The 144,179-nt window shown below is 39.6% G+C and overlaps 1 protein-coding gene across 2 annotated transcripts; it reads left to right on the top strand.

Moving 5' to 3' along the window:
* Nucleotides 1-35,328: 35,328 nt before the first annotated feature.
* TLE1 (TLE family member 1, transcriptional corepressor) lies at nucleotides 35,329-112,516 on the top strand. Of its 2 annotated transcripts, none has more exons than XM_075138464.1 (20): nucleotides 35,329-36,812; nucleotides 37,498-37,598; nucleotides 39,292-39,355; nucleotides 39,450-39,494; nucleotides 58,500-58,562; nucleotides 59,491-59,595; nucleotides 78,428-78,632; nucleotides 79,364-79,380; nucleotides 87,609-87,725; nucleotides 90,854-90,907; nucleotides 92,445-92,597; nucleotides 93,435-93,579; nucleotides 94,294-94,484; nucleotides 95,867-95,943; nucleotides 104,358-104,607; nucleotides 108,476-108,723; nucleotides 110,677-110,824; nucleotides 111,222-111,372; nucleotides 111,816-111,892; nucleotides 112,053-112,516. In XM_075138464.1, exons 1-20 carry the CDS (start codon nucleotides 36,789-36,791, stop codon nucleotides 112,158-112,160), a joined length of 2,343 nt encoding a protein of 780 aa, XP_074994565.1. In that variant the 5' UTR covers nucleotides 35,329-36,788; the 3' UTR covers nucleotides 112,161-112,516. The 2 variants fall into 2 exon arrangements, with proteins under 2 accessions (XP_074994565.1, XP_074994566.1); XM_075138465.1 differs by having other exon boundaries at nucleotides 35,330-36,812; nucleotides 59,491-59,565.
* The last annotated feature ends 31,663 nt before the right edge of the window (nucleotides 112,517-144,179 follow it).

The raw sequence follows: 144,179 nt of genomic DNA on the forward strand, positions 1-144,179 counted from the left end.
GTATGATAGAAAATGTGGTTTCTACAGCAATCGTGTTAATTTTGTCCCTGTAACAACCCTTGAGTTTACCGGTGGCATGCAATTAGGCAGGTAACATGTGACATGGAGTGGCAAGGTATTTTAACTTCCCATTGCATGTTCCTACTAACAGTGAATGGATGAGCAGAAGGGATGCCTTAATGCTGACAGAAGAATCAAGGTTACTTTTTTGGAATTCGAGAGCAGTTACATCTTCAGAATGGATCCAGTGTGAGATTTGTTTAATCCTTAGACCTTTCCATGTCACAGCCCTCCAAGGAAATTGAATTTTATTTCCCCTTTCCGAGCATCAGAAGAAGAATCAAAGCCGTTGACATTTAGGCTCTGTCTGACTATCATTTCCAAACAACCAAACAGACATCTGAGTCCGTGTAGCAGGTAAGGAAAGAAAAGGGGTGATTCAACAGAGAACATCACCCCTGAGAAAAGGTTCACTAAATGTTCGAGGTGGGAGCCAGGATTTTTAGATCCATGAGGAAGGCATTACAAAACCTGGCCCTTTTGCTGTATAGCCAGCTCATGTGGCCAATGCCTTTGGGATTCAACTGAACGAGTTTAAAATGTATCCAACATCTCAAAATTGAATTCACTAAGTTCTTTTACACAGTTGCGAAGACTCCAAGAGTGTCAAGAAATAGTATTAACAATGCAAATGTACATATCAACATAGGTTCATCTGAAAGATTTGTGAACCTGATTTTAACAAAGTTTTGTTAGAGTTTTAAGGAAACATGAAAGATGTTTGATTGTTGGTTTTGCTGCCAACACCTTTATGAAGTTATGAAGCTTGGTTTTGTAATACAGGTTCTAAATAATACCAATTCTAAATCTAGCTATTAATTTAGCACTTGCTTTGAAAAGCAGTTATCTACTGTCAGAAAGTTCCTTGCTGGATTCCTTACACTCAGAGGTTACTCTACAATGTGGCTTGTAACTGAGAATGGATGCCTAGCCAAGGTACTATAAAGGTATCTGATCTTGATCAGATCTTAGATCAATGGGAACTTCTTAAATTATTGAAGCTGCAGTTCATTTTCCAATACATTTTTGAAATTAAATTTTTAAATTCAAATACAGTTATGAAATTTAAATACAATTCAATGATTCTCTTACTACTCCCTTATAAAGACTACTGAAAGTATCTCCATAAAGGATTTAAGGTCAATAGCAAATTCTCATCTATAGTTCAATCAAAAGGCATTAAGAAAGTCTTGAAGGTTATCTTGAAGGCTATGTATGTATCGTTGAAGTCATCCAAATCTTTAAAATGATGGCAAGAAATGGCCAAATCTCCTATAAATGGAGTCTTCTTTCATACGTAGGTTTGCTTTCCAATTTTGAGCAATGCTTTTTGTCTGGTTCATGTCATGGGGCCACCATGCAAGGCACTTTTAATTGCTCTTTCTTGCTCAGTAGCAATCACCAGCCACCAGAGACTTCTTTATTCTGTATCTACTTGACTTTGATATTAACCAGTGATGATGATAAAGCCATGGAAAACTTTGCTGAGAGTTATGATGTGTTGATCATTTGAAAACCAACCACAGAAACTCAAAAATATTGTGTACTCACCATGGATGATTACTAGAAATCAGCCCAAGGAAGAAACGAAACACTTATATTAATCTAGGTGGAGATATTTTCCTACCGATGAAGAAATATTTATAGAATTTAATATACTATGCAGACGCTCCAACAGGGGGATTAATTCTGTTGCTGTTGTGTGTGCAGCCCACTGGGATTTAATGTTGATTCATGGCATTTACAGATAAACTTTTTCCAGAAATGTTGTTCCATTTGGCGACTGCATTTTTCAAAAGTCACCAAATTAACAGGACTGACTTGTGTAAGTGGGCATATGAAAAACTTTTTCACTATCCCTCCTCGTCCAAATAACCACAAAAAAGCCACTGAACTTGGAAAATAATTCTGGAAAATATTGTTGTATGACTGACGGTTTGGGGCTTTCATGACACTGGCTGAGAATTTTCCAACAAAAAGTTTTTCAGAGCACTTATTTGATTAAGGCTTTGTTGTGTCACAGGAGGCACAAAAGTTCATTTTTATGAACTTTTGATGAAATACAGTCAGCATTCCTTTGCAAAGCTATTTCTTCTCCTGCCATCTCACCTGTTGTGGTTCTTTAAAGCCTAAAACCCAATGAGTTTCAGTAGCATACCTGTTGTACAATTTGCCCCTAAGGCGCTGGACTGTGGCTCTAGACAGCTTGATTTGTGAACCTCATAGTATTGTGAAACCAGAGTCTGGAAGCCTGAGAAAACCCAGCAGCTCAGCAGGAAGCTTGGAGACCTCAAGAATGAGGGCTTGAACTGATGTTCACATGACTTCCGTGCTTCCTCGCAAAGCCGAACACCAAACCTCTTCTACTTTCATGTTTTCTACACAGAGTATTTTGATTAATTCAGAACTAGTATAATTTTTTATGGGTGATTTTCCAACCACTTTTTTTTTTAAACATCTACTTTACATTCCAAAAATTGAAGTCTGGGTGGTGGTTGTTTTGGGGTTTAGTTTTTGTTTTTCCAAATTTTCCAGCAAAATAGAAACGCTGATTTTTGACACTCTGCTTGTAGCTGTTGGATCTAGCGTGACTGCATGGTTATATCATTTTGACATCTTTCAGAATCATAGCACTCAGATCTTGTTTGATATTCCCATGTAGGACAATAATGGGAATGGATGCTTGCCTATAGCTGGTGTTCCTCTTGGTTTATTACAAATGGGATGAAGGAAGATCCAGAATTTTGCCTTAGTGTGAGGGTCAAATGTTACTCAGAACCTTACACTTTGAAACTAGAGCAAGGCAAAGACATCAGTCTCTGGGGAAAGCTGTCCTATAAAGAAAGGTGCACTGGTGTCCTTAGCTGCACAGGCTGACATAAAGGTAACAAACACGCTGTACTCATAAAGCTGGTTTATTAGAGAATGTGGAGACAGGCTAAAGGTTTAGACCTTTATATTCATCATGCTCATTGCTCAGTCTCACTGTATCTAAAAGACATATGCCAGGATAAAGACCATGACTGACACCCAGTACCTCTGGAACAATGCAACTTTAAAGCCTATTAGTCATTACAGAAATGCTTTTTGTATGAAGTAGTGTTAAGAATATGAAAGAAAACTAAAGGTCTTCACAATTTTTACCATTTTCTACTTGGGCTTCCAAGACCAAGCGCTTTGATTGCACTAACACAACACATGTTTATATGCGTATAGTAAAAATAAATAGAACCCTAACAAAACAAAAGACTGCATTTTGTACATAAGACGAAGGGTAAGAGCAAACCACATATGGCAGATATTAGTCATGGTTGTTGTCTTGGTTCCGGCTGGGACAGGGTTAACTTTCTTCCCAGTAGCTTGGGGGTGTGCTGTGTTTTGGGTTCGGTGTAAAAGGAGCCTTGGTGGCCCGTTGATGCTTTGGCTGTTGCTGGGTGATGCTTGCCCCGGGAGGGGGGAGCATAGCCGGGGTGGTGGACCCAGCTGGCCAATGGGGTATTCTATACCATGTGACATCATGCTCAGTATAAAATCCAGGGGTATGGGGGGGCTCGCCCCCCGTTCGTGACACGCGGTCGGCGGTCGGTGAGCGGTTGCATTGTGCATTGCCTGCTTTGTGTATTCTGTTATTGTTGTTGTTCTCATTGTTATTATTACTGTTCTACTTCGTTTTATTTCAATTATTAAACTGTTCTTATCTCAACCCGGGAGCTTTCCTACTTGTGCCCTCCCGATTCTCTCCTCCATCCCACCAGAGAGGGGGGGTGATTGAGCGGCTGCGTGGGTTTATTTTTGCTGGCTGGGGTTAAACCATGACAGTTGTTTAATGCCCAGCTAAAGGCAATTCAGATATCTAAGGATGACAAAGGTATAAGAACTAAGTGCAGAAGTGTTACGTCATTTATTCAGCTATACTGACTTTATCCAGAAGCTACATTTCTGCCCTTCACCTATGGCTGCACACCAGTGTATTGCAACAGGTAGGGCAAATGATATTTCATAGAAGTGTAATAATGAAGTAAATAATGAACGTGCTTTCTCAGTGATGCACTGATGGGGTGGGCCTGCAAAGTATGAAGCAGTGACATGCAGAGATATTATAGCTGAAAATGAATTGAAGCAGTGCAGCCACTTCCTTGCAGCACAGCCTGTGGCTATGCAAGTATCTTGCAAGGTACCACATTGTGCTATGTTGGCAAAACACATATTTGAATATGGCACAGGCTGTCCTCGCATGCCTTACTATTTAAGGATTGCAAGATACCGGAGACTTTTTGCCTGAAAAATATAAAAACCGTACCTATTTTTCTGTTTTTCTCTATACTTTACTTGTTCGCATTCCAATCACTGAAATTTGGAGACTTCCTATGAACTAATACTGACTATTGTGTCTGAACTGCATACTTATCAAAGCTTTAATGTATAAATTACAAGGCAGGGCATCTGATTCTTCCTCTTTCCTATAATCCTCCATATGAAAGTAATATGGTATAAAATCCAAAAATGATTTCATATTCTGTAGTAGTACATTTTTTAACGTAAAATATCCTGAAAGCTTTGGAAAACAGGCTCTCTCTTCAAAACAGAACACCAGGGCTTTAAAAATATAGCACCAGCATTGTAAGAAAATTCCTCCTTTCAAGGTCACCAGACAGGCAGTTTCGAAGAGCACACACTGTAATTATGCAATGAGTAACTAAAACCTAAATTCAAAGCAAGCACCTCTGTTTATATCAGAAATGGTAGTGAATTGCACTCAGGACTTAAAGTTGAGCAATTGAGAAAACCGTGAATTATGCTACTGCTTTTCAAGTACTTTTCTCGAGGTCAACCTTGAACACCCAGAGTACTACGTTAGGTTAGGTTATATTTTCTCCTTTATTAACTATACTTCTGTTACTGAGGTCAACTAGCTCCAATGTTCTGAATTGAGGCACTTACCTGACCAGTAAATCCCAAGTTCTTTAGTCTTTGCAAGGGCAGGAATCGTGGTGCTTGAGTGCTAGTCTAATGTCTGTGCAGTTATCTAAGCAAGTTCCTTGTGAGCTGTAGGCCAGATTTTTTTAAAGGTGTCTAGAGGCCTAAAAATATGATAGAAATAAAGTAAATCTACAGGGATCCTGCAGTTTTTGAAAATGAAACTAATGATGGGATTACTCTGTCCAAATTGACATGTCTACATATAAGCTAATTTTGTGGGCTCCCCTTATAGTCAGCACAGAAAGGCAATTCTAGGTGGTCATTCCTCTCACCCTGAGGCAATTTTTTTGCAATAACTTAGATGAATCATGTTTTAGAAGTGCCCATTTTGCTCCATTGACCGTCAGAGGTTCCTAACTAAGACATAGATGTTCACACTGTAAGCCATCTAGGTGAACTGCATCTCACCCATGGTGCCTGATTGCATCTCTCAATGTAAAAGAAAATCTACAAACCATCCCACTGTGTTTACAGATTCTTAAATTCTGACTGCATGTACTTAGCAAAAATTATTGCTACCCTCCAGCTTCCCCAGTTAGGTTACTATCTGAATCAGTCCAGTGATATTCAAGGTTTAAAAATTATTACAGCCACATGTAAACACATTCTTGACATCAAATATTGCAAAAAGCATTCTTTCCTACCAGGCTGCTGCCATTCATACATAAAAGGGCACACTGTGTTATTAAAAAAAAAAAAATTTCCCAAATGAAAGCCACAAATTGGAAAAAAAGCCTATAAAATAAAAGTGCATCATGTTTTGTCTGTTTTTGAAATATGGCCAGACTAAACCATTAAATGGGGATCTTGTTGCACAAAGTCTGCAGAATCCAACCACGAAGCCACTATACCAAGAATGTTGTGCCAAACAAAACATATCAAGACTAGTTATGCTCAATAAAATCTCTAAATCAAATGAATGTTCTTCATGCTTAGAACACTTCGTGATGTCAGGGAAAATACATATGAGTTTGCTTAGACATGGGGAAGTCTTTTGGTGTCAATCTATTCATTAAAAAAAAAAAAAAAAAGTCCAAATTCAAGACAGGAAAAAAAAAAGGCCAGGTAATTTTTTATCCAGATTAGTAGATTTTTAGTGGGTAAATTTGCATCAGCAAATGGGATTAAGGGTTACTGTAATGGACCCAGAACTTCCTTCATTTGTGATGAAATTTGGAGGCAGGGATGTAGGAATTATGAGCAGTATGACTGAATAGCTTGCATGAATATACATATATATATATATGTGTAATGTTTGGAGAGAAGCCACATAGGCTCAAACTTGAGAAAGGGATCAGGTGATCTTGCCATGACCTATAGCAGAAGTACATTGCATGTTTTCAAAAGACAAGCATTTGCTATTTCTCTAATACAAACACATGCAACTGAGAATGCAAGAAAACTATTTTACAGCTATAACACTGTGGTGGGTTGACCCTGGCCAGCAGCCAAGCACCCACACAGCTGCTCACTCGCTTCCCCCTGCCCAGCAGGACGGGGGAGACAAGGGGAAGAGCAAAAGCAGGAAAACTCATGGGTCGAGAAAAAGACATTTTAGTAAAGGAAGGAAAGATAAAAATCAGGTGATGCAAAGGTAAGCAGTCCCACCTGCCACAAGCAGACTGATGCTCAGCCAGTCTTTGAACAACAGCCATGCTGGAAAACATAAAACCCCCGAACACCACTTTCTTCTGCTACACCATCTTCTTTGCTGAGCATGATGTTACATGGTATAGTATATCCCTTTGGCCAGTTTGGGTCAGCTATCCTGGCTGTGTCCCTTTCCAACTTCTTGCCTGACCTCAGTCTACTCACTGTGGGGTTGGAAAAAGAGAAAGCATTGACACTGTGCAAGGACTGTTTAGTAATAGACTAAACATTGGTGTGTTATCAACACTGTTTTAGTCACAAATCCAAAATACAGTACCATACTGTTTGCTAATAAGAAAGTTAACCCCATCCCAGCCAGACCCAGTACAAACACTGAAACAGTTAAATGGCAGAATGTGTAATGCATTCAAATAACGTCTCTCTGTAATAATTGTATCCAGTTGCATTGCTTTTATCAGCAATCATTACTATGTGTTGTACAATATGTTTCACTCAAAAGGACTCTGGTTTTCTTCAGTGCATTCCAGTTTCTTTACAGCTTCAATCCTAGAAAAAACTTATTCAAAATACTGCTTTGTGATACACAAGCCTTTATCAGTCTGGTTGAAGGATTTCTGCCAATTACCTAAACTGTAATGAGTAAAAGAATGTATTACATTAAGCGCTGTATCTGTCTTTACTTAGTCTGCTTCAGAAATACATTAAGACAGTAACATTGTCCTCATTTTGAGAGGAAACAGATCTCATGATTCACCTCTCTCTAAAATTCTTATTCCTGGCAGTCAGATAGCTGACCTTCCTACCTAAGCAAGGTGTTAAAATGGTTAACAGATTTGTTGACTGGTAACAGAGAGCCTATGCTTAGCACAATCCTCTTCAGAGAGCTATTTGCTGTTCTAGCCACGGTAATCAAGGTTGTCGTGTCAAATCAGGTTCTTGATTATCTTTGCATAGTTTTATGCATCATCACAGGTCCAATAACAAACTGATGATAAAATAGCTTTGTTAAACAAAATTAATTTTATTGGACATTTCATGCCTCCCCACCCAAACCTAACACACACATGCTGTCTTTTTCTATACAGACTTAACTATTTAGAAATCACAGACTTTGTGGGTGATGATTACATTTTCAGTTTGGGAAAGAAATAATTAAAGACGGACTGTACTTTTTAAATCATTGTGCTTGATTCTATAACCACCCCTTTTAAACTTTTTCTCATAGGAGTATTCTTACTGAACCCAATAAGCTTTCATAAGCAAGAATTTGGAAGACCAGGCTTTACTAGATGAATAGTGTTTACATGCACAGTACAAAGATCTATTAGCAATACTTAAAAATCTTTAAAGAGCTAGCGGCCAAAACACACTAATTTTTACAAGCATCTATGAAATAAAGACTACTACCCTTATTTATGGGTAGAAACTTCTGACAAGCAGGGAGATCAAGCTGGGTTACACTAAATTTAATGGTATGGCGGCGAACATTTTACCATCCTCAGCCAGGCTGTTATGAAAAAAGGCTAATATGGCATTCTTGCGTATGAAAACCCGAATAAATGTAATAGTCAATTTGAGGAACGTCTCTCATCTCTTTCTCAAGAGAAGTGATGAAAAGGCATGTGGAGAATAGTAGAATTTCTGCATGGTGCTAGGAACAAAATTCCCACAAGAATTTTAAAGTTTTGACTTCCTTTGCCTTCATCTTGGAATGAAAAATAGAAACTATGTAAATCTTTAAGAACCAAAAATCTGAAAAAAAAAGATGAGGATCTGATCTGTTAAAACTTTCAAATCACACTCTGTTTCTCTGGTTATCCATCCACGTGTTTATGCATGTTATGTTTACGATGATTTCTCATTGAATGGTCATTTTGACCTGAAAATCAGAACATTTTCTGAGGAAACCTGTGGTCAAGTTTCTATGAAAAATTTTCAGATTCAAAGTGAAAATGATACAGTGAGGAGGAAAAATCCTCTATTCTGATGCAAATCCAATTTTGTCCATCAGAGATTTGCAATGGACATTTCATCAATGGCATGATGAAGGCTGCTGCATTTCACCTGCACCTGCTTGCAACAAATGATTTTCTGTGAGCATAGATTATAAAAGTTCTTTGGAGTTTAGTAAAATTCATACAGTTGTAAGCATATCTTATTATATCGGCAAACTCCATAAACAAAACTGTTCTCAAGCACAGTTTCTGGGATTCATGAACTTAGCTATACACATAGTTTGCACAAGACACACAGAACCTTCATGTAAACTAATGCAGCATATTTTAAGAATACATTAAAATAAAGAAATTTAATTTGAAAATAATCTCTGTAAGCATATGATGCACAGTTAAGTAATGAAGTAAACCAGATAGCTCTTCAAGGGAGATTCATTAAAAAAACTGATGGACATAACTGGCTTAAATGCCTCTGTTTTCCAGAACTTACAAACTACAAACTTCTGTAACTAATTACTAATTCTATAAGCAAGAGTTTATTTTAGACTGTCCATGTCAAATGCTGGTTTGCTTTAATCCATAGAAACTATCATAGCTGAGGTTAAGGATTTATTTTGCAGTTACCATTTGGAGGAAAAAAAAAAATTATTCGGAATTCAACAAGAATGTTTTCCCTATGATCCTGAATGTATATTCTGGCATCTTAAGCTTGTCCTTGTCTCTACTTGCATTCTACCAAAGGAAAAAAAAAATAGTCTGGAAAAGTTATTTGATTTTATTTGCTGCTTCTCAAAAATCAGGAGTGGTAAAGCAATATTGGTAATAAATTATTTCTTCCTGATGTATACACATGCATTTAGTGGCTCTCATGTAGTCTTAGACAACTAGAAAACGGGCAGAAACACTTGGACCTGTTATTATCTCCCTTTTGAATGTGGAGGGGAAATAATTCAAATGACTTCCAGTAGCAAGAATTGCTTGCACATTTTTCTGCAAACTTCCATCACTCTGTACGAGGCGGTATTGTGATCTAATTCATCATCTGGTCATAACTTCACCATCTCTTGGCACCATATTCTAAACTTTAAATGACTGCGACACTTCTTTTGATTCCTGAGTGAAGGCAATTATGTGTAAATCAGCCCTCTAAGGAATCCATAGATATTGCAGTGTTTTAAAATCCAGTTCTTGTCCCGTTATTCCAATGCAATAACTTCCCTGCTGTTACTTTAAACATCGTAAATAATTTCAATTCTTTTATAGTAATTGGAAACTTATGCAATTTTGTGGCTTAATGTTGCATATGTAAATATAGGTTAATTGAAATTGCCATCTAATAAATGTTCCTAATATAATATTCATAAACCCAGAATATTTCATACAAATATTTGGTTGCATATGAGACATCTGAATTAAATTTTGCTTTGAATTAAATAAAAAATAAAGGTGCTTTCATTTTATTGCATTAGGCTTAAAATGTCGTACTAGACCTCGGAAAAGTGAATGAATTTGCGCAGCAAGATTAAGGCAACTATGAATATCAGAACATGCATAATCATATTGCTCTTCTTCAGTCTTATTAACAATTTATACTATAAAAAAAAAATCTCTGGATAAGAAGCTGCAATGGTTGGTAGTTAGAGGCAAAACACAATCATATTTTTTCTGTCAACATTCCTAAAAATGTCTTTATTTCAGCCTATATCTGTTGTGTTGAAAGCTATGTCCTCAGCTTGCTCGTGGTATATTGCTGCTTGCAGCATGTGTGACATGGGACTAGTAAATTTGCTAGTCAAAATAAGAATTATTTTAAAATAAGAATATAACCTCATGAAAATGTAAGCCCACTGCACTCTTTTTTATACTGTATGCTTTGTAAGAAACACAGCTGCACAGCAACCATCAGGCAGCTTTACCACTAAGCTAAAAAAGTCACTAACACTCTAAACACTAAATGTGCACTAAGACTTCAGGCAGCCTTTTCACCATTGCCTGCAGGCTATGTCGTGGGTAACTGCCTGTGTCCTTCTCCACACTGACAGCGAAGTATGAAGTGTAGTATGAAGTGTAGTAATATCTTTGTAAATAGGGTGCTAACTCTAAAGCAGAATGACAGCTGTGACAGAGCTTTATATACTGTTCCCCTACTATTTCTCACATCACAGTAGCCTGCTAATGTATAAAAGGGTGACAGAGTTTGTACAGTATTAATGTAATTATGAAAAAACCTGAAAATGATCTGCTACTGATCTCGAAAGCACACAGACATCTGTGAACCACGAGCTCTTGGTTTTATAAAAACTCTCAGTGTCCTGTGAATAGGTCGCAGTGTTTGGTGGGTAGGTACTTTAGGGGAACCAGCCTTTGGTGTCTGCACTGGGAGGTGCAACGTGGCTGTCTGCGAGTTTGCAATGGCACAGTACTTCTTCTGGCCATACACCCGCTGGCGTTTCCTGTCCATAGCCATCGACAAAGTGGCGAAGAAGTTGTATGTGATTTCCCGTTTCTCTGAGACGCTTTCCATGACTGAATTCTCTGAATTGGAAGCGTTGCTGGCTCTCAGGCCACAAAGAAAATTAGCCGTACAGACATGAGGATTGTGTCTGTGTACACAAACCTTTTTCATGTCCATTTTCCCAAATAGCCTGAGTTTTTTCTTAATGCACATTGCTTTGAGATGTCAGCAATCTGCCAAAAGCTGAAGACTTGGCCAGGGCAACTTTGGTTAGCAAATTGGTCGGCATGTGTTTCCAATATGTATTCTATTGGCTTAATTAGGTTTAATTAACAAGTGTTTATGTCTGTTGCAGGGGACAATGGCTATCTAGTGAAGGCTTATTTATTGGCAACATATGGCATTCTGGTGAATGATTGCCAGAATAACTGTAATGAAGCATTTAAAAGAACTTGTTCAGTTCAGACTTCTGGAACACTAGAAATGTTTTTCAGATGTCTGCATAGTCCACGAGGTCGCTTTTAGATCAGTTCTTTGAAAATGGGCCTGGTGCTCCTTTCAGCACCTTGTGACCTAAGGGGATGGGAGGTGGGAAGAAATTGTCACAGTATTAAATTAATTAAGCAAAAATTTGCTTATAAAACAAGAGAGAGGCCAGAAAGCATGACTAATAGTATTACTTTAAAAAATTACTAAAATTCCTTCTCTGTATCCTAACACCATTATGTATGCCCTAGACTTTACAGTGATAACTAAAGTAGTAGGATGTCCATTTCAAATGACCCTGAAATTTAGCATTAACTTTAAGTAACTTGTAAAGTAGGTCACAATTAGAAATGTATACTGCTCATGGACTCTATACAACCCCAGATACTGACTCTAGTTTAAATGATTTGCCCACATAATAACAGATGCTGATTTAAGCAAATACAGTTTTTGTAATATAATACTTTTTAATGGGATTGGCCAGTAAAAGCACCAAATTCAGAACAATAGTTTGCCATTAAAGTTAATCTTCTGATCCAGGGTCAACGCTGACTGCATTTCTGTCTGGATTTTAGCTAGGAGCTCACTGGCAGTTTAACTGCCTCAGAATAGAAATCTTTATTATTTCATGGAATTATCTTGAATTTTGCTGGAAACAATGGGGGTGTTAGCCTTCATCAAAGCTCTTTTTTTTTATTACATCTTTGAATTCTTGCTTTCAGGCCTGTACTTGCAAACCAGCAGTGGAAAAAGAGTCACACCAGTTCTGGCACCCCTGTGGCATAAAGTGGCATGCAAACTGAATTTACAGGCTTCTGAGGAGGTTGCCTTATAAATGGAAATTTCCAGGAGCAATTATTCATTCTGGCTTAGTCTTCTCACCATCAGCCACATCCCTGATACTGCTGAGAAGAATCTACACCATGCCCTTCCCCACCCCTCACAGAAAGACAGATACACCTCTTGTCCACAGGCAGCTGCCGCAGCTCCTTTCTCCCTGGGTCGGCAAAGTACGTGGTCTGTGTCTGTGGCTCTCAGGCACCCGCAGATTTTTGCATGCAGTCCATAGGGTCAGGATCTTTGCCCACCCATGCACTACACAGCAAAATTTACTTGCCCTCCTTTTCACAAACTTCTGCAAGCTTTAGCTTGGCCGCAGCTTAGGTAAGGGGCCAGTATTTTCCCTCTTAGAGACTGAAACTTCCATATATTCTGTTTCCCTAAGGCCATGTTGGCTGTTCTGCACCTCAGCAGAAGGTATCATACTTCTGAGCTTACTCTTGAGGTTTAGAGGGAATTTCACCACATCCTCATGCGCACACCCAGGTTTGCAAAACTGCAGTTGAAACTTTTTACAATGAAAAAAGCTTGTAGCTTATTTCATGCTGATTGCACTTGAAACTCTATCACCAAGGCTATTCTTACCTCTAATTTGAACATGATTTAATGTGATGGTGTTAAATGATGCTGCATCTTCAGATTATATTTTACTATTGATTCACTCTCCTACTTGAAGTTTTTTCTTGTTTGTCCCCTTGAACTGTTCTTTCAGAGTTGCTCTTTGACTTTGCTTCACAAATACAGAATTTTGCATTCATCTTTCCTAGAAATAAAGAAAAAGCCTTCAAGAAGTTCTTTAACAGAAAAATCTTTGCCCTTCATTGAGTCAATGCCATTTTACACATAAAAAGATGCAAGTGGCATAAACACTTGTCAGAATTTAAGAAAGTAGATACTTATGAAGACAGTTTTTGGTTTTAAGAGGAAGGAGGATGATTATTGCTGCTTTGCAGGTTAGCAGTCAGATTCACCTCCCAGCTGTACTCATACAGTTGCCTGTAATTCTTTCCTCTCAGATCAATGTTGGCATTCCCATATGTTTTCTACTTAGCTACATCCTATATAGAAAGAGCAGCCTTTACCTGTGGAGTTTAACAAAGATCCTGGATTATAAAATAGTAACACATATGATGAAGCACTTCAGATAACCAGCAAGTATCCCTAGGAGGCAATTAATAAATACAAATTTTGTGGGGGAAAAAAAAAAAAATTGCTATATTCTTAAATTGTAATCTCTTTCCTTTATTTTTTTGGAACATAATATGGAACAATCCTAAACTAAACAAAGCTAGTACTAGGGTCTACTTCAAAGTGAATACTTTTTTTTTCCTGCCCCCTCTTTACATTGTTTTTCTAGTTTACAGATAATCCCACTAAAACTAGACCGACTATTTAAAAATAGTAGCTTCATTCAACACAAGGAAGGGTAATGAAACTGACTAAGTATATTTAATTATAGTCTACCATACTGTTACGCCACTGCCAAGAGCTAAACATTACCTAACACTGAAATATATTTACAAGTGACAAATAAGATACCTCAATTTTAAGGGACTGCATGGTTCAGGGGTGTGGCAATAGGATACATACATCACCAGTTTAAAGATCACTGGTTTGAGTGTGGACAAAGACAGTCATGGGATCAGAAGTCCTATGTGATTATTTCTGTGAAAGTATTTTATCAGTATATCATTTATAAAGAGATGTCACAAACCCTCTAAATCATTGAAATTTAGCCAACACTGGCTAAAAACAGATGGCATTTCAGTTTCTTGTTCTGAGAAAGGACTATAAAATACTCAGAGGGGGTAAAAGCTCTCAAAACTGATTTTTATAATGCTGGCAATATGCTTTCAAGAGGAAAAGGGAGGAACTATTTTCCACTAATTGAAATGCTATTACTCATATGCAGTATGTAGGACAGAGTTGATTTTAAAACTATCACAGTCCTTCAGTGCCTCGGGAGCTAATGATTCATGTGAAATTTACATATTCAGAGCAAAGTGACATTATACCTCTTACACCAGCTTTGATTTTAGTATGTACTTGCTTATTTTAATAAGTAGACCTGTTGCTTGACTGATACTACAGTCATACAAAAAATAAACAAGCACATTAAGAAAGTTAAAGGATATTTTTTGAAGGAGCGTATTTTTGTCATTACCTTTGTAATTGGGCCTCTACAGTTATTATTACTGAGATACTGGAAGACTTGAAGCACCATTTTGTACCCAGCAAATGTGGACATTAGAGAGGTTTCCTCGTCAAAGTTTTATCTGAAGGCTCATAACACAATGCATTTTCAAAATAACAGTTTACTAGTAATGTGGTAGATAGGAACAGTTCAGCAGTTTTGTTACAACAGTTTGTTTGTTTGGTCAGATGCTATGCAAACTAGAAAAGTCCTCTGAAATACATTCTTATTTGTGGAAGGGTAAGAGACATCTTCTGAGAAATGCTGTTGTGGTTATGAAATAGTATTTCATCAGAAGATGCAGAAATACTTTGGGAGGTTGAACTGTAGCTAGGATTTTGTTTTTAATCCACTCCAAGGAAGACAAGGTAAAATAATATACGTATAAAAATTATTCTTGAAAGCAACATTATAGCAACATTACAGTGGAAATTCTGGTTGTCCAAAAAGTCAAGAAGCTCCAAGCCAGGTTTCTCATTGTAAGCATGATGCTGTCCCTCGTCACTTCTGAAGTTTTCATTATTTATAATTGCCTAATATACACCCTGAGTGAATTCTCATAACTTAATGGTTGGCAAGGAAAAGAATGTATTCCTTCCTGAACAATGTGTCACACAGGCTTTTTAGGTCTGCTGGAGCAAAGACAGAAAAAATGGAAGTACCCTCTCATGAGAATAGCTTTGAATTCTTCAGGCTGAACCCTTTCCCGGGGCAGTACTCCGGCGGCTGGTGCTCAACTGAAACAGGGTGCTATGCTAGAAAAAAGGGAGTGAAATTCCCCTCTTTCTCTCTCCCCTCTATTCCTTCAATGCACTTAAGAGACTCTGCCTTGCCCAACTGTCAAAAGAAAAGGCTAATGCCCTGGGCTGTGGGTGTAGGTGCTCCATGTGAGAAATATCCTCCCACAGACTCAAGCCTAAGAGATGGACTGAGATAGAAATTAAGACATCGACTGTCCTGAAATTTCCCTACATCCTATTTCAGGCAGCTTTGTTTTCTATCTAGCGCTTCCATGGGACCTCACCTTTCACATGCATCGTACCGGTAGCCTGAATGCATAACACGAAAGTGCACATTTACCATGGAATATGAGGGACAAGTGCCTAAAAACAGGGTCATCAAAAGTCCTAAATCCCCCGCAGGGCCTCAGCTTGTGGCCTGACAATATCCCTACCCAAGTCAACAACGGATCAAACTGCGCTACAAAAAAGGCTTCAGTTTTACTTGAAATGGGGGAAAGTATAACTGAAAAATACTGGAACAAATTTTTAACCCACTCCTACATTCTTCAAAATCCCTATGACTGTGGCCTTCGTCTTAACACCAAGCACAACATTGCACAGAACCAAGATTAGCCTTGTTATGGTGAAAAATAACCATCTGGCAGTCCTGGTACAGTGTAACAGTGTACTACTTTGAAAAGAAACAGCTCATTTTAATTATGAACAATTAGTCTCATATGTAATACTACTACTGTGTTTAAAAAGGACTTTAGTTGTTGTCACTTTCCCTAGGAGGATCAATGACAATTTTCTATAAGAAAGTGGGTGGTGACAAAATTGGAGGGCTGTGTGCAAGAAATTTAAATTTTGTCCCTCTGTTCAAAAGTCTCCTTGCCTGCAGAAAATTATAAAAAATATCTAGTATCTGCCAGAAATTCAATCCTCGGTGTCAGCTTTCTGCCTCAGAGCAGTATTTCCATTTGCCACTCCTCTTCTGAACATGTCACGCAAGCACTGCTGCTGACATGACCCTGATAGGCTGACATACAAACAGAAATGAAAATTATGATGTTCCGTCTCCCACTCATCGCCTGAATGCCCTTATAATGATACTATTCAGAATAAGTGTTTACTATTGGAAGTGGGTGTTTGCTTTGTATGTCTTGCACAAGACTACCATCACATTTTCTCTAATGTAAAGTGACTTTCAAAAGTTGTTTTAAACCCTGAAGAAGCAGGATTAAAATTAGGAAGCTACTTCCCTTCTACGCTGACTCAAATCAAAACTAAAGAAAAGAAAAATCTCCTTAACAGTCTTAAACTAGTTCTTGTAGGCCAAACAATGCAAGAGCATACCTGTGTAGACAAAAAGAAGTGACAGAAATAATAATTTAGGATATTATTCATCAGATAGTATACTGTTCGTCAGATGTTTGACTGTATAAGCCTTGAACTTCTGACACAGCATCTGCTACAGTAAAAGCTGGTATTAAAAAGCAATGACCTTGAGATGGGCAGAGCTTTAGTCTCCATGCAGTAGCTGACCAACTTTATAAAATCAGCAAAAGGCAAAGTCAGAACAGACATAAGAATAATTCAGAAGCTCTTTTCCTCTCCTACTTTTTTTCCATCTAGAAATAATTTCACTCCTCCATAAAGTTTTTTAAAGATAATCCGCTAATTAGATGATGGTTACACACTTGTAAGTTTTGCCACTGGATTTCGTAATATTGGTTCATCTGGACATGAATTGTGTTGTCAATTCAATTAAAGAGCTTACCCAGCATTTATTCATTACGTGCATTTCTGAATTGTTCATGACAGCAGGATGCAGAACCTTGGCATGCATTTGTTTTGTGCAGTTCATGGAAAGACACTTAAGGAGAGCTCACCTTTCCTTTTTCTCTTCCTGCATTGCATCTTTCACAATGACTCGGTCCGCAAAGAAGGTAGATCAGATTCTGTTTATCTGTTAGAAGAGAAAACATCTTCCAGGAGGCATGAATGGAAAGTCTAATTTCAGATTGTGAGTCTCTGAGGCAGAAAGTGTCTTGTTTTTTCTTTGTGTTGTGTGTATCACAAAGGGAACCCGAGCCTCACCCGGGGTCGCTACGATAAGGAGATGTTAATGATTTTCTGTGAAAGGCACATAGAAGCACAATCATGTGAGCACAGCTTTTGAAGCATAAAATGTCTATCACACATGTAAGAATGCACTTTTTTACAGCATTAAACAATTCCTATTTTTAGAAAACAACAAGAGAAGCCAATAGTCCAGCAATGTAGTAAAGCCTAAAAAATTTTCACAACCTCTGTGAATTAAAATATGAATAATTCCAGTATAAATTAATATAGGTAATTGCAAACCCATGAAAAATGGGTTCCACGTAATAGAAATGGCAAATGTGATGCTCTAGTGATTATCTCCAAACAGAAGCCAAAGTTGAGTTGCAATATTTAAAAGAAAAGTATTTAAAAGAATGTAATTAGGAAAAAATATTTAAGGTAAATAAAAGGCTTATAAGGAATTTTTTAGTTATTAAATTTATATTCTAAATTGAATCATCTTCCAGTCTCAAAGATTTTCTTTTTCTTTAAGTAAATTGGACTTACCTAAGTAAATTGAAGGATCAATCAAAACTCAATTGGAATATAGCATAATGAAGTCCCATACTACAAAAGTGATACTCGGAACTGAAAGATGCATATGGGCATTTTTGTTTGTTTAACTATTAAATAGAGAATTCTCAAGGCAGACAGTTTAATCTTGTGATTCATGCAAGTATATTTTTATGATGTGGCACATGTGGAAGCAGGGAACTGGAATCAGTGATCCAGGCAATGCCTTTGTGCCATACTCACATACCAAGCTTTCTCATTCCCCTTAGCACCAGCAGAAGCCTCCTCTCCTCTCCCTCTCCTCTCCCTCTCCTCTCCCTCTCCTCTCCCTCTCCTCTCCTCTCCTCTCCTCTCCTCTCCTCTCCTCTCCTCTCCTCTCCTCTCCTCTCCTCTCCTCTCCTGTCTTTTTTCCCACTCCTCCTTTGGAGTCTCAGCACAGATGTTTTAGAGGTGGAGAGCACAGGCAGAGAATAAATGTGCCGTTATTCTTTTGTTCTGGCAGTCTGGTTACTAGCCTGCCAGACAGTCAGACTTTAGGGAAATGTCATTAGCCACCTGCTTTTGCACACTTCAGAATATATATCTATATCTGTATTTTTCAGAAGTAAAAGGTAACATAGATACAAAGAATATAAACAGAGACATGTTATTACTAATAAAAGGCTTTGAGCAATAAGGAAGTTAATTCACTCTCTATGAAGGCGGGGTTTTATAAAAACTGTTTACTTATAGAAGGGGATTACTGGAAATGAGAGACAGGTAATTGTTTCTTTTGGTGGTAAACATGAATTACTACTTTTGTTTCCAAAGGAGTTTCACACACCCTCTAAAAGCTGAACGACATGTAAAGTGAAATCCAAGATTGGAAAGATAGAAAAGTTTGTTGTTGGTTTTAAGTTTAGTGGAGAAGACAAAGAGACAACGGAGCCATGTGTTGGCATCAGACATGCACAATGCAGGGACATTAGTCATGTAAACAAGGGAAACTGAGAGGATTAATAAGATAAATTATACCCTAGTTATCACTACCTGAAAATCTGAAAGAGAATATTCTATTTAAACAGCATGTTACGTGCTCCACACACAAAGAATAAAAGATGACAGTCGAGCTAATAAAACAGATTCTTACAGCTAAGTTACAGGTTAAAAAGGAATGGAGTCCATGCTCCTGGTTTCACAGTGGCATAAGTCTGCCTACTGGCAGGCATTTCTCTTTTAAGTGAAATATAATCACTTCCCTTGCACTAACCAAGAATTTGGGCCAGAGTTTGCAGGCACTAAACCTCTGAAGAAGCTATTTTGCAATCTAAACTCACCATGATATGATTTGTTAATTGTTAAAATCAGTTGAACCAGGCTATCAGAAATTTGTGCTTGCTTTCTTATCAATCAAACTAACGCTAATATATAATATGGAATGTGTTAACATTAGTCCATAATATATACAATTCAAGTTTAATCTTTTTCATCTAAATAGCTTCTCTGTCAATGTTTGAAAACTACCTTACATGTACTGTGTCTGCTTTAACCTACTGAAGGCCTGATTCCTCATCACTTATTGAATACAATATTTTCTCATTAACTGTGGCAGGCATAGGATTAATCCATACAGGAAAATGGATGGGTTTTCTTTCCATGGAGATACCTACAAAAGGAGACTCTGAGGGAAGAAATTCCACTGGAACCCTTTTGCAGATATTTTGTTAATCATTGACTGAGAGCAATCAGTATTGAACAGGACATAAATTTTGTTCTCACCTTTTTTTGTGTGTTTTAGGAAGTATTTTGTGGAATATTTTGGCACAAAGCGTGCAATGCAGTTTGGGAAGGGAAAGATGCACCTTAAGCTCCACAGATCAAGGAATCTTAGCTACAAAGTGGAGATTCTGCTTTTCACCTAGCTTGAACTCCTGCATAACATTTTGCCCCACCCAGTAGTAATCCTGGACTACCTGTCTGCCTGGTATCCACTCAGTCTTAAAACAGAGGCAACATGTTCTCACAGAATTTTTTTTATTTTGCAGAATCAGCATTTTGAGATGAAATACTGCTCCACTGGAAGTTTTCTAGTGAGCTCTAAAGGCAGTAGTTCTAATCTTACGTATCTACCACAAGAAACCAAGGCTATTTGTCTGCCGGCCATGCGCCTGAGCACAGGCTCTGTGGCTTTATGCTGCTCCTAAAAACTCCCCAGAAGTATGAGCAGTTTCTCCATTACTTTTTATTTTGATGTTGTACCAGAAATTTTCCTGTTGCACTTCTACTTTTTGAGACCTGCCCACACAGTCTGTCTTTGGGACTTACCTGCCCTCTCTGCACAAACCCTTCTAAGTCTTAAGGGGGTGCTTCCATCTAACAAGCAAGGCCTACAGAAGTAGAAGCCATGTGCCTCACCTTGGCCAGTCAGCAACCAATTATCTATGGATTTTAGGAATGCATTTTATTTTGCATATCCCCTTTCCTGATGGCCACTGCTTTGAAATTCTTACAGCGGTCTGCCTTATAGGGGGCTGAGACAGGGAAGAATGCTTACTCAAGAATCCTGCAGATTGGAATCTGCAGAAGTAGGATCCTTCACAGGAGCACCCAGATGTTGTTCTAGGCTCTTTGTGGGTTTTACAGCATTTTTTGTGGTCTTCTGGAATCCTATACATATTAGTTCCTTACAGGCAAAATCAACTGTTACAGGAAGAGACATAATGCTATGGTAACGACCCATCTCCACTAACTAGAGTGTAGAGAGTCTATCAGTACAACAGAAGATACATCTGGTGACATATTGGAACAAATTGGTATTTTCCGCTTGCCAAAGTTATAAAACTTTACAAAGAGTCCTAAGAGCATCTGTCGTTCTCTGAGTCAGATTGAATACAGCATGCTACAAAATAAACATGATGTACTATCTCATAAATACCTTACTTTACTTTTTCTTTTGTCGCTTCTTAATGCTTCACTCCTCTCATAACAAGGAAGAAAAAAGACTTTTTTTCAAGGTTAAAGCAAGTGGGTCTTCTTTTCAACTGGAAGCCTTGAACAATGGCAAAAATCCTTCAAGAACGCATGGAAGATACGGAAGTAACCTATGTTTCCAAACAACATATTTATTTCCAGAAGACTTAGCCCATGAAAGGCTATAGATCTTTCAACAGTTAATGCCCGTCTTGGGCTACTGCACACCAAAAATTGTGAGTTTTCAGTGCTAGTAAGTCCTTCCTGGGTACTTCTATATACTGATGTGTAGCAATGACGCTTGCATGCAACGAACAGCAGATGACTTAAGGGAACATCAAAATTTCTGAAAAGTTTACCAGATCATTTTAATAAAAAATTATTTTCCTTTAGGAAAAGTGATATTTTTAAATATAAGTTTTAAATTGTAAGTGCTTTCAACTCCGTAATGTGCTAATCTGCTGATAGGTGTGGTACGAATATTATCAAGAAACAATTACATTACATTACAAGAGGCAGAAATTGAATGTCTCTTCTTTCAAGCAATTTGGATGCACCTGCATTTCTGCAACAAGGCATTAGTTTTTTATAAATAGAAGCAAAATAGTTGATTTCTGAAGGACAAGGAAGGAAATTTAAGGTAATAGCAATAATATGCCAGGAAGTGCAGTCAAGGTCATTGAATACTGAAAGCTGTGACCATTTGTTGATTGATCTACTAATTCCAGCTGACAGTACTATGAAAATGTAGATCTCAGTCCTGAGGAAATATCATCCATGCTTGACAGAGAGGTATTTTTTCGCATTAGAAAGAGTCAGACTTCCTTGGGGACAGACTAGGTCTTTACTTTTCCTCACTATGCTGGATTTCAGATGTGAGAATCTAAATGAAGGAGGACACCTGGTAGAGGTTCGAAACAGTGTCTTGGTAGATAGAGAATTGTAGAACTGAAAGATAATTGAGTTTGACTTCTACCACATAACAGCAACTCACAGCTATTAGGTTTCTTTCTTATTTAAGCAAGGCTTATCAATTCCCACTAAGCTTCGTTCACAGGTTTGAGAAACCGAGTCAATGCTTGTAAAATGGATAATATAAAAAAAAAAAATTCCAGAAGTTCCCTTTGTTGAATAATGCTTAAAGAGAATCATAGTCACATTAAATGAGCTTCATTATTTCAAGCATACATATAAACATGTAGGAATGCCTGTGACTTGCTGTTTATGAGAAAGTTCAACATATATTTGATTTAAAACCTAGAGTTTTGATTTTTTCATACTTTCCATAATTTTTATCATTGAAATATACCTAAAAGAGAGCTTTTTAGTATACATAAACCAAACCACGCACTCTGTATAGAAATGTCTGCTTATATTCCCCAAAGTGCTATGACTTCCAACAAAAGATTGTTTTAAATTTCTTTTTGGCTAAAGATGGGGAGAAACTCCACCAGAAAGAAAACATGGCTTAAGACCACACATTATCAATGTAGCATGGGGTTGCCAGCATGAAAACTGTGTGTCTGCTGATGTGGCTCCTTCCTTTTGCAGTTACTGCAGCTCTATTAGATCTAGATGTCTAAGAGCACAAAGCTGTCACCCATGATGCCTGGAGTTCTTTCTTCTCATATTGGCTTTGTTGCTGTATCTCTGGGTACATCAGCTGTCTTCAGTTGCATCTTTTTTCTATCTTGAATTTCTGTCTAAAATGTCAGAGCAAATATTTGATGAAAACAAACAAACCAATAAAAACCAAAAGGAAAAGAAGTGACGAATCTTCTAATCATACCTGACTACACACCCAAAATTTTTCAAGAAGTAGAAGGAAATTGTAGCAGTACAGAAGGACCTGTATAGGTCCCTTCCACATCACAATACCTGTGGCACATGAATATTCAGCAGAAAGTTTTAAGTGGTAGCACAACAACAGACCCTTTGATCTAGACTAACAAAAACAAAATTTTGAATTAGAGTATTTTTAATATAATGAAAAAAAAATCTACTAACTTTTTTCTTGCTTCATAGAAGCATTCTCACTTCCCTTTAAAGTAAATGGGTTAGGCATCAAGTCAAACATTTTTTCCACTCTGGAATTACAAGACTGTACGAAACAGGGTTTCATAATTGTGGCTGTTTTTACCCTGAATCCTGGGGGTGTTACTTGGCATGTTAAAAAAAAAAAGCCACTTAGCGGTGCTTTTGTGGGACCAAACCAACACGGTTATATACATCAAGTACCGCAGGAATCTCTGAATTGACTGGCTCTAGTGTTCTTTCATAAAACCGGAGGAGTACGCCACAGTGGAAGTTGCTAGATTTCCCTAACGAACCACTGACTCTTTAATTTTGTTGTGCAGCAGCCGGAGCACAAGACGTAACTTTTGAGCACGTCCCACTGTAATGCTCTGCAGCCTTGCAAGTCATCTCTTTTCCCCCTCTCACCAGTAGGCAGCGGGAGCAATGCAAATGGGAAATGAGGGAATGGTGTGTGGAACAGAAAAAGTGTCATCTCAAAAAAAGCATCATGTATTCTAAAAACAATATCTGAGGGTTTCAAAATAACAGAGGAAATATAGACATATAACCATCCCATATGAGCTCTAATATGGCATTCTTCACTGTACTAAAATCTCAGTCTGGTACTGAGTACAGCAGACAGTCACTTTGTTCTTGCCCACCAGACTCAGTGTAAACCATACATGAGCTAGCTGCATGGTCTCACAGTTTACCTTTTGTATGCAGATGAAAGGCACATCTATTCTTGTCCTCTCCTTTCACCAGACTCAAGGATGAAGATAAGTTCACAGCCTGTTTGCTTCCTATCTATAAATGTAACACATCATGTCAGCCTCCATCTAAAAAAGCCAAAGGACTAAGCGTATATATCAGTGAGAATATCCTTTCCATCAGTACACAATCAAATACTTTTTATAATTTCTTCTATTCTGCATAAATTGATCACAAATCCCAGTGGCTTTCCATCTCCACAATCATGAAACGTCTTTTGATTAGTGTTGTATTTTCTCCTGTGAATATATGAATGTGTGTGAGTGTGCACACATGTGCATATGGAGAGAGAGAAAAAGCTGAACAACACATTCTCACATTTAAAAATGTGAATGTTAAATCCCACCTGAATGAAGCATATTGCCCCAGAAAAAGACAGACTGGCTTGAAAGGAAAGTGCAACAATAAAACAAAATAGTCTAAAGTACAACTTTGAATCAGTTAATATGGTGGCACTTTTACAGCTGAGTTTGCATTTAATAAAATCACCTTCTTTACTGAAAAGGGAGAAATACACTTTGTCTTATTTTTGTGTAAAACTTTGGGGAAAAAAAAAGAAACAGGAACTTTTACACTGCAAGAAGAATGTTTAAAAATTTTTATCGTATGATAAAAAGTTAAGGTCTTTTGGACTCTTAGTTACAGAATTATCTTAAGGAGCTTTTTTTCTTCTTAAACTATCAACAGATATTTATGATTTCATTTAAATTATTCTCCAAGCACTGATTTGGTGGTAAAAGCTACATTAATATGTCTGTTTTCACAGATATACACATTTGAAAACAGATGATCTAAATGAAGGTGGTATTCCTTCAGGCAGGCTGTTTGCATTTATCAACATCACTCCAATACTTCCAGTGTGTATTAACACCTTCTCAGGTGCCAGTTGCAGTTTGCCATTTATACTGAGGAACAGAAGGTACAAAATGGTGAAAGCAGAAGACAACAGCATTCCCTGGCATCTGACGCTCTAACAGGGACATTTTTAAGCATTCTGTATTCATTTTGAATAATTGTTTGGAACAGAGATAGGGATAAAAAAATTGTAAGGTTACTTTGGTTTGACTTTCAATTAATCATGGCATGAACTGAAAGTTTTACACCTCTGGATCAGATTGTCTCTTCCCAACATTTCAGGTTCACTGAATGCCCTACCTGGGAATTGAATGGATCAGTTGCTACCTCATGCTGTTGTATAAGTATATGTGTACATGTATGTATATTATCGATATATATGTATGTATGCATAAATAATTTGTCAATTTACTGAAGAACATATCACTGTTTTTTTCCAAAACAATCAAGAAACACAAAATTATACCCTGTATCGTGCAAGCTTTTGTATCATATCCATCATTTAGCATATATCACACTTAGTGCCCTAAATAGTGCCTGTGAGTCTCTCTTTCTTAGTAGCTAATGTACGAGAAAGATGGGAATAACATTTATACATTTTTGCTATTATTTTAGCTGTACAGGAAGCTTACAAAGTTGTGCTTTCCCAAAAAATTTGGGAAAGCATAACACTCACTTTTTCATTCAAGTAACACTCTAAAAGTGATACATCTTTTTCATGAGTGTGCAACTAATAGTCACATACTAGATAGAAAACGGAGTTCAATCAGAGGCTTAAGGCAATACAGTCTATCTTCTGTAAAAGAATAATCTTTCTGGCTTGGGCCAGATGCTAGTAGTCTAGCTTTTTTGTAATAGTCTTCCACTCATTAAGAAAATTCTAATTAGGCCCAAGACTTCATGTAATGGTTTCTCAAATGTTTTCAATGAAAAAAATAATAATCCAGCAAAGCAAATACCTAAAGTAGCACTTAAAAATAAATTAAACTTTATTTTCCACTCTCTCATGCTTTTCAAATACTTATTATCCAGATAAATGTGTTCTTTGCTTTTACTGGAGATTTACTGCGGAGTTTCAACTTTTTGCAACGATATAACAATGTTCCAGGGGACTGCCAACATAATAAGCTGATTGATTTGAAGATTTCTATTTTTAAAGTTCCACTACATTCCCATTAGAAGTTAAAAATTCTGTGGAATAAAAAAAAACAAAACCAAAAGTAAGTGGTAGAAGGCTATCTAGAGAAAGACACATTTTCTTCTGAACTCAACAGCTGCTGATAAAATATTTTCTAGTACTGTATTCCAAATAAACTATATTCTAGCACTTCTCTGTGCAAGTAAGTAACAAGTCCCAGATGTCCTTTGCAGGCAAAAGAAGGCGGCATTCATGCAGGGCAGCAAAATTATGAAAGACCTTAAAATAAGAAAGAGTGGACAAAGAAGGACAAATATTCCCTACAGTAAAATTCTGCAAACTACACCCAGCAACATTTCTGCAGCTGCACAGGTTTCTTGAGAATGCTTGACAATTAGGTTAAGATAGGTGATTCTGCATGGTTGCTTTTATCTCTCCTTACATATCCCAAGCAAGAAAACTCTCAGTATATCTTAAGACATTCGGTGTATTTTACTAGATATGTCAGCTACCTGGGATGAAATCCTACCCCAGCTGAAGCGAATGGGACCTGTTGAATGCATAGAGCAAGATACCGACACAGTTGGTACTCCTATAGCCATGAGCCCTGTACCTCATGCATTGAGAGTCTCTCATGCTTTAAGACCCAGGATACAGGGACACACATCAACTTGATTTATGATATTAAACAAGATAAGGTGATGTGTGGGGCAGAGAAAAGGAGACCAGGTTTATGGCTATGCTGCAACTGGCACCCACATTCAAGGGAAACCATTCGAAGACAACCATCCCGGTGCTATACCCCTTCTTTCGTACATGACCTGTTCTCCTCCTAGGGCCTTCTGCGAGGTGTCTCACAGCTTGGAATAGAAGTAAGTCGGGAAATATGCTTCCCGTTCCTATTGTTTTCAAACACAGGGGCAAAATATGCCAGGCTTTGTTGAGCAATTTGCTTGTGGGAGTTTTGCTCAATTGAGGATTCAGAAGTTGTCTTGTGGTTTGGCTGGCTAGTTCGAAGAGAACCAACCAATATTCAAGAATCATTTAAAAACATGTGTGACCTTGTCTGCACCATCTGGCCAGTTCAGCAGGAGCCCTATGTGAACCACTTAAAGAAAACTGGTTTAGAATGCGGCCTTTTCTCTTTCCACAGTATCTCAGCCTATGACAGACCTAAAGTTAAACAATGACCTGTGACTTGTTTTTTCTCCCCACATTTATTTTCTTTTTTTTTCAGTGGAATCGATAGTTTAAGAAAAGAAACTGTACAACCCCCTAATTCAAACTCGAGTACGTGATGTCAAAATAAAAATATCTACTCACTTAAAGGGCAAATTGTGATAGATATTCAGGCGTCTATCTACGTTCAGACATACCACAATTTATAAGAAACACAGGCAAAATCAAGCTCCTAAGAAAAGAATGTAAATAGAAACAAAATGGATGAAGCTTTACCAGATTAATTAAATGAATGAAATACCTCTCCTTTTTTAGAGGAGTTGCATTGAAGTAGCTGCCCTTCACTGAAGGTAGTACATTTCTCTTGAAAATTAAATGTCATATTCTGAATTGTTCTGCAAGACTGTAGAATTTGCCATGTGAAATGCACGTAGAAAATATCCCTAAATGCTTACTTACCTCTTCCTTTTGTTAGCCAAATATTCCCCAGCTTTGTTGAGCTAAAAGCAAAATCTGGGGGGAAAAAAAAAGGAAAAAAAGTATTGTCGGTGTGCTATGATGCAATAGAATGTTTTCAGAAATGGTGCCTGACTTTGTAGGTCCTCATTAATAATGGTCTACACAACCGGTGGCTTTCTACAAATCCCCAAATACTGTCCTTGTCTTTCAAGGACATCTCACTTGCAAATGTGAAGAGCACTGGTAAAAGTGCTCTTTTATTGAACCACCTTCAGAAGACTAATCATATATCTCTTTCATTTAAGTGAAAGACCTTAATTCAAAAGCAAAATACTAACACTTAACTAGTATCTGCCCATATGGGCAATATGAGAACACTTAATCCAATGTATAATGATGCTAAATGGTGTATATGCACATCTGTATGCCTTGCGCTGCTTACTCTGTGCTTCTCATGGTTTGCATCGGTGAGATTTGCAAACTATTTTATTGCAAAATTAATGAAGATATAAGTCTGTTCCCGAAGTACAACCTACTGCCAGTTTTAGGGTATAGACATTCTCCTGGGCTATGCTCTGGGGTCATGTAACATAGAGATTTTCTCCTGCATGGTTGCTACATAATTTAGACAGCTGAGCACCTGAGTGTGCATAAGCACATTAACAGACAGTAAAGCTACAGCAGAAAATGTGAGAGGCTGGATAGAAAATATCTTGCTACCAACTGTTGAATTTATAATGGGAAATTATGGATATGTGCCTACTTTTCATTGCTTTTGAGCTCAGGTGGATAGATGGCAAATCATTCTTGTGCAAACCACAAAAAAAAAAAAAAAAAAAGAAAAAAACTACCACAAAACCATCCCCTCCCCAACCAAGCAATTCAGCGTACAACATCCTATCTATACTGTGCTCATTAGGCCTCTATTTTCACAAAAAATGTCCTTTCAGTGACTTTGGCTGCTCTCTCTTCAACAATCAGTATTAATCTTAACTCTTCATCGTGCTTTCTAACTGCTAAATATTCAGATATTTGGATTACCAGTGCATGGTTACTCTACTGTCTGTGTAATCGTATCATACGGTTTTCTGCAGTAGAAGGTTTATTAGTATTTTAGAGGCAGTAATATATAAGAGGAATTGCAAGGGGTGGATCTATTTTTCCTCTTCCTTATACCAATTTTATACTGGGTGATGCCATTGATTACAAGTATACTAGTGTATCAGAAAAGATCAATAGTTGCAAGACATGTCTTTTTGATGGGATGCGCCACTCGAGCGTTCACTTGAGGGCTGAGCAGATCATCCGTACTAGCGATAGTTCCACGTGTATGTCAAACTATGGAATTTATGATTTCATATTTTGAATGATGGATATGCTCTATTAATAATCACAGTTGTCATTACATATTAGCCCTTCAGGATATAAACTAAGACACCTGCATTGAAAGTAGTGGAAGGGTAGTAAGTTCAGAGTGAGAAGAAAAAGTTCAGAGAAATGGACAGTGGACTAGATGACTGAGACATTTATTTTCTTTCTATTCTGTGAGCAACTGTAACTGTTTACAATCTTGCCTGAAGTTCAATGGTGTTTTTCTAAGGAAATTTCCACATTTGTTAAGAATTGTGTCACGTTGGTAATGAAATGTTCCCTCCTTGTATAATTCTTTTCCCTCTCCCCACTTCTCCTCCCCATCACTATCCCTGTCCAGCAACTTCTTTCTCATAATCTCTCCACTTCCCATTGGATCCTAAAAGACATATTGGTAAATCCATTCCCTTAAGAATATGGGAGCCCAGAGCTTTTACAGCATGGGGAAAGTTGGAAACAGACCTAGTGCCTCTGTGCCACCAGTGCTGGAAAAGCATCTTCACAGATGTTGCAGCCGTAGCACGCCAGCGCATTACAGCATCCACATTATGAAGAGACAGCAGGACAGCACAATCTGCTCTCATCTAGACTCCACCAGACTGAAATCTGAGGTCTGGAGTAGAAGGTTGGGATGAGAGCAGCTCATATGGGGTTTATAACCTCAGTGTAGGCAAAAACTCAAATTCTGAAGCATTGAGAAGCAGAAGTGTTAGAGAAACAGCTGCCAAACCCCAGCCAACTTCCAGTTGAACCTAATTCGTATTGGCTGACAGAGGGTCATGATTTTGCACACAATATTTCTGTATCACATCTGTACTTAAAAGATTCCTCAAGGCTGTTGCTTTCATACCTGGAGAACAGATATTAGGGCAAAGGACAGGGCTTCATGTACCTTTGCAGCAGCAAGCAGTTGTTGTTCCTAAGCCTGAAATGCCAGTGCACTTAGAGCCATCTCTCCCTCTCAGATAATCCCTTTCTTTTTAAGATGAAACTTCATTCACCCATTTTAACAAATGTTGTGGAAGCAACATTTCCACAAGACTATTTGTCTCGATGCTATTTCCCCTGTGGTTTTAAGTCTAACAATCTTTGGTGACCTGTAGATTCTTTCTAAGATGTTATTGAGACCTTAGGGGAAAAAAAAACCTACTATTTGTGTCAAAAGACAATATATAGGGAACCAAAACAGGCTGTAAAAGTTTTAGGATTTTGCAAGTCAAGGAAAAATAGTGTACCATGACTAGTCCACTGAAGTGAAATGGTTAACTGTACTTCTGTGACACCCTTCCCTTTTAGGTAACTCCGAAAAAAGGGGATAAAACCCAGTGTTCTACACTTGCATAGCCTCATTGGTAAAAACACATGTGTTTGGCATATGTATGTCATACACAACCTAGGCGTTCTGTATGCGTGGCCTTGATCTGGTGAAGTCTGACACAGAGATACCCTTTTTTTCATGGAAGTATTGTCATTGACTGCAGAGGGACTATTTCCAGGAGTAAACTTAGTCGTGTGTGTGAGGACAGGATCAGGGAGCTGGTATGAGCACGCGTCCCTGTTTACTGTACAAAATAGACACATATTGCTCCTTTTGCTGTCATCTCCTGTGGTGGAGACCTCATTCCACAACAGACTGAAGTGTGATATACTGGCAGGCGGTCTTTATTAGAAAGGTCATTGACATTGTCAAGCATCTTTTGAAAGGTGACATTGCACCTAGAAGGTTATCAGGCCAGAGCCACGAAGTCTACAACAATTTCTCTGACAATATTGTAAACAGGTAATATCTCTGACCCCTTTTTAGCCTTAACAAAATACAGGAGATTAAAGTTCTTCTGTGCTTCTTTCACCCCTCCATCATCCACGTATACCCTTCCCCTAAGCTTTGTCTTGAAGTACCCCGCGGAAGTAGGGAAGTTGTGAAAGAGCTACTTTAATTATAAGTACCACAGTAATGAATTCAAGTACACTCATTTATCATAAAGGGCTTCCCCATCTGTCTCTAAAGTATGCTCAAAAATGCTGTGTATTTGATAACATGAAGGTTGAGAATTTAACACATTTTAGTTTTAAACACTCCATTTTGGTTAGCTTTTTGTAAGATTGTACAACTGCATTTTGACTGAAAGTGCAGATTGCAGAGGGGGGTGTGTGTGTGCGCGTACGCGCGTGCGTGTGTGTGGTCTCTTCCTAATTTATTTGCACTTCAACCCATTGGGATCAAGCTGCAATCCCTGTAGGCAAAAGAAGATTAGGGAAAGCGACTGACTGTTTTTTCCCAGACACAGAAGGGAAAGCGACTTCTCAAGTACCGCAAGTTTTTCTGGCCACTGTACAAATTGTTCCTGAGTATGGAGAGTTTCCAAAAGACCTAATTAGCAACTCGCTGCAAACATTTCTTTGCATTAGCTAATGATCCGGCTACACTTGTAAGCAAACAGTACCAACATATCTAATCAATGCAGAAAAACCAACAGAATGCCTATTAAACATCTGGATGTAATTTTCTAGTTAGACTTAGAACAAAACGAAAACATATGCAGGTTTCTTTGATCTACGCCTCAACAAAGAAATTGTCGATAAAAAAACACACTGGCCAGTCAATGTGTCATTTTCATAAAGCCTGGTCATTTCTCTTCAAATGTTCCCAGTTTAATTTTGTTGGTTTCCTGCAATCTCTAATTTTACCATATTGTGTGAAACCACAAGGGATTCTTTGGATCTGATTTTATTTGAGGTTTTACTGCTGCACGGTCTGCTACTGAGTTTTTTTTTAATTCAACGCAGGGAATTTTTAAGGGTGAAAGAATGGGGGAACGGAATACAGACATGATGGTAAAATGACCTAGTGCAACTTTTTGAACATTCTTGCCTACAAGGAAAGCTACTAATTAAAAAGAAATCAAATTACAAAGAGGGTATGCAATGGCTATTAGCCAAAAGATAGCGAATAATTAGAAATGTAATTGCTTTACACTGCTCACATAATTTGCACTTCATAAATAAAGAAATATTTTAAAAGTGATATTGTTTTTTGCATGCCATCATAATAATTATTATTCTTGCAGCTGTATAGGTAGTCACTACTACACCACATGCACTGTATGACTCAGATACTATTTTTTTCTCTGTTCCACCTGTGCCATTCTGCCATTTAAAAAAGAAAACAAAACAAAAATAGAACAGCCCCCTCCCACCATGCACATATACATAATTTTAAAACGTACTCTCTGTTTCTCTTTCAGTTGAAAATCAAACAATCTCTTAATCTAAAACTTCGAAAGCATAAAATCTATTGAATTCTGTAATTGCTTCCTCCACTGATTTGCTCTCACTACATAGGTAGTAGAACGGTGGGATAAATCACAAATTTGCTAAATTGTTTCCCGCCCACCTGCAGCAAACTGCTAGTGATTAACATCATCAACATTTTTATTGTATGTGCCAGTTTGTGGGAAGTTAAAAAATATTGTTTGTAAATAGTACTGTTAACAGTAAAGGAAAAAAATATAAGCAGTATGGTAAATATAATATCATACAATACGTCATTTCCCTAAAGAACAGATGCTACATCTGAAACCCTTTCAGCATATTCAAACTACATTTTGGACCCAATACTGCTTTTTTCTACTCAAAGCTCCAACTGCTTCCAGTGTGAGTTTTCCGTACGTAGTCAATGCAGGATTAGGCCCCTTGCTATACAAGGTAGGAACACTACATTAAAATGCTTACAGTGAAAAACAATTGATTTCAAACAGCAGAGTCGAATGGATGATTAAACAGAATGGTCTGGGGGGGGTTAACACTGAAGGCAATCTTTTTATTGTGTTTTTTAAAACACAAGACAAAGGTTTAAACACAATTATTTTTAATCCAGTTTGAGAATTGTGTAGAGTATATACAGTATTGTGGCACAATGATCTGGTATAAAACATTACCTTGAGTTGAACACAGGTCTTTACAAGATGCTTAGCCATATTTTTGCCTGTCTTTCAGTGGTATAAATAGTGAATATAGTCATGGAATAAGAATGTTCAGTTTTCTGGGATTAATCCAGATTTATACCCATCTAACAAAAAGGAATTTTTTTATGCTCTAATCAGCCAATGATGATGCATTATAAATTAGTTAAATATCAGATCATGTTGGTTAATGTTCATGCTATGTAATGTCAGTGGCTTTTATTTGAAGAAAAAAAAAAATCGTCACATTTGATTCTACTACGGCTTTTACAGCTCTTCCATCTCGATTATAATGGAGAAGATTCAAAATGCCCTTAAGTGTCTGATTCCAGAATCTAAGTAGGTTAAAACCACTTGTTAAAAAAAATCAGGAAAACAGAGCTTTTCTGTTTCTGTTAAAACATGCCTTGGACATTTTAATGATGGCAAATAAAGGTTACAAGACATTTCAACTTTCATGTAGGCGAGCAATTAAAAAAAAAAAAAGCTTTTGTTTATGTTCCAAAACATAGTGTTGTTTTAATGTCATATCTGTTAATATCACATTAACAACTTGTGCCAGCAGGTTAAGCAAAGTGCAACCAAAGTTAGGTAAGTGTTATGTTATTACAGACTCCATAGCTACCAGGTACACACACAAAGTATATAATAATAGCTTGCATTTTTATGGCATCTTTCATGTGAAGATCTAAGTACTTTATAAGCATTAATTAATTAAGCTTTCTAATGCCATGAACAGAGCAGTGAGTTGGCTTGTCCAAGACTGCAAGGGAAGAGTTGGGAACAGAATGCAAGATCTTTAGCTTTAGTTATGCACGCGGAACACCGGACAAGTTTACATTCCCATCCTGGGAACCACAATCTATCAAAGGTCACTATCAAGGGTATTTTGCCTCTTAAAAAAAACATTAAAAGTCATCACATTTATTTATGTATTCACAAAGATGTATGCACATATATATTACATATATAAATATGAACACACACACACACATATGTATAGGTACAGACACCTATAGGTGCAGACACTATTACATATACACATATACATGCACAGAGACAGATGCACAGAGACATACATGCGTCTGTTTTCAGTGTCAAAACCCTGTAGTCCTGGAATGAAGTCCAAACTTCACCGCAGAAGACTGAGGGAGTTTCATTTTCTTTTCCTTTGGTTGTTTCTGGGAATGCTGCAGTATGGAAATTAGCACTCTGAATGAGTAAAGCTGTATCTTGATATTGCAACATATCAAATTTCATACCAAATTTTAAACATAGACTGCTCTTTCTTTAGGATACAAGACAAAGCGTAATACAGTTCTAGATAAGTGTATCTAGTAAACATTAATGGGGAATTTTAAGAAAATGCAATTATAAAATTACCCTTACCGTGTTTAAATAATGCGATACAACATTTTAAGGCCTCTTTTGAGGTAGTATACGGGTATACTAACAGCACAAATGTGTCTTAAGGCATTGTTTTAAGTCTGAAGGTCCCAGTTTTTCACACTTCATCGTGCAGTTCTGCTATGAATAAGGTGGTTGTTAATAGAGGATATGTTTTGAAGTTTACTTCCCACTGCAAGCTGTGTCACCGTTTGTCATCTCAGCAGTCACACACAGCGTGTGGAATTTGTTTGACCCTCATCTACCTCAAGTGGGCCCATAAACCATTTACAACAGCGAAGTTCTTGACAGCTTTCCTCTAGCAGACCCCTCTTATAGAAAAGCCAATTTTTCCCAGAGGACAGCTTCCGTCTGATCGGGGGGTCGGTCTAACCGACATTTCGGCTCATATATTTGAGTGATGCAAACAAGCGTGAGGTTTTATCCTTCTTCACGGCATTTTCTGTACAGCCGGGAGCATCGCCCGCAGGTGCGATAGCACGCACAGGCATCGTGACGTAAATACGACGGGGAAAGGTGCCCTATTCTGCCTGCCCGAGATACAAAGCAGGTTCTGGGGACCAGCAGGTTTAGCCTCTGCCCTGAGCGCCCTGGGCCAGGTCCCGCGTGGGCGCTGGCCCGGGTGCGGGGCCGGCCCCTTCACATGGCCGCGGCCAGGCTCTCCGTCCCCTACCCAGCTGCGAGAGATGGCGGATGCAGACCCGGGCGCTGCCAATACCCGTCACCACATGCACGCCACGCAGAGAGGCTGCCCCACGGGCGGCTGAGCCGCCCCTCTCCACGGAGCCCCTTCGGAAAGACACCTCTGGCAGGCTGAAGGCGCAGAGCCGGGCCGCCCCGCACTGCCGGCGCCGCACGGCGCCGCCCGGCCTGCGGCAAGTTCTAACAACGGGCCGCGCGTTCGTCAGCAGCCGCGCTAACGGCCGGTGGGCAAAACACACCGCGCGCCTGAGGAGCCGGAGCGGGCTGCAGGGCCGCCCCGCCCCGCCCCGCCCCGCCCCGCGGCTGGGCCGCCGGCTCGGGCGGCGGGCACGCGCAGGCGGCGCGCGCACGGCTCTTCGGCAGCCCCGCCCCGCCCCTTCACGCCCGCCCGCCCGCCCGCTAGCCCCACGTTACTTTGATTGACAGCTCAGCCTCTCCACTCTCCTTCCCACCGACCTTCCCCTCCTCCCCACGGCTCTGCGCGTTCCGCGCCCTCCTATTCGCCAGCTCGGAGCGCTCCTGCCGCTCCGCCAGAAACGGTTCCCAGCGAAAGGCTGCGAGGCGGCGGGGTTCGGGCTCTCGCCATTGGTCCGCGGAGCCGGAGCGCATCAAGGGCCCACGTTGGTGCCGGGGACGGCGATTGGGCGGTGGCGGCGGCGGCGGCCCCCCCTCGCGGCGGCGAGGGCGGGGCCGGGCGGCTGGTTAGCTGGCGGAGTGTGAAACCGCGTGCTAATGTAAGCGGTGCGGGCGAGCGCGGCGCGTCCCGCTCGGCCAGGGCCGCGCACCCGTCCCGCCGAGCGCCGCCCGCGGGGCCGCCCGGGCTTCCCCTTTCCCTCGGCCGGCGCGGCGCGGAGGGGAGGGGGAGAGGAGGCCGGTGGCGTTACCGGCCGCTCGGGTCCGGATTTTTCAGCCGGGGAGAACTTTGTCCCGGGTCGGCGAGGAGCAGCGGGGCAGCGCGGCGGCGGGGAGGACGAGGATGCTGCTGCTGCCGCTGCGATGCACCGCGCTCGGGGGGCTCTGGTGAGACGCGCAGCTCCCCGATGCGCGCTCGCCCGGAGGAGGCTGCAGCGGTGCCGTGGCACGAAGGAGCTTCCCGTCTGATTTAGCCCCGATACGGACGCTTTTATCGCCTTTTTTTCTTTTTCTTTTTCTTTTTGTCTTTTTTTCTTCCCCCGACGGGGCGGGCGGCGTGGCCGGTCGGGCCAGCGGGCGTTTTGAGGGGTTTTGTTTTTCTTTTGTCCCAGGGACCTCTCTGCAACTGACGGAAGAGTCTCCGCTGCCTGTGTGGTTCCCCCTCCTCTGCCCTCCTGTGTTTCGTGCATGTGCTACTGGAGCTGCTCCCATCGGGGCCGGCTGTGCAGGGCCCCCCCCGCCCCCTTCCTCCTCCTCCCGCCTTCGTCCCTTGTTCATCGCTCCGTGTCTTGCCCATGACCTGGGCCCTCCGCCGACGCCCGGGAGCAGCGCGGCCCTCCCTGGAGACTTTCTCTCGCCCCCCCGGCTTGCGACGGTCCCGCCGCTGACATCGCGTCCCGCTTCCTTCGGCTGGATTTTCCCCCTCCTGGCAAGAGGCAGAAGCAGGGAGAGGAGTCGCCGCCGCCTGGGGTTTCCGGCCTTACAATTCCATCGGCAACTGGCGAGCCCGAGAGGGGGATTATTCGCTCCCGCGGCGGGGCGGCCGCGGTCCCCCCCGCCCCGTCGGGTCCCGTCCCGTCCCATCCCGCCCCGCCCGGGCCTGTGGGAGCCGCAGGTCGGCCGGAGCGCCGCCGAGGGAGCGCGGAGCGGCGGTCACCGTCCCGAGCGCGGCCCGTCCGCCTCCCCCGGGCACCCCCAGCCCTCCCCGGAACAACAGCAACAAAGGACGCCGCGGCCGGAGGATGTCCCCGCGGCGGGGGCACTGAGCGGCGCCTGGCCCCGCTCCTGCCCGCGGCGGTGGAGGGAAGGCGGCCGGCGGCTGTCGCCGCTCCTGCCCCCTCGGCGCCCCGGGCGTGAAGCCGGGGCAGGGCGGGGGGCTCACCGCCAGAGCCGCGCTGCGAGGGAGCCCCGCCGCCGCCGGAACCATGTTCCCCCAGAGCCGGCACCCCGTAAGTACGGCCCGGGCAGCCGCTCCGCGGGGGTGGGGGCGCGGGGGCTGGGCGGTCCGGGCGGCGCCCCGCTGCCGGCACTGCCCCGCCGGGGCGCGCCCCCTGCCCGGCTGAGCGGGGGCGGGCGCCCTCCCAAGTTTGTCCCCCCCGGTAGGAGCGGCGCATCCTGCTCGCCGGCGCGGCCGGGGAGGGGGCGCGCCCCCTCCGCTCCCCTCCCCCGACCTCTTTTGTTTCGTGGGCGACTTATTTGTCTTGGGAATGACGGCGGGGGGTCGCCGCTGGGCCGGGCAGCATCCCCCTCCCTGCCGAGCGCGGCGCCCGGGCCGGGGCCGGCCGTGCCCCCGCGGCGGGGGTCGGTGGGGAGGAGCCGGCACGCCCCGCTTTCGGGTAGGCGGCGGCGGCAGGAGCGGGTGGGTCGGGGCCGGAGCGGCTCCCGGAGCGCGGTAGCCTCGCCCCCCGCAGATGAGGGACGGGAAGGTGGGTGACAAGTGCGCAGCGCCCCGGGGCGGTGGCGGGGGGGCCGGGGCGGGCGCTCCCTCCTCGCCTCCTTCCCCGCTTCCCTCCACCCCGCCGGCCCGGCCGCGGCGGGCAGCGCCGCCCCCCTGCCCCCCACTCTCCCCCCGCGGGGCGGCCGCGCTGTGTCTGAACGTGCCTCTCTCTCCCGTGCCGGCCGCCGCCGCGCCAGACCCCGCACCAGGCTGCGGGCCAGCCTTTCAAATTCACCATCCCGGAATCGCTGGACCGCATCAAGGAGGAGTTCCAGTTCCTCCAGGCGCAGTACCACAGGTGAGCGCCGGCGGGCCGCCTCGGGGCCAGGGGTCGTTGCCCCGTCCCCGGCCGGGCGCGGGGGGCTGCACTGAACGGCCGCGACCAGGCGGTGGCGTGCGGCGTCGCGGCTGAGGCCCGCCGCGGGACCCGGCCTCCCCGGCACCGCCGGCCTCGGCCGGCCGGCTGGGTAAGGGGCGGCGCGGGGAGCCCCGGCCCCGCCGGTGGCGGGGCGTGCCCGGCGGAGGGGGGCTCAGGCGGAGGCTGCCAGGCGAACGGGGGCTCAGGCGGAGGCAGCCCGGCCCTGCGCGGGCCCTCCTGCCGGTGTGCTGCCCCGGCGCCTGCCGAGGGTGGTCGTGTCGAAGCTGAAGCGGTTCGGCGCTTGTACGCGTTTTAAAAAAAAGTGGTATTCGTGGGGTATCCTTACGTGGAGGATTTTCTTAAGTACGTCGAGAGAAGACCTGCGCTAATTCTGTGGCACAGAGCGATAAGGAGGGTAATTCTCATGTTTGCTCATTTGCGTGTGGTGTTAATGCAAAGATTAACAAAATGCCAACGTGCGGTGCTTGAAGAGCCGAGAAGGATTGTTAAAGCACACGAGTACTGGAGTACTAACACAAAGTTGACGTGAATCTAGTGAAGCCGTGTCATGTGTTTCTGGTTGCTATGCTGTCCTTCAGGCGTTCTTGTTGCGTTTGTGCTTGCTGCTGAGGTCCCTACAGAGACTTAGGGTATGGGTTCTTGCATACACAGGGCAATTGGTGTTAAGGGGCATTAATCTTCCTTAATTTTGTACTTACGAGCACCTGCAAGATCTGGATAGGAATAAAAGCTTTGCAGGTTTCCCAGTTAGAAATTGCTTGGGTTTGATTAGGCATCCTCTTTCTTACCTATGATACTGTGGTCTTAGTATTATATAAAAATTAGTATTATATTGTTTAAGTCGTTTATTACTTTAGAAATGCAGTGTAAACTATAAACATTCGGTATCGTAGCTGTAAGTGAAAAATGCTGGCTTACACACTAACTGTTCCCTAGGATGCTTACTAGTGTCATTAAAAAAAAGAAAACATCAGTTTGCCAGAGAACAAAGGGAATGTTGAGGCATTTACCCTCAGTGGAAGTAGTCAGAATTATACCCTTGTTAGTGATGGGATATGCAAGTGCCAAATGCAACTTCTTTTCATTTATGAAAAAGAAAATAGAAAACAAACTTGCTAGTAAATGATAGTCAAAGTTACTAATTTTCAAGCTGTGGGCAAGATAACATTAGCTAGAGTGTACTTAAGGTTAAGAATTATAGATGTATTCAAGTTGTAATTGTAAACACTGAGTGGTTTTACTTGGCAGTAATTTACTAAATGCCATATACAAAGAAATACCTCTATTTTACTACTGAGAAGTACTTCAGAGAAATTCAGATCCTGTTACAGCTTGAAAGTTGTAGCACTTCATAGCAGCTCTTTGTCAAAGCATGAAGACTGGATGTGTTTGGGTTCTGGAGGCAGTTTGGGTCTCATGCAGCACTCATGAAATACCTTTTAGATTTCCTGTTCAGCCTTTGTATTTAAAGTATGAATTAAGTCTTTCTGTGTTTGCGTGTTAGTTTATGAGGCTTTTTTTAATTAGCTGCTTCTGTCAAAATACAAATAAAGTGGGTAGATGTCAAAACGAATGACATAACAGTTACATTAAAGTGTGATCTATTTTGTAGCCTTAAATTGGAATGTGAGAAACTGGCAAGCGAAAAGACAGAAATGCAGAGGCACTATGTGATGGTAAGTATATTTGTTTTTTCTTTTATTTCGGTAAATATCTCCTAATACAATGTAAGCCAGCATAAGAAAATAATGTATGCTCCTTTATTTGCAGTATTATGAAATGTCCTATGGATTAAACATTGAAATGCACAAACAGGTAAGGCATTTTGTTTTCTAAACCACAAAATCTGCAGTCTGTCTAGTGCATTTAAATGTAGCTGTTCTGTTTATGTTGGGATGACTGTATCATGTGTCTGAATCAATAGGCTGATTTGTAGCCGTGATTAGTAAACCTTTGCTTACCTGCTGTCAAATGAGGTATAGATTAGGTTGAGTGGCAAGGCTTTCTTAGTATTGGTCCTGAAAGACACTGGCAAAAACAGGAAAGGTCTTGTGTCTGTGGTTTCAAAAATATAATTTAGGACTTTACGTGGTTTTCTTTTGTTGGTGGTAGAGCCTTTGATATGTCTGGTCTTATGCATGTGTAGCATATGTAGCAATAGTTGCTCAAATCCTTGCCATTTAAGGGTATGAAAAGATTAGTGACTTGGAAAGCTCTAGTTATGACTATGAGTTTGCAAGTTCCCATAAAATTCACACTTATGGCCACTATAATGGTGAATAAAAAGAGTATTGAACTGGAACAAGACGCTAAGGACCTCATAAGAGAAGAAAAGCTAAATGATTGCTCAACCCAGAGGACCCTCAATTGAGTAGTCATTGTCTGCCAAATAAAGCATTAATGGCAGGGTGTAAGTATTCTGTAGATATGCTGACATTCACTTTTTCATCAAGATGCTGGTACAATAAGTCTTTCAGAAATCGATGGCCTCTTAAAAAAAATTATCATTAGATGAAGTTGCACAGTTGGACACATTTCAAAGTGCAACAATACAATTCTTTCGTGATGTGTATGTGCTATTTCATCTAAAACTCTTGTTTCATTAAATTAAAGAGCATGGCTGACCGGCTAGGGCACAGCGAAGAAATTGATTAGTTCAGGCTTCGGATCTTCAGTATATTCAAAGACTTTCATTAAGCAAGTGAATTGCAGAGTTGAATTTTGCTTTTGTAACTCTGAACTCTTTGATTTTTGTTTTGTTTTCCCCTGAGAATATTATATTTGTTAAGGTGGTATTGTAATTCCATTGTAACTTTCTGTCTGCAAAGCTGGGTAGGTATTCTCTTGGTTTTTAGAGGGACACTTGTTTGAATCCAAAATGCCGGTAAAAGTAGAAATATTATGACAACCTCTTTTTCTTAAGTAATGCAGACAGAACAACTGGAGTAGTGTTTGACTTGGTTCTGTCCTGTAGCTGCGTTAGTCGTCTTGTGTCTTGTGTTTTAGAAGAGCGTCAGTTTTTCTGTGAGGTGACTTTTCCAGGCTTTTGTGATTTGGAGATTTTTCTTGGATTTTTTTTTTCTTCTCCTAAACAACTTTTTGGCATACTGTAACCTGTGAGGAAGCCAACATCTGTATAGGAGCCTCACTTGGTGTGAAATGGACGTTGTTTTCAGAAGATCTTTGAAGAGAACGTGTGACTTCAGTAAATGTACTAGGAATTAACCTTAGATAAAATCAGTTAAGCCCACAAGATTAAAGAGTGTCAGAACTGAGGTTTCCACTTTGACCTTAACATCTGTGTATTGCAAGGGTTTAATGTTCTGTATGTATGGCAACTATAATTACATACCCAGTAGGCAGTGATAGTTCGGAAGCTTTAAAGATTTATGAGAGAGCATTATACCTATGTTGGTTCTAGCTGGGGAGAGCAGAGCACACGTGCTCTGTGTATGCTGTTAAGAAAAGAATAAGCTTTTGAAGGCATGAATACATTTCTCTGGATCTGAGTCTTAGATACTATGCTTTTACATGTTAAGTAATTCTAATTTCCGATAAAAGTAGCACCTTCTTGTTGAAGGCTCTTGATTTAGATGCCTGCAGTGAAGATGCCAAATGGTGTTACCGTTCAGTATGTAGGTGGTCTTACGGGTTTTTTTTGTTTCCTGTAATCTACCGATGACATTCTTCCACCGCTAACGATAAGTTCTGAGGAGGCTTTTGGCAGATAGTAATCATAATTCTTATTAAAACTGGTGATGTCTAGCCCCAAGGGTGTAGCCAGGCTCAAATTGATGCTTTTTGCTGGCTGATCACCAGCATGGCCTAAGTGCTCATTATGTTGTAGAGAGGGCCTTTGGAGCTCTCATTACATTTGACAGGAATTCTCTCTAGGGGGAAACTGGGCATTAGCTAGACTCCTGACAGGCTGAAATTATTCCTGCTTTATGGCTTATAACCAAATGCTAGCAAGGCATCATCAGGGGACACGAAAAATTGTCATTTCTGACAACATCTTTGTTACTGAAAAATGCAGTGATGGGGAAACTTTCCACTGAACAAGCTTTAACGTTTTTAAGGCCTGCCTCCTATGTGGATGCTGCATTCACTCTGTGTGAAGTCTTTCAGAGAGCTTGGGCTGCTGATTGAAAAACAAAAAATTACACTGCAGCAGTGTTTCTTTATGCAGTGTGGTGCATACATCACTGTTAAGGTAGAGTCACTTCGATAAAATGAAGTAGTTGCAGTTGGCCTGCGTGTGAAAGGGTTGATTTCTTGTACTGATACGGTTACATCAGCAGTTCTCTCTTCATTTGATCTGGTAGTCTGTTACAGTTTGACTAAAACAAAGTTAGTCAGGACTTGAATGTTGCTATAAACAGAATTAATTGAGGTGAACTTTCCATACACAAACAGCTGCACTGCAGAGCTTTCCTCTTGAATATGTTGCGTGTGAGTCCAGAAATGGCCATGGTAAGGCTTCCTTCACAACTTCAGCTTTGGCACTTTGCAGTGTTTAGTTGCATAACTGTGTGCTTAAATCCAGGTACTGCTGCTGCGTTTCAACCTGCTAGCTGAACAGTGGTCAGGAAATAATATTTTTGGAATATTTGTGGCTGGTTTGTGGGGTTTTGGGGAGGGGGTGTGTGTGGTTTTTTTGGTCTCGTTTCTGTATGGTTTTTTTTTAGTGTTTTTTTTTTGAGAATGTCAAAGATTAGCTCTTAAGAGGATGTTGTGTGTGGATTCTTATACTGTTTTCAGAGATAATTAAAAATAAGGTTTGCATGCCTGAAACAGAAACAAGCACCTGAGGATTCGTTTAGGATAGATGCACTTGAATCAGGTATTGTTTTTATATGTGTCAAGAAGACAGAATGAATAAGGACGTTTTGTGGGGTCTTAAGTTTCTCTTCTGTCCAAGTCAGATTTTTCGTGCTGTGACATCCGTGGCTGGCAAAGCAGATGCATCAACTGTTAGTGCCAAGATGTAGAGTTGGTTGGGTGTTAAAAATCACTCTGTACTTAAAGGGTTGCTGCCCTTGGCTATTAGGACAGTGCCTCTTTATTTTCACCAGCTCTGTCTGTCATCTTCTGTCATAAGTCAGAAGATAAGGCTTCCTGTGTGTTTAATGCTAGATTGTTTAGGTGCAAGATTAGCTTTTGTTCAGTGGCAGGCAGCCAAAGAAAGAAAAATTCATCACCGCTGAACCAACTGACAGACTATATAAACTAATACAGTATGTGGGTTTCTGCTATCCCAGTGGTGATAGCTAGGTTTCCCTCTTTTTGGGTGGGTTATTGTGATCTCTGTGACCTGCCTGGAGGCAGACCTGTCATTCAGTACCTTGCCTCTTGTAGAAAAGTATACAAACTCCCAAACTGCATTATGTTAACCAATTGTACAAGAGTTAAATGTCTGTTTTAGCCTGGACTGTTTTGAGGAATCATTTCTAATGCTCTATGGCAAAGGACAGAATCTTCTGCTGATATCTCATTAGAACATCAGTCTTCAGGAGTGGGTTAAATAGAAGAGAATTAAGGAGCTTAGTTAGCTCGGTACAGCTCCTGAGTAGGATGACTGTGCTGTTGAAAGGGATTTAAAGATAAATTGATTTTTTTTTCTTTTTTCCTACTTGCATTTTAATTATTGGAATCCTTAAGGTTTTAGTGGTGTGCAGTGAGTGTTTCAAGACCATTTTACAGTTGGCAACATAAGACATGCAAAACCTCTTTTTATTTAAAAGAGAAAATGTTAAGGTTGATTGGGACATAATACTTTCTGCTCAGAAAATTGTACTTATTCTACAAATACTGGATTTCTAAATGAATACAGTTGTATCACCAGTGCAGCCATTTCAACCACAACTAGAGTTGCCAGTTTGAATGGGGAGGAAAGACTAGAGTAACGACCTCAACTTTCTCGGCTTTTGAACCACATTCAAGCTGAAACCCAGCATTATTAAGGAGTTATCTGACAGATTTAGGGCACCGTGTGAAATACGTCTCCATGCGGCTGTTAGATAACCATATTGTCAGATACCATCTATTATGTCAACTCCATATACAACTTAATCCGAAAGTATGTCACAGTGTAAACACTGTACGTATGTGCGATCATCTCGCATTTTAGACTTTGTCTACCATATTTCAGGTTCCTCACAGAACTGTGGAGGGAAAGGAAAAGTGTTCCTACCAGCTACGTTGTTAAACTTCCCTTGCATTGCTGCAGCTTAGGTGGCCAAATGTCTGTTGATGTACTTTATGGATTGATTCAAGTGGACAAAAAGGATTTCCTCGTATTTTTTTGGGGCAGGGAGAAGAGCAAGAGGGAAGATGCCTTGTGAATGTGCCGTACCCCTTCTGTCACAACAGATTCCAGGGGAAAAAGCTTAACGCTTTTCCTCCTCCTGCTAGTTGTTACACCAGATCAAGCTGAGCATTTGAATTGCATTTCCTCCCACCCTACTCCAGCACTTACGTGTTTGTAGCAAAGCAGTAAATTTGCATTGTGTCTCCTGTGCAAAATGGAAGATAGGATCTTCTAGGTTTGATAGTAGGTCACCATTGGCATACAGTAAAAGCCTTTAAAAACAATTTTAGGTTAACTGGAGCTTATCAGAAGACTGCATGCTACTGTTAGTTTAAAAGTGATAACAGCTTTGAGTAGAACTAATGAGGTTATCTTTCCACTTGAAGTAAGATTTAGGGATATCCAATGGCAATTATGTCACATGCTACTATTTTCGTCTTTTGTATCACACTTCTTACTTGGACTCTGGATGTAGCTATTTGAGCAACAGTAGTTGTTCACATAGTTCCTTTCAGAAAGGGGAAAGACAACAGTCAGAATTCCTGATTTTTCAGCATGCATTTGTCAAAACAGCTAGTCTAATGTTTCAGTCCTTATGATTACTTGTAAGCCATGGCTTTTGAAGTACTAGCAAGTTAATCCCATGTTCAGCCTGAACTTGCAACCTGTGCTTTTGTAAATATCAAATTTCCATTTTAAGCATTTTGTGAAGGTAATCTTGTTTGACATCTCTGGGCAACACTTTCCAGTGTTTGACCCACCCTCGTTATGAAGAATTTTTTACTTCGCTAACTGGGACTTTGCCTTTCTGCACTGGTGACCATTGCCTGCCTTTTGTTCTTCTGTTGTGCACCTCTGAGAAGAGTCTGGCTTAGTCTTCTCCATAATCACCTCTTTGTCGGCAACCAGATCTCCTCTCCCATTAATCCTCCTCGTCTTGAAACTAAACGAATGTAACTTCTTCCTGGTACGTTGTGTGCTCCCATTCCCTGATCATCTTACTGGCGTCACTTAGTGACTTGCTCCAGTTTGGTAACATCTTCCTTCTTGCCAAACAAGGGGAAGAAAAGGGGAGCAATTTGTTTTAATCAACCAGCTGGCTGCAGTCATACTATTGCACCCTAGTATGAGGTGTAGCTTTCAACAACACAAGGGTGTGGGGCTGGTGCGTATCCAACTTGTCCTCCAGGACGCCCGTGTATTCTGCAAAACTGCTTTCAGTGTGTTTCTACCCTGGCTGGGCTCTTGTAGGGAGGAGGTTGTCGCAGGTGCAGGACAAAAAACAACTTTTGTTTGCTTTGAACCTCATTTCCACTGTCTTTATTTGATGGCCCCTAGTTCTCAGAATAGACAAGTGGTTGATGCCTAGCTGCTTTTTCAGTGCACTCAAAATTTTATACCTCTGTGGTAATCCATCCGTGTTGACTCCTTTTCAGGTTGGGCAGTCCCAGTGCATACAGCTTGCCTTGATAATCTTCCTTACTTTTCGCTCAACCTTTTCCATTTTTAACTTAGCCTGTTGAAATGAGGGGACTAGAACTCAGGGTGCAGGTGAACCAGGGTTTTATATTATCACATAATTCTGTTTTCTGGATGTTTTTCTTTTTTTATTTTTCTTTCCTTTTTTTTTTTCCTTTAGTAAAGTTCCCAATATCGGATTTCTCTTTTGGCTGCCATGAAATGCTGAACTGCTGGAGTGACCCTTCACATTTGAGCTCTTGCTCATGAACGATGATTGTAAGCTCAGGAGCCATCACTTTACGTTGAGGCTAGGGATGACTACTCCCAGTTGCGTAGATTTTGTTTATATGCAATTCTTTTCATTGCCCACTTAGACTTGTAAGGTCTCTTTGCAGTTCGTCAGCCATTGTTTTTACTTTGAATGAATTCTCTTATGGAGCAAGCTTTCTTACTCACTGCTTGCTGTCTTTTCCAGACTGCACTGCTGAACATACTCATAAAACAGATTGCAGTAAAGGCCCCTGTGAAACTCTACCGGTAACCTGTTTATGGCATACTGCTGGAGATGATTGAAGAGTAGATTAGAGCTTGCTGAAATTGAGTTTATTCTTAACTGAACCCTAGTTTAAATCTGAATAGGTTTAAGAATCAGTTATTTCCTGAGGTGGTCTCTTTTAAAAGAAGGCCTAGTGATGCACTTTTTTTGGTACTTAAAAAACCAGCTGCCCTGTTGCTGTGTCAAGATCCATATAAACAAATGGAAACAATCTTGATTCTCTTGCTTGGAACCATAATCGCTGCCGTGTGTTTAAGTGAAATTGGACTACAAAAAGGTTTATAGCGTTACTTCATAGGGTAGTAGTATTTTAAGTGTTGAGGATTACTTTAGTTGTTAACGAGCCTAGTTGTTATAAAAATATACTTTCTAGTATGGGGAAAGCAGTTCAGGAAATTAATTGGTTTGGTAGGTTTCACTGAACTTTTTATAATGATAGTAGTATTCTGTGGCTAATGATAAATTGCACAGTGGTTAAGAAAACTCTAGTCTCTAATTGGGGATTGGCTGAATTGCTCTCACCTTTTCTTTACATTCTTCAGATGTGAACAAATTAGCACAGATGATTAAATTACAAATTAAAGTTCTCTGAGGGGTGTTGGGTAAGCTTTGTGTCAGGGCTGCTTATCTGGAAATATCTTGTACTTCTCAGGTGATCTGAAGAGCTAACTATTCTTTTTGGTTGTGTGATAACAAACCAGAAAACCGAGGTTAATTTGTGTTCTGGTGTAGGGTAGTGGGTGCATTTTTTTTTTTTGTCCCCCTCCCCCAGCAGCATGGATGTTCTTTTTTTCTGTTCAGTCTTTTTTTATTCCTCTTGAAGCTTTTTGATATTTGTGTAAACAGTTGGTCAAAGCAACTTACTTGTGAGGTGACCAGTCAGTGTATTGACAAGAACAGACACAATAGAAAACTGCATTAGGAGGCAAGCCGTTGGGATTTGCAGTAAATATATTACAGAACACAAGTGAATTGCCGATACTGCTTGTTTAGCAGTTTGCAAGGGCAATGGTAGTATGGATTTTTGAATTAGAAGGGAAGGACTGTTCTTTCTCTGTGCTGGAACATCTAGTTGATGGCTGAGGATAAAATTGATTTAGAGAACAAAATGCTGCCACCTGTATTTGTGCCATTTTAAAGGCTTCTATGGATTAAGCAAGCAAAAACAAAAAGATAGTTTTCAGTTTTTGAGAAGGGGAGCAAGAAAGGGCATGGCTTGTTCAGCTGCATCTTGATTAGGTATTAAGTCTATGAGGAAACCTGCTTTTATTAGGTCAAGGAAAGGAAAGGACATCTGAAACTGGGTGGGTTTTATGATCTGTGGAAATCTGCCTATTTATGAAATTGTTTTAAAGTGTTCTAAAACCTCCAAATTGCTGTGGTCTCTGCTTCATGGTATGATGAGCTCAACTTTTTTAAATATAGAAGTTTGAATTAAGTCCCTGAGGGGAGGGGATGAAAAACCCACAATTTCTTGGGAAAAGTAACTAATAGAAAGATCATTGTTTTGCGGTGTTGCCACAACAGTTTCCATTTACAAAAAAGTTTTTTGTTGTGTTTAAAAAAAGAAAAAAAAAAGGCTGAAACGTTTGTCGCTGTTCTTCATGTGTGAGTTTGGGTGTAAGGTCATTCTGAATTTCTATTTTTGTAACTGGTTATAAGGCTTCCAGCCATTACTTTGCAGACAGCTAGCTGTCTGTGGCCTGAAATGATGGATGTAAATGGCCAGTTAAGCGCACACAAAATCTTTAATTAACAAGACCTATGGGAAGCTCTTAGGTTGTTTCTTTAAACTGAAGTATGAACTGTAGAATCACAACACTAGAAAGGACCTAGTGCCTCCCTGTCCTGGCAGGATCGGCTATACCAGTGTGATTCCTGACAGGGTGCTTGTCCTATCTGTTAGCAAAGACTTAACAGTAGTGGCAACTTGCAAGCTTTCTAGGTAGCAGAGTGCTTTTATGTCCTTGCTGTCAAAGTGCTTCTTCAGTTACAACTTCAATCTTTTTTGTTGCAGCTTCAGTTCTTTTCTGTGCGTTTTCTTCACCGTGGGTGGGGAGAGCAGATCATTCCCCTGCCTTCCAGAACCATTTTGTATACCTCTACAGTCTAATGTTAATTCTCTGAATGTTGTTGCCCAGCTGAAGTACAGTGCCCGAAATAAGTGCAATACTCCAGGGGAGGAAATGCCGTGCTGAGTAGCATAGAAGGTTTACTTAGCATATGGCTTACTGTGGTGGCGGCCTTTTTTGCAACAGCATGCTATTGACTTATGTTCAACTTCTGATCCGCTGTGACCGAGAGATTCCTTCCTGGCCCATTATTTCCTTTTCCTTTATGTTCCTGTCTAGGCATGCTATGGTCCTTTATCCCTATTTATCCCTATCCTTCTTTTTCCTTTGTAGTCCATTTTTCCATTCACAGCAAAGTGAGTTCTGAAGCTATTCTCTGGCGTATTCTGTCTTTCTCAGCTTGAAGCTCTCTGCAAATTAAGGGTTAGGGCAAATGAAGAGATCTTCATGCTTGTTAGTGGGAAATACTGAAAAATACTGGGCCTATCATGCATGCAGACCTTCTTAATTTGCAGAAGAGAAGGATGTATCCATACATGGTTTAATCATCAAGCAGTTTTTTACTTTTTCCCATGAAATTCTAGCTGTGCTGTGCTGTTTGTGTTGCTCCTAAGAGTGCTACGAGTGTCAAATTCTTAGTGAGGATGTTAACATCATCTGCCTCTTAGCCACAATTACTTTACCTTTTTGGACATTGTATAATTCTGATGTTGTTTACTGCTGAAAAATACTTCTGAGTTGTGATTTACGTCCCTGTTTCACCTGGATGTTTGTGGATAAGAAGCTTTTTAATGCCCAAACCTAAGGAATAGTAATTAAGGTGGAGTGTCTTTGCTCCTTGATTTGCTGTTTTCTGTCTGTTAGGCACTGTCATAGTTTCCTATCCGCTTGACATTTGCAGGTTCTGCAAGGTGTCCACCAGCTGCTCAGTCTTCAATAATGTGCTCTTTTTATTTCATCCGGCCCAGTCAATTTGAAAACGTTTTACTTGGAACGCTCTGATAGGTTCCTTTCCTGTTTAAGCTGCAGTGTTGACCTTATGTTACTAGTAATTTATATTAATTATGTGGGTGGTAATGATTCTTGTATAGTTAAGACAGATGCAAAAAAGTATAGACCTTTCTTGGTGTCCCTTGACCATATCTTTCCTTTTCTAATTGAGGGGATTGAACCATTTTTTTGTTTTCCTCCGACTATTCCAACCTGTAGAGCACTAGCTTTACTTTAGCTGTCGCTTACTAGTGGCACATAGTTACAAAAACATGAGCTTCTGCTGTATATGTTCATACTGCCTCGCCTGACCTAGTTTCCACTTCCTGTACGCTTTCCTCTTCTAGGAGGTCAGCTAAGAATGTGGGATTTAGTCTCTTGGCACAATTCCATCCCTCCCCTTTTTCCTCTGCCCCTTCTTCTTCCATTCTCAGGTGTATTAACTGTCACACATGTCCTTAATATTGTTTCATAAAGAAAATGTCAGCTCTCTGTAATGCCCTTTTATCTCCCCGCCCAGTATCAGGTCCTATAAAGCTGATCTTACCAGCTGGCATTCGCTTTCCTGAAGCCTTACTGGCTTTTTCGTTCTTCCTTCCTGTCCCTCCCAATTCTGCAACGATTGTCAGTCTCAATCGAATTAGTTTCTGTTTGGACAGTTTCAATCAGTTGTTCTCTGTTAGAATGTAATCTAGATGGTATCTTCACTAGTTTTTTGTTTTCTGTGAGCGATAGAATATATATAAAAATATAACAAAATGGGGAAGAAACTTATTGACATGTTCCCAAGGTTTTGTTGTAAGATTTCCAAACCCTTTTCCCACATAGTGAAAATCTCCATTATTTTCACCTTCCTTCCAAATCCTGTGTGATGGATAATTCTGCTAGTTGCTAACAAGAGTTGTCAATCTTCTTAACTTGCTATTCATTAGTGAGTCACCTGATGGCACCTGAAGCATCGATACAAACACCTTTTTAAGGCCTTAAATTGTTTCTCTGACTTGACAGATTTTTGAAACTGAGCTGTGAGTATACTAGGTATTGTAAAATGGTGAAATTACATTTAAGATACAAAAGTGCACGTGACTGACTTGGTCAGTTCGATTCGGTAGTTATTTCTAAAGTATCGGTGAATGTAGGCTATTGAATTTTTTCCCCATATTTCAGGCCCTTGTCTTGATGTGTCTTGTTTATTGTCAGATAGCATGCTTATTGTTCTAGTCAAGTCTGCTATTATAGTCTTACTTGAATGTTGATAAGGACTGAATCCTGACTGGGAGTTTTGTTATTGACTTGCATACTGTAAATGTATATGCTTAGTTTGAGGAGCTTTATGCTCTAATTTTCAGAAGCTGTGTGGTTCTAGGCACTGCTCCAGCTATGCAGGAGCTCTGACTTTCTACTGCCATCCCAATAAAGTGGCTGAGTGTGGCAAGTGCTGCAAGGATGTATGCAAAAAGTTGGACGTGGCTTGGGGGAGTGAGAGCAAAATAGGAAGTAGTTTTAAAATAATGTCCTAAACTAAATGAAAAGCCAAAAGGGCTCTTTTTTGATAGCGATCTAGCAGTTACAGATATACCGCTTGTCTATGCCTCCTTTCTTTTTCTCCTCTTTTTGTCTCCTCCTCATTCTTGCATAGTGTAGTGTTGCTCAGTTGTTCAGAGTAAATTCAGTTCTTAATGTCCTTTAAGGGTAATAATGCAAAGCATGCTCCATAATTTTGGAGACCATGCTTCTTCTAGAGCACCGTAAAAGCACATGAGAGTTCAGTTCTGTGGGAACAGGGCAGCTCATCCGATAGCTTACTGTTCCCCCCAAAAAACTCTGCTCCCAGCTCAGTTCTCCTGGTACTTTGGGCTGCTCTGCTACCTGATAGATGCCTTCCGTGAGCCTATTTAACTCACTGATATGGTAGTATACTAAGCTGGCCCTTTCCCTCCTCTTACAGTAATGTTTTCTGCTTGATTAGTTGGTCGAGGTGTTGGACAAGTCCAAATGTCTTCAGCGTGGTTTGAAGAAGGTGTGTGTCTGGAAGCAATGGTAGCAAGACCCTCTCTTCTGGATTGGAGTCAACCTCTGACTTACTCAGTATCTCATGGAATCTAAATAAAAGTGGGAACTCTGTGCTGGAAAACAACTTGAAAGTAAAATAAAGCTGTGTGCTCACTTTGAGATTAAATGCTTCTGTGTGTATTGAAGGTTAGCTTAGGCATGGAAACTAAGCTGTTGAACTAGAATCTGGATAAACACACTTTTTGTAGTTGTGAGTGCTTGAGCAAGATGGGCTAAAGTTGGATTAAAAGAGAAATGTGGTAACTGTCCTGTTTAGTCAAGTTTAAGAAGAGTCTTGACATACTGAAGATGTGTGAAAGGAGCACTTTAACATCCTGACAACAGCTGCTTTGTTGCCAGTTGGCTTGGGTTCAACAGGATTTGCAGCTGCAAATGGGATGGGCAGTTGTGTACAGTGGTTCATTGAGAGCTACACAGCAGCCTCTCTCTATTATTATAGAAAGCATTGAAATTAGACATCTGAGATATATCCGATCACTTCACTTTACAGTTGAACGAAGTCCAAACCTGTAGTAGATGTTTGGCAAGTGTAGCTGTTGACTTGTGCGTCGTGTGTAGCTTATGTTTAAATTAACATGACCTTTCTGTAATTTAAACTGACATCTGAGAGGATTCAGATAAATTTAGTTTAGGTACTGAATTAAAAAAATACTAATTTCACTTTGGAAACTATCTAGCCTTCTGTAGCTTTATCAGTTTGAGTTTTTATTCTGTTAATATTTCTGTTACTTCTTTCTCTCCCCACTCCCACTTGCAATATGGTGATGTTTTGGTTTTTTTCATAGCTAAAGATTTTTCATGCCAGTCTTCTGGGGTTTTTATATCATCATCTTGTGGGTGGCTGATCTCGTAATTAAAATGAGTAGTACAAATGTGGGGCAGAGGGAAAGCTGTATTTGTTAATGATATGTCACGTTAAACTGACAGCTTATGCCCAAAATACAGAGATTGTTCCTGTCGCTGAAATGAGCGCTACCCATTGCCGCTTGTCAGATTGAATTTCAAGTATCTGTTGAGAATAAACCTTCCCACCCCCTCCTATTGGTGAGAATATTAGTAATGACAGTGTTTATAATTTAAAATAGAGTTTGAAGGCCAACTTCCACAGTTTGTCGCAGGGTGGTTAATACGGCGGTAAAGGGGAGATGAATGTGGCTACTTGTGTGAGTCTATTTCTCAGGAGGCCTCTAAATTTGATTGGCTGCTGCAGTTCTAGCAGAATCATTCGATTTGAGAGCAATGGAAAGATAAGATATCCAATTACCCAAATGATTTGCAGGGTTAGCCAACGTTGTCATGGAGACGTGAGTTGGAACAAATTAAATTTTAAGCAATAAAATAATCTTAAAGCACGTCTGGGAACAAGAAAATTTGGCAGTGGCACTTACCTGAATTGAATCTTAGCTTGACACGCTGTTGTTTGACATTGATATACTACGGGGGCCTAAACTTTTAAATGGCATGTTGCCTTTATTTTTTTTTTTCTTTTGTGGCCATTGCCAAAACAGATTGTAGTGTATTAGTTTTAAATAAAAGGGCATTAATAATATATGCATATCTCAGTGCTCAACATGGATTCAATAACTCATGAACAGCAAAGTTCACAGAATGCTAGCCTTAATCATTTGAGGCTTTTGAATATTTAAGTTTTGAGATTTAATTATACCTCCAACATCCCCTCACCCCCCTGAATTTTTAGCAACAAATTGTTAGAAGTGCTTGAGTCTTTCTGTAGCAATGTTCTAACAAAGCATGCAGAGACCTAAGCACAGTGGAATGTTTCTTTTTTGTAATTGCTCCGTGAATATGTGTGCTTTTTTGTTGTCTTCAAAGATCTCAGTCACAAAAAGAATAAAGGCTACATCGTTTAAGTGTACTGCTTGTTTCAGTGATTCTGATGGAAAAATGAAAATACTGAATGGGTACTAAACTTTAGCTCAAGACTAAAATATACACATGCAGTTTCTTACCCAAGGACTTTTGAAATGTAGTATTTAACTGATTTCTGGCTTGCAACAGGGATTAAAAAAAATGGTCAAGCATGTCCCATAAAGAGGGCTTTTATCCACGTCTGTTAGACAGATGGAGATGAAAATTGGTCTGAGGTCAAGCCATTTGCAGCATTCTCATAGCCTTCGATTTTCTTCTCATCCCCACCACAGATAATCTCAAATGATTCAGTAATGACCAAAAGTGCAACATTGACCTTTACTCCCTAGTGGATTACTGTGTTACATGCTGTAAATGGCAGGAAGTCCATTTTGTTCTTCCAGAAAGAGTTCAGTGTTGTACTTGGCTTTCTACATGTTGAAAGTGTAAGTGGAGGCAGAGTACTTAAGAATTACCTTCTCAAGCTTTTGTGAATGTGATTTGACAGTATATTCTTTTCTGTGCATTAAAGGCTGATTCTCTGATTCTTTTGGATTAGGACATGCTTTTTTTGCTATCGTCAGAACTTTGGGTTTTCTTGCTTTACTTTTAATCATGTTGTTCCTAAGCTGTATTCTTCCTGATCTAATGACAAATGTGATTCTCAAAATTGGGTTGGAATGACTAAGGTAACTAAAAATGTAATAAATGAGAATACACAAGCCTGTGCTTAAGAAGTGGTGATAGAATGCTTTCAAATACTGATCTAACTTTGTGATATAGGAAGTGCAGTTTGCAAGAAAGAGTAACAAGCTTCTGGCATTCAACGGACATTTTTAGCTGAGCATTGTTTTGTAAAGGTATGTCTGGACAGCTTTGAGGAGTCTCAGCACTAATAATAGAGCAGTTGTCACAATACAACTGATTGTTAAAAATAACGTGTTGTAAGATTTAATGTTTGCTTTAGACCACCATGCATGCTATAGCTAAAGTCACTACTGGGATATGTATGGTAGACACTGATTGGAGCAAACCCAAAATTATTATTGTTGAAACCTCTGAAACTGAAAGGTGATTAACTAATTCTCCTCAGAGGAAGTTTGCATTCTTCACTCAGAAGTGAGAGTTGTGGCTTCTGTAGGCTAGGGCTTCCAGCATTAGTGATAAAATACACATGGGTGTTAGGTGTGGTCAGAAATACAGTTAGAGTTTGGATACTTGTATTATACTTCCTTCTTTTCATTCCAGTGCAAAAATCTGTAGTTGTTTAAGAAATCATGTTGATTTACGTATGATATCTTATATGGTGCTTTGGAAAGTACAGGCTGTCAAAATGCAAAATGATTTGGAATAGACTACTGTAGAGGAAAACACTTCAATACTTTTTTTTAACAATGCAGAAGGAAAAAAATTACAATTGCATATACAAGCTCTTTCTTAACTGCTTAGTAAAATAACTTATTTAAATTAATATTGTATTTAGTAACTAGTCTGGCTGCTTTGTTCTTTGTCATTATGTTGAGAATTCACTTTAGCAAGAGACAAACTTAAGTACAAACACTTGAGTTTGGCAATGATTAGGTCAAAACATTTAAGTCATTAATTAGATGGAACGGAGGCAAAAAAATTACATGAGTGAAGGAAAAAAAAAATCCATCGGCTCAACTTAATTTTACAAAATGCAGCTGAATTCCTTCATGTTAATTTTTAATGATACTTCAGAAAGGAGGGTAGCACTTCAGTCAGGGGTCTGACAAGCTTGTCATTTGCAAATAAATCAAAAGACAATCATTACAACAGCAAGAACCAGTGAATGATGTAGTTTTGTCATTCTTTGATGGGCCCCACACTCAAGACCTCTATTAAAAATGAATGTATTCAAGAGGCTGTGCATTAACAACACAAACAATTAAGGGCACTTCAGATACTTTGCTAAGAGCTGCCTTAGAGCTAGGAGGGCTTTCATGAGAGATGCAGGCTTCTACAGTCTGCTTTACGAAGGAGCCAAAGAACTTGGGCAATTAGTCATGTTTGTCTATGCTCTGAGCAGCTTTCTGCAAAATTTTCTTTGTTTACTCCTTCTGACTGCCCTACATGTCTCAAAATCAGCAGTTAGATAATAGCTATGTTATATTGGGAGGCCTCTAGAAATAACTGATAAGTACCTTTCTTTTAAGACTTTCAAATGCATGAGCCCCAAATCTGGAATATATAGCTTACTCTAATGCCACCAATTACTGATGTCTAGTCTTGATTAACAAAGCTCTCTTAGACTCCTTCAAAAAAGGTTTTTGCTTTCAAGAATGAATATATATATACACACACACGTGCATGCATATATACTCAAAAGATATTTCACCTTGAAAGGTGAACGTACATTGCCTTTTGAACAGCTAGATTTATATTTAAAGTAATGAAAGTTCCTTTTTCTCAGTTCTGAAAACAACCTCTTGCAACTCCTGATGGACAAGATTAGGTGAATTGTGTATTAAAACCTAACTTAGACAACTCACTAGAGAGCAGAAATATTTTTTAACATGTTTGTGAATAAGAATAGCTTTTACTAAACATTTGAGGGCAGCAAACAGGAGATGTAAGGAATCTCATAGTGGATAAATAATTTTAAGTACTTTATTTAATTGTGTGTGGGAAATAGTGCTAGTAGGCAAACTGCCTTTTAAAGGTAAGCAGGCTTTTGTTATGAAGTTTCCTTTCCATGTAAATGTCTCCTAACTGGCACTTGTAACAGCAGCAAGAAATCTCAAAATCAACTTATTTATGGCATGTATGTTCAAGTTTTTACCTAGCACTGTGGATGAATATTAAGGATGCTGTTCATACATGATCACCAACGATGCCCTGCTTTGGTAAAGACAAACTCAGAAGGATACATTTTTTTCGGTTCTGATATTAAGTCAGGTATGATAGTACTGAGACAATAATTTTAAAGGAAGATTGACTGGGAAAGGGGAAAGTTGATTGTGCCACCTTTTTTTAGAAAAGAAATAAAAATTAAAAAAAAAAAAAAAATCTAATTGACCTGCACTGGGACTGGTAATTATTGCATGATGCTGCATTCTCGTGTCTTACTGTGTGCTGTCCTGTATGCTATGTTATTACTGTGAGGTCAGATATTTGGGACTTGTGCAGGAAAACCCAATAATGTGGACAACTTGCATGTTTTATAGATGTACTGAAAATAGATTTTTTTTCTTTCTTACAGCTACAATAAGGATACTTATCTCAGTACTACAGAATAGGGAGACACTTGTGTAGGCCATACAGGCCAAAGAACTTTTCAGTAGAAACCAAATGAGTTTCTTATTTTACTTTTTTCTTTCCCCTCTTATCACCTGCTATGATTCATCCTGTATTTCAGGCTTCTGTCCTGAAAACAAAGGTAATCCCATTGGTCTAGGGCAATTAACTTCTTGGACCCTAAACATCTTAGCTAAACATCAGCCAACCAGATTGCTACGTAACAGACTTTCTTTCCATAGCTGACGTACCTTGCTTTCTGCAGAGACATACTAGGTATGTGGAAAAATGCCCTCCATTACATAGATTCTCACAGTCGTGTGGTTTTTTTAAACATTTTAGCAGACACTGAAAGTACCAACAGATTGGATAATAGTTAAGTCTGATAACTGGTAATAGTTAAGCTGGTAACTTCCTTGTATTGCCTTCGCTGGTATGTATGTAGTACCAGTACTAAAGACTACACACAGAATGATGGATATCTTATGGTCGTGGCCCAAACAAAACAGAAACAGAGCGCTGTAGTACTGTGTGAAATGGTAGCTGTTTCTGTTGAGAATAGAGATCTGTTCCCCTTGTTGCAGGGGAGAAAGGTTTGCTGTAAAGCCACTGTTCTGTCACTTCATTGCCCTTATTTAAGGGAAACCTTTTTGTCCTAGGAAGAAACCATCCCAGAACTGCTTCGGAGACTCTTGTCTCCGCAAAACTTTAGAGTGGCTGTATCAAATGCCAGACTTCAGTCAGGTGGAGTACTTCAGCTTACGTCAGAGAGACATGGTGTTTTACAAGTCTCAGCGCTATCACATGTTTTCCCTGTGCCTGTCAGAGGTGGGGAAAGAAGTGTTAAAGCTTGCTAGTTGTATTTAGATCCCAAATCACCTTTCAGCTGAGACTTAAAAGCAGAGGGTGGCTTTTGTATCCTAATTACTGCTTGACTGATGCATAAGGATCAGCACATCACAGTGTCTTCCTAAAAAACTCAGGATGATGGGAAGGGTCAGGGAAAGGCTCGGCAGATGAGTTAGCAATGTTTTCGTCTGATTTCTTCAAAAGAGATTATCTTTGCTCAGATTTATGCATGTCATTTCGTGGAAGGGCTAATGATTCTCAGCAGGGATCTCTTGTTTCTTGTGTCTTAAAACAAAATAAAAAACCCAAGAAATATCTGTATGGATTAATGATATGGTAGAGATCGACAACAGCTGTTGGGAGTGTCTTGTATATAGGCTGTGTTCACATCTGGACACTAATTTTGGTTTTGTGCAACTGTGCTACAGTGACTGCAGGAGATGTTTTTAAGGAAAACTGTAGAAGTTGTGCAAGTACCTTGGGGGTTAGTTATAATGGTGGTTCTGAATGGTGGGCAGATGTATAGGTCTGAAAAGCTGAAAGCACAGGTAGGACCGAGTAATGGGCGAAAAAGATCCCTGTACCCCACCAGAAATCCTATGTTCAAGTTTCATGCCAAAAGTGGGAGATATAAAAGTGGGAGATACATAAAGTTGTCGAAAAGTGGGATTGAAACACTTCGTCCTGCTGTCTTCTCCGCTGCTTTCAGTGAAGGATTGTTCTGTTCTCTGCTGGTTCCTAGCCTTATTGTTCTCCTGTCACTCATGATTTCACTAATTTGCTGTTATTGACTATCGCATTTTCTGATCTGATTCTTTTTCTTGTCTGCATTATTTTAATTCTCTCTCAATATGGATGTTTTAGAAGTCTGTACCTTTTGTCTCCATTCTGCCTCACTTCTGTTTTGGTATTTCTTTTGTACTCCTGATGCTGTGTTTCTGTCAGCAAAACTAATTTTACCTTCTAATAGGCAGATAAAATTGATCATGAAAGAAACATTTTTCTTCCATGCCTGTCACCTTCATGTTATGCTGTTTGATAATTTGAGTAATAATAAATCTACCTTTTAAAAGGCTTTATCTTGGACTTAATGGCTTTCAAAAATGCTTTACTTGTTAATGAGCTATGTAGAAGGACCAGATTTGTGCCTAAATGTGTATACAGATTAGGTGCTTTAGACATGGCAGATGTCCTAGAGTAGCTAACTAAATCTCTGTCCTCATCTGGGCTTATATATTAGCTATTTATATTTGAAGTAGTATGAAGATGTGGATTTTTTGTTACTTTCTTCGCCGTGTGAACTTAATATAATCTTGTACACTAGTTGATATATGGCAACAAACCTAAAGCACAGTTTTAATCAAAATACTTTTCCTCTATAGACAGAAATCGCCAAGAGATTGAATACAATTTGTGCACAAGTCATCCCATTTTTGTCTCAGGAAGTAAGTAAAACTGTTCAGCTGTTAAAGTGCAATTATGTTGCTTTTCTGTTTGCAAATTAGCTAGTTTTAAGATGTTAATTTTATCACAATACACAAGTGTAAGGAACATCTGTTATAGCTGAAGTGTGCAAACCCCCTGCTAATTTGGTCTAACAAATCTGAGTTCAAACTAGTGACAATGGCTCAGCCTTATTCATTGCCTGAGGAGAGTGGGAGTCTGTAAAATATTATCAATGCAACAAAATGCTTTCATTTCTAATCATGGTGATTATTTGATATTCAGTTGTCAAATGTGAATCTGGTGAAATAAGCATGCTTATCTTGTCTGCATAATTTGTATCAAATTTTAGTGATAATAAAAGGTGAGTGGTTAGCTCAGATGCAAAACACTGTTTAGGGTTTCAAACCTGCATCTGGTCTGAATGACTGCAATTGTACCATATTGTGGGCAGCTGCTGTTACATTTTGAAGCCTGTTATTTTGGAAATACCTTTTCAAACTCTATAGTTTACAAAGAGTATTGGTAATTCCTGTTGAGTTCAGCAAAGCACTTCTTTTCCCTGTTTGAAATTTCAGTAGGTTTTGCTGTGTGGGCACGGAGTATATAAATGTTAAAATTGACGCTAGTGTGAAGTTGGCATTATCATCCTGTCAACTCAATTAGAAACTGATAATTCGTTTGCCAGAAAATTAATATTGAAGTGGCATGGGGGAAGAGGTGATCTGGCTGCCTTCAAGGCTCTTGTTTGCTTTTGAACAGGTGAGAAATAGGGCACTGTTACCTGTTACCTGCATAAAATGTCTTGCAATAGGTAGCCTGGGCTTCTGCAAACAAACCGGTTATTCAGGTATTTGTGATCCTGGTTTGATTTGGTGCGGTCAATACCTTAACACAGATTCCTCCCCATACCCCTTCTTCTTTTAATAGCATCAGCAGCAAGTGGCCCAAGCTGTAGAACGTGCCAAACAAGTGACCATGGCTGAACTGAATGCCATCATCGGGGTACGTGGCCTTCCAGGTCTACCTCCTACAGTGTGTATAACTTGCTTTCATATCTTACTGCTTTGCTATTTTTAAAATAAGCTTAATGTTTTGATATCTAACAGTGTTTTGATGCCCAATGTTGATGAAATGTTTGCCTTGCTTCACACAGATTTTAGCAGGGATAAAGTTAATAGTTTAGTTTGTTAGAACATTATTTTGTGCAGCAATGCTCTGCGTAACAGAGCTTTTTCTGCAAGAAATATGATGATTAGGAGAGTTGCTTGTTTATTTGTAGGTATTGTATGTCAGTTGATCTAGTTACCTTTGCCTCATGCTTTTTGTGACACTTGAGTTCTTGGAGCCTGTACAACTATTCATTCTTTCTTTCCCTTTCTTGTGGATCTTTCATGAATTTTAAATTAGCAAGCTACTGAAAAGAAACTTCATTTGCTTTTGAAGTAGTATTAATTGTCTGACACAGTGTTCTAATAGCCTTTCACCAAGTATGTGCTTCTAAATATGCTGAAATAAGTTGCTACTACTTGCTTGTGACTGCTTGTCAATCACAAGTCATTTGCTTTGTATTAATGAACTTTCTGAACCATACATTCCTTCCACTGCATGAGTTCATTTCCCCTGCCACTAAGTCTAGAATATTTCTCATGTTTTCTGCCCTTCCAGACTGAGTGAAAGAAGTAGCTGAAACAAGAACCCGTCCTTTCTGATTTTATTCATATGTGAGCGCCTTGAGCGGATTCAAATTACTCATTTATCAATTTATGTTAATTGCTTGTGAGAAGATGCCCTGCTGGTCTTTATAGTTCCCTCAGACACTTTGTAATGATAATTAGACATGCTGCTGTACGGATTAACAGTGCCATAGTCCAATGACGTCTACAGACAATGGAACCAGTTAATCCATCTGTGCTTAAAATTACATCCCAACTGGAGATGGGAAAAAAAAAATAGGAGTGAGGGAGGATTAAAAGAATGAGCCTCAGCTTGAAAACTCTCCTTTCATCAGTTTCTCAATTGCAGATCTGCAGTCGGTTTGCCTGTGGTAAGCTATTGGCAGTCAATTAGGTGAAATAAACTGGGAGGGTGACCTTCATTTCCTTTTAATAGCTTTCCTCCCTGAAATGGGGAGCTTCAGTGGATTTTCAGCTTAAATTTTATTCAAGCTGCTTTATTACACTTGACAGATTAGCTTTGCATAAACATACCCCCCCCCTTCAAATCTGTGCTGTTTTTTCCCTTCGTATCAAATTTTGACTGTTACTTAGTTGATTTGCTAATCACATCTTAGAAACCCACACAATTACATCTGTATTTGTCACAATCTCCTCTATGCTTTGCTTGTGTAATGAATTACTTTACGAATACCTGATCCGATCTTTGAAATACAGCACATGTACATTTGTGGTATTTGATTAGCAAAGATTGGAGAACTGTACTTTCTTGCATTTTTTAAAATGAATTACTTCTTTAGGATGAAAATGGAATGGAAAACCCTTTTTAATGAACTGGTTTTAAAGAATATTTTATGCAGTAAATGGAAATACGTATTAAAATATATTTAAAAACATTCTTGCTGGACTTAGGATAGTGCTACTTAGCCAAACCAAATTTTGTTATCTCAAGCATGTCATGTACCTCTTTTTAAAGTCTACACAGTATAGTCTTTTAAAAGCAATAGGAGCTACAAGCATCACATGCAATTAAGAATTTTTTTTTTGGCGGGGAAAGCTCTTTGGAAGCAGGAATAGAAACTTCCCCCTTTTTTGTTTTTAAATTATCTAAGATTGACCAGAAGAGATGCTTTCCTGTGTCTTCTGAAAGACTTCTGAATGATGCCATACAAATCCAAAACTGTGAATGAGGAAATGGAACACGTTGGGCACAAAATTTCTTTGATCGTGTAGATGCATGCATATACATAATGCTAAAATTACATGTATGTCACAGTGATCTTTTAGTGTCTTACATGATCAATAATTATCTTGTGCTGCACAATAAGTTTCATGCTCTGACATATGCTTGATTTTGTTTGAAAGGAACGGTGTGCATCCTGGAAAATCTGAACAGCATAAAATTGGGTTGACAATTCAGTGGACCTTTGCTCCCCCTCACTGAGCACGCAGTGTGTCAAGCCCTCTCCCCAGAGGGGGAGGACACATCAGAAGCCTGTCTGTTCCTACAAGCGGCAGCTGCACCAGGAGTGAGCACAGCCCAGTTTGATAGCAGCTGTCGGTATTGTTCAGGGACCCGACTTAGTGTAAAGAACAATGGAACGGCCATGCTGTTGGAGTGCAGTGTCTTTCAAGATAAGAAAAGAAATAGTAATTTAACGGTTTAGACATCTATTATGAGCATGAAAGATCATAGAACTTCTTTTCAGAAGGCAAATAGGCTGGAGCAATCTGTAACAGTAGAAGATGCAATCGAGTAGCCTCTGGCATCATACTACTGAGGATACTTACGTACAATAAATTTTGAGAGTAGGAGGAAAGTTTAATTTTCCTAGCTGATGTTCACTTGTGTAGTTTTTCTTTATTAGATAATCTAAGTCTGCATTTTTGTCGGGGTTTGACTTTTTTCCCCGCCTTCCCTTCTCTCTTTATGGGCCATTGTTTCTGGACACTCGATGATTCAAGAGTTTCCCAATTGGCTTGCCTGAGTTAGAGCAATTCCTGTTGCTGCTGGGCCTTATCTGAACTCTGGAAGGGAACAAAGCCTTTAATTAGTGGGAACTACTTTTTGAAATACAAGATGATTTTTAACTATCTTTATTTTATACTTTTTTATTTCCAGTTAAACGGTGGAAGCCTATTAGAAGACAGACTTTGAGGGTAGTGACTTGTGGTCTCATGGGACTGAGTTTTTTCAGAGAATTTACCTACAAAGTCAAATGCCAGGCTTTGGAATCGGAGTATATTAAGCACGTACAAAAGAGAATGAATGAATTGACACATTAAAAAAAAAAAAAAAGTAATATGGTTGGACTCAGTGAGCTTGTAAGCAGTGCTAATCCTCATGTTGATTAAAAATTCTTACTTCAGGAAAGAACTGTGGATGATACTTGGTTATTAAGAGTCATACCTCTGGCCTTGTACTTTTCCTGCATGTTCTTGAAGGCTTTAACTTCCAGCCACGGTGCAGCAGTATGGCTAAACAACCTCCTTGCCAATTTTTTTAAATGGCATCATTTAATATTTTTATATTAACATTGAAGGAAGTAGCAATTTTACTAGATAAATAATAAACAAAACAGAAACCTTTGACTTAAAAGGTAAGTGCACCTGTTAACTCCTTGGCACTGCTGCAGCTGCAGGCAGTGTCCACGTTTGGGATTAAGAAGGAATCCAGATCATGATATGAAAGAATTAGGTAGGTTATCATGGTTTAACTTGAAGGTTTTTTGGTTTGGTTTTGTGGTTGGTTTTTTTTTTTTTTTTTTTTGAGAGAGAGAGGATCTGGCTGGAAAATCAAAGATACTCAAAGTTCATGCTAGGAAGTGTAAGGGACAGTTAAATTGATCTATCTAGATGTAAACAATGCAAAATTTGTTAGATTTACTTTCAAATTAATAAACTAGGTAGTTTTATGAGTAGAATATGCAAATATCTGAATGGGAAAGATAAGCAGCAAACTGGAATCTTTTTTAGCATTTCATTTTAGGTGCACAATTTCAGTGTACCACTGAGTAGCCAGGTATGTCTTATTTTGCCTTTTGAGGCGGGTTGCTAATGGTTCTGTGAAATATGTATCTTCTGGATTGACAGTACTCTTGAGACAGATTGTGTTGGAGGCCTCCGAGAGGCCTCTCCACTGTTGCGTGAGGTGATTGGCTAAAGGATTAGCAAGATGTGGGATTATTTTTTCTCTCTTGGCTGTGGTTGCCAGCTATCTGTGGGATTGTAGTGTGTGAAGCTTAAGAGGATGAGGTTAACCTCTTGAGGGTTTATTCTTATGAGTGAGTAGTTAATCCTTAGAAAGCCTATAAATAACTAGGCTGTATGTTTCATTATAAAATAGAAATACAGACTAGAGCAGAAATGAATGCAGAACTTAGTGCAAAGGAAGAGCTAAGCAGCTGTAGCATTACTTTAGATCCTCCTCAGCCATGATCTGCATTATGTGCTGAGGGAGGGTAAATTGCCTAGTTCTTTTAAATTAAATAAAATGAGATCTAGTGAGCACAAGACGCTATGTCCTCACTTTTAACTTAAACTTGCAAACCCAAGTCTAAATTACTAAACTCTGGCAATAAGAACTTTATTGTGTGGCAACATCCTGGGTTATTCTTCATATTTTGCTTTTTTAAAATACGTAGAAACCTTAATTACATGCTAGGATTCTGCCATGGTAGGTGTTTTTAGAATACAAAGGCTCCAGACTTGTAAATGAAGTTTACAATAGGTAGCAAAGGAAGAAGGTATTTGTCAGCATGACAAATGGGTATTCTCAAAATACCAGTCCCCAAACAATGGTCAGATTTTTATTGTTAGCACCTCTTAAGTTTTGAGGAAAAAATAAGGAAGCATTATTGATGTGTATTGGTAGTTTGTCCTACTCAAAACAGAAGACCTGGGAGAAGGTGTGTAAAATATGAATGAATAGATAGCGTTAACCAAACTTGGTTAACAAGTTTGGGAGGGGACACCCCCCCCCCCCCCCGCACGCCAACCACACACACCCCCTCCATGCACTCTGTACTGATGGGGATACAGAGGACCTTGGAGCAGCAATATAGAAGAGGGTAGTGTCTAAACAAGACAATAATTTCCTGGAGAAGGAGATACTCTCAGTTATTCCGAAGAGGGGAAAATTGCATCCAAAAGTGATATGTAATGGAGTTGCAGGCCAGACTTCCCTTATCTTGCAAAGTTTCACAGGTGGGTGGTTAGAAAAAGCTGCATCTTGGATCTTGTCCATAAAGGAAAAACAAAAGATCTTTAGGTGACTTTCTGATCTAGACCTAATATCTAAGACACAAGTCAAAGGTGAGACCAAGTATATGGTTGCAAATTTGTGAAGCTAAACAGCTTTCAAGAAAGGAGTGAAAGGGGGATGGTTGGGAAGAAAATGTGGTTAGCTAGAGCTCAAACCTGAAGATATGCAGCTGCAACTGCGAATGCAGAGAGAAGGTAGATTCTGATGAGATGAGCACGTGAGGTGTGAACAGTGAGTTGGTACCACTTGCTAGATTCCTGTATACTGAGTGGATGTTGGGGATACGGGATGTGCATGTTGAATCGTGTAGAGCTATAAGTTGGTCTGTTTTGCAGCAGGAGAGAGGTGCAGGGGGGACTGGTAAGATTAGAAAAACGTGTATGTGGCAATAGTAAACAGAAGACCAGAAAAGTCAATGGAGAATGTGGTTTCAGGAAGGGTTAGGTAGATAGAAGCAGAGGAGGTTGACATGCTAGAAGACATGATTCCTCCTTTTTGTGAGGAATCCACTTTGGCTCCAAATGGTTCTGTTAAACAGACTGGTTTGGAAGGAATGGTTTCGGTGGAATAGAAGGGACTAAAGTTGGGTCAAAATGCTGGAATAGTACAGTTCAAGGCAAGGATTTACAGAAAGTGTGTTCAGTGAGCTTTAATAAAGAGAATATGGAAGGGCTGCCAGAAAGACAAAATGGGGTTCAGGGATGGGTTTGCTTTTGAAGGTGTTTGAGGCAAAGGAGCGTATATATAGGGAGATAGACAGACACGAGTCATTGGCACAGAAAGGTATTTAATCCCAGAGGAAAGGATTACTTCCTCTAAAGAGTGATTTAAAGCACCTCTCTTGATTAAAGCATATGCAGGCAGAATAGCTTTCCATGTTTGAAGATAGTTTTTGTGAATATTATCCACTTTTTCCCTAAGTTATCAAGGAAGTAAAAGGAGACAAACAGAAGAGATGAGCATACCTTCTTCTCTCTTACAAATGTCTGCTTTGCATTCATACTTGAATGAGACGAGTGGGGGAATAGGAGTAGGCGAAGGGTCAGTAGGCTAAGATAAAAATGTGATGTGACCTTCAGTGCTTCTCTTGAAAAAAGTCTGAGATATGGTAGGTTTGGAGGAGGAAGGATTTGGATGGAAAGAATGAATGGATTAACAAAGAAGTTAGTTGAGTAAGGATGAAGCAAAGCATGGTAATGGAGTTGTCCTGCAACATGAGTAGGAATAGAGAAAGGTGTTGGGAGTTTACATGTTGAATGGTGTAGGGCTGTAAGTAGGACTGATTTGCAGTAGGAGAGAGAGGTGCAAAGTATGAAACATACAGATCCGAAAGGAACTAAGGTCTAGTATTGAGAAGCAAACATTGATACACTGAGGTGAACTGTCGGTGTGCTCATGGGAGTGGTGTGGACAGCACAGGCAAAATATACCTGTAACTGGATGACTGTGTCAAAAATGGAGTCAGTGGGAGTAGGAAAGTGCAGAGAGATAGGTGCAGAGGGGCTGGAGGAAGATACAGGGGGACACAAGTAAATATTAAACGTTGGAAATGTGCAAGAAAACAGCAACCCACTGTTTTTCAGGGGGGGAAGAGCAAGGCAAACTGTAGAGATAGGGGACTGTGTGGGAGGACTGGAAGAGAAGGGAGAGGAGCTTGCTTTGCTTGTTCTTGCACAGAACGAGGCTAGCATAGGCATTTAGGATAACTTTAGAAAATATTGAAGGCAGGACAAAGGCACAGTTTGTACAATAGTTTGCTGTAACTCTTCAATATGCTGAAGAGTTTGTATCAACTGCTGGATTCCTTGTATCTGTAACTGCATTATTTTTTCTTTTCTCAGAGTACTTGCTGAACTACCAAGGTTGCTGTCTTGTATAACACTTAATTTCCTGCGAATGTCCAGTACTGTGTTTTAAGGTGCTGGCTAACTGTAGCTCTTTAAATTGAATACTTCCAAGCAGTAGTATTGAGATAGTAAAAGCAAGGATCAGCAAAAGTGGACTGCTCAAATGCATGTTCAGAAGTGATCATCATTTGATAGATGGAAGTTGTTTTAGGAATGTATAGGAAATTTCCAGGAATCTGGTCTGTGGCTTGGAACAGTCGGTAAAAATCAATGTAATGCTCTTCTCATGACTGTCATATTTTTCATTCTTTGTAATCTCTGAAATGTTTTTGTAGTTAGTAGTAACTGGGAGAAAAGGGTGATGAGCATAATGTAAAATACTATAACTTATGGATTTTAATTTACCAAAAAACCTTTCTACTCCATCATTGCTATCTTCATGTTCAGCAAGATTTAAGTTTCTGGAGACTAAAAGAGCCTGGAAGGAAAATAAATACTTTTAAAGATAATCATATGTCAGTAATAAAACCCTCTAGAGTAGTATCTTTAAGTCATTTCCAAATTGGTGCATGCTTTTGGCTGCTGTGGCAGCAGGAACATGCTTTTGAAGTGTTGTTGGATGGTAGTGGCATGCTAACAGTAGCTAAGAAGGCAAATACGTAGATTTGAGGTTAGAAGGTGAGTAATAGCAGGAATTTATAGTTGCCCCAGAAAAAAATGTGCTGGCAGTTTCTGCAAACGAGAAGCAATGTGTGCTGACAGCTTCATTCTAGAGACTTAAGGCTTGCATCTGAGTCTTCAGAGAAAGCAATATGTACTTGTCTAAAATTAAAGAAAAGCTTTGTTCTGGAACTGACTTAAACTGAGAGCGATCAGAAGAATGTAACTGGTTTCAGAAAACCAGCTTTTGTCTTGTCTGGACGAAGAGAATTTAAGGTTGTCTTCTGTGGTTTTTAGAATGTGGTTTTGAATTTGTTACTTTGCTTTATAGTCTGGGAAGTCCTTTGGTGAAGACATGTTTTCCTATGCAAGGATAATTTTTTCCATTTTTACTCTGACTCTACTCCTCCACTCCCTCCTGCCCTGTGGCATCTGTCCTTTATAAAGGCTTCTCTGGTTCCTCCATTGTTGCAGTCTTTTGCCTCCAGCACGACTTCGGCTTTGCTGTTTGTCCCTTATTTTGTCACAATTTAGCCTAAGGAAAAAATAACCAACATTATTTAACCTAAGGAAAAAAAATTACCATTATTAATACAAGGACCCTTAGAACTTGCTCTTCTGACTTGTTTGTATTTCCTTTTTTTGCTATAAACTGTTTGAGACAGGAACTGTTCTTAAGCCAGTCCTGTTTTTAGAAGAATAGCTATCAATGAAAAAGCTATATATATACAAACACACAGAAGAACTTTTATATTTTTATATAAAAGTATAAAAAATAAATATATATGTAATATATATGGAATAGTATGTGTAATACATAAGGCATAGAATATGTAGTATATAACAATATATTAATGATATAACATATTAAGATATAAAATATATCATTATGTATATATGATATATAAATTATGTGTGTGTGTATATATATACAAGGTTATGCAAGCAAAAGGGCTTCTTTAGTTCGTGGGCTGCTTGCTGTGTTGCCGGCATAGCTGCTGGTACAAGCACTAGTCATGCTTCAGTGGGTCCACACTCGGTACAAGCTTCTAAGTTTTAGGTTGACTTACAGTGCCTAAAAGCATGGAGGAAGGAAGAAAACCCTTCTTTTCTGTTGGCAAAAGCCCTTATGTGCATAGATACACCAGTGGAGTGCTAATGCACCTTGGGGAGAAGATGTTGCTGAACTGGAAGAATTCCATCTGCTGGCAATGTCCTGTGTCCTCACTGCAGGGCTCTGCCGGTGTGGGACAATCCGCGGAGGCTCCACAGCGTAGCTAGGCTGCTGCTCTTGTGAAAGCACCAGTCATGCAGGCAGTACTATATAATTATTCCCTCTATGTCAATGGGATGTTAAAAATCTTGCCATTTAACAATTATCACTAAATTTTTTTTAAATAGTTAATTGCTGATCACTTTAGCGGAAAAACAGCTGATGTGCTTATTCACTGGGTGTGGTGACAAATCATTTGGGTGGGGTCACCCACATCTGTCATTGCTGTTTAGAAGAGTGATCTTTTTGAAGAGCCCTGAAGTGTAATAGCTCTTTATCTTTCTAATTCTGGTGCCTGGGCTTGCCCTCCAAAATGCCAGAAGGAAGAGCGGAGAAACCTCGCTGTTTAAAGTGAGACAGAAATGCACAGTAGAGATTAGAGTTGCTGCTCAGCATAGTCCTAAGGAAAAGATAGAGTGCTGCTTTCTCCCTTGCAGTCTATATGTCTGCAATCTATAATGGTGATGTGGGAACTAACCAATGGTTAATAAGCTACCCTTGGAAATTATTTTTATATTTGCTATTTGCATTATATTGGGGAGCATTGAAGACCTGTTTCTCAGTTCTATAGGTGTAAAGCTAACCACAGTATTAAAATTTAAAAATGGGATCTTGTGATTCAACAAAAGTACTGTGTGTGTACTTGTAGGTAGGCTGGTACTGGCTATGTACTTAAAATTGATAGCAACCCAAGCCTTTCTCGTGTTGAGAGACTTCATTTTCCTTGTTTAAAAAAATTCCTCATGAAATATAGAACATATTCTAAAAGACAAGCTAAAGAATATATTTAGTATTTATGTCTTATATAAGGATTTTAAGGAGCTCTCAAAAATTTCCTGTTGTAGTAATGAAAAATTGCATTTAGAGTTTTGCTGGGTAGATGCAGGCTTTGGTGTAACTGCTTTGACCCTTGTTGGCTGTCTCAGTTGGCTTCTGTGGGCTCTTTGGAGGTGACCCACACACACCAGTAGTTTGCTGGCCCCGCATTAGAATCTGTGTTCTCTTCCTGTGTTGTAATTTTTCTATGGAATCGTTTTTCTCTTGAACTAAACCACCAATCAATAAATGTGTATTTTTGTTTCAGGGAAGTTAGTGTGGCAGTTTCATGACTGCAACTAGTTTTTATTTTCTTTCTTTAGATAGAGGAGCATTTTTGGCCTTATAGAGCAAATATATGGGGAATTATGCTTGTAAGTGTTTATGCTAACTTTCCTTACTAGCAAGTTTAAAGAATGTAGTTTAATCTCTAATGCAAGGAGAAAAAACAAAAGACTGTAGAGCTGGCCAGTTTAGTATTCTATGGCACAACTGTGTGGCATAAATATGTAGAGGAAATACATTTTACAGTGAAACAGGTATGCATCCGTGTAAAAGTGTAATGAGAGCACCAGAGCATGAAGTAGTCTTCTTAATCTTCATGAGCCAGTTGAAATCAGCATTGCTTTTCCTAGAGTTTTCTGAAGAACAAAGAGGAGACAAGACTTGATTCCTAAAGGAGTATCCTATAGCAGAGGACTGAAAGTGAGTCTGAAAAGGAGGGAGATAACACAGGGAGGAAGGCATCAAGTGACCAAGTAGAAAAGGAGTTAAGAAAGGAAAACAGATAAAAGACTCTCATTGAGAACCATAAACTTCATGTTGTTTTGCAGTAGCTTCATGGAGTACTTTGGACATGCTGAGAGTCTTGTATCTGATTTTTTTTTTTTAATAGTTAAGGTGGCAGAAGAGCTTAGTTTGTTAGTGTTTTTATAATTGCCATATCAGTGGAGCAGTGAAATACAACTTCTCATCCTCATTTCAGTTACCTTAGAGATGAAGTTAATTTGTGAGAAAAGGACTGCTTGGGGAGTATGTGGGGGGGGAAGCTGCCTTTATCCCCGTATAGCATCAGTTTTCTAGTTTATGTGAGGCAATTTATGCAATCCCTTACTGCTTCAAAAAAGTTATGTGCAATTGAGAATTATTAGTGTGGTTTGTGTTGTTTGAACAAGTGGAAATAGGCACTGTTAAAAACTTCGGAGCCTTCTGTTCAGAAATCTAACATTAACTTAAAGCAGATTTCCGTAGTAGAAAATAATAACAAAGAACAAACTTAAGAGGACTTTTTCATCTTCTTTTGACTTTATTTGCTTTGTGACATCAATTCTCTATACAGTAGAAAGTTTGATTTTTTTTTTTTTTTTTTTTTGTGGGCATGGAAAATAAATGGTGAGACCCAAAGACGTTATCCTGTGCATCTTCTGTAATAAAGCATGAAAAAGGAACAGGATTTTTCCCATGAGACAGTTGGGTCTTTAAATAATCATGCCACTGCCACACAAATTTTGTGTGTATGAAATATATGGCTTTGGGTAGCTTTTGCCAATACTGTCCTTCTGTGGACTTAAATCTCTGTAGTACAATGACATTTCACATGGTTTATAGATGGAAGAGGCTTGCTGAAGACACTGTTTCTTTGTTCTGGTGGGACATTCTCTTCACAACACCCAAGGCACTGTGGCTTGTTCATATAATGGACAGTTTCAAGTAACTTCTGCAAAACTACAAAGGCTCCATTCTCTGCTCACTAGCTAGAGATGCAATGGTGGGCACTTTCAAGCTTATTTACTGTGGTATGGTGTAGCTTCCTATCTGTCAGAATAAAATCTGAGCATTTAGAAGAAGGGGAAGTAAGGAAACTAAAGGAATTAGGTAGAAAATTAAGCAATGAAAGTAGTAGCTGACTCTCATTTTTCTGAAACATGTTTAAACAGGGAGAAAACAGTAAGCAGTAAGAATTGCAGAATCACAGAATGCCTGAGGTTAGAAGGGACCCCTTCTAGAGGTCATCTGGTCCACCCCTCCTGCTCAGACAGGACCACCTAGAGCCAATTGTGCAGGTCCATGTCTGTATATCTTTTGAGTATCTCCAAGGATGGAGACTCTACAACCTCCCTGGGAAACCTGTGCCAGTACTCAGTCACCATCACAGTAAAAAAAGTGTTTTCTCATGTTCAGGAGGAACCTCCCTGTTTCAGTTTGTGCCCTTTGCCTCTTGCCCTGTCATTGGGCCATCCAATGATGGGCCACAAAGAGGATTAAGGAAATGGAGCATCTCGCGTATGAGGACAGGCTGAGAGAGCTGGGACTGTTCAGCCTTCTCTAGGCCCATCGTTGGATGATTTCCAGTAAGTCCATGTCTCTCTTGTACTGGGAAGCTCAGAACTGGACATAGTATTCCAGGTGTGGCCTCAACAGTGATGAGTAGAGGGGGAGGGATTGCCTCCCTCGACCTGCTGGCAGTACTTTGTCTAATGCAGCCCAGGATGCCATTCACCTGCTTTGCCACAAGGGCACATTGCTGCCTTATGTTCAACCTGGTGTCTGCCAGGAATCCCAGGTTCTTTTCTGCAAAGCGGCTTTCCAGCTGGATGGTCCCCAGCATATATTGATGCATGGGATTGTTCCTCCCAGTGCAGGACTTTGCACTTGCCCTTGTTGAACTTCATGAGATTCCTGTCAGCCCATTTTTCCAGCCTGTTGAGGTCCCTGTAAATGGTAACACAGCCATCTGGTGTATCAGCCACTCCTCCCAGTTTTGTGTCATCAGCAAAAAAAGCAAACTCATAACTTAGTTTTGCAGATTGCTGCTGTGGTACTGAAGGTTAGGGTTCAAATAGGTCAGAAGGAAGTGGCTTGCGGGGACTGCTAACACACTTTGGGCTTAGTCTAATGGTGATATTGTCAAGGAAAAAGAAACATCCAAAAGCAATGAAGAGGAAACACAGCTTCTGCTGCTGAAGCAAAGTTAGAAAATGGAATAGTAAGCAATCTATATTGGGCAGCTTATATATCAGTCTGCTTACCTATCATAGAATCATAGAATGGTTTGGACTGGAAGAGACCTTCAAAGATCGAGTCCAAGCCCTCTGCCATGGGCAGGGACATCTTTTACTGCATCAGGTTGTGCAAAGCCTTGTCCAACCTGATCTTAAACACTTCCAGGGATGGGGCATCCACAACTTCTCTGGGCAACCTGTTCCAGTGAATCACCACCCAAATTGTAAAAAATTTCTTCCTTATGTCCAATCTAAACCTACTCTCTTTCAGTTTACAACCGTTGCCCCATGACCTGTCACTACACACGCCCTGGTAAAAAGTCTCGCTCTATCTTTCTTATAGGCCTACTTTATATTGAAAGGCTGCAGTAAGATGTCCCCGGAGCCTTCTCTTTTCCAGGCTGAACAACCCCAACTCTCTCAAGTGTTCCAGACCTCTATAGTCATTTTTTTTGGCCCTCCTTTGGACCTGCTCCAACAGGTCTTTCTTGCACTGTACACCCCAGAACTGGATGCCGTATTCCAGGTGGGGTCTCATGAGAGTGGAGTAGAAGAGCAGAATCACCTCCCTCAACCTGCTGGCCATGCTTCTTTTGATGCAGCCCAGGATACGGTTGGCCTTCTGGGTTACAAGTGCACATTGCTGGTGCATGTCCGATTTTTTTTATCCACCAGTATCCCCAAGTCCTTGTTGGCAGGGCTGCTCTCAATCCATTTATCCTCCAGTCTGTACTGATAGTGGGGATTGCTCCGATCCAGGTGCAGGACCTTGCACTTGGCCTTGTTAAACCTCATGAGGTTTGCATGGGCCCACTCCTCAGGCCTGTCCAAGTCCATCTGGATGGCATCCCTTCCCTCAAATGAATCAACTGCATCACTCAGCTTGCTGTCATCTGCAAACTTTCTGAGGGTGCACTGGGTCCCATTAGCTATGTCATTGATGAAGATATTGAATAGTGTTGGTCCCATTATGGACCTTTGAGGGACACCACTAGTTACTGGTTTCCACAGGGACATTGAGCCATTGACTCTTTGGATTGGGTCTCATTGACTCTTTGGATGTGGTCATCCAGCCAGTTCCTCATCCATCTAGCAATGCATCCATTAATCCCCTATCTTGCCAACTAAGTGGCAAGAATGTTGCGAGGGACTATATCCAGAAGTCTAGGTAGATGGTATCTGTAGCTCTTCCCTTGTCCGCTGATGCAGTCGCTCCATTGTAGAAGAATGTGGATATATTCTTAAGGGAGGTTGTTTGTCATCCTGCAATATGCTTTTCCCTGTAGCTGAAATACTCTTTTGAAAGTACCTACAGAAACTTAAACGCAAGTATTAATTAATGGCTTAGGCCATCTAATGAGTTTAGATTTGACTGTTGGTAGTGTTGGGTGGTGTGTGCAGGGTTTTGGGTTTTTTTAGAATGAGGGAGAAGACTGGATCTGACAGGAGTTGTTTCCTTTTTTGGAAGGTTACATTTGCAACGTTGGTTTTAAGAATATTTCTAAATAGTGGGGGAGAAGTTTATCGCTTGGTCTGAGCTGTATCGGAGCTGTATGCGCTCAGACAGTGGCCCTCATATGTTCATTGGCCATAGACATTTGATACAGGTTCTCATTTCCTTCTGCTACTTAAGCAAGCAAATAAAAAAATCTGAAGATTTCCCTTTGGGAAGGGAGAGAATATGGTAGTGAAATTGAACACAGTAATACGTGTTTTTCTCTCACGTCTTTCTGCCTGCTTGAGTTTAACAAAATCACATTTCTTCAGTTTTACAGAAGTTGACATGAAATAGTGCCCTTTACATTTTAGATCTCTAAATGGCTTTTGTGCTTGCCAGATATTTTCTCAGAACACCTCTATGGAGCTTGGGAGAATCTGTTGATAGCATTACTGGTGCTAGTGCTGATAAGGTTTTTGAAAACTTTTTCTGCTCTCAGGTGTTTATTTAGAAGGGCATAAGAGAAGACAGCTATTGTAGTTTGGGACCAGCTATAATCTTTTTTCCACTGTTCATGTATAATCACATCTGAATTTTTAATTCAGTGCTTTTCCACAGATCCTGAATAGTGTATCACACATCTGTTCAAGAATAGAAGAATGCTCTTAACTGTTTAACACTAGGAATTCAAAACAAGATTTTTAAGTAAGCCATAGGTGTTTGTGACCTCAACAGAGCTACTTTAGGGTGGGAAGTGGGATTGTAGGAGCTTATGCTCTATCTTGATAAGCAAGGTGCCTAAAGGAGATGCGTCATTGTTTATGTATAGGAAATCTGTTTCACAAAGACTTACTAACTCTGTCTCTGGAAGTCTCTGGCAGAAATTGAAAATTAATTTCAAAATTTAAGTCCTAGTTACAGAGCTCTTTATAGCTGGAACTTGCCTAGGATGTTGGGGGTGAAAAACTGCACTGCCGTTAAAATTGTTAGGAGGTGCTTGCTCAGAGAAGCAACTGTGGTGTTTTTCATACATTGATTTTTGCATCTTTGAGGTCTGATAGAGGGATACTGGGAAAAAAATTAGAGACAATAAAACCTACATCTAGACAGTACAGTAAGCTGAATTTGCCATTCCTTTTCTCCCTTCGCAAATATGAAGAACTTCTGGTTTTGCAGTAAAATGGTGGGTGAACTACTGATGCTTTTAAAATCACTGCTATGGCTAATTGCCTCAGAGCAGTCACTTATGTATGCATCATTGCTCTCTTGTCTACCTTCCCACTTCCCTCTGAAAGTGGACACAGCCCTTGCTCTGCAAGTAATGATAATAATTGGTAGTAAGACAGACCTGTTACTCATCCTTTTTTGAGCACATTTCTTATGGCAGGTGTCTAGTTTTTAATTAACTGCTAATGAACATGCTTAGTAGACCATGATACTGCTGCCAACTTATTCCGGTTTATATCTCACTGCTGCTAAGCTCTTAAAAGGTGACAGAGCAGGCATTAGTGTCTTTGAAGTGATGGGAAAGTGATTATATGCATAACATAATTGTTTCTAGGATCTACTATAGCAAACGTCTAGTTACTAAATACATCTGGTGAGTGCTGCTGTTATCCATCTCCCTGGTCTTTAGTTTCTTCCTTTGTGTGCAGCATATATTCCCTTTTCCCTTTCTAGAAAGAGAATACAATATACTTTTAACAATTCAAGTTTTTTAAATAAAAAGAGCATGAACTTCTGGAAAGGATCATCTTTATCTATGTGTTAGAGAGAACTTTAAACCTATTATGAATAGGTAATATATAAACAATAAATCAATATACTTCAGTCTTCAACAGCAGTGAGCCTCAGATAAACATTAAATCACAATATACCTTTGTTGGTTTAAAAGACCATGATCAGGTTTTCAGTCTTAAGTCCGTTTAACGTAGTTGGATATTTAAGCATGTCTAGGTACCATTTTCCTCTGCTACCCTCAGTAACCATTTTGCAAAGTTGCTAAGATGTTAAGCAGAGTGATGCGTTTCCACTTACAGGTCTCGTATTCCGTTCTGTGCCTTACATTGGGTGTTGCTCCCCACCGTTCGTATGCAGCCCCATCAGGGAAACAGGACATCGCCCTTCTCGTCACATGCTTTCAGCTTCAGAACCTGTTAGAGGGGATTAATCTGTTCCTCGTTTCCAGGACTTTTGAAATACCCTGTGCGTAGGCTACAAAGCAGAGCCAGGGAAATTGTAGGTAACGTGTCCCTAACAGTTTGATTTGTAAAGACGTTAAGCTATGCTTCCTGAAATCATGCAGGTTAACTTGTCTGCTAATTAAACCGAGCAAGAGAGGCATAAATAAAGGGAATCTTCACAGGCTTCTGAAGGGATAGGGACAAGAATGGAAACAATTTAACTTCATTTCCCTGTTTTGACCTTCCCATGCCCACACTGCAAAAGAAGCTATTTTGAGCTCACTGTTGGAGAATGGAGGAGGTTTTTCTCCACGAAACCAATTTGGAAGGGATAAATCACTTTTTGTTCCTAGTCAATTGCACACCACAACTAGGTAATCCAGTGTGATAGTGCAGCTGGGGACAAGTAAGACCAGTGCCATGAATGCAGTGCAGTACTGCTGATGCATGTTGTCTCATGGCTAGAGTGCAGGTGACTGACCTGGCTTAAATGGTCAACGAGAAAGGGAACAACTAAGATACCATGTCCCTGAGAGAGCCTGCCAAAACATCAGGTTATCTCCTGATTTGAGGAAACATGCTGGAAATTACTAAAGTCTTGATAAAGTCTGTGAGAAGAGAGATGTTCTCTTGTTCTTTAGAGGCTGGATCAAAAAACAAAACAAACAAACAAACAAAACCAAAAAAAATCCCTGCAGTCCTGTCAGACTTTACAGTGCTCTTTACTGATACTTCTTCAGTTAAATAAAGTTTCACTAGCGATAGCTGCTTGATTTTGTAAAAGATGGTCTACTGCTTTAACTACTTCAAAAATAATTCTTAATACTTCCTTCAAAATGTTACTTCTTGGGTTGTTGTAAACACATTAAAATAGAAGAATAAGAGCTACCTCTCTCTTACCTTGCTTTTTAAACATACCGAAAAGTTGGCAAGGATAGTGATCAGATGTATATGTTAAAGTGAAGAATAGCGAGGCTTTTTATGCAGCACGCGAAAAGAAATTCCTGATACATGATGTGAGAAAGATTTGGCAAACTTGCTGCTCTGAAGGGATTGTGCTAGATTTTAAGATTTTATGTCTTGTATATCAAAAATAAATAAATGATAGCTGCATTACAGTTGGGACAGCAGAAAAGTGAAAGATTAGCAGGTCCAGTCCAGAGTTCTTCAGTGTCATTCACTTGTGTCTACATAAATTTATAAACAGCTCAAGGCATGTCTTGGAGTGGGGTTATGAGAAATAAAAGTGTAGGGGTGCAGTAGTTATCTAAATAGTAATAAATGAAGTCATTCATATGCCAGTAGATATTACGACAATTTGTCTTGAAGAGTCTTGGGACCTATGAAAGCAGATAAAATATTTTTGGATTATTTTGAGTTTAGTTATTTTGGGGTAACTTGTGAAATGTTGTGAGCTTTAGCCTAGGTATGATTTCAGTAGCTGTCAGCAGTACTGTAACAATTTTGCCTGCTTTTACAGGACCACTAGCATTCACCAGGTCAAACTCTCATGCCTAGCTAAGCTCATTTGCTTACCTGTCTTCTCGTTGATCCCATGAATTGGGTGGTACTCTAGCTTTTTTCATGGTATGGAAAACATTCATGCTTCAGCAGAGGGATGGTGGAGCGTGGCCAAGGTGGAGAGGTTTGTTCTGTCTTCTGTTCATATGCTCAGGCACAAGGAAGCAGAAGAGAGGCAGAAAATCTGTTTACCTGTAGCAGACTAAAGGGGAGCTATGACTAAGCTAAAGATGGTTTTGAAGCTTAATTTTCTAAATAAATCTGAACTGAGCATTTCAGACAACTTAAACGGTTAGCTGAACTTGGAAAATATTAATAAAACCGTAAGAGCTTTAACTAGAAAATATCTTAATATTTAAACGATGGGGAAATCATTCCATTGTAAGGACTCTCTTTCTAAAATTGCTTACAGGTTATTTTGCCAGATTGGTTACAGGGTTGTATGTCCACTCATTATGATACTGATCTGGCAAGCTGCTTTTGAAACAGCTGGAGGTATTTTAATTCATTAATACCATGTTTGTTGTTGGGAATTCCATGACCTTACTGATGCTATCTGGAATACCTGGATCTTAAGCTCAAAGTCGGTTCCTAAACACAGTGTGGGTTCATTAATAATTTTTTTTCCCCCCAGTTTGGCTAGAATAAAATACAAATTTAACTACACTAAATATGAAATTAAGTGGTGTCTTTTAGGTTTTTTAATATTCAAAATAGAAACCTACTTACTGTTTCCAAACTGAGGGAAGAAACGGGGGTGAGTTTAAATCAGTCTTGCCAGTGAAATTTGTTTTTTTTTCCCAGAGCAGTGATTCTCCTTTCTATAGAAAGGGAAAGGTATTTGGGCCTGCTGCTGCTGCTGTTTGTTTGTCACCGGTGATACTGTGGCAGGCAGTAGCTGCTGAAAACAACCTACAGTAGTTGAACCTATTCCTTGGGCTGCAGAACAAGTATCCAGCTATCCTTTTTTGGCTTATGGGACATGAGCAGACCTGTCCACAGACAGCATGATATCATACAGTATGTATAGTGTGGTGGGACAAAGAGGAGAGGCTAGATTTAAAACAAACAAACAAATGAAAAAATCCACTGTTGATTCTCAATAATTAACCAAACTTCTCCCTTCTCCTTCCCAAACTATGTGCTATGCGTTGTTCTTCTGGGGATGATGATACTGCTGGGAACAGCAGCAGCAGTTGCAGGCTCAACATCTCTCCCATGGCCATGGACCTCCAGTGCCTCTAACACCGCATCCGTCAGGACTTCAGCCTCCAGGAATCCCTCCACTTGGAAGCAGTGCTGGCCTTCTTGCCCTTTCTAGTGCTTTGGGTGGGCAGTCTCACTTGGCAATAAAAGATGACAAGAAGCATCACGATGCAGAACACCACAGAGGTGAGAGGCATGGCAGGCCTGATTAGGACATTGTCAAATTTGCGCATTGCTGCAAATTATGGGCATCTCTAAAGAATTCAAGTTATATAGAATGAGAAAAAACTGTTGGCAAACTTAAAAATGTCTGCATATATACCACTGAAGCAAAATTCAGCTTGGAAGTTTTCAGTATTTTAAAAGGGGATCACTAGGTGTCACCTGCTCTAGAGTTTGCAGGGCATTTGACATCCTGGTAAATGCTTAGTTGTAACACCAGTGGCCTGCACCATATTGTGGAAAACTGTTAAACTGCATAATGGTAATTTTTTCAAAGAAAATAATGTTGTTAAATGGATGGATGGGAAGGTAGGGGGAATGAGAAGTGAATGTGTTCAAACAAAAGATTTAGATAATTGCATCTGTTACTTTAGTTTCATTGGCTTAAATTCTAGTACGCAATTAAATATTGGGCAAAATTGCACTTGACTAATTTTTGAAAAGAAAATAATTTATTCTGTCATGAAATAAAACTAGGCTTTGTGTATGGTTAAACTGTAAATCATGTTTACAAAATACTGTAATTTTCAGGAAATCACTGTATTAGGAATGTGCAATGACTTATATAAATAAAAGCCATTTTAAAACTGTTCGCGGCTTGTGTTCTAATTTTTTTTCCCCCCTTTTTTATTTCTGTTCTTGCCTCTGTGTCTGAACGGGCATGTCTGTGCATTTCTTGGTTACTGCGGGAGCAGACAGAGAGCCGGGCACAGTAAGTACCAACATTCCTGCTAATGCTTGCACTTCTGCATAATGTGATAATCAGACGTTGTACTGTTTGTCTGTTTTGTCTTCCTTTTAGTCAATTTCATGATACTAGGCATATCTGTTTTGTGTTAAGATATCTCTTGGTTTATGCAGAACACCAAGTCATTTGTTTGGAGGACTGTATGAATCAGGTTTGCTTCTGAGCAGAATGATTTTGGGGAAGCTTGAACTTTAGTTGTTTATTGGGGGTGGGGGGAAAGCTGCAAATCAAACAGAACGTTGACTGCAACTTAAAGTATAACATTATTCGTCAGAGTGAAAATTTTTCCTGTAGGATTTTCAGGAATTAGAGTTGCAGAACAAGTGAGAAATTTAAAATTCATGTGTCGTGACGGTGTTTGGCTCTAGGAGTTTCTTCAACTGAATCTGTTTATGCCATACTAATGTCTTTACTGCTTAATTTGTGCTTCAGGTATAACTTCCATAGCAATACTTTTTTTCCCTTTAGACCTATGCTGTAATAGAATTGGTCTAAGACAATCTTATCCAAAAACCAGCCAAAGAACTACTTTGTTACAGCTTTTTATACTGTTGTGTTTTGAGTGATATTGCTATATTCATCAATTGGAGATGGGCATGTGCAACTTTCAGGTAATTTCAAGTAACAAAGCTAATTCTGCTTGTTGATGTCATAGGTGAATTTGGGCTCTATTCTGTTTCTTCTTCTCAATTAGAAAAGACAAGAACTAGGAAAAGTTATTGACAGATATCTTTGCAATACTAAACTCCTGATTTTTATTGCTGCTTTTTTTTTTATACGAGGGCTTGACAATTATTTACTGGAAACCATCTGCATATCTTTTGCGGCAATCTTTTTTGTTTGTAGATTACTAAGCAAGAAGCATTCATTTCAGGTTGCTTAATGTCAGTGTAACTGTGGAAATAATTTTAAGCTGGGTTTTCCTAAAGCCTCAGAATTATTGAGGACATATATCTTTGAGTGGGACATATTTCTTTGAGTCATGTTAGTCAACTGCAGGGGCAGAGTTCTCAACGACTTAGGAGCTAAGGAAGGAGGTTTTCAGGGTGTGTCTGTGTGCACACGTGGGAATGATGGCTTTGTGTTTTGCTTTGATTGTTACGTTTCCTGTCCTTGCTCTCTACCCATTCTCCCTTGCCCTGTCCATCATGTACTTTGCTAAAGGGTTTTTGAGTTTAAAAACAGATGCTTCTCTGTGGTGGGACATTTGCAATATCACTTGCTTAGTTTACGGTATATGTCAGTTTTATTTAATTAAAGGACGTAAAATTGTTGCTGCAGTTACTTCTGTCTCCATATGTGTAACTCATGATTGCTTGATTATTATCTGTAGTAGGCTTTTTATGCTGGATTTCCCACTAAGTAACCGTTAAACAATCTGAGGCTTTACTTCATAAAGGAGATTTGCTGTATGGACATATTGAGTTCAGGTTACTACACTATGGTGGCCATAGTTTCTTTTTGGTCCCAGGGGAGAATACTACTCCATAATTAAATTAATGAACTTAAACTTGAATTTAAAATTGTTTAAAGACAGTGTTGCATTAGAATCTTGGCTTAACAGTAAGTGAGATCTTCAATGAAAGAATCGTAATTCAAGTGATAGTCAAGTTCAAATCTGTGGCTAAAATGATCAGCTGGGAATGATTTTCTCTTTGAACTTCTCTAATTCTCTTGTATTTTTAAATGGATTTCTTTTTAATTTAAACTATATTTTTAAGGATAATATAAAATTGGTCACAAGTACACAAGGCGTGCCAGCAGGTCTGTTTAATTATTACATGTGGTTCCAACCGAGCAGTAGGCTCTTATTTTGCAAATTACTTTATGACATCTAGGTCACCAAGATAAGATCAATTTGATTTTTAAAGTAACATTTTAAATGTAATGGTGCTGCCAGAAATCCTGACAAAGGCTTGCTTTCATCATCCAAGACACCAAAACCATGCTGTCTGTTAGTTACCTAAATTAACCATGATATTTAGTATTACTGTGCAGTTCTACAGTATGATTTCCATCAAGTATGTCTAGTGTGACCTTCCAGTATCATCAGTAGAAGCTGACAGCTTTAAATGTGCAAAGTTGAAAGATTACAATTTAGCGCTTGCCCATTTGGTTTTAAATGGAGGTTTTTTTGACATAACTTTGAGTTAAAACATACTGTGGCATATTATTTGAGCATATTATTTTTAAATGAGGTCTGGTTTTATTTTTTCAAAGTCTCCTTAGGCAAATAAGCAGTCACAAGCTTTTATGTATTGTATGTTTAGAAATACTTCATAATGCAGTGAGATTCATGTATTTATAAAGGAATATAAAGATGTAGTGATTTAATTATTCTTGATTGTGATCAGTGTCCATTTAATCTACTTTTGTTGCATCTAAATGGCAAGGGCTACATTTTTCTTTTGTATATTACTTGAAGTTTCAGGAAGTAAAATGAAAGGAAGTGCTTTGTAAATGCATGTTTGTGAAATATATAAAATCTAAGTTAGTAATAATAGTATACTTCATACATGAGCTGCTAAAATTACTTGGTCAAAATTAAATTATAGGATTACATGGATAACGGCAGGTGGGTTTTGGCTGATGTAGCTCTAACCATCCAAAACTGGGTCATGTTATTATGGGAGTGCAGGCATCAGGTAATGAAACCAGGCAAAGTAAGCAAGTTTTGCAACTGAAGCTTAATACAGTTTTGGGAGACATCAATACAAAAGAACTTTGATGGCCACATTTTTTTCTCTAGGGAACATACTGGCAACATTTTTCAAACTCGTCTTACGTGTTCATTTATTACTTGTCTTCCCACTGTTCTAGTATCCTGTTTGGACAGCATAGAAATGCAAATGTTCTGAAATGCTCTATTGTATCAGTAATAATTTGTAGACAGTGAAATCTGATTTCATTATTTGCTTGGGATTTACACTAAGGTTGGTGTCTATCTTTTGTCCTCATGAAAAACACTGAGCTTGTTTTCTAAGACTTAGGAAGAAGAATTCATAAATTTTCCAAGAAATTTTTTGTGCTTTCATTGTTAAGCATAAATGTTGCTATTGTTTTGTATAGCAAATGCTCTTCTGTTACAGCAGAAAAATATTCTGTGTCCTTAGCTCTCTGTCCTATTCTTCCTCTCCCAGTCTTGGAGCAAGGGGACATGCACAATTGAATGCTACTTCTTGGTTGATATTATATGCAGACTGTTTTTGTTTTGTGTTTCAATTCTTTTAAATGTGGGGGAATCATAAAAGGAGTTATATGCAAATGTAGGGTACTCTTCAGTGTAGCACATGCATGCTTCTTGGCCTTTGTGAAGAAAGTATTATTTTCCATTATATACCTTGTAATCAAAAAACTTGAATTTCTTTAATCAGTTTTATCTTTTATTTTTATTGGCTCTGTCAAAAATAAGTCAAACCTTACAGTCTTTATGGATGCAAACCACAAATTAGTTTCAGCAGAAGTTGCTCACACAGAAGAGCTGTGGGATTCTGCATTGCAGTTTAGTTTGTAGCTGATATAAAGCAGCATGAGGCTGATGACGAGGGACAAGAGGATTGGAGTGGTCTGGTATAAATTTTTATGGATACCCTTATTCTGACAAACATTAGCTAGAAAGTACTGAAATCAACAGAAGCCGCCTCCTCTGTTAATGTCTCCTGATTATTGAAGCAATGGGGAGAGTGATTCAAAACCATTTAGGCTTCTAGATTTCCGTGTTCCTAATATGAACGTACTAGTCTAAATATAACTTAAAATGGTGGATGAAAAGAGGGCAAAGTCAGTAGCTTTCCATCACCGGTAATTTAAAACAAAACCTACTGACTTTATAAGTCAACGTTGGCATTGTTGACGTGTGTTTGCAAGAAGCATATTCAACAAACGGAAGTTCATGATTCTTAACTTGAATACCTTTGCGTGCAATCTTCTTGTGCCTTGCTGGGGGATGGTTAAGTGCTAGTCCCTCTTCCAATGTCCACAGTATTCCTATCAGAGAGTCCTGACAATGAGCGGTGGGACTGCTGAGCAACTGATGTTTTGGTTGTAGATGCTAGACTGTTTTGCCTACTCAACAAGGGATTGCATTTGTTCCTGTCTACATATGGATATCTGTAGTGTGTGGTGCAGCAGCACAGGTCCAGTGTAGTGGTTAAACAAACACAGTGGCCCTGCTGGGTGATAGGGACAAGCGGAAGTTGTCAGCTGTAATAACTGGCTGTAATGGCAGGTGGGTGCAGTTGGTTTGGATGTACAGTGAGACAGTGAATGCCCAAGCACAGACCAAGTGTGCGTGTGTGTCTTTGGGGGAAAGGGGAGTGGGGAGGGATAAGGAGCCCAGCACTAGAGAAGATTTTAATTGGGACCAGGTGTAGTTGAACCATGAGCACAGATGTGATGTAAATACAGTCATTCAGTTGCTGTAATGATCAGCATAAAGTTAATGGTCAGTTCTGTACGTTCTAGTGAGTTGTCTGTGCTGTATTACAACTGGGGCTAAATGAGATACTGTGGGCTCTCAGCCTGCACCTCTGGCACACATACTTGTGGTTTGGAAGTAGTGCCTATGGGGAACGGCATGGCAGTCAAAGAAGTGCATTTGAATAATGTGTGTTATATCCCTAATATGGAACCTCCCTTGTCTCTGTGCATCATGACTAGGTTTTCCTTTCACATTTGCTACTGGTGGCTTCAGTGTTTAACTTTGGTTGGCAGCAAAGTTGCGTTAGGATCCCAAGTTGCCTGTTATACAGCCCTTACGCAGCCTGGTAACTCTGCCAGCAAGCGGTGCTACATTAGGCTTTTTTAATTCTTCTGGGAGCTACTTGAAGAAAAGGGATTCACGTGAATAAATTTTGACTTATCGGAAAAAAAAGAAAACATTTACATAAAATTGATTTTGACCATTTGTTCTGATCTGAGATTCATGATTTACAGGTGTTGCACTAATAATCCCTAATAAATTGAACTCCTAGTATGAAAGCAAGGATTATCCTCAATCATGCGTCTAGTCTGTGGAAATTAAGACAAAACGAAAACTAGTGTCATGCAGTTTCTCTTTAGGAAATCAACTATGCATGTATATATCTTTTTGCCCTTTTTGTACAAACTGATTATTATTGAAGATCAATCCCAACTGAAAATTTCTGTAGCATTATTAAAAAAATTATATAAATATTATAGCTAAAATAAAAATGCTTGTCCTACTTTTGAAGTTAAGTCAAGATGTTAGTAGGCCTGATAGAAGAACTAAAGAGGTTATTTTTTTAAAGAGAAGATAAGGAGAAAACTATCATTGTGAAGCTGTTGCTGCTGTCTCCTAGGTGGCCCTATGCTTGATAGTGAACATATAGCAAATATAAACTCTGGTAGAGCTGAACTAAGGAAAGGTGGCTTTTAGTAAGCTGTCCTCGCTGTTCCCTGAACCTTAACATTACGTCGGTAAGGAATGTCAATAGCCCAAGGCTTATACGATCATCTCTTTCCCAGTTCTTATTTGTATTTTCATTTATTTCCTTTGTAACTTTAGTGTTCCGGATCTACTGCATGCACTACTTAAAATAATGCATATTTTCATATTGTTGAATGAAATCTTACACAATTGGTGGTTTGAATTATAGTAGTAGGTTACAGTAGCAAGGTATTTTTTCATCAGAAGTTATACTTTACCTGATTTTGGTCACAACTGTTAGAACTTCCTTGTACTCCTAAGGGAGACAAAACAGTAACTTTTTAATCATTGAGTTTACTGCTAAATTTTGCCAGAGTGACAGCACGATCTTATTTGCAACTGCCAGTATAGCTATTACGGAATAAGCTGCTCTACAACAGCTTCTAGCACGGATGCTCTGATTCCAGAGAACAGTGCTTTAAATGACTGTGGTAAGTTAGAGAAAGGCAGTGGAGACGTTTTGCAGAATAGGCTTGTGAGGACTGTAGATTATTGTTATAATTATATGTTTATATGATAAGTAAGCCCTCAGTCTTTTGAGGAAAAATCAAATCTAATAATCTTTGGCATTTAGGACACAGTGGGAGCTAGGTATACCTAGGAGTTCCTAGGTATGTTTCACAGTATTAAATTCTACAAGACGAACTGTACAGAATATTGTGAGCATTGTCTAGGTAGACTTTACATTAAACCACAAGAAAATATCAGCCGTTGTTGTTACACGTATTTGACGCCAAAATTTGCAAGCTGTTCTCTACACTTCTGTGTAGTAACTTCAGATAGCAGGGTTGCTAAATTTTTCCCACTGCTGCACTTTTGCCATCTTTCCTTTATTCAGGCTTAATTTTGGCAATTTAAAATGAGAAACTGAATTTATTCACTTTACTACATTTGCCTTCATTGTTTTATTCTAAGCTCTTCAGTAATAAAATAGATTTTTTTAGTGATTTTTAAGGGAAGTATCTCTTAACTGAAAGGCTTTCCTCCTTAAGAAAAGACATTTGCAGTACACAAATCTGTGATCAAGTTTGAATTGATAGCTTGCTTCTTAAGATGTTTCTACTGCTACAGGCATGATGGATTCAATAATAAAAATTTGAAGATGGGTTTTAATGTTTTTCAAACTAGTGTATCCCTGAGTTTGTATGCATCTGGGAGGAGATGAGGGGTTAAATTCACACTGTATTTGTCAAGGCAATTAGTTCAGTGATCCAACAAGCCCACCTTTTAGCTGCAAAACATTGCGGTAAAGACATTATTTTGAGCTTCTTTATACTGAATTTCATTAGACCCTCCTATATGCTTTATGTAAGCCCCTTGGCATTTGTTTAGCTTGAATAGTCATGAATAAAAGAGCTTAGAGTTGGCTTTAAAGTGCAGCTTCTGAAGTAGGAAAAAAGAGGATTCAGATTGCCTTATGTACCCTGTTTTGTTTTCCTTCTCCTTGGGACTAAACATTAATGTCTGAGCAAAACTACTGTGGTATCCCCAGGTTTCAAAGGGGAAGCCATTCAGTGCACAGTTCTCTGGCTATTAGTGTATGTTTATGATATATTAAGACTAAATATCTCTGGCTCTTGGGTAGATCTAAGTACTTTCTTTGAGGGCTCACACTTACGTTATAGTATCTATGTCGGTATTTCTCTTGTGAGAGATACGTGTATGCGTGTAGATACATATTTACTAATATATTTATGTGAGCATATATTTATTTATGTAAGCATGTACTTGGCTTTTAGGAACTAGGCTTACCAGGTCTTTGTGAAAGGAGATTTTTTTCTCAAGTCATTCAGTATTGTTCACAGTATTAACACATCGCTGAACAAATTGCCCTCTTGCATATGCTAATCCTGCACTTAAAAGAACTCATTGTAACACGTTTTAATGCTTTAGCTGGAACGGAGATGGAGATGGGAATCGCAGGCATGTCAAATTGTCATGTGACTGAAAAATGTCTAAAATGCCTTTCTCTTTGGGTCAACAGTTTGTACTTAGCATAACTTAGCATGAATGAAAGCAGTCCATGTAGTTTGAGGAAAAGATTAGTCTTTGCTTTTGTCTTTTGTGTGTGTGTGTGTTGGCCTCAGTTTTTCAGATCAAGTCTGATTAAACAACACTTTAGCCTTAATTTCACACTAGTAGTGAATGTTATGCTGGAAGTAAAAATATTTGATCTTTGTTTGCAATACATTTGTTGAAGGCATCCAGTTGGAGTCTACCGCAGCTAACAAATGATTACTGCATAACCTTATTTGGTAAATATTTCTTATTTTAAGAGTTAAAGGCACGTCGCCATATATCGGTCCATGCCTGCAGGTGTAGACATACCAAAGCCTCATCTATTTATGATGGTCTAGAATTGAGCAACCAATCAGATTATATTTAGTATGTCTCTTTTATTATATGGGATCTGTATATTAAATAAATAAATAAATAAATCATTGTTACCTGCTCATGAATAAACAGCAAGCCTGCTCCTCCTACACAATAAATTCAGTTGAATTAGTTAAATAGATGGTGACTGACAAGTGAACTAAACTTTGAACAATGAAAAGCCAAGCTTCTTAGAATGCATGAAGCTGTACATGTTTGCCTGGAGGACTTTGAGTTGAATTAAATGGAATGAAAGACTATGGGGGTATCACATTGCTAAGGCATCTATCACATCCAATTTGAGTTTTTAAGCATATATGAAAGAATCTTGAAAGGAATTTTTGATTGACCTTGTTTTTTGTCTTTACAGAGTAATTCTCTGTTGGTCCCGGACAATCTGCGAAGCACAGATAAACGCAGGAATGGGCCTGAATATACCAATGACATCAAAAAGAGAAAGGTGGATGATAAGGATTCCAGCCACTATGTAAGCAAATCTGTGTCAAAGAAATGATTAATTTATTTGCACATACTGTGCTTGTATGAGGAGTAAAAGAGCTGTGAAGAGCAAGGCAATGTGTTTCCTATGGCAGATGTAGTACATGAATATATGTGGCAGAGAGACCATTATTCATGTTGCGGGAAGAATAGTGACTCAATATTTTGGGTTATCGTCAAGTAATGCTCCTCAACAGGGAATAATGAGCCAGGAGTAGCTGTTTAGGATTCACAAGTGTTCTGGGACATTTCTCAGAGTTCCAGCAAGAGATCCTTTCTGGACTGCTTTAAAACCTGCAGGTTTGTTTGAAATGGAGGATTTTGTTGATTTGGGGAGGGTTTAGTACATTTTTCTAATACTAGCTATTACCATGTTGGGTAATAATTACTGTTGCAAATTGCATATGTTACGAGGCTGTACCAACTTACTGAAGTTTGATTTTGGTTGATATGGCAGTTTCAGCAGAAAGCAAATTCAAATATAAAAAGTTCACAGTTTGTGTTCTGCATTTTTGACTAGCTTGCTTGTTGCTTGGTTTCAAAGAGGCACTTCAGTACAACAGTGTGTCATATGTGAACAAGGTTCACATAGGCTTTCAACTTCAAGTCTAGATGCTCAGCCAAATCACAGGATGATACTTGAACAGGCTTTAGAGACTAGGCCTGGTGTGAAAGAGTACTGAAAAGCAGAACTTAAATCTAACAGAAGCTATTATTCTTTGACATAGCAATAGTGTGGCAAATTATCTGGTTTCTATGAATCCAATCACTAATTACTTCCTGGTTACTGAAACCCAAGAGAAAATCAGGTGCCACTTTATTTCCTCAGTATTTGGTAGGGTAATTTCTCTCCGCTTAGACCCAGAGAATCTGTGAGCAGCTGTTGGATATCCCTGGAGCTACTGACAGTAGATGGGGTTAGTTTCCCCTTTCTGCACATTGTGGTGTTGTAGTACTGTTAACGGTTTTGCAAGTTGTATTTCCACCACTTTCTAATCTTCTTGTAATTACAGAAGGGTTTGGCAAACTTCCCCATGTTACTCCCTCAACTGTGAGGGTTTGATATTCTATGGGCATTTTTCATTTTAAATATTTGAAGATTAAGCATTCTTAAGCTACATTTGATTCAAAAAAAAAAAAAAAAGGAAGAAAAAGCTTGTTTTTCTTGTATTTCTCCTGGAAAGAAATGGAAAGGGTATTATTGCACTGTAGAAGCTGTTTTAATCCACATTCTAATTGTGTGGTTCTGTTTGCTGTTTGCTCGACATGGATTTTACAGATAAAGGGAGCATCAAAATAAAGAATTGAGCAAAACAAGGATACTTGAAAGTTTCAGGTTTATTCTAATCTGGAGGCAGATCTTTCTTTTTAAAGGTTCCCCAATTCTGCAAACACAGAGCTGCTGATTTTGAGCTCATTTTAGATGAGGCCCTTATAGGGACAAGAAAGTACTGGTTTTGTCAGAAGGGAGATAAATGAGTTGTAGGAATTGTTGCTTTTGGAAATAAGACGCAAAATGCAATTTTTTTTTTCTTTTTGACTTCTGACCAATTTTCGCGTTAGGACCTGTATAGGTTCAGCCTGTGGGTTTGTTAGTGAGGAAAATCTTATGATATTAATAGTACCTATAGGAGATACCTTTGAAAGTCCCAGTAAATTTCTATTTCTCAAGATGACGAGGTCAGTGGAGTGCACTTAATCATTGCTTGGCAGCTATTTTTATCCTCCTCAGGGGCAGTATTTCTGGTGAACAAGTGTCCCACCTACTGTGCTCCCGCATGCTCAAATGTGTTCTAACCTATTCTTGCCTTCTGGGTGCTTCATACTTTTCAAGACGTGGCAGATAACCGGGGCTGAAGCTTTCCTGTTCCTTCTTCTTTTGCACCCTTTGGTTGGACAGTTTCCTGAGTGGCAAACAGAGCCACCATTCTGTCTTCAGTGGCACTCTTGGGTCCCTGATATGTTTGCGGTATTTGTTGGAGCAATATTCAACGGCTAAAGCAGAAGGGAAGGGTTGAAACTACCTGGTTTTGGGGTTTGGGGTTTTTTTTTTTGTTGTTTGTTTGTTTTAATTTATGGCCTGATGTGAGAGGAAGGAACTGGTGTTTTACTGTCTGTCTGCCAGTGTTAAGTGTGATAGCCCAGACACTTTGAAAGCAAGAGATGGGGGACAGTTTAAGCAATCTTGTATGTCTGATTTGTTTGTCTAGAAACTTTTGAACTAAAAGTATTATTATTGGAAATGTCAAACTTGCCCACATGAAAATTTTAAGTTTTGTCATTCACTTAATTTTTTTGTTTGTTTTTGGTTTTGAGTCAAGACTCACTTTCTGGTTGAACCACCATGGTGCACTGCGGAAATCGCTAGACCACTGTGTGTCATAGAATGTGTCTGCTGGGGCATCCCAGCCCATTTTGGAGATAGGGACCAGGAGGCACTCGAGTAACAGCTATCGTGAGGCACTAGGGCAGCTCAGGTGAACGCAGATTTATGTGAAACAGTCAAAATCCAGCTTGACAAGCCACAATAAAACATTTCCGTTTAGGAATGTCAAAGTATTTTGGTTTTGTTAGGCAGAAATGTTGAAATGCTTTGGCATTTCTGAAGCTTTTTCTTCCCCAGAACTTTCCATTTCAAAACTTTCCTTTCTGGAAAAGGAGAAGAATTGTCCTATCATTTTGAGGAAGTTAATTCATCAAACAAATGCCAAAAAGCTCCAGTTTTCTGAGATCTGTTGGTCTTTTAGGTATGCAGAAGCAGGAATTTCCGTAAGATTAAGACGTAAGATTAGCATATGAACAGAATGAGTTTATCTTTTAGGAGTAGTGATAACACTGTTTATGATGGTAATAAGGAGGGGTTTTGAACCATCTTGCACTGATGGTGAGACCACCACCTTTCAACTAGTTCTACCTTATTTGGGTTTTATTATTGAAGCAGAAATAAGGTGTTGTGTTTCTGTTTTCATTGTTTTCCCTATTGCTAATAAGTTAATGAAAGGCTGTTTGCTTTTTGTTTAGGAAAAACAAAAAATGTCTGAGTAGATGCATAGTCTTTCTCTCTGGGCTCTTCATGTACTAATTGAAATGAACACTATATTTATTTATTTTTAATAGGACAGTGATGGGGACAAGAGTGACGATAACTTGGTTGTAGATGTATCCAATGAGGTAACTTTTTTCATTTTTGTAGTCTTGACGTTTGCCCAAAGGTTAAAGGAAAAGTGCATTTAGATGTTAGAAGAAAAAGAATCCGCTGTGTGGATATATTAAAATATTCACAACTTCTCCTTTTTGTTAGTACTGCAGTTACTATCTCTTCCTCTGAGCTTTATCCGGTTGCCCTCTTGGCTTTTCCTTCTGCTGCTTTGTCCAGGTCTGTTCCCTCTGCAGTTACACTCTGACGCTTCACAGCTGCTCTGTGGTGGAGAGGGTTGTAGTGAGATGCAGGTGGAGGGCTGAGGTTTTCAAACCACTGTCTTCAAATGAAAAAGGAAAACGATACCTAACCTTGTATTTAATAGTAGGAGTATTGTTAAAAACATTTTTGGTACCTTAAATATTACTAGTATTTCAACATCCTACGCTAAAGACAGTATTTTCCAGAAATGTTTGTGTTTTAGAATGAAGTGAGCTGAAGCCAGAATGAAGTCAGTCAGTTCACAAAATTTTCCAGAGGTTGTAGCCACTTTTTTTCTCCAGGGCAGAGATTTGGCAGTGGCATCAAGGTGAAGGGATGGGCCTACCCTTTTCTTCATCTTTTATTTTATACAACAAAGAGATTCAGGAAACCTAAATATGGTAGCAAAGCATGGTTGTTCTGCTCTGTGAAAAGCACAGGGAGAGAAGCTGACAGAGAAGTGTCTTCAGCAGCTCCGAGTGCCCAAATGATGTCTGCCAAGTAGAAAAGTTGGTATCCAACAAGGGATTTCAGTAATCCTTTCAGAAGCCCTACTTACAATGAAACTGCTCAATAATCAGTCAGTAGACTTGTCAGTCCTCTTGTGAGGACTGCTTCCTCCCTGCTGCTATTCTCATGAGCCAAAGGAGCATGGAGAACCTGCAGAGCTCTGATGGCATTGTAGCTTGCTGGGCTGGCTATTTCAGGTTAGAGTAAATGCAGAGTGCACCTCTGGAAGAGAGAAAGATAATCACCTGAGAGGTGATTTCAGTTTTTCCTGTAGATTTAAGTAGCGAGGCAATTGCAGATGGTATTTAGAAAGAAGTGTCAGATATTATGGCATATAAAGCATGTGTCTTTCTCTCTTCTTCTGAAGATAGAGATGAGCAAGGTTTGTATGGCCTAAAAGAGATTATTGAAATGTTTGTTGTCAGTAGCAGTGCGTGGAGAACATATATGGAAAAAACCAGTGTAAACTTACTATAGTTGGTCTTTCTTGCTCTTACCACATGTTGTGCATGCTTGCCTTAGTTTGTACTTAGGTATGCTTAGATTACAATCTCTATGCCTGGAAACAGTTTATGATTACATGTAGTGTAAAATAAAACCAGATTGCTTACTGTATGAACTTGCTTGTATCTCTAAATTGATGAAGGGATTTCAGCTTTTTTTCTATAGAGATAACAAAATGTCTTGTCATTTGAATTTACTGCTTAAATTCTTCTAGTTTTTTCCCCATAGGCTTCTTAGTGGTGTTTGTGTACCAACCCATGACATGTTTCTGTGCTGTTCTTCCCATTGTTTTAGGATCCTTCTTCCCCAAGGGCAAGTCCCACTCATTCACCACGTGAAAACGGTATAGATAAAACCCGTCTGCTGAAGAAAGACGCCTCTAGCAGTCCAGCATCTACGGCCTCTTCAGGAAGTTCCACTTCCCTGAAATCCAAAGAAATGAGTCTGGTGGGTAGCAGTCTGTTGTCCAGATAAATGTTCTTCTTTCCTGCGAAGTGTAACTCTTTGTTTTCCTGCAACTACTTGTGGTAGAAGGTACATAACTTAAAACATTTGAGCTGAAATAGACTACTGTTTTTCCAGACCTTTATAGTATTATATAGCTTTCCTCCTCAGCAATATTTTCTGCTTCTTTTTGATTTCTTGTGTTTCCTACATTTCTGTCAAATCAGTTGCAAATTTATTACAAAGTACAAGAGTCGCTTAAGCATTCTTTATTTTTTCTTGAGCAATAGCTTATGGTTTGACATAGTGTATATATAGTCACTAAGAAGTTCCCCAGACTTTTGTTAAACTCTTCTAAATAAGCTGTTACTCTCTGAAAACTTTTCCTGCAGAATCACTAATAATTTGATTGGTTTCTCTGTAGCTTTTGTGTCACAATTTTTTGATACTATTGATTATGGTGGTATTTTGGTTTTGTACTTAGATTTGTACTTAGTGTCCAATAATAATTGAGAAAGTAATGATTTCAAGCTAAAATAATTTGGTGATGCATACTGTATTGTCCTGAAAAAAAATTAGCTCAGGCATTTTTTTTTTTCATGCCAATGGAAGAAGGAAAAATAACTTTCTATGTTTCTTTTCTTATTTTACTTCTGGCGGCAATCAAAAAGGTCAGCATTTCCCTCTCACAAGTTAATGTTGTCGGCATTGCATGGATTTATGAAAATTGGCTGAGGGACTAAGTAGTAGGTGCCCAGCATCCCAGCTGCTGTTGTGATAAATTGTATAATATCACCTGGATTAAAAATAATACTCATTTAATTTGTTTAATGATACTAGCATGAAAAAGCCAGCACGCCTGTTCTGAAATCCAGCACACCAACTCCTCGAAGTGATGTGCCAACCCCAGGCACTAGTGCAACTCCAGGACTTCGTCCAGGCCTTGGCAAACCTCCAACAATGGACCCTCTGGTTAACCAAGCTGGTAATGCATTACCTCACGTTTTTATGGTTCCAGAATTAATCTTTTTTTACGTATGTAGTTCTGTGCGAATATTAACTAAATGTATTGCTTTGTTCTTGATATCAAGAGAGGGCTTGATGAGAAGCAGATGTTTGGATTATCAAGAGTTTGAATATCTTTCTATCTCTTATCCTTCTTTGTTTACTTTTGTCTTTATCTTTTTCACAAATAATCCAGAGACTGAATGGAATGTAAAAAGACTTCTCCAAAGTTTCTGGTACTTATTCTGAATGCAATCTCTTCTCCAGCTCTTTGACTGAGTCTACCAATATTTGCTGCAGTGTAAATCTTGACAAATGCAGGGGGAAGTTTACTTTTGCTATTCAGGGTGGTACAGCACAGTTGCTTCAGACATGAGCTGTGTAAACCATGTCTGTCAGCTTTACTGCTTAATTTGGTAAAGGAGAGATTAATGTAAACAGGGAAATATTGCAGAAATGGAAATAGGTAATGCTAGAAGAGATTGTTAGAAGTAATCAGCAAGTTCACACTTCAGTAGATCTTATTTACGCTGAGTAAAAAGAGGTGGTGGTACTGATAAATTATGGCAACGTTTCTTGGCAGTGTGCGTGTGTGAGCGGGGAAGGTTAGGTACTGTAGGGGAAAAAAAGGGCTGTTTTCTTCCCTGTATGCAGGAATATATAAATAAAACTACTTGATTTCATTATTCCGTAGCTGCAGGTTTGCGGACACCGTTGGCAGTACCAGGACCGTACCCTGCTCCATTTGGAATGGTACCTCATGCTGGCATGAACGGAGAGTTAACCAGTCCAGGGGCAGCCTATGCCAGTCTGCACAATATGTCACCCCAGATGAGTGCTGCTGCTGCTGCAGCTGCTGTGGTTGCCTATGGAAGATCTCCTATGGTAGGCCATACGTTGCATGCAATCTCAGTCCTGTGGGTTGTGGTTCACTGAGAAGAGCTACATGCTTCATTTAGCACTGTCGAATTCCCAAGTTATAACAGCACCAGAGGCTTGACAGCTTCACTGTGTGTTTCACTTTGCTGCGTGGCTGGAGAAACAAATTTGCACCTTGAAAACAAAGAATCTCGGCGTATTTATGTATGTTGCCTATTTTCTTCACCTTCATCAGTGCTTTGACAGATTGATAAATGCCAAAAAATTATTTTATGCTTTAAATGAAAAGGTAGTTTTGGTAGCTACAAAGTATTTCATTGGTGCTGTGGACATCTGCTTTTCTTTTGCTGAACCAGATTTGTGTTCCATACAGACATACCAAATTAATCTTGAAGCATGTAGAACTCTTTTTATCTACATCTCTGTCCTTATATTTTGTTTTTTTGTGGAAATCAGCATGAGAAGTTGGTCTGTACATATCTTGGAGCTCTGTGATAAGGTGTGCTAAGAATAGTTGTTGTTGTGGGGGTGGTAAGTGAATGGAGCATAGCACTTATAGCTGCTGTTGAGCAGAATAACCTAGGGGCCTGATTCTGCAAACATGAGCTTGATGGCAGCTTTATGCATAGACAAACTTACCTACTTGTAAATTTGCAAGATTGGACTTAAGCTTGTCGTTTTCTCATTATTGTAGATATGGCTACTTTTTTCAAACTGGTAAACAGGGCTTTTATGTGGAAATGTGGAAATTCTAAATAGCGTATGTGCTCCTTAAGGCAATGAGAATTTTAAATCAGGTATGGTGTTCAGAAGAAAAACTGTCTGTTTGGTCCAGAATTTCGGTTTGGATTATCTGATGTACATATTTCTTCAGGATATAAAAGTTCAGTGGAACTGCAGTATGTAAGGAGAACGTAGTATTTTTAAGCTGTAGACTTACAGCTTTGTCTGCACCCTGCGGTGTAGCTCTGTGAGAGATCTCTCAGCTGATGTGCCCACACAGTGCAGTGAGGAGCCAGGCAGAGATTCTAGCTGGGGCCTGAAGCTGCTTTCCAGCACCGCGCTAGCTGTCGCAGAGCTACAGGGCGCTGGCGTGGCTACATGCCGACACACCACAGACTAATTCCAGGGCTAGCTCTGTGCTAACGCTCAGTGCTGTGAATGCATGATATACATTATTGGTTTTCTATTTGCATATGAAAACTTCTAGCAGAAGCATGCTTGGGGAAAACGTCTTGTTTTTCCCCCACTAGGAAGGGACATGCACTTATTTAATACTGGAGGTAAAAGCCACGTTTTGGTTAAATGCATAATATCTTGGGGTGAAGGAAAGGGGCTTGCTGAATGAGAGATTGCAAGTGTGAGATTAATTCATTTTTCATTGCCAGGTTGGGTTTGATCCGCCTCCTCACATGAGAGTACCTGGAATCCCTCCAAATCTAGCAGGGATTCCTGGGGGAAAACCGTAAGTAACTTTTAACATTTTGGTAACATCTGTAATATCGAGAGAGAATAAAGTTATCTTGTGTCAGTGAACAAGAATTCCAAAGGGGGTAGTGTCGGTTGTTCCCAAGAGATTGTTTTAGACTTCTCCTGGTAAGAGGTGCAGCATATAAATTCTCAAATGGTGGTTGTCATATCCCAAAACAGGTGTGCATATACCTATTTCCAAGGAGAAGCTGTTGAAGGTATACTTTAAGATTTTTTATTTCCTTCTTTCTGGGGAAGTTAAGGGGACGACAAACTGGTAGACAGGGGTAAAATGTGTAAGATAAAAACATATTGAAACTAAACTTCATACTATGCTGAGCATAAATGTGTAGTGCAAACTCACAGACTCCTTGTCTGGCACCTGTTTTATCAGGCATGAGAGTCTGCAACTATTCATCACAGTGGGTATCTGAAGCAGTTATTTTAGCAATTAATGCACACCTTGTGTAATGGAGCAACCTCTTTAGAACTTTTGTGTAAGTGCGCAGCTGGAGAGCAAAAGTGTGATGAAGCAGTTGTGCAGCAGGTGGTGCATAGATGTAGGATAACTTTCACAACAGGTTCTTTTTATTTAAAAATAATTATTGATGAAGAAGTGGTTAAATAAAATACTTCTGTGATGCTGTGGCTTATTGATGTTACAATAAAATAAATTCACCAAAACTGCATACATCAAATTTTTCATAATTTGGTTTTGGTAGACTGTTGAGACTGAGCTTATCCATGTGTAGTAGAGTCATGAACATGTATGACCTCTTAAAAAATGTGATTATTTTTAAAGTATTTCTGGACAACTAGTCCATGCAGGTACAAAAAAAGCATAGACTGCAAACTTAACTAATCTGTTTTCTCAGAGAAAGTGGTGCAGAGAGAATTATAACAGGTTTTTTGACACACTGTTAAAACCTTTTCTTTGGCCCTTCATGCTTGGCATTCAATCCTGTCTTCTCTTTCAACAGAAAGTTGCAGTTAGGGTAGTTTCTCTCTAGATAGGTACTTACATAATTTTGAAACTCACTTAACATTTTGCACTTCTGTGCTGGGTGTTCCTGTTACATACTGTCTTCTTTACCAATCTATCATGGTTTCATTTTGCCTTTTGCAGCTTCAGGAAAAATTCAGAAACTATACTTTTGTGATACTGCCTAAGTTGTAAGACACACTGTGGTAAAAGTTATATACACACATATTTCTGTTTGCCTTCATTTTGAACTCCTGTTAATAGCTAGTGATATGTTGTAATGTCAGTCATGCAAACATCCTTAAAAGTACACCAGATTACAGGCCAAAAAGTGTGTATTTTCTTCTACTCTTTTTCCATAACAGTACGAAAGCAGCAGACTTAGATTAGGAAAGCCATCCTGAATGTGTGTTCGTTGTTATCCACCAGGCTTCTGAGAACAGACTTAGCTATCTGTTGGCAGTGTGAGAAACCTGTTAAATCTTGGATTTACTTAAAGAAAAGTTGGTGGTATGTTGACAAGGTTACTGAAGTGAGGACTCAGTAAGTTGGTGTTATGTATCACATGGTGGTGTATTTATATTTAGTACAGTAAGGAACGGGCTTTGTTCTCAAAACATTCTTTTATTAAGGGTCAGACTCATTCTTGCTGACTTCAGTAGAATTTGGCACACTTATATAAAATATTTTTGGAGATTGCATAATCCAGTGGCTGTAAGTTTTTACTTTTAAACAAGTATATTCATAAGCTTTCAATTACTTATTCCATTAGTAATGCCTGGCAATATTTTATATTGTAAGCTATGAAAACCTATTTTTGTTCAGTCAGAAATTTTCTGTGGCTGAGTTCTAGTTGTTGCACTATTCAAGGCACAAAAGCAGTGCGTGTATGCTGCTATACTTTGTATCCTGGTATTTCGTAGCTAAATTACAGTCTGTGTGGGGTTTGTTTTTTTTTTTAAAATCTTTTTAGTTAGTGTTTTCAGCACTTTATTCACACTGCTTCATAGATCACCTACTTTGATACACACTCCCTACTCTCCACTTGATTTGATGTGTTCTGTAATGTTTTTTTTGTGGGTCGTGTTACTTGGACTGAGTCGGTCATTTCCTCTAAAGTGACTACTTTGCTTATCTTTTTTGTAAGTGAGGCAAACCTAAAATTCCACAAACTGATCTGTTATCTTTCCATTGACAGCTTTAGAATGATCTCTTGTTTTAGTCTTGATTGGCTGCAGCGAGCTAGATGCCATCTCCTACCTGCAGCATCTTTGAGTATCTCTTACCTACATTAGGCAAGTCTCCTGTATTTTCCAAACAAAGTGGCTGGGTTATATAATCATGCAAACCAGTGGAGTAGTCTTCATTTTTAAAATCTGCCTTTTCCTGGAGTTCGTTTAAGGTGTCACATTGAATTTGTTTTATGAGATGTGGAGTTTTAGTCTGAGTCTTGTTGCAAGTGGTACAGAAAATTTTCAAATTGAACTATTGAATTCCCAGCCATATGTGTATGCTCACAGCTGCACGTTTTTATCAGTGGTTATGCTGGGACTGTTTTTTTCACCCAGCTCTGCTTCCAAGAGAAAATGAAGTTCCTTTCTTTCCAAAGGAATGACATTTCTGATAGCACCCAGTTTTCTTTAACCCTTGTGTATTCTGAGATTTGGTAATGACTAGCTTGTTAGAAAAATTAGTAGCCTCTTAAGAACCCACTCCTACTTGTCTATCTGCTTGTATCAAGGGTCCGTTGTCTGGGAAGCTTGCCTGGTTTTGTAACTTGATTAAATGTAAGTCTTTACTACCATCTTTTTATGTTCCTGAATGTGAATCTTTCAAATTTTGCTCTTTGCAGAGTCTAACCTTGTTAGCAGTGGTACAGGTGTACTTGGGAAATTGGGTAGCAATCTAGAAAGTCAAAGTGTCTTCAGCAATTTCTTAATTAGAAAATAAATGAGCTAGTCCTTGCATTTGGTAGCAGGTTGTGTTTGTTTTTTAAAAATTATTTCCTATGAGGCTTTTCAGGTTTTTCGTATTACTTTGATATTTTGTTGTACACACGTGATCTCATATTAGTTGTTTTCTCTCTCCACCTGTTTGTAGTTCAGTAATTAATTTTATGGACAAGGACTTGATATCTCTATGTGTGTATGAATGTGCATAAAATAAGTTTTCATATTCTTGGTTTCAAACTAGATTCCCATCAGTAGATTATTCTTTTCTTAGCAGCTTTTCTAGTTTTGGTTGGGGTTTTGGGTGTTGTTTTTTTCGGGGGGGGGGGGGGTGGAGTGGGGTGGGGGGAGTGGGGGTTGGGGGGGGAGGCCTGTTTTTTCTTTCCAGATTGCCTTGAGCCATCACCTAATCAATAATTGTCTTAGGTTGGGGGTGGGAAATCAGTGCTGGTTTTGGACATGGACATGTAGTGTCTAAGTCTTGCACTCTGTCGTTTTGATATATTTAACTGTGCCCTGGACTATAAGTTCTTGGTGTGTTGCTTTAATCATGTTTTTTGCTTTGCATAGCCTTTCTGGCAAGGTGCTTATTTAGCTTCTAGTCTTCTATAGCTGCTAAATTAATGTTCTTGTGGATTTCTCCTTGATGTGAACCACAGCTTCTAATAGTTGGATTGTGCACTGAACACAGATTTTCAAGCTCAGTGGTAAGATTTATGTCCACAGTATTGCTTCCCTGGTGTCTAAAATTGTGAATTAATGGTAGCATTGAGGACAAATGTATTTCTCAGTATTTTTTTCAAATGTGGCTTTAATTGAAGCATGAGGTGTTATATACAGACACCAGAAAGAGCTGAAAATACACGTTTCTCATTTTAGTAGGAAACGGAAATTTCATATGACAAATTTAAATCTTTCAACTTCTAGTTTTAAGCTGACTTTTCTTTGTGTTTTTGGAAAGGAATAGTATACTGTTCTGGAATTGCTCAAGGCAAAAATTAAAAATATTTCAATTCTCCTGATCTTCACGCTTGTTCAGTGAATGTACAATGAGGAATATTTTAAAGGAAGGCTAATTTTATTATATTCTAGAATAACAGGTTGTTTTTCCCCCCATTGTATCTCTGGATAAAATTATTTGATTACATGTAGGAAGTTGAAGATTTTGTTATTTCTGTACAAATATCTTTATCCTTATTTCTTGGTATTTTGTCCATACTCAGATATTCACTGTTTGTTGTGATAACTACAACTAAAAAGAAGCTGGAGTACAAAGGAGAGCTGAAAGTAAAATGCACTCATCAGTAGAAGGAACTGTCTGCTTTTGTGTTTTGCAGTTGGGGTATTATTATGCTAGTTAAGGAACTCTGAATTGGAGGGATGAAGTGGAAGCTTTTTTTTTTAGGTATGGTACGTTAAGTAGGCAGGAATTGCACATTATATCAATCTGAATACTTAAGAGTAGCTGGCAGTTAGGTAGTTTAGTTGATTTGCCATGTTCTTGAGCAATGAATTAATTATTCTAACTCTTCTCAGCATGTCAGATGATACTTACTTCTTATATACTTATTTGATACTTATTTGGAAATTGGAGGGCCATAATTACCAGATTTAAACGGAGAAACTGGGTTGTATTAGTATCACCTGCTATGTTGTAATGTATAGGAACTCTGCAGGTTCTCAGTGCTGCTTTGACACAGATGAGGAAGAAGACTATTTCTGTTATTCAGAGAGGAAGAAGACTATTTCTGTTATTCAGAAAGCATGTAATCATAAGTGACAGTATACTGTTTCTCAGAACTCTTCCCTAAATAAAAGGCATGCAAGTTTGTCTTGTAACTGTTCTTTTCATAACATACAATTAATTACAAGAGTATATTTACATATTAATTTATATGAACTTAGCTTGTTTTATGTTAAATTGTAATTGCATTGTATAAGGACTTTTTCTTTGTTCGCTGTGATTGTTAGCCCAACATGAGGAAAGGCTATCTTAATGCTAAGTCATTTGACCAAAGATGGATAATCATGGAACCCAGTCATTTTGTAGAGGCAGAATGCTGTGAATGAGACAGAAATCTGTGATTGTCATGAAGCTGAACAGCAGTTTCTGGCATACACTGTCAGTTCTAAAAGATCATCATAAAAGGAAAAAAATGCACATTACATTTTTGCAGTGTTATGGAATTCAGATGTCAATAGCAATTTGTTGAGGAGAAAGATGAGTGGGCAAGGGGTGCCTGTCAAGAAATACCTTGAGCTTTAGAGAACTCAAGAATTTACCAGATTTTACTGTTGACTCTTCTAAGGTTGTCAACCAAAATGCTCATCAGTTTTGAGAATTCAGGCCTGTGAATATACCTAGTGCATTAAAAATTGAGTCATTTCTTAATCATATGTAAGTACACCTACAGCTTTGTAGGTGTAGCAGTGGAAGTACAGTCCTCCCCAGAAGTAGCAGAGTAGGCGCTCTGTCATGGTGACCTGATGGAGAGGTAGCGGAGGACAGCAGTGACTGAGCTGCAAATAGTCATTTGCACTGCTGTCTCCAGTACTGTTGTTCTTCTGGAGACAGAAGCTTTCCTTGCCTAGGGAGTGTCAGTCCTGCAAATGATGCAAGTTTTTTCAAAGTAAAAGGTATGTGTAATGAAAAGTTATGCCATAATACCTAGTAGATACAAGTTACTAGACCACATAAGTATGCCGACAGTGGTGATGTTAGCATGACATGCCAGACGTCTTCGAGCAAACAGGAACATTTACTTTTTTGTGTGCTTGTCTTGCCAGGGGCAGAGGGACTTGGCAATGTGTAGCCATTTCTTTACACAGTGGATTGATGATAACTTGCACTGTAGAAAAAGCTGTCTTGGCTTGTAAGAAACTGTCACTGGTCTGTTTGTTAGGCCCACAAACTCACTCATCCTTAATCCTGACCAACCAGTTTTGGAAGCAAATGCCTACTCATGGTGGTAAAAAAGAGATACTACTCTTATGATCTATATAACCGCACTTTAAACATGGGCATACTGGTAAAATTCGACATGATTAAAAGTACACTGGGTAAGTCTTTGGTGGTTCAGAGCAGAAGAATCATCATAATTCTACAGTATGCATAAAGCAATTGAAAAATGTTCCTATTGTCTTCCTCCCACCCCATCTCAGCAAGAACTGAGAAGCTGTGTGTATGCACAGAAACACCAATTATTTAGGTATTTTAAATTGAACAGAACATTTACGCTGTAACCTTCCATTAAAAAAAAAAATCATGTACAAGTGGATAATTCATCTAAAACATGCCAGAAAAAAATTGCTTAATACTTGCTTAATTGTTTTTCTTCTGTCCATGATAAAAGCAAGGGCAGGCTGAGACTTCAAAGTTGTGCAGTTCTGCAGATTCTGTAACTGACTTTGATCTGGAGCCCAGGATGGGGCCCAGCTTTTCAGCCTTTTAAGTGCTATGACTCTTTAGTTGGATTCTGTACCTGAACCTGAGCTGTTGTTCAGCCTTGAGCAGTCTTGTTGCCACTCCTCTTCTGCTTCCTCTCCTGTCCTGTGTCTCATCTGTTTAGTGAATAACTATTTTGGGACAGTCCTGTCTCTACTCTTCTTCACAGAAATGATACAAATTTCTAGTTAAGCCTTTATCATTACTGTAATTCTTCATACAAAATAAGAGAAAGGGTTCCATGGGAAGAAATGCATTTGATATACTGTGCATCTTGTACACATGTAAGCGAATGAACTTTGCACTTTCTTTCTTATCTTGCATTGCCCACTCCTGACACTTCTATGACAAAAAAAATTTGTCATCTTTTGCACTTGCTCATCCTCCATTTCTCTGAGCACACTTTCAACTCACATGTCCGACCATGAATCGTGAATGAGGTACGGGAATTGCATGTGTATGCAGTATTAATTTCTTCTTTGTTTCATAGCAGTTACTGTTAACCAGTTTTTATCCTTCCCTTCTGAGAAAACTGTGATACTGGGGTGACTGTTTCCACTGTTACCTTCTGTATGAAAGAACTGCAGAGTTCTTTCACCTGTCCACTTCTCACTTTTTTTTTAAAGGAATATCTTCTGCTCTGCTCCTGGGCATATTCGGTTGCTTTGTGATGTCTGTTGTGGGTCCAGGCATCTTGCTTGTTCCTTCCTTTCAAACTGTGCAATACTTGGAAACATGCAATAAAATACTTTGAAAATACTAGCTCAGAGCTCAGAACAGAAGATTAAATTGAATTATCTATTGCTGGGTCCTTGGAAGAGGGATGCAGTACTAATACTTGAGGGATGCAATACACTAATACTTCAGTGACTGAAGATTTCTGAGGAAGAAGGTACATTTGGAAAAGAGGTATCTCTCACTAGGGAGACAGTAGCTCATTATTAAAAAAAAAGGATACTCATATCTTACCATTTTTTATCCACTTTGGCCTCTTGAAGAATGCTGTTAATGTAACAGTAGCATCAAAAACATGAGCTATGGATGTGCCTAAAACAGAAGAAGCAGAAAAGGAGCTCACCAATATAACAAAAAGCAGCCTTTTGCAGTAGTATTTTCATTATTATTTAAAACAAACAAACAAACAAAACCCCCAGCACCTGAATCCTTTATTAGCTGCTATTTGTGCCCTGATCCTTGAGAAGAGCTACTTTAAACATTACAGTGAACATGAAGAAATAATTTTGTGTACTTTCCCCAAGGAGGGGTGTTTTTGTTCAGTGCTGGGATTCACTTCCTCAACCTTCAGTTTCTATATACTTGAAATCATGCCCTGAATACAAATAAAAGGTGTTACAGAAGTGCCAAAACTACCTGGGAAACTGAGTCTTTCAGCTTTTCCAAAATACTTACTCAAGAAGACATAATTATGAGAAGATGGTATCAGCTGTGTCATGAAAGTTGTGTGCAACCACTCTGCATGTTTCTATTTTCTGTTTAAAGCAGTTACCAGCTGGAAAGAGGCATGTGAGCACAGCTGGTGCTGATGTTAAAGATGAGGTGCAGAAACAGAGCAAAAATTGAACTTTGGCTAGTGCTACTGCAAGGCAACAGGTGCAAGCTTCGTGGAAGAAGGCTGAAAGAGTAGTGCCTGGTGAGGCACTGCTGCTGCAGGACTTGTGCTGAGACTTGGAACTGCTGGCTAGAAACCAGGGGCTGAAAGATCTTTTGATCATCCAGGTGGCTGAGGGTTAGCAGCCGTGACCTTGGGTCGTAGAGTTAAGAGTAGAATTTAACGTGCTTCCCCACTGCACAAATACTTTAGGTGAGGCAAGCTGAAAATATCTATTGTGAATCCTTGACTCCCACTGAGGTTTCATGTGCCTGTATTACTTGGCACTGTAGCTCTGATTTTCATGAAAAAAAGATTGGCAAAGGAATCAAATAAAAAAACACTGTGTTTTTCTTGCGTTATAGCACTGTAACTGGCTGAATTTTTTTTTTTTGTCTTCTCTCTTCTTTCCCTTCCCCGAAAGAGCCTACTCCTTTCACGTTACTGCAGATGGTCAGATGCAGCCGGTTCCTTTCCCTCCTGACGCCCTCATCGGTCCAGGAATCCCTCGCCATGCCCGTCAGATCAACACTCTGAACCACGGGGAAGTTGTGTGTGCAGTTACCATCAGCAACCCCACAAGACACGTCTACACGGGTGGGAAGGGGTGCGTCAAAGTCTGGGACATCAGCCAGCCTGGCAACAAGAGCCCTGTCTCTCAGCTGGACTGCCTGGTAAGTGAACAGGAACTTGTGCACAAGGGTAGCTTCTCCTTGGAGACTCAATAAGGAAATAGCTGTCCTTGTCTGGATTTTGTTCATATTACAGGGAAATAACAGGCAGTTCTGTTTGCTGCTTTACATATTTAGCTGCCTTTGTTTTAACACATAACAGGTGGAGTTACAGAGAAGAGTGCTGGTTTGTTTGGAGATAAATATCATTACTAAGGGTCAAATAACAGATAAGTTTTCTGAGTTGAAAGTGTACCTGATTTTTTTTCTCTTTTTTTTTCCTTTTTTTCTTCTAGTCATGCCGATGATTTTTGTGCATGACTTTAAAAGGAATGTAGCCTGGCTTATGCAGGGCTGCAGAGAACCTTCCTAGGTGTTTCACTCACACCAGGAGAGACAACCTCTTTTTTTGTAAGAGGGTAGGAACCACATAATGAAAAAATGTGACAAGGTACCAAGGTCACTTTAAGTCTGGCTATGCTTTTATTGGTGATCCCCAAATTATACATTTTGGTTAGTTGTCTTTACATCCGCAGGGTACAAAAGGGATTGAGTGCGGTAGTATAAGTAGTTATAAAAGCTAACTCAAAAACATTAACAGCTCAATAAAAGATGCCTCTCATAATAGAAGCAGCACAGACATTTCATAGAATCATAGAGCAGTTTGGATTGGAAGGGACCTAAAAGGTCATCTAGTCCAACCCCCCTGCTGTGGACAGGGACATCTTCAACTAGGTCAGGTTGCTCAGAGCCCCATCCAACCTGACCTTGAATGTTTCCAGGGATGGCGCATCTACCACCCCTCTGGGCAACCTGTGCCAGTGTTTCACCACCCTCACTGTAAAAAATTTCTTCCTCATACCTACTCTAAATCTACCTTCTTTTAGTTTAAAACCGTTCCCCCTTGTCCTGTCGCAACAGGCCCTGCTAAAAAGTTTGTCCCCACCTTTCTTATAAGCCCCCTTTAAGTACTGAAAGGCCCCAATAAGGTCTTCCCGGAGCCTTCTCCTCTCCAGGATGAATAAGCCCAACTCTGTCAGCCTTTCTTCATAGGAGAGGCGTTCCATCCCCCTGATCATTTTCGTGGCCCTCCTCTGGACCCATTCCAACAGATCCATCTCTGTTTTGTGCTGAGGGCTCCAGAGCTGGACGCAGTACTCCAGGTGGGGTCTCACCAGAGCAGAGTAGAGGGGCAGAATCACCTCCCTCGACCTGCTGGCCACGCTTCTTTTGATGCAGCCCAGGATACGGTTGGTCTTCTGGGCGGCAAGCGCACGTTGCTGGCTCCTGTCCAGCTTTTCATCCACCAGTACCCCCAAGTCCTCTTGGCAGGGCTGCTCTCAATCCCCACATCCCCCAGCCTGTGTTGATACCGGGGCTTGCCCCGACCCATGTGCAGGACCTTGCACTTGGCCTTGTTGAACCTCACAAGGTTCACATGGGCCCACTTCTCAAACTTGTCCAGGTCCCTCTGGATGGCATCCCGTCCCTCAGACATGTCAATGGCACCACTCAGCTTGGTGTCGTCTGCAAACTTGATCCACTGTCTGTGTCATTGACAGTACTGGTTCCAGTACGGATCCCTGCGGGACACCACTTGTCACTGATCTCCATCTGGACATTAAGCCATTGACCACTACCCTCTGGATGCAACCATCCAACCAATTCTTCATCCACTAGACAGTCCACCCATCAAATCCCTATCTCTCCAGTTTAGAGAGAAGGATGTTGTGGGGGACCGTGTCACAGGCCTTACAGAGGTCCAGATAGACGACATCTGTACCTCTTCCCACGTCCACTGATGTAGTCTCTCCATCGTAGAAGGCTACTAGGTTGGTCAGGCAGGACTCGCCCTTGGTGAAGCCATGGTGGTTGTCTCGAATCACCTCCCTGTCCTCCATGTGCCTTAGCATAGCTTCCAGGAGGATCTGTTCCATGATCTTCCCAGGCACAGAGGTGACTCTGACTGGCCTGTAGTTCCCCAGGTCTTCCTTTTTTCCCTTTTTAAGAATAGGGGTTTTGTTTCCCCTTTTTCCAGTGAGTGGGAACTTCACTGGCCTGCCACGACTTCTCAAATATGATGGATAGTGGCTTAGCAGCTTCATCCGCCAGTTCCCTCAGGACCCGCGGATGGATCTCATTGGGTCCCATGGACTTGTGCACCTTCAGGTTCCTCAGATGGTCTCGAACCTGATCTTCTCCTACAGTGGGCAGCTCTTCATTCTCCCAGTCCCTGCCTTTGCCCTCTGCAGCTTGGGCGGTGAGGCTTGAGCACTTGCTGGTGAAGACTGAGGCAAAAACATCATTGAGTACCTCCGCCTTCTCCATATCCTGGGAAACCAGGTCTCCCACTTCCCTCTGGAGAGGGCCCATATTTTCCCTAGTCCTCCTTTTATCCCTGACATGCCTATAGAAGCTTTTCTTGTTGCCCTTGATGTCCCTGGACAGATTTAATTCTATCAGGGCTTTAGCTTTCCTAACCTGATTCCTGGCTGCTCAGACAATTTCTCTGTATTCCTCCCAGGCTACCTGTCCTTGCTTCCACCCTCTGTAGGCTTCCTTTTTGTGTTTGAGTGTGTCGAGGAGCTCCTTGTTCATCCATGCAGGCCTCCTGGTGCTTTTGCCTGAATTCGTCTTTGTTGGGACGCATCGCTCCTGAGCTTGGAGGAGGTGATCCTTGAATATTAACCAGCTTTTTTGGGCCTCTCTTCCCTCCAGGGCTTTATCCCATGGTAACATTTGCAAAATGTTAACTAAGAAGACTTAATGTTGTAACACACAGTAATATATATTCTGAATAAAAATAATTCTAGCTTCAATGTTGAACGAATTAAATGTGGTGGGTTTTTTGTTTTGTTTTGGTTTGGTTTTTTTAGCCTTTACCCTTTATTTGCTGCTACCCTTATGTTAGTTGTCTAGTAGTAAAAGTATGGTTGAGTATGTATTCTGTTCTATGGCAGGTATGTGTCTGGATGCACAGTCCTAGCTGCCTTCATTTTAGTTATGGAGCAGTAATGGCTGACTAATTAAGCCAGCATTTCCACTACTTACTGCTCCTTTGCTGTGAATTACAAAAAAAAAGAGTAGTAGGAATGCTGTTGACTACTTCTTGCAGTGGTTTTTGTATGTTTTGAGTTACAGACTTTAACCCTCAATTTCCTAAAGAACTTACCATGTTAATTTGGCAGCTGTTACGGAGAAATGGACATCTGATACACTTAAGGAGTCAAGCTTGTAATAAGTGAAGGTTGAAATGTTTTCCACCTCTAAATCCCCTGTAGTACCTCTCAATCAGCAATAGTATCACAAATGTGAAACTAATAATATAAGTACGATAAGAATCATGTTGAACAACAAAGGACCAACATAAATCCAAGACCAGTGTGGGAATACTTAATATTTTAACTTTAAAACAATGAATGCAAAATAGTATTTGAAAGAAAACCCCAAAACCTGAAAGGCATGAGACTTGAACTGCATTTTGATATAGGGTTGCCTAAATGCCAAATGAAAGGTCATTTGCTTTAATATTTCTTTTGTTGGTGACCTTAGCTGATGGAGTGCACTTGCAGAAATGCAAGCCTACTTTGGCTCTGTTTTTGTGTAATGAGATGGAAGACGAGCCATTCATCAGTTTAAAACAGAGTAGAGTGTGGCAACAGGAGTCTGCAGTTTCATTTCTGCAGCTGCAGTCTCTGGTTAATGATGAGAAGTAGGTGTTTGAAACCTTTTAGGATCTGCCGGTTCCTCTTCAGTACTTCAGTAATGGAAAAAATAGTGTACTGTTTAAAACTTGGATGCAGTCAGATATATTAATGGTCATTATTGGCAGGCATGTGTTAACATAACTGAGGTGATTTTTGTTGTACAGAACAGAGATAACTACATCCGCTCTTGTAAATTACTGCCTGATGGATGCACCCTAATAGTTGGCGGGGAAGCCAGCACATTATCCATATGGGACCTGGCAGCACCAACTCCTCGTATAAAAGCAGAGCTGACATCCTCAGCCCCTGCCTGCTACGCTCTGGCTATCAGCCCTGATTCCAAGGTGTGCTTTTCCTGCTGCAGTGATGGGAACATCGCAGTGTGGGATCTGCACAATCAGACGTTGGTCAGGTGAGTCATTACTTGTTTACAGAAAACTTTAATAGAAGTTGCTCTTTGGACAGCTACATAAATATTTATCTCCCTAAATGACAGTAAAGTAAATAGTATTTCTTACCCAAAGAATGCAGTTTGCACCCAAGTTGGGCAGAAACTAGTTTTGGTAGCTTCAACCTAGTCTTGGAAGATGCGCTTTCAGGGTGTAAAGGCTTGGTCCATAACGTACTACAGTCAGTGTAAAAGTTCCTGTTGGTGTCAGTTAGTTGGGATTTGTCTGCAGGTTTCTACAGGCAGCATTTCTGCTGGTGTGTGGTTGATATAGACTGAAAGTGTCTTTTAGGGAACTCTTTGAGGTTTGTTCTTTTCCTTTGTCTTAAGCCTTATTATGTAATAAAGAGAATTTTCAGTTCTTATTTGGTGATGATAGGTAATAAAGTTATTCTTACAAAAGTGGTTGAAAGTGTGGATCCCCTCAGTTCTTAGGAAAGCATAAAGGACAGATGTTGGGTCATTCATGAGAAAAAGGTATTTGAGTTTTTTGGGAGAATTTGATCTCTAAAACTTTTAGAACGGGTTGCAAAGAGTATAATGAATGGATAGCCATGTGAATTATTTTTGAAATCTTTTGTTAGACCTGTGATTAATTAATACATTAGTAGAAGGTTAAAGTGCCTGGCAGGTCAATATTCAGCATTAGTGCCATGACAGAGAAAGAAAGATAAGGCCATGTGTGAAATGGCTCTTAGCAACTAGCTGTGTGGTTTACTAGAAGATATATCTTGGTTTATGCTTACCAAAATAGTAGTGGCTTACAATGTTATGAGAAGAGAGAGCCTAAACTGGGAAAGGCCGTGATATTTTAAAAGTTCCGAACACAAACACTGAAGAATCTGCTTAGTCTGCTGTGTTTCAATTAAATTTCCTGTATATCAATAATTAGCCTAAACTTATGTGCAGAGAGTCATATTAATGTGCATGCAAATTTTACTTTCTGTTGAACTTCTAGGTCAACAAAGCAGATTTTAGTTATAAAAAATCTTCAGTTTGCCCTATGCATGCTTAGTCTCTGTAAAGGTGCACTCTCTCCATCTGTGACTGTCTTGCCTTTTGAATATTTGCTGTAGGTGTTCCCACTGCTTGATGACTGATCTTGCTAATTGATAACACGTGGAATTTTGAGACCAGAGCTACAAAACAAAATGTGCCACGTGACCTTTCTGTGGCAGCTCTTAGTGATTCATACCCTTCATTCCCAAGCTAGTTGTCTTTTACCCCCTGCCCTCCACCTTTCACATTGAGGCATAGTACTTTGTTAAAGCTAATTGCTGATGAAAAATGCAGGAGCCTCAGAAGGCTTTTGCCAAAGGATTAAGGAAAACTTGAGATGACCTTCTGGTTGCTGAAAGCTGAGAATTACTAATGAGATGATTTTAAAACAAACTGCACCATTTAGATTTTTGTGATCTCCTGCCACAGAGAATGCAACTTTGCTGACTCAGCAATGCTTGTGTTTAACTGTCTGGATCTCTATCTGGATCCCTTTCTATTAATCTCTCTGCTTATTATTTATCATCTGGACTTACAGCCAAAGAAAAATACAGAAGTTGTTTTCTGAAACTGGAGGAGTTTTGTTCCCTCCTTGTTTTAATCTGAGTTGTCCTTAGTGCTTTTAACTATAGTTACTGAACTTCAATGTTCTCACAAGCTTTTTTTGCCTTTCAAAATCTGATAGGAAATACTCAACTTGTTCAGCTAGCCATGATGCAATTCATTTCTCTAGCACCTGGAAAATGTTTTAGTAATAATGTTGTACTTCATGCTCAGTAAGAGGGAGGGGCTGATTTTTGCCCATCAGCAGACACAGAAGAGATGACACACACATACAGAGTCCAAAACTAACACCACAACAGTGTTTACCTTGGGCTCTGGCAGGAAATCATTATTCAATCTGGTTTGTTTTATCAGGCAATTCCAGGGCCACACAGACGGAGCCAGCTGTATTGACATTTCTAATGATGGTACCAAGCTCTGGACAGGAGGTTTGGATAACACTGTCAGATCCTGGGACTTGAGAGAGGGGAGACAGCTACAACAGCACGACTTCACATCGCAGGTAACTGCATTTTCCTGCACCTTGGAGGGGGCATGCAGTGGGGGGGAAACATTCAGGATGAAAGCTGAGATTGAGCCCAGTGCAACTGGGAGATTGTTCCCTCTCTTCCTTTTGGCTGCTCACAACACAGTGTTTTGGAGCTTTCATATGTTTAGCTTCCAGAATAAAATCATAGCCTGACACTACTCTCTTTTCTATTTTTCTGAGTTAATAGGTAAGAACAGGGGTTATTTTGAATAACTGAATTTTGAACAGCAGCCTTGCTATTGAACTATGTGAATTTTATGTGGCCCTTTTCTCTCTCTCTCCCTCTCCCAATTAATTTAACCACTGTAGGAAAAAAAAGAAGCGTATCTGTAGAAAAAAATAAGAAGTGTAAATGTGGTTTAATTTTCAGATATTTTCCCTTGGTTATTGTCCTACTGGTGAATGGCTAGCTGTGGGAATGGAGAGCAGCAACGTAGAAGTGCTACATGTAAACAAACCAGACAAATATCAACTGCACCTTCATGAGAGTTGTGTATTGTCACTCAAATTTGCTTACTGTGGTAAGTTGCCCTGCACACAGAACTGGAGGTCAGGGCTCTAGTTCATGCTTTGCTGATTAGTTATTACATAGTCATAGCTCATTTGATAATCAAAACTTACTTAGTATCTCAGTTTCTTAAGTTATGAATAAATATCTCTGCTTTATGAATTCAAACATATTTATCTACAAACAACCATCAGTTTGTCTAAAGGCTGCTGCGAAGGTTGATTTGTGTGTAAAAAGCTATTTCTACTTACAGAGTCTAGGGATTTCCTAGTATGTAACACACTGCAAAAGCATGAGTGTCCACATTGATTGTGAGCAAAAGTACTATGTTGATTAGTGGTGAGAGCTTTTATAATGGTAATTAGTTAACAGATTTCATAGATGCGCGTTGAAAACCCCAAATCTGTCAGATGCCTGTTTCATACGTTTTCATAGTCCTTCTGTTTTATATTCTAGGTAAATGGTTTGTGAGTACTGGGAAAGATAACCTTCTTAATGCATGGAGAACTCCTTACGGAGCCAGTATCTTCCAGGTGAGGATGATGATGCTTTTAAAGAAAAAACTAGAACACCCAGAGTCCCAAGAGTGGACTCAAGTATCTTCACCTATGTGATCTACCCAAAATGGGATGCTGAGATGAGGGTAACAGGCTTTTTTTTAAATGATGTAATATATTTCTATTTTTCTTCTAGTCCAAAGAATCTTCGTCAGTGCTTAGCTGTGACATCTCTGTGGATGATAAGTACATAGTCACTGGCTCTGGAGACAAAAAGGCTACAGTCTATGAAGTTATCTACTGAAAAATATGATGGGGATATAACTTTTAGAAGTTGAACTGGGCCAAAATTGTTCTTAATTATAGAAGTAGAAAGGTTTTGCCTTTTAAAAAGGAACAAAAGTATTGAGGTTCCAGACCTTGCCATGAAACTACTCCGATTTTTCAAAATAGAAGGCAACATCCAGCAACTAAATATTGGCTACGTGGACCAAACGGAACACTGAGGCAAGATGGACAGATGTAGCCTAGGTTTTTGACATAGTTTTTAAAAGCCAAGTCTACTGAAGAATGTTGGAGCCTTTTATTTTTTTCTTTCTTTGTGACCTCATGCAAATTGTTCTCATTGCCTGAATATGGGGGATAAATACCTTTCTGTTCCTTGCGGTTCAAGTTGCATTCTGTCCTGTGTAGAGCAGTGGTGTCTCAGATGAACTTGTTTCCTGGTTTTGCATCTTGTGATATGTTTTTGTATTTTTGTTGAAGGTCAAACATTTGTATAAATTGTAAATATATTTAGTTTATTACAGTAAAGGCTTTAGTACCAACAACCAGTCTTCCCCCCCTACCCCCTCCCTGCCTGCCCTGCTTATTTAAAATTAAAAACCTTTTGGGGATATAAGTACCTTTTTAGAAGCAAAAGCAAACACTATGTATAGTTTGAAAATGGTGTCTTATTCTTTATAACTCTTCCTAGATTCCTTTATCATACTTCAAAGTAGTTGTTTTGACATATTAGGGTATCAAGTCCAGTAGATACTGTCTTGTGCTACAGAAAACTTAAAAGGCAATTTTGTACTAATTTTAGTGTAAATATAAAAATTGAACATTTCATAAAGTTGTGCAGTTTATTTTAAGTTTATTCTGATGTCCCATGTATATGTTCTTTGGCAGATACAGTAATATGTGCCTGATCATAACTCATTTGGTCATTTCTGTAGAAGAAGAGGTGACTTCCCTCTCCTTTCTCCCTCAGCTGAACAGAATTCATGCGGGACTGCATTTCAACTAAGTACATCAGAGCCTTTATTCATTAACTGAGGATGTCTGTGATTAAAAAAAGCTAGATAAATTGCATCCTTTGTATTTCACAAAGAAGTGGTAGTTAATGACCATTTCCTTTTTAATGTATTGTCTATACTTAGGTACTCAGGTAAATTTAATTAAATTACCAAAAGTGTGAGTTTTACAGGGGATCACTTAAACAATGTTAAATACTTGCAGGGCTGCAAGCGAAGTGAATTAACCTAAACGAAGTTAAACTTGCTTCTTAATTTCTTGTGAGAATATTGACAAAGGAATATTTTGATTTTTAACTAGTCCACTGTACAAATTTATTAGAATTAATTTTCCTGAGTGTCCCATGTTACGCAGGTCTATAGGCTCTATGTATTCATACTGAGCAATCTTTCAGTCCTTTCCACTCCTGCATCAGTGTGTGACATCTGTAAAGAGCCATGCTAAGCAGGCAGTTACCAAAGCTATGCATCTTCAAATCAAGTTTTCTTGGTGTACTCAAGAGAAATGGATGAGGAGAGAATGTGTTCATTTTATTCTGTTTTTTCAGATTAACGAGTTCTACCACTGTGTGCTAGACAAACGTAGCTATTGCATCAGTGAGGGCCATACATTTCCTACGTTCTGTAATTTAATTAGAATTTCTGTTGCTAATGGAGAGTACAGATAAACAGAAGGATATCTTTGAACAAATAATCCAGATTAGTCAAACTGGCAGACAGGTTAAGACTCATCTGTAGAGAGCTGCTTTTTCATTCTGCTAGTATTTGACAATGACCTATATCCCTGCTCTTTCAAAGACATGTAACTAGGAAGAAATAAGTTTGACTGACAGATGCATTGACTGGATAGGGAATTTCTCATCTGGGGGCAAATTTTCTCTCAATTTCCAGTCTGAAGAGACATAAGTTTTCTTTTCAATTTACATGACCATTCTACTGAAACCATTTTATAGCATCTAGAATTGTAATAGCCTTAATACATTAGCTTTGCATTTGGAATGTAAAATGTTAACCATTCAGGATAATCTGGTTTCCTAGATATTTAAAATTAGTATTCTATTCATATGTATCTATATCTTTGTCTATTGCTGTGTTGTGAATATCTATCTGTATGAAAATGACAGACCAGCTTAGGTGGTGGTCATGTTCCTTTCACACATAGTGAGACAAAAAGCAGAATCATGAGGCTTTTCAAAGAAATATATTTGCTACATTGAAATACTGTGAAGTGCTATGCCATTTTAAAAAGGGGAAGTTTAAAAAAGGAGTATGTACTAGGTTACTTGATTTTTACACTGACCCTTGTTTTCATATTGAAGTTTTTCCGAATGTCTGACTCTGCCAATGATCATTGACACTGTGTAGCAGCACTGGCAAATTTGCTGTAGTTAGGAATATTTGGATTTCTTCCAAACTACTATCACCTTGGCTTTTACTTTATAAGTGTTCTTTTGCCTTTCTTAAAAGTTGATATCAGAGGAAGCAAGAATGCAAGTATTCTAACACATTCATGTAACCTTTTAAAAAATATACACATGTATATAATGGATCTGCTATAAATTCCAACATAGTGGTTGTTAGTAAGACCACATTCTTGGCAATTAGGAGGTTCAAAAGCATAGTGTCAGGAAAATCATGAAATACCTTGTCTTTTCTTGTTTGCTTCTAGGATGCACAGTGAGTCAGAGCAGTTATGGAATTGGACATTATTTATGTGTGTGAATGAATTTAATCATATGTACCATATGTTTCTTGGTTGTAATTGAGAAATTACTTCTTTTTTTCCCCCAATCAGATCTACTTTAAGCCTTGGGCCTGAAAACTTGGGGACGCATCATACAATAGTCCTCTCAATTTTTTGTTTCAGGTTTCACTTACAGTTTATGAAACTTTTTTTTTCATTTGTCAAACAGCAAAGCCTGTTCCACCAGCAGATGTAATTTTTAATGAAAAGATACATTTGGTGAAAACTTGGCATGTCTGTCTACGCTATTGCCTACAAGATTTGAAACTTGTAGAGCTTAAAACTTCTGTAAGTTCTTGTAGCCCTGTATAAAGTAGTGTATATTGAATGAAGAAACAGACCAACCCAGCCCAGCAGTAACAGAAAAGGCACTGGGAAAAGCACATGGCAAAAAGAGGTAACTATGGTGTAGGTAATTAATATTTTTTTGTCAATTTAATTACAAACCTGAAAGATTCCTTTGATATGCCCCTTTCTGGGACAGTCTTTGTTTGCTGGGTGGCCCTCAGTATTCAGAGATGTCTGAATGCCACTCTGGCAAACACTAGTGCCAGATAGAAGCAGGGAGTCCTTACAAATGACATATTGGATGTCAGTGCAAACAATAACTGATGAAGAGGAGATTTATGGTAATATCAGTTCAACGGAACAAAATCCTTTGCCGGCTCTAATATGTACATTTTGTATATATGCACTAGGCATAACCTTTTTTTATAAATCAATTATGCAGAAAATCATGATGTTATTCCACACAATGCATTTGTCAGTGTGTCAGAGTACCTCTTTTTGATTATAGTTCCAAGCAAAGATAGTTCCCCGCATCAACCCACAAGCCACTTGTCCTTGAGAGAGAATTTTCATCTGCCTTAATTCTTTTAAACTCGTTTGGCATATCAGAAGGTTTTGTTCCTTTAAAGGGAAAAGGGAACACCAAACGAATATGAAGTTCATAAACTGTTAAAATAATAGTGTTATTTTTTAATATAAACATCAAAGTAGAATCTCATCTGGTCACATGCATACTTTTGTGTATAAATGATTGACCATAATTTTTCTGTCACATCTTTGCATTGGTGATGCAGGTAGAATTTTCAAGTGTCTAAGTTACTTAAGTAACTTAAACCCAGATTGACAAATTGATTTTTTTTTTTGGTGTTTTTTTTTTGTTTGTGGAAACACTGCCCCACTTATAAGCCTGTGGGATCATGTAATCTAGTTAGAGTAGTCGTTTATATTTGCTATTATATTGGTGCAATTTGAGTCGATGGGGAAGTTCCACCGTTCTAGTGATTAAGAAAGGTGGATTTTAATGTTTTCAGGCTAAGGAAGAGTACTGAATTCAGATTTCGCACTACTGATAAAGTGTTTACCCCTTAAACCATTTCACTGAAGAAGCTGGGCTGGCTCCAACTGTGCTGTCTCTTGGAAAGATTTCCCCCCTCCCCCCCCCCTTACCACAAGTGCATAGAAAGAATGTGAGAATGTAGGTCTATACAAGAGTTGAGTCATGGTGTCCTGCCAGAGAGAGGTCTTTTATTACGGAATGGGAAAGATGAAGCAGCTCAGAGTAGGACCTGATCAACACCAGAATGAAAGAAAAAGTTCATGGTGGGGAATACACAGAGGGATGAGGGAGAATGGGAACATACACACACATACATTTTAGTGGTAGTCTAACATGTAATCTACAAAATTCACCTAGAATGAGATTCCAGTATGTAATTTCACTGACTTCTGTTTATCCATAAAGTTGTTCAGATGTTTCTGCATAGTAATTCAAGGACACCTGAGCTGTGTGTTGGAACTGGAAGTGGGCATTTCTTTGAGATCCATAAGCAGTCATCTAATCCTAAGAGGAAAGAGAGTTAAATCACAGCCAGTTCTCAACATTTCCCATTACCTAAAATTTTTGTATCTCAAGATTAGCTTTCCAGCAATTGATAATCCCATTTTCAGCAACATGCTCCCAGATGTCCCATTGCAGCTTAAGTGCTTAATGCAGCATGGTAGATTTTGTTAGGGAAACCAGACATGTAGGAACTGGGTGCTTTAAAAATCTCCCCTGTGGGTCTAGCTTACTGACATTTCTGAGAAGTTTACTCAGAATTTTCAACTATATAGGAGAGCTCAAACACTCACTTAAACATTTTCTAAACCAGCAAAACTGTGCTTTGACCACACTTCAGCGGGGTTTTTTTTGCTTTTTTTGTGTTGATTTATTTCATTTTTTTTTCTTGCATAACTTTAAAAAAATCTATAAATCGAATACAACAAGCAAACACAAAGGGAAATAAGAAGAATGAATGAATAATTGTTTTCAGAAGGCAGAAGATGCTGTATCTCAAAACAGAAGAACCTATTGCTTCTATGATATATTAATTCTTGAGAGAGCTGGATTTGTGTTTTCTTGGAGCTGAAGTGCTATTCTCAGAAAACTGAATACCAAAAAGTTGGTGGTGTGGGGACCAATGTTGGTTATTATTTTAAAATCTGAGCAGAATTTGTTTGGTCCCCTCCCCCCCCGCTTCCTTATTGCTGCATCCCACAGTTCACCCCTAGAAGGTGAACAACAGGCTGTGCCCTTTCTGGCTCATCATTAGTAAGAATTTTGTTGCTAACAAGTCTGTTGGTGATATGTAGACTACAGGAAAATCTGATTGAATCTCTTAGTGGATAGCTGCATAGATAATATCAGCTAGTGTATGTTGTAATAATTTCCCTTACTAAAGCAAGCACCCAGGGATAAGATAGCTTCCTTGTTCCATGCTCATACTTTTATTGTTTGTGGAATTGCTGGTTGGTGTAGTTGACTCACCATAGAAAAATTCTGTGGTGGCTTCGGAAGTAAAACTTAAATTTTGAGATCTTTTCTCTCCTAAAATTTAACATGTGATTTTGCCCGCAGTAAGGTTATGTTGATTCATAGAAGAGATGCTGCAAGGAGCACTAGACAGTTGCTATTGCGTAGAGCTTGGCAAGGATTGCCTTTGCAATGTTCACAGTACAAAGGTATAGTATCTCTTGAACCTTGTTTCTATCTCTGTCTTCTGCCAAGAATGAGTTAGAGGCAAAGATAACGCATAGTTTGGAGATTAAGTAATCAAACATACTGTTATCATTATCCCTTTTGTATACTCTGTCATTAGCATAGAAAGTGGAGATGATAGCTTGCAACCGCAAATAAGAAATGCTGGTTTTCCCTCGAGCTGATTTTAATGGCAGTTTAAAAAAGTTAACAAGCAGAATGAAGGGGTCATAAATGGAAGTTAACCCATAACATTGGGAAACTTAGAAATCACTTGTTACTTTCCTAGTAGTGAGCCTAATTTCTTTACAATAAAATCTGTCTGTTTATTTCACAGTCTTTGTCCCACTTTCTTACAGCAAACTACAGTGGATTACCCCATTACTTTAAAAATTGGCTGCAATTATGATAAGCTAATAACTCTTATCTTGTGGTTTGCTGTAGCAAGATATTTTGGAGAGCAACGAAGCTTCCCTTTATTCTTAAGAAATAATCAGCTATTGTTATTTTTTGCAGTTGGACCTGAGTATTTTCTTAATTAGGTTTCAAGTAAATATACAATCTGATGGCTTTGCAAATTCAAAGTATTTTTGATTGTTGATTAATCAGCCAAACACTGCTGTTAAGTATGTGAATGAACTTAATGTCAGTTTGGTATTTGCTTAGCATGCCATGCATGCAACAAAACTTTGGAGTGATTCAACTTTGTGGCCACATTAAATTTACTTTCTGGAATAAGTTTCCTTTTCATACAGGGACCAGTTTACTACTGTGCTCCCCTGTGTTTCCTCCTGAATATGTATTAGTCCTCTAGAGATGTTTTAATGCGTTATACATACATAATGCTTCTACCTTTCTCTGTCTTTCTGATTGTTAATTATGTGAGATGTGTATTTCTGACAGCAGTTGAGTGAATATTCGCTAATCTGTGATATAATTGAGTTTTTGAATGTTTACTTCAAGAAGTTTATAGACTTGTATAGAGAAATCATTAGTTTTCATTTGTTAAATTCAAGATTCTCAAGTCCTGATACTCTTTTGTGGTTTTAATCAGTGAATCTGTTTAAGGAAGTACTTTGGTTTTTGAATGGTTTTCATAGCTTTTTTATTTGTTTATGTAGACACTCTTCTTTGTTGAGTGCAAGTTACTGACCTGGTACTCTATTTATAATTCTGCCTGGTTCTTCAGTATTTTATCTAGCTGTAACTTATTAAAAACCACAAATATGAAATGGGGATATTAATGACAAGTGGTTTAAATGTGAGAGTTTCAAAATGCATGTTAGAATATTTCAACACTTTGTTCACTGTAATTTTACATTTTTTCATTACTTAAGTAATTAAAAAAATCCTTAGGGTTGAATTATAGTAAAACTTTATACATCTCAGTACTAATTTTTTCTCCCAGTGGACAGCAATAATTTAGGTGGGATTGTTTTTACTCTACTTAATTTATTCTTATTGGGGGGGGAATACTAACCTTGCAAATTTTGCTAATTATAATAATTTCATGAATATTGCTGGTTGTTTTTAATAATCTCCATGCCTTCAGAAACTTGTTCTTCTATATTTTGAAGAAAAACATACAGATATACAGGGTTCTGTAATGGAATGTGTTTACAGTATTTATCCCCTGGGTTTGCTGTAATAGTAAGGGGAAGTACAGTGACAGATATAACTTGCAATAGTTGCTAGTGTTATGTGCCTTTGAATAATTTTCTTTAATTCATTAATTTTTTTTATATCTTAGGTGAGGGTTAGCAGCTTTAAATCAGTTTCATTTCTATTAAAGTGGATATGGTGATACATTCTTAGAGCTTTACTAGTTTTACTAACTTTAAATAATTTTAAATCTGTAAGGTAAATGGTTGTATGGATGGTTTTGAACTGATCGTAGACTGTTCAGTTTAACTTTTTAGGTTTCAAGCACTGCTAGAGTAGAGGGAGAACTTACTGGTCATATTTGGCTTTTTTTTAATGCTTTCATTTTGTACTATGTATGATCAGTGGGACTTTCTTACCACAATAGGTGTGCTTACTGTAGTGGCTTTTTTAAATGTTCCCATAGTTTGCACTGTGTGATTCATTTGAATTTAGCTTACAAGTCAATCCCTTTCTGTAGGTATCTGCTTTGTACCTTGACAAGTATGAAAATAATCAAAAATATCACTGTTTGACAGTGAGACTGTATATTTCTCTATTTCTGAGTGTGAATAGCATTTAGCAAGGCTTGTCTAGTTAAAAAGCAGTTAAACTAGTAATCATACATGATCTATGTTTAACTGTCATTTGTAGAAAAAGTGCTACAAAGTGATATGTGCTGATAACAAATTCAGAAGGAAAAGAATATGAAATTCAGATAGCAGCTTGAATGATTTGCTGTTAGCATGGGGCCCAATAACACTACAAAGCTATAAACTCTGTCATCTTAGATTGCCCAGTTAGGTGGCAGAGATGCAATTTGTCTTTTCTGAAGCTGCCTGCTGCTTGCTAGCTCCATCTCCTGTCACAGCCTATTAGCTCCCCAAGAAAATTGGTGGGAAATTGCCTGCAGATTGTAGGAAATTGCGCCTCCAGGCCCTGGAAAAAATGTAGGATAGCACAACACTGATCCTCCCAGAGCAGCTATTAATACAGAAAAAGCTGACCTTTGGCATGGTGTGAAACGACTTTGCTATTTGCTGAATAAAGACTGTATTATGTGTGGTTGAAGGAGGGTGCAAATTATTATCCTAGCTATGCTTGTAGCCAGCCTGCTCCAGGAAGCTTAAGCATTAGTGATAGGTTCTGCCACCCCTGACTCCTTCCTGGTGGAAGATGGGAGATGAGACGTTAGAGCCTTATCCAGACATTTCATTGTACAGATGGGCAAAAGCTACCATGTATTTAAATGATGTTTAACATATGAAATTCAAAAGTTTAGTGTCAAAACGGGAAGATAATTTGTGAAGCTAATCTCAAAAAAATTGATAATTGCCTCTGCTTGGTCTAGCCTTGGTCAGAGTAGGACCAGCTTTTTGGCTATTTTGTTCTATGTGTATATCCATAATAAACATTTGATTTTGGAGCAGTTACAGTGAAATGGAACTGATTTATACTGTAACTGCTGAGTGTAAAAGTCATGGGACACACATTAGTTCTGATAGATTTTAGCATTAAATTCCTTGCCGCTAGGAAACTCACCTCTGTCTTGTTTAAACAAATTCCCATGTGTTCTTTATGGCGTGATATGCAATGAGTTTCATCCTCTGTCATTTCTGCTAGAGCTACCTTTCTAATCTTGTACTTTACCTCAGTTTTATAGGGCCTTTCAATAAAAGTCAACTTTTCCGTGAATCCTGAGAGAGGGGATATGTAGAATTAGTTTGCAACATAAAAAATAAATGCCAACATTTTCTTTGAGCTTGCAATTGTACTTAGTTGGTTCAAAGCCTCCTGAGGAAGATGTGTGTGTGAATCAGAATGATGTATTGATCAGAAGTGAGCGTGGGGAGGGCAGCAGGAGGAAAAAAGTCATTTTGCAATCAAGAGTATTGCTGTTTTCAAACTCAGCTGAGATCTGTTAGTAACTGGTGGCTGCCCAGGGATCTGAGTGAAATCAATATGTTCATTTCCTATTGTATTAGTGTCCACTGATGTAGATGAGCTGACAAGGCTTACTAACACTCACACAACTGATTAGAGAAAATTAGAGGCCTTCCTTATGGAGCTGAAGCAGAAGAGCTGAGCATAGGGCAGCATGACAAAACAGGTACTGCTCGTAGTTCAAAGCACAGCTGAAGGGGATCAGGAGCACTTCATGTTACAGGGCTCTCTGGGCCCCTGTTTTGAATTCTTATGATCATGCATGCACACATATGTCGATCTGAAATGTTAATTTGTTGAGGCATTGTCTTTCTAAATTAGTTATAGCACCTTTTATGGAAGTTATGCAGTTTAGTGCTGTGTGTCTTTTCTTGTAAAACACAAATACAGGAACAGAAGAGCCATGGTGCTTGAGCCTTTATTCTGTATTTACAATAGCTGTTCATCTTCCAAGGTATTACATACTAATTGCATTCTCAAAATAAATCTTGCCATTTAGTAACAAACGTGGATTTTTTGTATAGTGCAATACCTATATTGGAATGAGCAAAGAACATTTAGAGGAGACAAAAAGTCTGCCCTGTTTAGAGGACACAGAAAATCTGCCCTGGCTAAATATTGAATTTACCTTCTTTTGTAACAAAGAAACAAACTACATTGAGTGATATAGTGTCTAGAAATTCATTTCTCCTGGCTGATGGGATTATGAACACTGTTACCTGCATGCCTACTCTGGCTTTAATGAGGCCAAGCCCATTATTCTACACAGAGCAAGGAGGAAACAAATCATTCTTGTATGAAAAGCAGAAGCTTCTTGTCATAAATTCAAGGTTGCGAGCTCTTGCTTTGTTATGGAAAGAGCAAAAATTCAGACTGGGCTGTGAGGGATTTGGAATGCACCAGATGCTGCTCTGGATAGTTGGATGGTTTAAGAGAGGGTTGGTAGGGAAAAAACAACTCGGCCAAACTAGTTCTCAGCCAACACTTAATGACTGGAAAACATGTGCAAGCCATAAGTAGCACCCTTCATCCTGTAACAGCTTATGAGCTCCAGCAAAAGACAGGACACTAAGCTGTACTTGCTTTCTTTTTCTGTAATTTGTTCAAAGAGAATTTGTTGTCAATGTAAGCTCTGGTCAGTCTGAGTTTGGTCAGGCCATGTACTTCATATTACATAAATACAGCCAATAACACATCAGGAAAACATAATCCGAGTTCTTTAATCAGCCTGATGTGATTATTTTTTTTTTTTTAAATGATGCCTTCCTGTGTAACACTTCTCACTTGCCACACTAGGAAAATGCAGCTTTTTTTCCCTGTCTTTGTTCAAATTTCCAATATTCCAAATGTCATAAAATGGTTCTAATTTACTGCAGTATCCTGTTGAATATCAAATGTTTTGCTGGTGTCATTTTTCCTAGCCCCAGCAAAAATTTTTTCACTATGAATAGTTCATTGTACCCAGAGTCATATTCATGGTCATTCATTGAAACAATTCACATTTTTTTTCAAGTTCTCCATCAATGGCTTGCACTGGGTGTTTAACTTTTATGAAATAGTTGATCTGAACATTCCTGGGCTTTACCAAAATATCCTTTCTCCGGCACCATACTTTTCTGATAGTCCAGCTGAGAGTAAACCAACCTAGTCCCCACCATTTGCTCTTAAGAACCATACACTACGAGACAAAATCCTACAGTGCTTGGTCCAATTAGCCAAAGTGCTTATTTTTCTATGAAATATCCCAAAGCTTTTCTTTATACTCTAATAAAAGTTCAGTTTTCTGCTTATAAAAAGTCACTAAGCAGGCATATAGCATGACCACAGCCCTTCTTAAGGTCTTCAGTGCCAGGACAGGGTGGGGGGCAGGTTGAAATAGGGAGGAGGGGCGGAAGTTGAAGAGCAAAGCCTCCCTTTTGACCAGGTTTTTCTCATTAGCGCTTGGGCATCAGGTGGGAGAGGCTGGTGAAGTGTGTGGCCTCAAGGACAGGGCCAGCAAGGGCACCACCAGGTGCCATGTTCTGGGGGACTCCCAGTAATGTCGGGGATGGGGGTGGGTGGTGAGCAATGGTGTGCACCAGGGTGGTGGGGTATAGTATGGCCTCCAGGTTGCCCAGCCAGCCCCAGTGCTGCTGCAGAAGGGGCTGGGGCTGGGGCTGGGGTGCTGGGCAAGGAGCTCAGGGATGGGGAGCTGAGGGAGGGGGACTGGTGTTTGGGACCAGCTGGGAGAAGGGCCACCAGAGGAAATTTAGGGGAGGAGGGTGTGGGCAGTGGGAAACTGGGGTCAAAAGATGCGGTATAAATAAATCTGGATAAGGATGAGCTAATGAATTTATGAATAAATAATTTACAGCCCCATCACTAAGTAGTGTTTGGGGTCCGGGCTTGTCCAAAATGGTCCAGGGGCAAGTGAAGAAAAAGATGTGGAAGAAAGGGGTTTGTGGGGTGGCATCAAGTGTTTGGCTTGTTGTGGCTGCTTCCACTTGTGGGATGTCCACTAAATTAACAGTGAACTTGTCATCTCCCTCACCTCCCTGCAGCAAGCTGCTCTGCAGCAGATTGAAGCACCTGAGGGGAAGGAATTGCACACCCTGGCTCTGCTGCCTCTCTCCAGCCAGGGCGAAGAACTGCTTTATCTGGGGCTTGTTTACTGGAAAGGACGGTGACTGTGGATTGGATTGGAAAGGAACATTATTTTTCTGCCAGCAGGGAAGACTTTTCCATTTGCAGAGGAAATGGAGATATGTTAGAAATAGTACACTCAAGCAGCAATGAAGATGTAACACCAGAAAGGTAAGCCAAGACTTTATACTTGATTGAAGAGATCTGGGTGGAATTTTACATTTGTGTTATTGAACCAAATACAGGAAAGCCAGGACACGCTGTCAGTTGTTCTGATTTTTTCTTAGTACCCTCAGGAAAGAAGGTAGTGGAAGAGCAAATATCCAAGCAAATGTTTATCTGGATGTTTGATAAGTTCCTGAGAAATGGTCTTATCCAACCAGGCGATGGCTAACCACTGTGGTTAAAGTGTAATGTGCCTTTGGCAGAGACCTCAACGTTCTGGTTTAAGCCAGCTTACTTGGAATTGTTCTAATGAAAATAGGCTGTATATAGGTACTGTCAGAGGTCCTCCTCTCTGTTTCAAGGAAAACATCTTACTTGTAAGGAATTTCACCTTCCTGTTCAGGAACACAATATCTAGAAAAGACTGAAAATTCCCAGTGCAAATATGTTGATGATTAACTCTTGATCAGTCATGTTAGAGACTTTGGAACCTGTATATAGGGCAGGAAATTAATCAAGTATTTGCCTGGGTAAAGCCTCTGCCTTTTGCAGCATGGGCAACTATAACGTGACATTAATAGCTCCTGTTTTGGAACTAATACAGACCAATGTCACAAAGTGCTGAACATTGTATGGCATTTACCTCAAAAAAATATATAAAATCCTTTGGCAATCCTACTGAAAATTCTTTACTCTCTAATCTTTCCAAATTGGCAAATAAAACAGAAAATTGCAGGTATAATTCAAAATCACTGTTGCTTTTCTAGGGCTGGTTCTATAGAAATCCTTAAAAGTGGGTTTTATATTTGTGTGGGTTCTGTTAATCTCATATATAGTAACAGAATCTTCTTCTGTCAGGAACAGAATGGTGTTCTGCCGTGTTGCTTTGAAATGTTCCACAATATGTGCTATAGCAAAGTGTCTTCCCCACTACACTACTACTTTAAAGTCTGAGGCTTATCATAGCAATTTCCCATGCGTTCATCCAAAGCCTGAAAATATGCCTCAAGCAAGACATTCAATCAAAAGTAAAACATTGCCAGTTATTTGACTGTCTCTCCAGCTCCTTGGGAGGTAGCTTGCTGCTACGCCAATGTGAAGAAACTCATGTTACAAAAGCAGAATGAAAGAAAACAGAAATTAAACAATAAGAACAGCTTCAGCTCTGAGCAATTGTCTGAGTATCCCACAGCAATCAAGTTTCCCCTTCTAGAAGAAGAACTTTAATTTGATCTTACTTTCACTGATTTATTTTCTGTTGCAGTTTTGAGCTTTTTAAAGGAAGAATTTCCTTTTTGAATGTCTCTAATTGGAGATGGGGAAGATTTGAAAGGCCTGGCTAACATCTGTAACTCTTCTACTCTTTTTTTTCCCCTTGATTTTCATTTGTCTTGGGATTGCACACAAGCAAAATATCTATTTCTCTCTTATCCAGTCGTGAGGAACCAGTGTGATGAGTGGGTTGGGCTGCTGGACTATTCTGCACCAATTGATAAATCAGGACTGACCTCTTTAGATGAACCTATTTAGAAATGGTATTAAGTCCCAATCTGCTGGGCTTTGGCAGCTTAGGAGGCTACAGTGTTTAGTATCTTATTGTACTGGAAGAAGGAGCTGTTTTGTTATTTCTGTTAGCTTTGCAATGAATATCATGTTGTGCAATCAATATGTGCTTGATTTCCTGCTGTGGGTGGAGGGAGGTCGTCTCATAACTACCAATTCAGGCATCCAGCAGGATATCTATTGGGAAAAAAAAAACACAACCAACAACCAACTGGAAAAAAGCCTTTCTCTTAGGGTAGTAGACCTACTTGCTCTATCGAGGGGAGCATGACACGCGCACATCCACCATAGGTCTCTTCAGTTATACATCTATGCCAGACTTTGCTAAAATCTAGTTATTTTTCAGCTGCTTCTCTTGTACTTGTCCCATAAAACTACCCCATTTGTTTAGTGCAGAACTCTAGCTTCCTATCTTCTTGTTCTTGCTTCCTAGTGTCTATTCATGACCACTTCAGTAAAACCAAGGAGAAAACATAATGCTTATGTTGATGTTTATCATACAGGCTTCTGACTTCCTGCTAGCTCCTTTTCCCACAAAGCCAGTTCTTACCAAAGTTAGTGATTTAGCTTGGGAAGTCTCTGTCATAGGATCATTGAATAAAATTTAGGTCAGAAGGGATATCTGTATGTCTTGCGCAACATCTGCTCAGACAGGGCCAGGTTCAAAGTTAAGTTGGGTTGCTTAGGACCTGTCCAGCTGAGTTTTGCATAACTCCAAGAATGGAGATACCACAGGTTTTCTGGACAACATGTTTCAGTGCTTAACCATTCTCATTATGACTTTTTTAATCCAGTTGGAATAAGCACTGCTACCTCTTCTCCTTTGGCTCTGCAGTCCAGAGAGCAGTGCAGTGTCTTGACAGGCAGAAACAGTTTGATGGAGCAGAATGATTTGTAGGCTGTTCTTTCTCCCTAGGACTCTTTGAAAGAAGAGAGACTGTCTTTCTTCTCTTCATTGTTCCACTTGTAGTCCTTGCTCAATTTTTATTATGTATTTTTCATCTACTGGAGTAGGACAAGTGGTAACTTGCATTCACTAATGATGGCAAGGTGTATCACTTGCCATCACTAGTGGTGGGAGACAAACGGGATGAAGTAGAAGGAGAGAAGATTAGACGGGCATGGGGAAACAACAGTGAAGATGGTAACCAGCTGGGATGAGAGGAGCTGGAAAAGACAACCTTATGTAGGGAAAAAAGAAATGGTAATTTTAACTCCTCCATGGGTATGATTCAGTCTTCAGTGGGCTGTAAAATCTTGTCATGTTTTTTCCCCTTTTGTTATATGAAGAAGGAATTTATACCTTAAAAATACCATTGTGGTTTCCATCCTTGAGAACCGTTAAAGCTCTTCTGTATATAAATCACTCCCTCCCATGCAGTAGCTGAGATGACTTCTCCTTAACTGCAAGTACAGCACTTGCATGCATCACTGACTTTTTGGAGAAGGACTTGTTCCTGTGTGAAATGCAAAAGCACTAGAAAGCTGTTACGTGCTCTTATTGTGTCCGAGTTGTCCTAAAAGCTGTTTGTATAACCTGAGCAGTCACAGGAACATTGTATGCACTGGAATGAGCTTGGCTAGTGATAATAATATAAAACATGGATTCAAAAGGATAGCGTCTTTGCGTAACCATCTTCCTCTGGGCATACTTACTGGGGAAGACCTGGGAGTACTCAGCTCTACTGTTGGTGCTGTCCAATACGCACGTGTGTCCAGATGCAGTGTGATGGACTAGAGGAGATGCTAAGAGAGCTACTCTCTTCCTACTCTTTATTCAGCTATTTGTAGCTTCAGCTATTGTAAAAGCCTATGTTCTTGTCCAATTAGACATCGTGTCATTCAGATACACAGATTATGTTTGCCAGTTATCAATTGTAAGGCAAAGTTCCTGTGAGGCAGAAACACTGTTTTTTCAGTGTAATGACCATAGATCAAAAACTATGTGTGAATATTGACAGTAAGATAAAATGTGGCCTACCAGATGAAATGCGGCGCGTAATGTGGCTTGTAGACACAGCTGAACAAATTGCTCCAGAAGCTTCAGGGGTCACTGCAGTGTAAACAGAAAGCAGGGGTGACCTGTGCTATGTTCTCAAGACATAACAAATACAGTCTTCGTGCTGCTTCTTACCTTCTGCTGAATCAGGTATTTTAAAACACTGTGGGATTCCTTCTCTGGGCAAAACTTTGAGTCTCAACTTCCTGTATTTCAAACAGGATTTCTTTTTGTTACCCTTGAGAAGTTGCATTTAAGTGTGTTTCAAACTTCAAAGTCTTTGTGTAGTACAGTGTAAGGTACTCCTTGTAAAATTCCTGCTTTTGATAGCTGACAAATCCATCTGCCAGGTCTAGGAAGGAAAATTAAAGGGTTTTGAGAGAGATGAGCCTGATCTGGCTGTAAGTTGTACATAATTTTGTTGAGTTTGGTGAAGAGCAAGTACCTTGTGCTGAATGAAGAACTGAGTTACTTCAGTAGCTGTTGAACATTTTTTCCCCCACTCAGCACTTCTTATGTGCTGTCTGGGTACTTTTATTTGTTGGTTTCTGTGTTGTTGTTTGTTAATTCTAATATAAAAAATATAGCTTGTCTGTTCCTCCTTTCAATAGGGATAAAAACTGCAACATGCATCTGTCTTGAGGAGAGTGACGAATTCAAATAAGTTCTTCTGAACTATGCATATTATGCAGTCCTAGAAGCTCATGAATAACAGGGGTCTTATGGGCAGGTACTCATTTTATCTTGTTTTTTTCTTGGTGTAAAGCACTCATTTTAGACACTAACTGGTCTGATATACTGACTTGCCTGTCTGTAGAAGCCACTTGCTGAGTATATGTTACGGCATCAAGAAAAGAAAGGGCAATAATAGTGGCTATCTTAAGCAAAAAAAACCCACAAAATGGGTGTCATTTATCACGATGATTACCATTCAATTTCCCAAGTTTGGAGCAGGTACCAGCAGGCTTTCAAAAGAGCCATGGAGCCTATCACAGGTTACTGCTGTGCCAGATATGATGTTGCTAGACATGTACGTAGGACTGAAGGAAGAAAAATACTCCGCAATCTGCTGTAACTTAATCCAGATGGTCAAGTTTATGTTTTCTTTAAAATGCAAACTGTCTCCAGTGAATTCATTAGAACCATATTGTAGCTTTCTTTTCTAGTATAATTTTAGAGGCTAGGTTAAAAAGCCTGGGACTGCCAAACTAATCTCAAGTGCCTGATTATTTTCTTTCTGAAGGATTGAAACTGTTCAACAATTCTCTCTTTCTCCCCCACTCTCTTTCTCCCCCTTTCTCTCTTCTCTTTCTCCCTCCCTCCCCTGCTCTCCCTCCTTCCCTCCTTCCCTCCTTCCCTCCTTCCCTCCTTCCCTCCTTCCCTCCTTCCCTCCTTCCCTCCTTCCCTCCTTCCCTCCTTCCCTCCTTCCCTCCTTCCCTCCTTCCCTCCTTCCCTCCTTCCCTCCTTCCCTCCTTCCCTCCTTCCCTCCTTCCCTCCTTCCCTCCTTCCCTCCTTTTCTATTTTTCTTTTTAAATCAAACCAGTGTACAACCCTGTGAATCATTGGCTTAGGGTATCTAGAGATAGCTAATACATTGGTTTTGTCTGGGATTAATTCAGATGTTTGAATAACAGGGAGCTGTAGTTGTAATGTATTCAGCCAGCCTTGTTCTTATCATGGATGGCTCATTTATTGAATAAGAAATATGGTCCTAAATATGCTAGATGTCTTTGTGTACCCATGTTTCTAGACTGTTTCTTCCTATACTTTTTGTTGTTTTGAATTTTCTTAATTTGTTTTAAAGATTTGCCAAAAGTACCCAAAATTTGGGACAGGTGTTCTTATTTAGTTGTTTAATCAAAGTAGGCTAAAGCTGAAGCAATTCTGAGAACCTAAATAAAATGGTTTTATACAAATTAATTCTGATAGAATTAGATCCTTAAAGAAACTCTAATACCTACAACTAGTGATGTAAAAAAATTCCATCTGAGGAAAAAAACAAGAAAACACAGAACCATCAGCTTTTTGCACCCAAATGTCTCATGGAAGAGCGCTAGTTGTTTTTTACTGATCTTTCCTGATAGTGACTTTACTGAGAAACCAGGAAATCAAATTTCTAATGAAACAGAACAAGCGTATACTGGGACAATAATAGGATACTCACTGACTCATCTGTAAAGGGACAGTGTCTATTTTTAAACTTGGGAAAGAATGGGGTAGAGAAGACAGTCCCGGATGTTGCTACTTTGTAGGTTTTCTTTTTTTTTGTTACCTTTAGAATAAAACTAGCTTTCACCCCTCTATTTCATGCCTCCTAAAAGATGAAGGAGCTGAACTCTGTCCATTTACAATGAGAAGAGCTCCTACAGTGGGCAGTTCTCAGTATGTAAATAGTGTCACGCCCCTTCCTTCATTTCCTTGAGGAACTTATAGTCTAAGTTGCTTGCAGTAAATAGTATGACTACAGGAGAATCACTGATATGAATTAGTCAACTGATGTTGTCTAATGCAGCATGATAAGGAACTGAAGGGAATAGATTCTAAGCTTTTTTTTCTTCCTGATCTTTGTTTAGTTATAAGAAAGTAATTCTGGAGAGGGGTATGACATTTAAATTGATCATGTCCTCTGAACTACCCAATCTGAATTAATTAATTCATTGACAAAACATAAAAGAAATATATATAAATTGGAAGTCATAGACTGAAGTTTCCATTTGCTTACTTAAGCAGATCAGATTCTAACAAAAGCTGTTCAGCTGGAAACAGAGTTGCTGTCCCCCTCTCGAAACAAGTGCAGCAGCTGTATAACATGTCCTCTTTGAAGGTGTCTGTCACTCCAGTTCACACTCTGGCTATTGGCCACTGTCCGCTATTTTTTCACACTGAATGCCCTTGAATATACCAGGTGCAAAGTTGTGGTGCCCCATATGCATCATAACAGTCATGCAGCAGAGCATCATCTCAAGACTGTTCACAACCCAGTAACGTGCCAAAGTCTGATCTATTTCTGTTGCAGAATTGCATTGTGTTGTGTTAGCAACACAGCTGGAAAATAAAGCATGATAGTACCCAGGACCACATAAACCATCTGCCACGTACATGGTACCACAACAGCGACTCAAAGATCAAAGGAGGAACAGATTATGAGTGGGGCAGGAGTAATATCAAATGTATTATAAAAGTGAGTACGCTTGTTTTTGTTATCATATGTATTAGGTGATTATTAAGCAAAGCATCTCTATTTTCTAAAATGCTTCAATTTCTACAGTGAATTTGAACTTAAATATGCAGAGACTACTGTTTGCACATGAGACAGTGAGATGCAATCAACCATAGTAACGTTTGGACAGTGTTTTCTGTATCTGGTACAATGGGCTTGCTTATTTTTCTGAGGTGCTGCTTTCAGTATTACAGTAGTGTCCAATAGGACTCAGCACTCCATTAGCCTCCACTTGTTGAAACAAGCAAACAAAAAGGCATCCTATGCTAAAGACCACAGGATCTGCTTTAGAAAGAGTAAATTAAACAAACTGGGAGAAAGGTGGAGAGGTTACCTAGGTTAAGCATATTTTAGCACTATAAGTGCTTCTTTCTGGGGGAAAAAAAAAACATTGAGAGAGTAGTTTCTCTACAACACAAGGGAAATAGGCACCGATGCATGCAAGACATTTGTTGTTGTCTGTGAGGTAGTAAAACACTCAAGGGAACATGCCAGTGTTGGTCCAAGAAAGTGTTGCAGGATGAGGGATTGTGTAATGATATCTATATCCAGCCTACTTCTGACAAATATTGTTTTGTGTGAGAAATGCAGCAAGAGTTAGAAGTTAGAATCAAGATGCTTAGAAAATCATCAGTTCCAAAATTTTTACAAGTGCATTTCAGATGTCATGGGATGGAAGGCTGTGAGTTGCTGAGTAACTTACCTCTGCCAGGAGATCTAGAAGTGCAAGATAGACACCTGGTATAGGTTGCTGGAATCGTTACACTACGACATGTTCCCAGAAGCATGTGGGATTCAGACTTTGGACACCTGATGGAAAGTTGTTTTTTATAAGCTTGTGAAAACATGCATATATTGAAACTTATGGAAATGTTGCCATTGACTTCAGTGAGCCTGGAATTTTACCATGTTTTCTATGCCATGTTTCTAAAAGCCAGGTCTGCCTGACAAAACAGCTGTATCTACTGTCTCTTCAAAGTCTCTTCAGGGCTCTGTTGCAGACCTGCCTGAAACATTCAGGATTGCATCTCAGAAGTTTATAAAAAGACATGAGAAACTTTCTTCTTTTGTTGAAATTTTTTGGTTTGTCAAAAAAGGAAATGCTTTCTGATGATGAATTACCTGAGATGGTTTAAACCTGTTGGAGCTCTTGTCAGCTTGCCCACTTAAACTTTCAGTAGCCGTTTTTGCTGGGGATGCCAGTTTTTCCAAGTTGTCATGGGAAACATGTCATAAAACAAGCTTTTTTCCCACTGGGTGCTACTCCTAATCTCATCAAATCATGCTTTAACCAAAATCTTGTTGGACCCAGCTTCCAAAAAGCAGTCTCTCTTTTGGTGAAGGATTTTTCTGGCAAAACCCAAGGAGTCTTCCTCTAGGAAAGCTGCTGCTTTCAGAGGGACTGTCACTAAGAAGAAGCTGAGTAAAGACTAGGTTTACTATATGCCAGGGGATGGCCCTAGGCAGCATGAATGCTTTTCCCCACTTAATGGTCTTCAGTTTTCTCTCTGGCTTGATAGCCTACAACTCCTTCATGAAACAACAGTATAACAAAGACCATGACAGCACAGCTAGTGCTTTTAACTTACAACTGTACCCCATACAACTTCATCCTTCTGCCTTTTTTCTCTTCTGCCAAGAAAAAACCTGAATAGCCAGAATTAGTGCTCCTTGAATACCAGTTCACTTGCCTAGCAATTTTATTCAGAAAACAGATGGTTCAGTATGTGAAAGAGGGCTGGTAGGGACCTCTGTGTGAGGTCCTTGGCAGGGTAATCTCATTCCAAAGATCTAGGTGGCTGGAATTCCCTCCCCCTCCCCTTTAATACAAATCCTTAAGTGTTAAGTCAGGCAGAAAATGAGTCTAGTCTACATTTATCTTACTGAATGGCAGTCAACTCCTGCCTAATCTTTCAACATATATTTGTTCAATGGATCAACAGATTGTGTAAGCAGCGTGACGGACGGGTTTAGAAATGTGTCTGCTTATGTTTGATTTGTACTGAACCATTGACCATTTTGTTTGTGAATCCATCATAAATTACATCTCCAGGTTACTCACAACGAATGAGGAGGGGAAATACTTGTTCTCACTGTGTTGAAAGGCATCTTACACAGCTGTCAGCCTCCAGAAGGAAAGCTGAATCGCATCAGTACTACTTTAGCTTTGTTTTTCAAAAGCTGGATGGATATGGCTTTGCTTTCACAAGTTTTTTGCTAATCGCAACTGTACTTCTCATTGAAGATAACATAAGGTAAAAGGCAAGAACTGTTCTTGTCAAATAAATATGCAATAATTTGGGAACAAGGATATGATAGTGATTGTGTATGCTATTTTAGTTGCATTTGACAAAACCAAGGCTAAATAACACTGGAAATATATGCGACATTTTTAATAACGGAAATACATATTAAAATTTCATTGTTACAACCAATGCAAAAATGACCTGATGGGTTGTATTTAATGATATCTGAAAGCAAGCTAGGAAGGTGGCACCCCCAGCATCAACAGAAGTGTGGAGTATAAATGCTTCAATTAGCTCATCCTAATCTGAAAATTGTTTTTAACGTAGTTGTTATGTGACTGCTGCTGCCTCATGTGGGAGATGAAGGAACAGGAAGAAGTTCCAGGGCCTAGAAACTGCTCTTCTGCAACTGGGAAGAGCTTGCCTGGAAGCAGGTGAGGAGCAAGGGACGTGGAGGCAACCAGAGTCCTGCTGAACACCTCTTCCCAGAGGTCAGGAAGGTCAGAAAGCCAAAATTCAGTGTCTGCCATTTTTGGTGACTTTGACCCGCTGCCTACCCAGGGAGCATAAGCATGTGGCACAAAGCTTCCTTCCCCATATGCATCCCTTCACCAGGACTGGGGAAGGGCTTAAAAAAGGCAAAAAGATTAATAAAGGGTCACCCCTATCATTGCCATCTGTCCTCATTTCCAGCTAAAAGCTAAAGCTTTGAAAATTAATTTTAAACAAGAAAGAGGCTCACCTTGTCCTAGCTACGTATCCGAAGGCAATGAGCCGCAGGTGTGACTCCCCACAGCCTACCCCAAGCTCTGTTTAAATGGTTTTGAGCTGGAACTACATGGCTCTGGAAAAGAAAGGCGATGAGGAGAGAGCTGGAGAAGAAGAAAGGACACTCGGCAAAGGACTAGGTTTCTTTATGCAGTCAGAAGGAAGAAACTGCAGGAGAGTCTTGGCTGCTTTGCTGTTTTAGACGATTATGTTCACATGGAGGCAAGTTTTTGGAGTCATGTTTTTTTGTGGGATTTGTGATAGCCTTTTTTTAGTCTCTTATGCATTAAGCCTTTTTGAGATTGGTAGGAACTGATTGAAATTTTTGTTGTTTGAAAGCTTAAGCTTAAGTGGAAAGTATGTAGTGACATTTTAAATTTTTTTTTAAAGAAAGCACTGGAAAAAAGCTATTTTTGGCAAACAAAGTGCACATAATTATGTTTGAATTCCCTCTTTTTTTTTTTTCTTCTGTGGTGGAGAGTAAATTTGTCATTTCTCTATGACAAAATGCTTCCAACTTTTAGTTCAGCTGAGAAAAATAATTTCTTCCTAACCATCTCTAATAAGTTTTGAAGAAACTGGTAAGGAAAAAAGATGAGAAGGAGGAAAACAGCCTTGAGAGTATGAAGAAGAAACTAAGAACGAAAAGTTGAGCATTTCTATAGAACTGGATTTGGGGCATAGAAAGGAAAATGGAGCTTGTAACTCAGAGAGTAGCGTGAATATTACCTTGTGAGCCTGGAACCACTTTTTCTTAACCCTCGTCCTCTAAGAAAAAATCCAACATCTATTCAATATAACAAACCCTGGAGTATTCCTTTAGTAATCTTACTTACTGTATATGGGTCATGATGCTGACTGAAATTTCCCTTCCCTCCTCCTCCTTCTCTGTCTTAAGAAGATGTAGAGAGCTTTAGGAATTGCTTCTAAAATACAGTGTTTTCCAAATATTAGCTCAGGGAATAAGATGGCTGTGAACTCCCATGTTTGCTGGAATAAATAATCCTACACTGTCCTTGTGAATGCTTTTGTTGCTTTTTCTATTCTCTTTTTTTTTTTTTATGAAATTAAGAGTGAGATGGTTTGAGTACCAAATTATGTGCCATTAAAGCCTTTGAATATCACATTCTTACTTTTATCTTTTGTTTATTTTCAGCTCTTCCTCTAGACAATACAGAGAATTCCTTTCTTGGCCAAAAATGATAACATTATTGCCAATTTGTCAAAGTTTTGAAAAAAATAAATTACATGATGTAAATCAAAACAAAAAAACCTTCACCAAATGCAGCAAATGTGTAAACTTACCAATGCACAGATACAAATATCAACAGATATCTTCACTACTTCTTTGACAGCTAGTGCTTAATATGAAATACTGGATACTCTGGCTGTGAATGATTCCACTTATTCCATGCATTTGTGTGTATATACAGTAAATATCAAGGGGGGGACAGAATTACTTAGACACCAAAATTCATAATTTTCTGCCAGTGTGCATTACCTGTCAGGCTGGCAAATTGAAAATTATAGTACAAGAAATATATTAACGTGCTTATTTGTAAAGTAATTCCTTTAAAAGTGTATATTACTTCCATATCAGTATCTAACTAGATAATTTGTTATTTGTTGTTATAATTGCAGAAATTTGGTTAGAATAGCTGCTGGCCCTCTACCAATAAAAAGAGGTTTGCAGTTTGTAACTAAGGCTAACTGAAAATCTGAATTTTTGGCAAGAAACATGTTACCTTCTCCACGGCAAATCTATTTTTGTTGAGTTACAAGTGATGCATCACAGGATAACTTGGGTTAACTGGGAAGACTGATCTACACAGTAGAATATGAGCGTGAAACCTTCAAACTAGAAGCCCCATGTAATACAATTATGAAATATATTTTTAAAACTTTTTTTGTCCTTTAAAAGTTTATCTCCTTCTTGCTCCTTTCTTCTTAATATATTTCTTCCTATTATATTCCTATATATAATTTTGAGGGGGAAACACGAGTTCTGTTTTGAACTCTGCCATTGCCAAAGTCCAACAAGTTGAAAGTAGATCTTAAAATGTTTTTCACTCTGTTTTGAGTGCTGTACCCTGGGTATGCAAATTAGGGTTTTAATTCTCACTCCAGCTACTTTTAAACCATGTTATATGGCTGAAGCAGCATGAATCAGCTCTTCAAAGTGTGCAAAAAGACTTAGAAAGACTAGGCAACAGAAAGCCTATGCTGTGTCACACCGATCCCTTCTCCAACTTCAGCAAATGTTTGTGTTGCTGAGACAGAAGAGATGGTACTGAGGCACGCACAGGTGTAAAGATGTTAGATAATGCTGTTGTCCTTTCTGAGATGCCTTTCGAATATTCTTCAAATATGTCAGACATATAAGGATTCAAAGCTGCTTAAGCATGGTCCTCTATGCATGCTATGCATTTGCTTCCTACTATTAAGTAGCCAAGAATTTCAGCTCTGGATATCCAGTTCTGCTTCACAGATTTCTCTTTCTTGAAAGCTGTAGTTGGAATTTTGTTTGTTCAAGCCACAACCTTCTCACCAGGATGTTTTGAAATAAACATTTTAAAAAGGTGTTGACTTTTGAAAACTAGGGTCCTGCTATTTTTGCCACCTTACCTCTAAACTGGTATAAACTACCTTTGTTGTATTCTATCAAAAGAATGTTTAAATATGCCTCTTTTTTTTTTTTTTGTCTGCTGCTTAATTTGTCTTTTATCAATGCTAGAGACTGCATGATTAGTAAAAAAAGCTTTAATATGCTCTGGTGAAGGTAGATATGGTACAGTGCAGTGGACTAGAGTGACTGGCTAAAAGCTAGTTTGGTTGTAATCATCTGCTAAAGAAATATATTGGAGTTTAAAATGGTTACTGGCATTTTCATATGAGAGCACATTTTGGTCTTACTTTGGTTTGCAGGTATAAATTGGGAAGGTTTCTAGTGTTTTCAGCAGCAGGATTGGGTTTGAATGGAGTCTCAAAATGTGGCACTGGACCGTGCTAGAATAGAAAAGCACTCCTGGTGAAAAACCAACTGAAAAAACATTTTAGGAGAAGGTCAGTCTGTGGAAATGGATTCCTGTAGGGAGCCTCGTGCCTTGCCTTTTCTCTTTTACAGCAACAAGGCTCGACCCATCACATGGCATGGAAACCCTGCTCTTTGGATGCATGGCTGCAAGGTGTTTCTGAAGGTTTGCCGGCAGGCAGGCAGGGAGCACCCTTGTTCAGGATGTTACCCACCCCAGTTTCAGTGGCCAGGAACTGCTTTCCTGAGCAGCCTCTGGCAGGCTGTTCCACCACGCTGTCTCTCAGTCTTTTCTGTCTGCTAAATGGCATGTTACTTACCATCTTCTGTAGCGTGCTTTGAGAGTCACAGCTAAAATGCCATGTAAAAGCTAGGTAGTACTAATCTATGCTGGCAGCTTGTTAAAGTGTCATGGTTTCAGTGATGCATTTGTAACTACTCTAACATAAGATAAATGTGACAAGTGCTAATTCCAAACACCCACGTTATTGAAACTGAGAACAGCTTAGCTAAAGCACTTTGAATTTCCAGAGGACATCTGAGGTCTATAGTTACAGCATCTCAAGCTGCTTTTACCTGAAAAATGAAAATGTTACATTAAAGATCCAAGAATAAAAGACAAATGGATGTTTTAAAAGGGGTTGGGGGAGGAAGGCATATGCACGTGTTTGAGACCTGCAAACACTTCTCATTCTCTGCAGGAAGTGAAGGAAACTGTAGGATAAGAATATGTTGATCTCCCTATGGGAAAAGAAACAAGCTAATGCCCAAGACTTGTGCATTAGCACAACCTCATTTGTAAGTGTCCCTCGCCAGGAGATTTTCCTGATGAGCCTGTGTCATGGACAAGAGAAGTGCCTGTGTGAGAAGGAGGCCAGCTGGAGGGAGGAAGAGAAAACTGTTCTTTCGTTGTGTGTTGCTAAAATGAAGTAAGTGATGCCATTTTCTGGCTTGAGTGGGAAGTTCTGTATATGACAGTGCTGAAAGGTGGCCCCATCAGTGTCCATTGTAAGCAGTGGCATTTGTCGGTATTTGTAAATTCTGATCTAAAAAAACAAGAGAGAAAGAGAAACTGCATCATTTTCAACTATTACCTATGGGTTTTCTGTGTGGAAGATGGGAAAATACTGAAATGCCTGATGTCAAATTACAAGAAAGTGCAAGATGTCAACCAAATACTGAAGAATCATTGAGCAAACAAATACCTTGCTGGCGACTCCAAGAAGGTGAAAGTCCCCTGTATGACAGACAGCAGAAGGTCTTTGGGGTGGTGGTAATATTGTGAAGCTACAGAAAAAGCATGGGACAGTGAGAGAAAAGAGAAAGACGTGAGTGAGTGGTCTGCAAACCATGAGGCAGGATCTCAACTATGCTATGAAGGGTTTGCAGATTACAATATGGTTTGGGCATAACTATCGGAAAAGACTGCAGAGAAAACTGTTTTGCACAGGAAAAGGAGGAAGCTCATACTGGGGATGTGTAAGTCACACCATCTGGGGCGTGTATTTCTGCAGATACTGCAGAACCTCCCTCTGAACAGTGGAACTGTGCAGAAAGTGCAATTCCTTTTCCATCATAAATCTCATACCTTGGGATTTTTCATCCCCAAACAAGAATAATATAAAAAGCCTCACTAAAAGGACAGTAATTATGATGTCTTTTCCATTGTTCTTTCTAGGCTATTCTATTGTGAAGTTGTTTTCCAGAAATTGTTGCTCTCTGTGGATATTTAGACATAAAGAAAGGTTTCTGGATTCCAGTTCATAAATGGTTCAAGCTTGTCTACCTAGAGAAAAGCTACAAAGAAGCAAGGAGAGGGAAAATGAACATTTTTCCTATTTGACAAAATTTTCATTTAGCCTTGAAATATAGTTTATGCAATATTTATCTATCTAATCCTTTTCCTTTTTTCCTCTTGCTCTTAACCCATGAAAATATCCTAAAAAGAGTGTTTATTTTGGTAGAGAACAGTATTTTTCCTTTGCTGTTTTCTTGTTCTTCTGAAGAATGTAATGCAGTTATTTTATATTCTTATAGCAATTTTTCCTGACAGTCCAGCTAAATTTTCCTTTGGTTTTTGTTCCTTCATGTGATGTACAATTTCCTTATTGAAGTTATAATGAGCTTATCTCCATGAATCGCTAGCAATCAGCCAGGCTAAACTGTCAACATTAAAATCTACCCAACAGTGACACCTTCACTGTAACACAATGTTTAACTGAACATATCACCTTATACAACCCAAGTGCAATAATAACTACCTTAAAATGAGAGATCTATCAAAATATTTTTTTTTAATGGCAGAAAGAATCTATAAATGGTCAGAAGACAGTGTTTTTCTCTCATGAGGCTATTTTACAATTAAAAATGGTGCAAACTTTTAATACGTTTCTGAAGTACTAGTTATACTGAAACAAAACAAAAGGTTAGCCCCTTAAAAATACAAGGAAAAAGAATTTAGATCAAAAAATCTGAGAAATGCATCTGGATACAGCATGAGGAAGGAGAGGAGCATTGAAACTCTTCTGATTACATTACAGTTACTTTGAAATTGTGTGGTTCATGTGTAACTTCTTCTCATCTCATATGGTTTCTAATTGTAAAGTGAACAGGAGGAAAAGAAGTTTTTTTCCCTTGGACGTGGTACAACAGCGAGAGTCTTCAAGTTAGATCCTGTATGTCTGGAAAATGATCCTTCTGGTCCACTTTTAATGCATTTATCTGTAGAAAATAGCTTCTTCAGTGTTAAGATTCTGTTTGACAACTAGATATTGGCCGGTGCTTAAACTTGCTCTTTTGAGATGAAAGACACACAGTGAGTTCTCATCTTGTTCTTACGAACTGGGAGATGTCTTACAGAAAGACGGGTACTGTCAAGGGCAGGAGTGAGAGGTGGGGGAATTTGAAGCAACGGGAACACACTCAAAGAACTTACTCTCTTCTTAAATTCCTGCTGAGGACTACTTTTAAAGGCTAGAGGAGTATGGAAATTCCCCTAAGAGGATATCTCCAGGGTGATCAAAATCTCTTAGTAAGTTTTCTGATAAATACCTTTAAATAAATTTATTTGTAGTTCTTTGGCCATAGCTATACTTTTGAAGTATTTGAAGTATTTTTCGTTTGTACACAAGCTATTTTCCTTTCTGCTTCAATGTATACAATATGGTACCTGTTTGTATAATACCCTGAGGTTTTAGTGTGTAATTAATCTGCAGTTTTTTCTTAGGCTTAAAGATAAACTTGTTCTATAATATTTACCTTCTTTTGTTCTACTATTTGCAAGTCTGGGAAATGGAAGTTGAGGTCAAACAGAAGCAGTAGACCATGACCATCCTTGGAAACTCTTCCATGTAGCATCAGAGTTATCAAGGAGACAGGTGATGGATGACTCTGTATTTTTCAAGTTGTGGGATTTTAGGTCTTATGACTTCCGGTGTGGACTCTGCTGCTGACTCTGAGCAAACAGCTTAATCACTCTGTGCCTCTATAAAATGGTTATAATAATTTCTTGTTGCATCAACGTTGTGATGAAAATGAAGTAGTGTTTCTAAGTGGCCGTGAGGTCAGGCAGTGAAGGCTAATCCAATTGCATCCTGATTAGCAGACAAAAAGTTATTTAACAGTAGCGTAATGGTAGTCCTTGAATTATTATGCACAATATGCCCAACTGTGTGCAGGGAAAGTGATATAGCTGTAAATCTATGGCTTGACGTGGTTTGTAAGTGAACAGGGGAGAGGCTGGAGGGGGAGGGAGGGAAGTGCTGGGGCAGGTCCTTGGGCTACATGGAGAGGAGAGGACTAATGAGTCATGTCTAGGCGAGGATGAAATGTGTGCATCTCCCTCCCCAAACTTGGATTTATTTTTATTGTTTTGGGCTTTGCAATAATTGTGATCTCTCTCCTTTTGGCACTGTTTGTACTTCTGAGTAATGCCCATCACAGACATATGGTCATAAACACCAAAATTATCTTATGACTAAATCTAGCTAGCCCTGGATCTTCTCATTTCCCCAGATGGCCACCGCTGGCTGTGACTCAGCTTAGTGCCAGCTGGCAGCGCTCTCATCTCCTCTGGGATGTGCAATGGAGAGCAGCAGTGGAGCAGCATAAAGACCTTTTGCAGAAAATAGACTGGGAGCAGAGCATATAACTGGGCGTCTGTGCCCCATAGTAAGGTGACCCCATCCGTGAGGTGACTGCTGCCAAAAATGCTCCTTCTCAAGGTGAGTGTACTGGTTATATCAGCTTGGTGTGAGCAGCTATGGGAGGCCTCAAGGAGGGGTGCCAACTTTCCCCCAAGGGAGCCAGGAGGGAATTGGTAGCGCAGCTGAACGAGCTAGATGTTGCTTTCTGCTGAGAGTTGAGCTGCGCAAGTGGTCTGTGGGTCCCCGCTGAATATGATGCTTGTGTCACATCCAGTGCTGGCCGCCTAAGCTGCAGCTGGTGCTGCAGCTAGCCTACCTTGGGCCAGGTTGCCTGGACAAAATCTCACACTCAGACAGGGTGGCAGATGAAGAGGTCCCAGTTCCCCCTTGCATCAGATGCCTGCTCAGGTCTTAGCTGCCTTTACCAATCTAGCCTTTAGAAGGAAGTAAAGAAGATCACAAAGGTGTGGTCTGACTCCTATGTTAAAATTCTTATGTTGAGAACATCAAATCGACCCATGTGAGAATACAGGAAGGTGGTTTGCACAGAAGGTGGAATCCCTTTTCTGTGGTGGTCCTTTTCTTATGATGATGATTTGTCTACTTTAATAGACCACAAGATGATAGAGCTGGTCCAAAAGTCGAAAGTTCTGGCTTTCTGGAACCAGAAGTAGAAATGCCAAAATCTCCCACAGAAAGGAAAAGTAAAGATCTTAGAAAAGAACTGATGACTTGACTTGGAAAAATTCAGGATGAAATGGAGTGAGAGCACCCAACCTCTAAGTTATCCTCTTGGCCACAGTTCTTGCATGCCTTTAGTTTCTGCAGAGTCACAAGTGCTTGCGGTCCTGGCTGGACAGTTTATATGGACCTCTTGATCTGTGGCAAGTGGTAAGGGATGCCCTTGGCCACTACAGGCTGTGCAGATCTGCCATGCAATCTGCAAAATGGCTCACTGGTGGTTTTGTTTAGTAGCTGTGAGAATTCAGGGGGGCTTGAAGACTGAGCGCTCCATGCTCTGGCCCTCCCTCCCCCCAGAGAAGTGAATTTCTGAGGCCTAAGCTCACCAGCAGGCTTTGGATGGATATTGAGAAGGATTCAGAGATGGCCATCAGTTTTGACAAAGTGTCAGGAAAACTTTTAGATCTTTTGCTGGTTTACAGAATTGGTTTATGGAACAGAAAAATAATCAGGAAATTTCTGAACTAGCTCTACTGTATAGGGTTCGACTTGTTCAGAAATGATCTTAAACAGTGCTTCTCCTGAAGAAGAATAATGTGCATGGATGTGACGAGTACTAGACGTAGAGTGACCAACAGATATATGGCATGTTATGTTTTCCAGAGTAGATTAGGCCTGTTCCTGATATGCAAATTCTGAGCAGGATTAGAATTTGAATTAATTACACTTATTTTAAATAGTGATAATGCACCCTTGGGGAGCATTAATGTCAGAGAATTAAACATCATTGCTTATCTCAGCTTCATTTGCCATCCTTATTTATGCTGCTTTACTTCAGTTAAAGTACTAGAAAATAATTCAGGTGGTGAGGTGGAGTCTTTCTGTTTGGTAGTAGTTAAAGGAGTTCAACTTTTCTACAGTATGTGATGTAGAAATGCCATGCCAACATAGTGACAAAAGATGAGGAAAAGGCTGAGGTACTTAATGCCTTCTTTGCCTCAGTCTTTAATAGTAAGACCACTTGTTCTTGGGGTACTCAGCCCCCTCAGCTGGAAGACAGGGACAGGGAGCAGAATGAAGTCCCCATAATCCAAGGGGAAATAGCTACACCACTTAGACACACACAAGTCTATGGGGCCGGATGAGATCCACCGAAGGGTACTGGGGGGGCTGGTGGAAGTGCTCACCAAGCCACTTTCAATCATTTATCAGCAGTGCTGGCTAACCGGGGAGGTCCCATTTGACTGGAAGTTAGCAAATGTGTCCGTCTATAAGAAGGGCTGGAAGAAGAATCCAGGGAACTACCAGCCTGTTAGTCTGACCTTGGTGCCAGGGAAGGTCATGGAGCAGATCATCTTGAGTGCCATCATGCGGCACATACAGGACAGCCAGGTGATCAGGCCCAGTCAGCATGGATTTATGAAAGGCAGGTCCTGTTTGACTAACCTGATCTTCTTCTATTAAAAGATGACCAGCTTAGTGGATGAGGGAAAGGCTGTGAATGTGGTCTACCGAGACTTTAGTAAAGCCTTTGACAGCATTTCCTGCAGCATTCTCCTGGAGAAACTGGCTGCTCATGGCTTGAACGGGTGTACACTTCGCAGGGTAAAAAACTGACTGGATGGCCAGGCCCAAAGAATTGTGGTGAATGGAGTTAAATCCAGTTGGCAGCCAGCCACAAGTGGTGTTCCCCAGGGCTCAGTATTGGGGCCAGTTCTGTTTAATATCTTTATCAATGATCTGGATGAGGGGATCGAGTGCTCCCTCAGTAAGTTTGCAGACAACACCAAGTTGGGCGGGAGCGTTGATCTGCTTGAGGGTAGGAAGGCTCTGCAGAGGGATTTGGACAGGCTGGATCGATGGGCTGAGGCCAACTGTCTGAGGTTCAACAAGGCCAAGTGCTGGGTCCTGCACTTGGGTCACAACCCCAGGCAACGCTACAGGCTTGGGGAAGAGTGGCTGGAAAGCTGCCCAGAGGAAAAGGACCTGGGGTTATTAGTCGACAGCCGACTGAGTATGAGCCGGCAATGTGCCCAGGTAGCCAAGAAAGCCAATAGCATCCTGGCTTGTATCAGAACCAGTGGGCCAGCAGGAGTAGGGAAGTGATCGTGCCCCTGTACTCAGCCCTGGTGAGGCCACACCTCGAATACTGTGTTCAGTTTTGGGCCCCTCACTACAAGAAAGACATTAAGGTGCTGGAGCGCATCCAAAGAAGGGCAACGAAGCTGGTG

The sequence above is a fragment of the Calonectris borealis genome, chromosome Z, assembly GCF_964195595.1.
Source record: "Calonectris borealis chromosome Z, bCalBor7.hap1.2, whole genome shotgun sequence".
Classification (NCBI taxonomy): Eukaryota; Metazoa; Chordata; class Aves; order Procellariiformes; family Procellariidae; genus Calonectris; species Calonectris borealis.

What these genes read in the sequence shown, in the direction of transcription:
- TLE1 (XM_075138464.1), top strand. Translation starts at nt 36,789, where the DNA reads ATGTTCCCCCAGAGCCGGCACCCC. An exon ending in TCCCCCAGAGCCGGCACCCC is followed by an intron (nt 36,813 to 37,497) that starts GTAAGTACGGCC and finishes CCGCCGCGCCAG; the next exon opens with ACCCCGCACCAGGCTGCGGG. An exon ending in CACAATCAGACGTTGGTCAG is followed by an intron (nt 108,724 to 110,676) that starts GTGAGTCATTAC and finishes TTGTTTTATCAG; the next exon opens with GCAATTCCAGGGCCACACAG.